This window comes from Phascolarctos cinereus, unplaced genomic scaffold, assembly GCF_003287225.1.
Source record: "Phascolarctos cinereus isolate Bilbo 61053 unplaced genomic scaffold, phaCin_HiC Scaffold_9;HRSCAF=440, whole genome shotgun sequence".
Classification (NCBI taxonomy): domain Eukaryota; kingdom Metazoa; phylum Chordata; class Mammalia; order Diprotodontia; family Phascolarctidae; genus Phascolarctos; species Phascolarctos cinereus.
In genome coordinates this window covers 181717181-181857866 of record NW_027556402.1, presented here as the reverse complement: position 1 = coordinate 181857866, position 140686 = coordinate 181717181, and the positions used below count along the sequence as shown (strand labels likewise).

General features: G+C 39.0%; 1 protein-coding gene and 1 long non-coding RNA gene across 2 annotated transcripts; one reads left to right on the top strand and one right to left on the bottom strand.

The window, feature by feature from the left end:
* The first annotated feature begins 41340 nt into the window (after positions 1-41340).
* Positions 41341-127739, top strand: CD38 (CD38 molecule). Its single transcript, XM_020992958.2, has 8 exons — positions 41341-41725; positions 94037-94163; positions 98127-98262; positions 102990-103072; positions 117757-117830; positions 120087-120179; positions 120375-120461; positions 126598-127739. Exons 1-8 carry the CDS (start codon positions 41490-41492, stop codon positions 126668-126670), a joined length of 909 nt encoding a protein of 302 aa, XP_020848617.1. The 5' UTR covers positions 41341-41489; the 3' UTR covers positions 126671-127739.
* LOC110212856 (uncharacterized) lies at positions 88098-94449 on the bottom strand. The gene is made up of 2 exons (XR_002325777.2): positions 94337-94449; positions 88098-91831 (listed from the first exon to the last, which is right to left on the bottom strand). It is a non-coding gene; the product is annotated as an uncharacterized LOC110212856 (long non-coding RNA).
* Positions 127740-140686: the final 12947 nt, after the last annotated feature.

The following is a 140686-nucleotide window of genomic DNA, read 5'->3' as shown; positions in this document are numbered from 1 at the left end:
TTAAATTTTAAAAAGATATGGACAAAAGATGAAAGCTAGGGCAGGTAACTCAGAATGAGCCCCCACTGGTGAGAAAAGTCAAGGATAACAAAAATGTGGTTTTGGGGAAAGGAGGAATATGAAAAAAAAGGATAGAGTCAGTGCTTAGGTTACTAGGAAACCCATAGGACAATGATTCAAGAAAATTGGAGGCAGTGAGATTTCATGGACTTAGCTTCTTAAGCTAACCCTTCCACCCACCCTTACCCCTTTGAAAGAGACTTGCAGTTAGAACAACCAGGAAGAAATGGCAAATGGGAGGATGGGAGAAGATAATTGAAAGCAATTGTACAGATGACGTGCTAAGTTGGAGGAGAGGTTGGGAAAGATCACATTCAGAGGCTATTTGCTGACCAAGGATCTATAGAAAACCCATGTGTTGCCAACCCAGAGTAAGTAAGGAGGGGAATGGTAAATGTTCTTCTCTTCCTTCTCCTTCTTATTTCCATTTCTCTAACTCAGAGAAAGCAAAACTCTCTGGAATTAGTTAATTCCATTATGTCTGTAATCCATGTTTCCCTTAAATGTTTACATTTCTAATGCTTCTAACCTGTGATAAAAACATTAGCCAACATAAATTCCAGCTCATTGTTGTATATTAATTAGTGTTCATGTATCTAGGTGAAAGGATGGGGTGTATGGACAGGTAGAGTTTCCTTTTCAGAAATGAAAGACTTAGAGATGTCTAATTGAATTAGGCTGGGAGCTTGCAGTTAAAGTTCAGACTCACTGAGGGACAAAGTGGGAAGACTGGAATTATACTTGGCACACCTAATAAAGAACTTGAAACTAGGGCAAACAGTAAAATTTGAGTCTATTAAAAAAAATCCCAGAATAAGCAATGTTGGGGAAGCCATGTTGGTACTCTGATTTTGAAAAGAAAACCATGACTCTATGAAAAGAGGAATAAGGAAATTCCCAAGCATGCTCAGACAGGACCTCTGGCTCAGGGCACTAAGAACATCTCAGACCGCTGGCACTTGGTGGCTTATACTTGACACAGAGAAGGTAAAACTCTATTTAAAAAAAAATAATTTTTTTAGCTTTCAACATTCACTTACACAACCTTTTGAGTTTTAAATTTTCTCCTCCTCCCCTCCTGCCTCCCTCCTCCCTCCCTCCTCCCTTCCCTTATATATCTGATATAGGCTGTACATATACATTCCTATTAAACATGTTTTCTCATTAGTCATGTTGTAAAGAAGAATTAGAACCAGTAGAAAGAACCACAAGAAAGAAGAAACAAAAGAAAAGAAAAGAAAAAAAAAAGAGCAAATAGTGTGCTTTGATCTGCATTCAGACTCCATTGTTCTTTCTCTGGTTGTGGATAGCATTTTCCATCATGAGACTTTTGGAGATGACTTAGATCCTTGCATTATGAGAAGAGCTAAGTCTATCAAAGTTAGTCACTGCACATTGCGGCTGTTACTGTGTACAACTTTCTCCTTGTTCTGCTCACTTTACTCAGCATCAGTCCATATAAGTCTTCCCAGGTTTTTCTGAAATCCACCTGCTTACTATTTCTTATGGAACAATAGTATTCCATTACATTCATGTACCACGACTTGCTCAGCCATTCCCCAATTGATAGGCACCCCCTCAATTTCCAATTCTTTGCCACCACAGAAAAAGCTGCTATAAATATGCATTTTTTGTACATCTGGATCCTTTTCCCATTTTTATGATCTCTTTGGGATGCAGCCCTAGAAGCAGTCTTTACTGGGTCAAAGGGTATGCACATTTTTAAAGCCCTTTAGGTATAGTTCCAAATTGCTCTCCAGAATGGTTGGATCAGTTCACAACTCCACCAACAATGCATTAGTGTTCCAATTTTCCCACCTCTTCGACAACATTTATCATTTTCCTATTTTGTCATTAAAACTCTATTCTTACTTGATTTTTTTCCCCCAGCAAGAATGATCTTGAGGCAGAACTAAAATGGCTAGCATAATGTTGACACCTATGCTACATAGTGAAATAGTTAGAGAAATTGCTAAATTGAGAATTGAGAAATTCATGTTCAGTACCATGCCCCAGGTACTGAAAGGATCAGCAGATACAACAACTAAGCCATTGGTAGTGATCTTTGAAAACTTAAGGGAAATAGGAATGTTGCTTCAAGACCAGAAAAAGACAAAAAGAGAAAATAATGGAGTCTACAAACTATAGACCAGAGAACTTGACTTAGATTACAGGAAAAAGTTTAGAACATGTTATCAAAGGGACAGTTAGAGAACATTTAGAAATGTTACAAAGAGGGATGAGTGGAACAATAATGGGTAAGGATAGCTGGTCATGATGACAGGACAAAAGCTTTTCTTGGCTTTAAGAATAAGTTATGCCAAATTAATCCATTCCTTGGACTTATAAACATGACTAGGTCTCTGTTCTTTTTTTAATCTTTCACTTAGGAAGAATAAACACGTATACAGTTGGGTACAGAAGTACATTTCATTCATTCAACAGGGAAATAGGAGGGAAATATGAGAAAGGTAGAAGGAGAATTGGAGGATGTTAGATTAAGGGAGGGATCAGTCCCAGGCAAAGCAAGCTGTAACTGAGGAGGTACAAAATATTTACGTCTCTTTTGAGGTAACAAAGACTGGAAATCTGAGAGAGTGCTCATAAACTAAGGAACTGGTGGACAATTTATGGTATATAGATATGATTGAATATTATGATCTCATAAGAAAAGACAAAGGTGGTGTGGTTTCAGATAAACCTGTAAAGATTTATATGATCTGATACCAAGTGAAGTGAACAGAATCAGAAGAAATGTTTACACAATGACAGCAACTTGGTAAAGGCAAACAACTTTAAAAGAATTAGGAACTCCTATTAGCACAAAAAGCAATCAGTATTCCAGAGGACAAATGATAAAACATACTACCTCCTGATAGAGGTGAAGGACTCAGTGCAGAATGAGACAAATAACTTCTTTAGACATGGCCAGTGTGGACATTTGTTTTGATTGACAATACATGTCTGTAATAGGGTTTGTTTTTCCTTAATACTCATCCATTGCCTGCTCCTCTCCCCCATGCTGGATTGGGGGGAGGGATGGGTGAGAGGGCATATTTTACTGATTGAAAAAATAAAATGTAATTTAAATAATAAAAATCTTTCACTTGACCCCAATCCACTAAAGGTATCATCTTATGTCTTTGTTCACCACCAAGCCAGCAACCAAGAAAGAGCCATCTTTATGTTCATCCTAACTTGTTGCTTCTACTTCCTCACTTCCTAATCTTATCAAATTTATCCAGCTCTTGCAATTCAACATGTCTGAATTGAACTTATCATCTCTACAAATTCCCCCCTCCTCCAAATGTGTCTTTTTGTATTGAGGGCACTATCATCATATGCCATAATTGTTCAGCTATTCCCCAGTTGATGGGCACCCCCTTAGGGACCAGTACTTTGCTGCCACAAAAAGAGCTGCTGCAATATTTTTGCATATATGGATCTTTTTCTTGGTGGTATAGGGAAGTAGGCCATTTTGGAAGGAGTGTAGTGCTTGAGGGGGAACAAGGTGAAATTCATCTGCAAAAAACAAATTGGAGACTGATTTTGAAGGAACCTCTATATCCAATGACACCAAGACATAGCTATATCTCAGTTAAGAAAAGAAAATTGACACCACACAGAAAACTTTTGCCCATAGAACTTTAAACATGCACTTTGAGCTTTTATTCAAATAGCCAGTCTGTGAAGGTTTTTTTTGTTTAAAAGGTAGAAAAGTTCTCCTGCTGAACTGCTGGTGGAGAGAGAGGTAGGAATTTCACTCCTTCTCCTCTATCCCACCTCCATCTTTGGAAGTGAGTGTCTCCATCTTTTTAATCACTCCCATTCTGCTCCCACAGATGGGACCTACCCTCTAGTTACTGATCTGTGCTCCACTCCACAGAGATGTTTCTCTGAGCTTACCTGGAATAGAACAATGAGGGAGGAACTAACAGTGAGAAACCCCACAAGCCCTACTACCAGAAAGTGTGAATAGGCATGCCACATTCCATGAGAAGATGTCCTTTTGTCTCCAAACTATGGCTCACTTGTGTAATCTCATCAGGTAGATTGGGGAACTATTTCAAATGATTAATGATTTCTCTGATAACCCCAACTTACAGAGAAGTTAAGTGACTTATGCTAAGTCACAAATCTAGTAAGTAGCAAGACAACTCAGGGCATCTGACTTTAAGCTCTTTCCTCTTTGCAATTACATCATCCTGATATCACAGTAATATGGTTAGAAATTATGATTCCAGAGGACTGAAGATGAAGTGTGCTACCTACCTCTTTATAGAGATGTGATAGATTCAGGATGCAGAATGAGACACATATTTTTGGATAGGCCAGTATCATTTATGCTTAACAATGTATTTGTTATAGGGGTTTTTTTTAATTCAATAGGGAGACGGAAAGGAAAGAGGGGGAGGAGAGAGAGAGAGAGAGAGAGAGAGAGAGAGAGAGAGAGAGAGAGAAGAGAGAGAGAGAGGAGAGAGAGAGAGAGAGAGAGAAGAGAGAGAGAGAGAGAGAGAGAGAGAGAGAGAAGAGATGCTTGTTATTTTAAAAAACTCAATAAGCTGGTCAAATTTCTCATTTCCTGTTATGGCCAGTACACTTCAGATTACACTGACTTTGAAAGGAATGTAACAGTAAATTTATATCTTCTGATGTACAGAATACTTCTGCAGAGCCTAACCTGGTATCTCAGTGTAACTTTGAGGTAAGGGTTAGATACTTTGGTATCTTCCTTAGTGCCTAGAAAACTACTAAAGGTAGAATGATTCCTAAACAAATACTAGTTGAATTTGAGGGGTGTTGAGAGTCTTGCTTGCTCCAAAGTAACTCCGTTATCAAGTTATACCTGCAATTGTCATCTTGGAGGGGATAACTTTAGTAATCCACTGGATCTGAGTCACAAGAGTAGAGACAGAACTGGTTTCAAATTCCGCCTCTGAAAATTAATGCTTGTGTGACCTGGGATAGATAGCAGCTTCTCTGAGTGTCAATTTCCTGATCTGTAAAATGAGTGTAAAAATATCTAGGATATTTCTTTGATAAGATTATCATAAGGACCAAATTAAAAAAATATATACATAGTGTACTTTGCAAGCCTTAAAGTGCAACATAAATACAAGGTGCTGTTATTAGGACTGTTTTCACATATGTAACTATTGTGTCAGAAGTTACCATGACATGAAAGGTCTGGGTTTAAGAAATTTGTTTACCCTTGACAGGTAGCCCTCACCCAGAAAATTTGGAAAAATCTGTATCTGACATCATCCAATAGGGTGGCATCAATTCACTTTGCAGTTCACAGTTCATAGGGAAAAAAAACTGATTACAGATTTCTTGGACTTTAACGACACTTTTCAGTGTTCTGTATAGTCTCAGTTCCAGCAATGACTCAGAAAAGGTCGCAATAGAGCTGCCTCCTGAAGCTCTTCATTGAGTCCAGGAATGTCCAACATTGTTCCCTTTGCAACTCTTTCTGCAGTTTCCCATAATTCACACAAGGTGGCATCAGGCATCACTCATATACATCCCAGGCTTTATCAGAACATTTTTTTTGGAGGGGGAGTCATAGAGCTTTGCTCTGTCCAGTGCAGACAGGAAGCTCTCCAGAACACTCTTGCCTGTGAATAGAAACAGTTCTTCCTGCATCACAGTTTTTGTGTGTTTGAGGATGGGAGGAGGGTACCTTTTTCTATTGTGACCTCTCATTCTCTCCTATTCAAAAGCCAGAGCTGAGATTAGTGAGTGATTGCAAGTTCACATAGCCTAGTGCAATTCATGCATGCAAGCATATGCATTTACTTATTCTTTCTCCTGTTCCAATATCCCTCCAGTACTCGTGGGACTTACAGACATCATTCCTCTTCTAATTGTTCCCCCAAATTACTCAATTTTTGAAACTGCAAACTTTTGTTTTTTAAACTATGTATTAAATTTAACAAGATAGTAACAAAATTTCCCATTTGTGTCTTGTCTTTTAAAAATATTTTATTGACATACTTTCTTTCCTTCCTCTCTCTCTCTTTCTCTCTCCCTTCCTTCCTTCCTTTCTTTCTTTCTTCTTTCTTTCTTTCTTTCTTTCTTTCTTTCTTTCTTTCTTCCTTCCTTCCTTCCTTCCTTCCTTCCTTCCTTCCTTCCTTCCTTCCTTCCTTCCTTCTTCCTTCCTTCCTTCTTTCTTTCTTTCTTTCTTTCTTTCTTTCTTTCTTTCCTTCCTTCCTTCCTTCCTTCCTTCTTCCTTCCTTCCTTCCTTCCTTCCTTTCTTTCTTTCTTTCTTTCTTTTCTTTCTTTCTTCTTTCTTTCTTCTTTCTTTCTTTTCTTCTTCCTTCCTCCTTCCTTCCTTCCTTCCTTCCTTCCTTCCTTCCTTCCTTTCTTCTTTCTTTCTTTCTTTTCTTATCTTCTTTCTTTCTTTTCTCTTTCTTTCTTTTCTTCTTTTTCTCTTCTTTCTTTCTTCCTCCCTTCTTCCTTCTCCTCCTCCCTTTCTTTCCTTCCTCCTTCTTCCTTTTCCTTTCTTTCTTTTCTTTTTTTCTTTTTTTTTCTTTCTCTTTTTCTCTTTCTTTCTTTCTTTTTCTTTCTTTCTTTCTTCTTTCTTCTTCCTTTCTTTTTTTTCTTTCTTTCTTTCTTTCTTTCTTTCTTTTCTTCTTTTCTCTTCTTTCCTTTTTTCTTTCTTTCTTTCTTTCTCTTTCTTCTTTTCTTTTTCTTCCTTCTTTCTTCTTTCTTTCCTTTCTTTCCTTTCTTTTCTTCTTTCTCTTATCTTTCTTTCTTTCTTTCTTTCTTCTTTTTCTTTCTTTCTTTCTTTCTTCTCTGTCATTACCCACCAACCCCTGTTTGCCCCTCTCCTCAAGCCTTCCCTTAGTTCTTCATATCATTATATAACCAGTTATATGCATATAGCAATATATGTGACAGCCCCTTAGCTGGGCAAAAGTAGCCTATGGTAGACACCATATACCTTTGAGTTCATGAATGTATCTGAAAGCCTGTACATGAACACCAGCAATCATCCTCATCGTTCTGGACCTCTTGGCAGCAGTTATAATTCTTCTGAAATGTTATTTCCCTCTATCTTCTCTGGTTCAACCGGATTCCTAGGAAACTAGTTCCTAGATAATCCCCCCAGGAAATGTAGCCATATCTCCTATTAAGTAAAGGGAGTCAAAATACAGTCATTCTTCCCAGCCTCCCTTAAGATACCAGGTGTCTAATCATACCAACCTTAAGCTACCACGTGCCTCATCAGATGCATCAGTCAATCCACCAACAAATATTTAGTAAGCATCAACTTCATGCTAGACACTGTGTTAAGAACTGGGGAAACAACATTAGAAAAACAGCACCTGCACTCGAGGAACTTACTTAGAGCAGAGAGGAGACAGCATGTACATGCACCATATATAGACATATAAAAAACAGATGTGGAATAGATACAAGATGACTGGAGGGCCAAGACACTCAGGTCGGAGACTGTTTTCCCCCAGGGCTGGATCAATCACCCCAATCCTTTAGCTAGTATAAGTCCTTGACCATAACTAAGAACTACCCCTCTGGAGCTTATTTTATTTTAGGCAGTAAGAAGGCAACGGTGGCTAGTGCTGGACTTGGAGCTGGGACAGACACTTGAATTCAAATCATACCTCAGAGGCTTACTGGCAAGACACTTCATTTCTCTCTCAGTTTCATCTGCCTCATCTGTAATATGGGGATAATAATAACACCCACCTCACAGAGTTTTTGTAAGGATCAAAAGAAACACTATACACAAAGTGCTTTACAAGCCTTAAAGTCTTATGCAAATGTTAGTTGTAGCACCTAGCTAGGTATCATGCACAATGCTTAAAAAGCATTTTCAAAAATTTTATAGGGACTTCATCTCAGCGAAAATATTCATTTGGGGACCACTTCTGTTGAACTCTAAGCTTACAAATTATTTTTTTTGGCTAGGCAATGGGTTAAGTGACTTGCCCAGGGTCACACAGCTAGTAAGTGTTATGTGTCTGAGGCCAGATTTGAAGTCAGGTCCTCCTGAATTCAGGCCTGGTGCTCTATCCACTGCACCACCTAGCTGCCCCAAAGCTTACAAATTCTTACCCCGGGAACAGGAATACTGGCACAGTCTCCCAAAGAGACCAAGTCACCAAAGTCAGGTTAGAACTAAATGTCTATCCATTCTCTCTCAGTAACCCAGGAGGGTGGCTCTGGCCCTTCCTCCACCTTTTGAGCAGAAGGTCAAATTTTCTAATTAACAATTAATTAATTTTCTAATTAACAAGTATTTATTTTCTCTCCCACCTTTCCTCCTCTCAACTGAGAAAACAAACAAACTCAACCATATTACAAATACGCAAAGTCGAGAAAAACAAATTTCTGGATTGATTCAAAAATGCAAGCCTTCTCATTCTGCATCTTAAGAGATTATTTTCAATAGTGTGATGGAGATAGAAACCTAGATGGCAAATGTTCAGTGAATGGGTAGTGAGGTAGAGGAGATGGAAAGCATAGACACCATTTTCTAAGTGCTTGGTGGTGAAAAGGAAGAGAGAAATGGAACAATAGCCTTCTACAATCTCTGCATTCATAATGGCTCCCCCTCATGCCCAAAACACACTCCCTTGACTATCCCTACTTATTAAAATCCTTGGTTTACTCCAAATCTCAGTTTAGGGGTCTGATGCCATCATTTTCCCCCTTCCCCTCAACATATATACCTTAATCTCTACCTCTTTGAATTTTGGTTTAGCTCTGTGTCTAGATCATTTCTTTGCCTCCATTACACTTCACTTTGTACTTTCTTTCTATACATCTTGTATCCTCCCCTCCCCATTTCACTGTAAGTTGCTTTCGGGTAGGTGCTGTTCTGTTTTTCATCTTTGTGTTCTCAGAATCTTGCTTGGTATCTTACACATTTTGCTGTTTTTGTTGATTAGTTGTTTCTGACTCTACATGACTTCCATTTTTTTTTGTTTTTGCTTCTTTTTTTTTTGTTTTTGCAAAGATACTGTAGTGGTTTGCCATTTCTTTCTCCAATTCATTTTACAGATGAGGAAACTGATGCAATCCAGGGTTAAGGGATACTTGCCCAGGGATACACAGCTAGTAAGTGTCTGAGATAGTATTTGAAGTCAGGTCCCCCTGACTCCAGGGCTGGCACTAGATACTTAATAAATTTTTGTTGAGTTAAATTGGATGGAGCCCCCATTTTACAGGTATATTTTATGATTTGTGTAGCTAGATGACACAGTGGCCAGAGTGTTGGACCTAGAGTTGGGAAAAATTGAATTCAAATCCAGCATCAGATTATTACTGTCTGTGTGATCCTCCTCATCTGCAAAATGGAGATGATAATAGCACCTACTTCCTGCGGTTGTCTGAGGATAAAATGAGATTGTATGTAAATTGCTTTCCAAACCTGAAAGTACTTTATAATGCTCACTACCAGCACCACAATTACTACCACCACCACCACCACTACTACCACTACCACCACTGCCTCCACCACCCCACCAGTACTACTACTACTACTACTACTACTACTACTACTACTACTACTACTACTACTACTACTGCTACTATTACTATTACTACTATTACTATTATTACAGGGGAAGCACCAGTTAACAGACATATTCAGTATTATGAAGGCTAATGAATAGCAAAGCATATACTCAGAAATTATATATTCCAACTCAGATTGGGTAGTTTTGTTGGCTGAAAGGGAGATGAGGAAGAGGGGGCCACTTCAGAGGGAGACCCTAGATGTGTGCAGAAGGATAGAATCAGAGCATTGGGGAAATCGAGAATATTAAACTTCTTTAACTATGCAATTTTGCCTTGGACAAAACTTACTTCCAGAGCAATTTCTCATCTGCAAATTGGGAATGAAAATAATATCACGGAAGTCATAGAGTTGTCTTAAGAATCCAGTGAGGTCATGTATGTGAAACACATTGTAACCATAAGTGTATTATTGCTGTTTCTATTCTTGTTATCCTTGTGGTCTTTGAGCAGGGATGGCAGGCGAGGAAAAATAGGAAACATAGCATCCTTTGTATTTATGCTACCTAGGTAACAAGCAGGCTTGGGTCCAGATATTCATTCACTGCCCAATGGCCTGGTGATTAAACAGGGCTTTTTTTTTTAGTGTGGTGGAATTTTAAAAAAAGTCAGCACACTCCTGCCTTTGCTGATACAATCACCAGACTTGATTCAAGATAGTCTCATTGTACATTACATCTATTGTTTCTATAGAACATGGTGATTTTCTGTCATTATGACACCCAATTTAAAAAAATAAAATTTTATTCATGTCATCTCCAAAAAAAAATCTGACATCATGTGCAACATTCCACATCCACTCCCTGCCTCCACCTCTACATTTTTTTTTTTAGGCAATTGGGGTTAAGTGACTTGCCCAGGGTCACACAGCTAGTAAGTGTCAAGTGTTTGGTCTGAGGCCGGATTTGAACTCAGGTCCTCCTGACTTCAAGGCCGGTGCTCTATCCACTGGGCCACCTAACTGCGCCACCTACATGCCCCACTACCTCCACCTCTAAAAAGAAGTATTAGGAGGGGGTGTATTTTTGTATTTTTTTCTTTGGGACCAAGTTTGTTCTTTATAAGTTTTCAACCTTCATTTTCAATTAGTTTTGTAGTTGTTCTTTCCATTTTCATTACTCCATTTACTGTGTATAATGATTTCTTCACTCTGCTTACTTCACTTCGGTTTAGTTCATACAAGTCATTCCATGCTTCTGTGTATTCATTACAGTCCTCATTCGTTATAGCACAGTATTGCTCCATTAATTACATTCATATACCTCAATTTGTTAGTCATCCTCCAATTACTGCATAGCTACTCTGTTTCCAGTATTTTTTTTGCCGCAACAAAAAGTGCTGCTAAAAATAGTTTGGTGTATATGGAACTTTTCTGGTAGTCAATTACCTCCTCAAAAGTGGAATCTCCAGGTCAAATGGTTTGGACATTTTAGCTGTTTCATTTGCATAACTCCAAGTTGCTTTTCAAAATGGTTGTATTAATTCACGACTCCACCAACAATGCATCAGTGTGCCAATTTTCCACAATGCTTCCAACACAACATCTGAAATTAAGAGTTCTTTTCCCACTTTTACAGTATAACTTTAATTTGACATGCTGTTGATTCTTTGGTATTGGCTTCATCTGTATTAGAAATTGAATTAAGTGATTTTCCTAAAGTGCACAATTGACTAAGTCAGCCCCGACCCCCTCAACCCTTCCTCACACTCAATAAATTTGAGTAGCTTACGATTACCATTAGGATCAAATATAAAGTCCTTTATTAGGTATTGAAAGCTACATTCCTATCCTTCCAATCTTCTTACACTTTTCTCCCCTTTAAGCACTTGACAATTCAATTCAGTTGGCTTACTATTGTTCCTTGCACATGACACTATATTTCCCAGCTTTCTATTTTTGTACTGACTGCCCCTCCTGCCTGGAATGTTCTCTCTCCTTACCACTACTGCTTAACTGTCCCAGAATCCTTCCAGATTTACATCCAACCTCATCTTCCATGGGAGGCCTTTCCTAGTCCTTCTGCTGCTACAGCCTTCTCTTCCATTTACTCTGCACAGACCTTGTAAGTCATCTCCCAAATTAGAAATGTGAGCTCCTTGAAGTCAGGATCTGTTTTTGTCTTTCTTTGCATCCTTAGCACTTAGCACCATGTCCGGTACATTGTAATAGCTTTAATAAATGCTTGTTGACCGATTGTTACAGACTCCTCCTTCTATGCCTCATTTTGGTGGAGGTGACTATGGTAGTGGAGCTCAAGCTCTGATGAGTTTTCCCCTGCTGGAAGGGTTTCAAGTATGACCTCAAGAACAGACTGTATCTCCTTTTCAAGGCCAAGCCTAGCAAAATATGTCCAGGTCCAGAAGAAAGCAACCAGTGAATCAAAAACAACAACAAAAAAATTCCAACTAGTACTCAGTTATGAGTGCCTTCTTTTTTCGAGATGACAGTAGCTTAATGACAAGGAAGGGAAAAAAGGGTACTAATAATCACCCAATTTTTAGGCTCTCTATATCGTTAACTTTTGGAATTCTTGGAATTTTCATTTCATGACCAGTGAGTGGATCTGCTGTTAGAGGAAATGAATCATATCAACCTTGATATTCTCAGTAGAAACGAATACCAAAGACAAAAGAAAGTTCCATTTAAGTAGAAGGATGGCTCACAGGTTCTCTTTGGAATAGCAAATAAAGGAGTCTCTTGACCTATAGTATTTATTGTGTTCAGTCTTTTCTTTTGTTTATTTGTATATTAAACTCCAGTACCTGGTTTCAGACTTTGTGCCAAGACCAGGCTCCACCTCCTTCCACACTATTGGATGAGGGTAGTCAGGCACTATTTGGTTCCTGTTTGATTTCAGGGTCTCTTGCTGTTTTTCACCACTTATGGCTTATCTTTCCTTCAAGTCCTCTGTCTCATTTATGGTTTTCTTGGGCTCCTACATCATCCATGGTTGAGGAACTGTGGTCTTCTTCCTGCCATGGTCATCTGCAATGAAGGCACTTATGGCTGGCCTGAAGTATTCCTGTTTAGAACTCTGCTGCAAGTGTCAAGACCATTTATGTGAGTTCACATTGGCTTCCCTCATGGTATCTCTCTTTTAGTACCCAAGGCTTCTGGCTATCTTTTTATGCAGTCTTGGGCTGTTGTTTCTTTTTGGATTTCTTGATCAGTATTTATTCAGGTACCCTTTTGGATCTTTATTTGTGTATATGTAGGCAAGTTAGACTCCTCTACGACCTTTAAACTCACCACCTTGACCAAAGGTCCACCATCTATTCTCAAGATATTTAAAAGAGGAAAGGATAACATGTTTGGAGTGGGCTAGAGGAAGAGATACACAGAACTTATTATTATGCTATACAACTTTGAGTCATGGATGACTACAGTTTCTGAAGAATTCAACTTTCAGTCACTCCAAGGGCATGGAGAGGCTCATCATTGATGTGAGTGGGCTTCAATATATTGCCAAGGTATATCTATACATGGCCAGAAAGGGAGGTAGGTTGGTCATGTAGTAAGAATGAAGGATAACACAAATAGATGGCACACATGATCCATCAGTATCCATGCCATTCAAGATATTGAGAAGAAGGCCCTCAGCATGCTGTGTGGATCCCTTGTGGATAATTTATAGACAAGAATCATATAGAATGAGAAGGCATGTATGAGTTGCAATCTGTAGGTCTGGAAGGAGTACTTGGATGAGATCCAAGATTTATCAACATACGTTTAATGCTCACCAGATCCAGTGTCTTCAAACTTTCTTCTTGAAGAAAATAATAGTGATATATCAAAATGGGGTTTTTGGGTAATCAACAAGTATTTTCCCCAGTTTTTATTTTTTTTTGGTATTATTGAGAGATAGAATGAAAAAATATTTAAAAATTAACTTTTAGATGTTACCATAGTTGTCATCTAGTCAAGTGTTCTAAAGGTCATGCCTAAAGGTAACTTCAACAGGAAAATTTGAAGAAATTTTGGTAGCTTGCCAGACCAATTATTTCTGTGCAGTGCACATATTTGCTTTGTCTTTTTCCTTCTTCTCTATTCTACAATTTTTTTCTTTCATTTTTTTTTAAATAAAGAAAAGCAATGGTTATATTTTATTAAGTACAATGAATTCCTTGTGGCTGGGTAGGAGTAAATATTTTATGATTAGATCTTCATGGTGGATTTAGAGTCAGAGGGTCCAGATTCAAATCCTAGCTCTCCTATTTACTATCTGACACCTTAGGCAAGTCATAGCCTCTGAGACCTTCTGTAAAATGAATGGGCTGATCTAGATCAGTTAAATTCCTTCCGGCTCTGAATCTATGATTTTATGATCCTTTGGCTTCTTTTGTTTCTTAATACCAAATGTTATATATTTACATATATTAATTTCTTAACCCCAAACCATATATTATATATCTACATATCTGTCTATATCTGTATCTATATCATCTATCTATCTATCTATCTATCTATCTATCTATCTATCTATCGAATGTATTTGCAATCCTACTCTATCATGGTATTTTTTGAATATATGGATTTGGTTTGGAGAATCATATCACATTCTTTTTAGAACTTCTCTACTTTTTCATCCTCAGTGACAGGTGTTGGTGTATAAACCATGATGGTCCTCCTGCCTTTTCTAATTATAAGCAGTGTTTGTTGACCTAGATGATCAAATACGCCATGACAATGGGCTTGAAGTCATCTGAGAAGATTTGTTTGAACTAATACAGAGTGAAGTAAGCAGGATTGGGAAAATAATTTACACAATAACATCATTATATAAAGGAAAACAACTTTTAAAGATTTTAAAATCTAAATAATGCAATGACCCATCATGACTTCAAATGACTGATGATGAAATATGCCTCCCACATCTTTGAAGACAGGTGAGGGTTTAGAGTTGCAGTTTGAGATGTACATTTTCAGATTATAATCAATGTATTATTTATTTGTGTTGCTTTGTCTATATTTCTTTATCACTCTATTGAGGAACTCTATTGAGGGGAGGGAAAGACATGGAGCAGGAGATTGTGTATGGTGATAATAATATTAAAAAAAGATGAAAGAATGAAAAATGTAAATGAAAGATGACAATATACAGAACAGAGCAAAAGGAATAAGAAGAGGGCACAGAGAAGCAGGGCAGCTTTGTTAAATTTAAAGTTAAATTCAATATATGTTTTAAGTAAGACAAACTGTAACAGTAGGTCACACTTTCATATACAATCTTTATTTCTTTTTTGTTTTGAAATGTTCATATGTTTGTTTAGTTCATAATAAAAAAAAATTTCTGTTTAGAAAATGCTTCAAAATGCAATGGCCTTAGGTGCCTGATGAAACCAACTCCATCAGTTTTTTGATTAGCTTCTCCACAAAGGACCTGTAAACTGTTTACTTGAAACTTCTTTGTGCCTCTTAATTTAATTTACAGCATGAACTCCAATTGTAGATTTGGTTTAGTTCTTCCCGTATTAGAATGTAAGCTCATTGTTAGTAGGGATTGTTTTATTCTTTTGATTTTATTCCCCATTTCTAGCACAGTGCCTGTTAGGCACATGGTAGGTCCTTTAAAAATACTTCTTGTTGTTTGGTTCTAGTAGTGTATCAACTCATGGATCATTGGAGAAAGACCTCACGTCAGGGTACCAATAGCTAAATTAATGTTCATAGATAATTTTAAAATCTGTAATTTTTAAAAAATATATTTTTCCTTCTTTTCCATCACTGTCATTGTGAAAGGCAAAGGGGACTATCCATTTTGAATTTTGATCAGTTTCATGAGTTTCCTTGGTCAGAGTCCATCACCTAGTAGCCAAACTTGTGGTATTGAGTCTCTCTACACTTGGATAACAGATATAATATACCACCTGGACCACACTCAAAGCCTTTCCACCTTGGTAGAACTACAGATGTTATCCCTTTTTTACAGATCAAAACACTAAGGCACTGAGAAGTTAAGTGACTTAATCATGGTTACTTAATTAGTAAGTGTCAGAAACAAGATTTTAATCTAGGTCTTTCCAGATTCTGAGTCCAGTATTCTTTCTGCCATACCACCCTGTCTTTCACTTTCCAGTATATCACACTGCCAAAGTCAACAGAACTTGGCAACTGATTAGATATAGGAAGAGGTGGAGAGGGAAAAGATCAAAGATGACTTCCAGGTTTTGAACCTAGTTGACTTGGAGAACTGTTGTTGTCATCCATAGATATAGGAAAGCAGAGAAGGAGTACAGATTTCACAATATTTGAGCAAATATCCATTCCTCATCTCCCAAGTGTCCAAGTATGAAAGTGTTGCATTTTCAATTTTTTTCATTTAATTTTTATTTTTTCTCAATTATGTGTAACAGATAGTTTTAACATTCATTTTGAAAAAAAATTGAGTTCTAAATTCTCTACCTTCCTTCCCTGCCCCTTCCTTGAGAAGGCAAGCAATTTGATATAGATTATACATGTGCAATCATGCAAAATAGTTCCATGTTAGCCATGTTGCAAAAGAAAACAGACTCCCAAAAATAATAATAAAGAAAGTAAAAAAAAAAGTATGTTTTAATCTCCATGCCGACATCATCAGTAGTATTTTTCATCAGAAGTCCTTTGGAATTGCTTTGGATCATCATATTGCTGAGAATAGCTACATCATTCACAGTTGATCATTGTACAGTATACTGTTACTGTGTACAATGTTCTGGTTCTGCTCATTTCATTTTGCCTCAGTTCATGTAAGCCTTCTCAGGTTTTTCTGAAAGCATCTTGCTCATCATTTCTCATAGCACAATAGTATTCCATCACAATCATATACTGCAACTTGTTCAGCCATTCCTTAATTGCTGGGCATCCCCTCAATTTCCAACGCTTTGCCAGAAGTGGTTGAATTTTAAAAAGAAATAAAGATTTTACATCAATGTTCTCCAGTTTTCCATTTCTAGTTCAATCCAAGTCACCCCTATGGGCACTTCAGTGTGTCTATCCAATTGGGAAAGCAACAAGGATTCTCCCTCTGATGGGACTGGAGTGTTTGCTAGTGTCCCACTTGCTTATGATTTGGATTGCAGATGCACTCAGGAAACCCTGCCCTGAGGAGCTGGAGGGAACATTCAAGAAGTGACGTACACTCATGAACTAACTTAGTTCTAAACACTGCAAGAAGTGGAAGATGGCCAACATATACCTCACTGCACAGCTGGCTTTCCTACTAAAATCTGAAACTGGAAGCTCTTCAAGATTCTGTGTTTTTCCAGATGTTTTAACTTTAACTGTCACGTGTTGGCCTTTGTTGTTGTTCAATCTTTTTTTCAGTCATGACTCTTCTTGACCCCATTTGGGGTTTTCTTAGCAATGATATTAGAGTGGTTTTCCATTTCCTTCTCAAGCTCATTTTACAGAGGAGGAAACTGAGGCAAGCAAGGTTAAGTGACTTGCCCAGGGTCACACAGCTAATGCGTGTCTGAGGCCCAATTCAAACTCAGGAAGATGAGTCTTGCTGACTCCAGGCTCAGTGCTCTATCCACTGTGCAACCTAGCTACCCCTATGTTTGCCTATGGCTTCTCTCAAACGACATGGTTTATGAACAGATAACAAGTATTTGCGCAGAACTGTTACATCTCAGTAATTATGTCTCGTATTTCCATGGCATGTTTTTACATGACATTTTTCTCGAAACATTTTTGAGTAGTAAGGAAGATAGGGCACATTAATATTCCCATTTTATAGGTAAGGACACTGAGGATCAGTAGGAAGAAGGTGTAGCAATTATGTGGCACTCACAGGTTCACAAATCTAAAGATAGAAGGAACCTCAGGGGTCATTGAGTACAAGCCCCTCATTTTACAGGTAAAGAAACTGAGGCTTGGTAGGTTATGTGAATTACCACAGGTAACCAAGGTAGGAAGCATCAGAGATTTTATTTGAACCCAGATCCTTTAATTCCAGAGCCAGAGCTTCTTCAATAGCTCTAGGTTGGGAGCTGACTGTCCAAATTCAGGTCTTTAACTACACCAGATTGCAAGGGAATGGTGAGGAGAGGGAAAAGAGGAGAGGAAAGGAAAGTTGTTTGTTTTTAGGGTGTCTTTAAATGATGTTAAGTTAAAAAAATTTCAAAAAAGTGAATTGACTAGTAAATGAACTGAAATTATAGGGCTTTTGGCCTGTATTTATTTTGGCTGAAGCATCTGACCTACAGTTTGTCTCATTGCTAACAACTCTGATGACTGTCAAGAAAGCAAGAACAAATCTTTACAGAGTCCAATGAGGTTTTATGGGAATATATTTCCTTTTAATGTTTTCTGAAAAATAATTTATTAATTATAATTCCCACAGAATATTTATGAGTTTTCCTAGCTCGAGGATCAAAGTGGCACATGCATCCCAATAAGTTTCTCCATTGTTTTTTTAAATAGTGCTCTGTTCTATTATCTTTTTCTCTAGGAAGATGAAGTCCAATGAATAAAACAAAGAGGATGTTGCCCCTGTGTTTAGTTCTTCTCATAACATCATCTTGCAGGTTTTAAAAATAGGCTCAAATCAGCTGAACACGATCTGCAAAATCACTAAAGATGGAACAGTGTTCCAGGAAGAACATTGTTATGCAGGCTGCTCCCTCCATTGGCTACACTCTTGGGATTTTTTAAGTGGGGAAACCAGGCTAGCAGGCAACGCTGTTCCTAGGAGCCAACATCCTTGGAATGCTTGAGTTTGAAGCTGCTCTGTCCCATGTTTGGGATTAGTGTGGTATAATGGAGACAGCTTTATCTGGCTAGGGTGTCAGACCAAGGACACAGGTTTGTACTCCAGGTCTGCCATTATGGGCAACCAGCTGGTACAGAGAATACAGTGCCAAGCTGAGAGGCCGGAAGACTCATCTTCCTGGGTTCAAATTTGACCTCAGACACTTACTAGCTGTGTGACCCTGGGCAAGTCACTTAACCCTACTTGCCTCAGTTTCCTTATCTGTAAAATGAGCTGGAGAAGGAATGGCAAACCACTCTAGTTTCTTTGCCTAGAAAACCCCCAAATGGGGTCATGAAGAATTGGACACAACTGAAAAGGACTAAACAAAAATTTACCATTTATTTGTGTGACCTGGGGTAATCTACTCAACTTTCCTCGGTCTCATATTTTTCATCTATAGGGCTTTGAGAACTCTTTCAGCTCTAGATCTCTGATCCCATGGATATAATTACAAGATGCAGTTTTTCTGCCATATGAATAAATGAATGAAAAGATAGGTAGATGAATAAAATATTTATTAAATACTTAACTATGGGCCAGGCACTGTGCTAACTGCTAGATACAAATATAAAAAAAGAGAGTCCCTGTCTTTAAGGATCTTGCATTCTAAGGAGGGGCAGGAGGAAACCACATATACGGGATGTGGTGACCAAAAAAGGGAGCTATAGTCTGGGACAGAGATGTCAGAAAGATGTTGTTGTTCAGTCATTTTTAGTCTTGTCTGACTCTCTGTAACCCCATTTGGAGTTTTCTTGGCAAAGATACTAGAGTGGTTTGCCATTTCCTTCTGTAGCTCATTTTGCAGATGAGAAAACTGAGGCAAACAGGGTTAGGTGACTTTCCTAGGTTCACACAGCTAGCATCTAGGCCAGATTTGAACTCAGGAAGTTGAGTCTTCCTGACTGCAGTCCCAGCACTCTATCCACTGTGCCACCTAGCTGCCATCATAAAGATGGGGTGGGAGTAGAGGGGGAAGAAAAATAAGAGTAATCCATTAACGTACTTTTACACATATGTTAATGGTAGTGGTGATGTTACTACAATTCTCAGAAAAATAGATGGAAAAGGGAGTAGATGGCCTATACAGGTCATTAAACAGCCTGGGTGAAAATGAGGTCCCATTGAGGCTTAGCTTCTCCAAGGTATGGTTTCTGGCAGTTTTGCTTGGAAGGTTGATCAGTAGCAGCAGCAGGGGCAGGGCAGAAAATGGTTCAGAAGAAGATGAGGAGGCATGGTCCCAGGGAGAACAGAGCCTCTCAGGCATGACCCTTGGTAGCCTATGGAATGAGCGAATGAATGCATGATGAATGAATGAATGACTGAAAAAAGCACTTAAGTGTATTATATACACCAGTGAGGGAGATACAAATGACAAATAAGCAAAACAAGACCTTATATTCAAATGGGAAGATAATAAATCAAAGAATGCTAGAAAAGGGGTGAAATACACTTGGGATGGTAGGATATGAAATAGCCAGAAAGTGACATGGAGTCCTGGTTCTAAGCAAGATAAACTCAGGGTTCCAGGAGCTTGGGCCAGGGAGTCCTTGTGGGAAGGGTATGAGAACAATGAGACTCCTGGTTTGGAAGCATTCCAACAGCACCCTTTGGGTTTGGAAATATTCCTTTCATCAGAGAACCAAACTCTGTTGAAGACAAAGTTAGTTGGGATGTCAGACCCTATAAGAACAGAGGATAGTTTTGTTGAGGTTTAGAGGTTTAGGAGTACTCAGAACCCAAAATCAAGACATGCGGATCCTGTCTAAAAGAAATTGACCCAAATCTTCTTTCAGCCAAAGACAAGGTTTATTAAAGATCCGCCATATTGGCCAGACTCTTAAGGAATAGAAACATTTGTGATGCTCGTAAAGACAAGGGGGCTTGAGCCAGTCTCAGCCATTGGCTAGACTTTAAGAATCTCAGCACTTTAATGGAGACAAGATGAATCTTATAATCAGAAAGACTGTGGGAGGGATTCAGAAATGGCCAAGCAGTTTGAGGGGGCTGGAGGAGGGGTCTGGGAGAAGGGGTATCTTGATGGGAATGGCCAGTAGGCTGGGGTAACTTGAGGAGTGGTCTAGGGAGGATCATGATGGGAGTGACTGGGAGGTAGAATGGGGTCTAGATAGGATCAAGGGTGGGAAGTAGCTGGGGGCCATTGGGAGGTGATAGACAATGGATGGCCAAGGGATAATGAAAGGCCAGTTGATAGGATTATAGCCTCAAGCAACCTCTAGAGACTTCCTTGACCAAGGTCAAGGAAAGTTCAAAGAGGGTGTTTCTTAGGGTCTGTCTTGGGCCTATACCCCATCAGTGTCACTAAGGGAGCAACTGGGATGGGGAAGGGGTTTCAGCCCTCATCCCTAAGAATAAGGAAAACGAGGAGGCAATCACTGGATGAGAGAGCCCTGAGAGTGGCAATTGTGTAGCTGCCCTCTGAGCTATAGACAGAAGACCGTAGTGTGATGTGTCCTAATCTCCAGAAAGAAGGTGCCCTACCTCACTATGTCTGTAGCTAGGACAAAGTCCCCAGCTTATGGCTCTGCTTTCCACTAGCCCATGTTGTCCCATTCTCTGGAACAAAAGGACATCATACAGGATGATCGCAGAGGGCCCTTCCAAAACTAACATTCTGGACTTCAGAGTTCCTGAATTAGTTTTTGGTCTGAGATACTCACAAAAAATTCTTTTAAATGGTTGATGATTAGCATTTTAGTCCTACTGCAAAAGAGTTTGCTCATTAACCAGGAAGCACAGACTCATTGCAGAAGCCTGACATCTATTACCTCCCATGTACCTGAAAGAATGCACCATCCTTTTCCCCTTTATTTCTTCTAACTGCTCCAAACCAGTACTTCTATTCACTTGGGATACTGTCCTTTCCACCACCCCACCTGGAATTGTTTGTTTACTTGCTCTTTTCTAGGGAATAAAAGAGGATATCGAAACTGGTAAAAAGTGGTTTCAAATTAATGTTCAAAATTGTTCATTGAATGCACATTATTTCCCTTTCTCCTGGTGGGTGGCTCTATGGGAATCACGTTAGGAGTGCAAACAGTAGTTAACTCCTTTTAATAGAAAGGGTTCGTTTTGTTTGTGTTATGTATTATTCCCACTGGAACACAACTAGGCTAGAAGCAATTTGTTTTTGATGGGGGTAGGGAAGGAATAAGAAAGGCTCAGATCAAAGATGTAAATGTTGGTCTTCACTATTAATATTCAGCACAAGCATCTGTTGGGCAAAGTATGTTGGATTCAGATTCCTCTGCCTGGCAGTCGAGGCACCCCCTAATCTGGCACTCTCCTGCCTCTCCTGCCTTATTACTTCATGCCAGCACTGTATGTTCCAGCCCAAAATAGCATACTGTCTGTCTTCCTCAACACATATGGCCCCCCACCACCTTGATACCCTTTATTTCCCATAGCTGGAATGTTCTTCCTTTCCACCTCCAACTACTGTATTTTTATAAATTCTTTAAATTCCATTTCAAATGCCTCCTCTTTCCCTTGGGGATCCTTATAACATCCATGTAAGGTAGACACTATTATCATTTGAATTTTACAGATGAGGAAACTGAGGCAGACCAGAAATCAAATAGCTAATAAAAATGAGTTTGCAATAGGATTTGAACTGAGCTCTTCATGACTCTGGGTCCTGCACTTAATCCAGCACACCACCAAAGCTGCTCATTTTATTATTTGCTGATGCACTTAAAAGACGTTCTATTTCAGCGGTGTCAAACTCAAATAGAAACTGATCCTTTCAGTCTGCATATCAACTTAGAAAGCCACTAATTAACATTATTTATGTTGTATTTTGATTTATTTTGTTAAATATTTGGCCCTGCGCTTGAGAGTTTTGTCTGGCACTGGCAGCCCCCTGATCAGGAGTTTGACACCTCTGTTTTATATCATCTTATATTTATATTCATATTGTATCTTTAAAAAAATAATGAGAGTTTGATCTTGTATTCCGTCTATCTTTCAGTCAAGGTTGTGATTTAAAGATGTGGTTTCCTGAGGAATATCACCTGGAAAAGCCTGCCTGTTTCCTACAAATATCCTCATTGAAGAGGTCCTCGATATGTGTATAAAAAAATTGTATAGCTGGGAAAGTAAATGTATAAGTAAGTAATGACTCCTCAGTCACACTTAAAAAGTTTTAAATTTTATTAATAAGGTCTCAGATTTTTCCATGTCTTTTTTCCCCCTTGCTTTTTGGTGAGGCAGTCAGGGTTAAGTGACTTGCCCAGGGTTACACAGCTAGTAAGTGTCAAGTATCTGAGGTCAGATTTGAACTCAGGTCTTCCTGACTCCAATGCCAGACCTCTATCCACTGCGCCACCTAGCTGCCCCAACAGGATTACTTTCCATGTCTTTAGTATCTACTTTAGATGCCTTAGCTGCAAGACATGGGACGCTGTTAGTCTCCAAAGATTGACTAGTGTCTTTCAAATACACACCTGGTTCACCTATTCATTTGCAGAGGTTCCTATTCAGTGCGTGGTTAACACACAGGAACAGAATATCTGTCTACACATGCCCCAAAGTCTATCTAAAACTCTTCCATTTGATATCATCACAACTTTTCTGGGATGAGGGTCCCCAGTCTCTTTGACATGGGGCATGGCATCAGAGGCACTCTGCCTATGCTCATGAGGCCTGGGCTCATTGGCCAGTCCCCTATTACATGTATAAAATACAGTCTAACCCATGTACTATTGATATCAAGTGGTACAGTGTGTCCACACCTGCTGCTTTATCACTTGCCCTTCACCACAGAACTTTGGGGTAGGTAAAAACAGTAAAATGATGGGTGATGCCTTTTGACTTTCACATAAAATAGACTTAAGTGAGGCAGAATTGCACAGTCGGCCTTACTTTCTCTTTTAGAGTCATCAAAGTCCAGTGGCAAGACAAAAGCCAATACAACTGGAATGGCTCAGAATGGTGTGGATGACCTTGGTGTCTTTGATGTCTGACCATGCTCTAAGCACTCCACAATGCCTGCTTCAGCTACCTTCATGGTCCATTGGAACAAGTTGTTCACATCTACCCATTTTAATGGGGGAAGTCTTCACATATTTGGGGTAGACCACTCAACTTACCAATGGATTTTAGGCCTATTGGTTACCCTCAACCTGGTTTAACCCATCTGCCAAAACAGTTTACAAGGATGTGGCCACTGTGTATGCTTCTTGGAGCAACAGGTGAGAGTCAGGTGGCAGGTGGACACCAAAGGTCTTTCCTGACACCCATACACTCCACAATTAGAACTATATCAAAACTCAATTTCAATCAAGTCAAATCAATAAGCATTTATTCCATGCTTACTATATGTCAGGCACCATGCTATTATGACATTATAATCCTTCAAGTCCACATTTAACAAATTATAGTGTTAAAAATTCTGGTGAATAAAAATGCAAAACAGAATAAAGGTTTCGAAGTATGACTGTTTTGCCGAGCCATTTTCTTATCTTAAAGAAGCATTTGGATCTCCATTGTCTCCAAACATATAGGGCCAGGATGAGATGTAGCCTGGGAAGGAGGTAGGGAATCCTCTGCTCAAAGCAGTCAAGCTAGGAAGGTGGGGAGGGGAGCAGATGTAGGTAGAAATGAATAATTGTTGCAATATCAAATATTAGAATCCAATGTTTCTTAAGTTAGCTCATCCAGCCTTAGAATATTTCCAATAGGAAGTTTTCTCTGACATCAGACCTAATTCTACTTCTTCACCCTCACCACTCATTGCAAAAATGTCTGTTATCTGAAGGCCAGAAAAAAACAAGTCTAATCTCTTTTCCTCATACTGCCCTTCAAATACTTGAAGACAGCTATCACGTTTCCTCTAAGCCTTCTCTTTTCCAAACCAAATGCTTTGGTTTCCATATCCATTTGTCCAATGGCACAGTCTCCAGAATTCTCAAAGTCCTAGTCACCGTCTTTTGTCCCTGTTCATGCTTGCTGGTGCCCTTCTTAAAATGTGGTGTCCAGAACTGAGCTAGAATTCTAGACTAGAGCAGAGCCAAGAAGAATCAGGACCTCTCTTCTTGGGGACACTGGTTCTCTTAACACAGCCTAGGACTGTATGTGTATTCAATTTTTTTTTTTGTTGCCATAGTGAATTGTTGAGTCATACTGAACTTTCATTCTACTAAAATTCCCAGAAGTTCTTCACAGGGACTATTGTCTAGCCATGTCTCCCATGTGCTGCACTTGCGAAGTTTATTTATTTATTTACTTTTTTAGTTTAGTGTAGACTTTTATATCTATAGCTATAAAAGAGTGAAGCAGGTCTGCAATGTGTTTCTTCCCTGTGGGGATTCGAAGGGCCCTGAGCTTTCAGGGAAGACTGAGCCTGCAGGACATTGAAAGCAGGAGCACGAGCTCACTATGTTGATAAAATCATGTGAAAGATTAGGAGACGGGGGATAGTTCTGTGCTGTTTTTCGACTTAGCTCTTTCCAGATTTCAATCTGGAGGCTAAACAGTTCAATATTCCATCCAAGTCTTTCCACATTGATGGTTCATCATTGCATTCCATTTCATCTCCTTTTTTTTTTAAATTGGGGTTAAGTGACCTGTCCAGGGTCACACAGTTAGTAAGTGTCTGAGGCTGGAATTGAACTTAGGTCTTCCTGATTCCAGGCTGGTGCTCTAGCCACTGTGCCACCTACCTGCCCCCATCATTCCATTTCTTGCACATACCTGGAAGCAGAGATTGCGAGCTCTCACTGCCCCTCTTTGTGAGATATTTGCCACGTATTAGCGTTTGACATTGGTATTGAGGTCCTGTGTGGTACAGGCAGACTCATACAATAGCTGTGGATGAGACTAAGACCTTGGAATGGAGATGGGGTCAAGGCAATGGGTCTTCAAAACAAAGTAGAGACCAGAAGTGGAGATGGAGCAGGTTTGGACTAGGAGCTACTGTAAAAACCCAATCAATGGGGACATCAGTCAGAAGAACAATTCCCACCCCCAGTGTTTCCCTCTTTCTCCCTCCTCCCTTTATCTAATTATCTGTAGAGTCAATTTCTGCATTTTGCAAACAGCAATCCCTCCCCTTATTCTCTTCCCAGATTCACCTGTTGGGAGGAGGGTGGAAAAGATGAAACAGTTTCTTTATAGGTTCACTGTATTATGAAATAGAGTTGGATAGGTAAGGGGTGATTGGGGAGAGATCTACATCCTTTCACATTACATTCCAGCTAGGAATTCTGTTACCACTTCCTCACTTGTCTTCATCCAGTTTTTAGACGTTTTTAACCTTTGCTGGTGGGAAGATTATCTTCATTGGTAGAGAAAAAGAAGCAAAATGAGCTCAGTTGCTCTTCTTCCTCTCTGTCATTCATTATTATTGTTCCATCCGCCCTCTTTGAGCTTAGTTTCCCTTCTCCCAATATAACTCAAAAGGCCCTTTCCTCAGCCTTTATCACTGCTTCAGTTCATTCTGAGATTTAGTGCCTCGGATACTGTTCTCTCAATATTATTTTGCTTTTTTGGATTCTCCTGAATCACCTGCTCCCACATCAATTTCTTGCATATACACTTTTAAAATCTGCAGTTATTGATGAACCTCCATTGCAGCTACATTAGTCTTTTTGGTTGCTTCCTGTTTTTCTTCCTCAATGGATTTGTGCAATGGCCTCATCTGGCTTTTGTCACCTCTCCCTGGAGCTTTCACTTTAGAGGCTCAGGTCGCAGGGTCCTATATCTCTTTTCTCTGAACCTTTGAACTTTCATGCCATTATAACAAGTATTCTCAGGCTTCCTCTACCAAAGTCCCTTAGTCCTACACTTGCCCCTAGATTTCTTGGATACCCTGAGAGGCTAAGGTGTGTCTTTTCTTTATTACATTGATTAAGTCCCCAACTGATTATGTCTCCCCATTGGTAGGGGCTAGTGACTAGCACCCTTAACTCCATTTAACCAGTTAATATCTATTAGCTAATATGTACTTCAATGATACAGCAAGAAGAGAAGGACTGACATTGACCCCCAACATCTCAAGGGCAATATACACCCCTCTACAATTCTGGTTTCTACCTACTAGGGGAGGAGGCTCAAACCTTAGCTTAGCTCCCATGTAGCATCAGTCCCACCAAGTCCATAACCAAAGCCAGCATCACTGCTGCATGAGTCCTTGTCTCCACTAAAGCTGGGATAGGGTCCTGAAATCACTCCTTGCTATTGGGGCCATCAATACTGTGCTGACTACAAACTTGAATTCCGGAGAGCTGGCATGCTCAGCTACCATACAGACCATTTGCACTCACAAGTTCCTAGGTTCCACTATGTTCTTTGGTTGCTGTGAGCCACCAAGCTCCCTGAAGAGCACTGTGGCCAAGAGGGTAGAGGCTAAAGGGCTTTGTGAATACCTCTGAACCAAGTAAATAAGCTTCTCTTTGCCAAATGAAACCATTTATGGAATGTCCATACCTGCTGCTACACAGTCTATCCAAATTCCTTCCTTTCCACATCATAATTCTCCAGGAAGTAAGAAACTGACCTCTCAGTGCCTCAATGTGGCATGGTGCCAGTAGAGATATTCTATCCACACCCCATTCACTCACAAGCCATGTGACCTTGAGTAAGTCACTTAACTTCTGCTTGCCTCTGTTTCCTCATCTCTAAAGTAGAAATAACAATAACACTATCTCCCAGAGTTGTTTTCAATATAAAAGGAGATGATATTTGTTAGGCACTTTGCGAACTTTACAAGTTCATATAAATTCTAGTTTATTGTTATTATTCCACAATAAGGGTTTAAATGGAGGCAGAATTCAGAGTTGTTTAGTAAAAAATAAAGTCTCCCATAGAAATGAAACTGTCCTAATTTCCCTTCTCTTTTAACTTCAACTCACCCTGCAATCTTCAAAGAAGTCTTTGCTTCTAAATAGTCAATTTGAAATACAAACTACTTGTGCCTGACCTTTATATTAGTTATTGAAGGAAGTAGAACTTTGCAGGTTACAAAAAGTCAGAACACAAAAACAAAACTACAATATAGACTCAAATTAATTGCAATAACTAGCCTTGGTCCCAGAGAACAGATGATGAAACACTTACTTTCTCTTGATAGTGATAAGGATCACTTTATAGTGATAATGATAGAGATGAAATGCTGCACATTCTGTCCGATGTGATCACTCTGTCCATTGTACTGGCTAACTTTTGCTTTGTTACAAAGGAAGGTTCAATCATGTGAGTTGTGGGGGTGGGATGAGTCAGGGATTATACTGGGAAATGGCTGTGATGTTCAATAATAATAAAACTTAAATAAAACCCCGGTGCTAATGACCAATTAGTGATGGGTGTTCAGTAATCTTTTTCATTATTTTCACGGTTCACTAAATTCTTTCTGTATTGCTTAACATGATGTAAAAAACCCCCAAAACTATAGTTTCAAAAAGCCTCACATAGTTGCCTCCTGAATTGTTAAGAATATATCCCTTTCCCTGATAGAGTTATTTGATTTTTATTCCCTTTGGAAGAAAATAAGAAAGAAAATGATTACACAAAATAAATCAAGTATACTACTTATAAGATAATTGGATCAGGAAATTCTGATCTTATATGTCTAAAGTCTGGTAGCTGGAAAAAAAAATCCAATGAGTAACATCCTTTGTTAATTGTGGCCATATTAGTAGAGGGGAAGGGAAGGAAATAAGCATTTATATAGTGCCTACTATATGTCATGCATTGTACTAAGTGATCTTTACAAATATTATTTCAGTTTATCCTCACAGCAACCCTGGGAGGTTGGAGCTATTATTATCCCCATTTTATTGTTGAAGAAACTGAGGCAGACAGAGGTTAAATGACTTGCCCAGGGCCGCACAATTAGTAAGTGTACAAGGCTGGATTTTAACTCAGAATACTAGCAAATTAAATTTCTTATCATCTACCACATCTAGTGGAAAATGTCTTTATGATCCAGAACTCAAGGGGCAGCTAGGTGGCACAGTGGATAGAGCTCCAGTCTTGGAGTCAGGAGGACCTGAGTTCAAATTCTGTCTTAGACACACAACACATGACACTTACTAGCTGTGTGACCCTGGGCAAGTCACTTAACCCCGATTGCCTAGCAAAAAGCAAGGAAAAGAAAAAAGAATGTCACTGATCCAGAGCTCAGGACTTTTACGAGTGAAGGTAAAAATTGTACTTAGGTTGTGGTTAGAATCATCTTTCTCCTTTATCACATCTGTCTTTTGGTTACTCAGTTCGGTTAATATTGGTATTGATAAGTTTTAAATTATTATGTTAATATGACATTTAATAATAATAATAATAATAATTTATATAGTTCCCACTGTGTGCCAGCCACTGTGCTAAGTGCCACAATAATGATGATGATGGTAGCTAACATTTGTATAGCACCTTCTATGTGTCAGACATTATGTTAAGTGCTTTACAAATGTCTCATTAGATCCTCACAACAATGCCGTGAGATAGATATTAATATTCTCCCCATTTTACAGATGAGGAAACTGAGGCAAACCAAAGTTAGATGATTTACCCAGGGTCACACAGCTAGTAAGCGTTTGAGTCCAGATTGAATTCTGTTCGTATCTGCCTGTGACACATATATAGTACTGTGTGTCCGGGCAGTCACTTAACCAATCAGTGCCTGAGTCAGCTGCCCAAGACTGTAAATTCCAGGGAAGATGTTGACCTGCATTGATAAAGAAAATTCCTCCCTAGCATCTCGTTTACCAATAGAGGTCCAGTCCCTATTCCTGTATAAATACTAGTGATTATACCTTAATACTTCAAGGATTCATGATTTTGTTAATGCAGATACTTTCTCCACCTTCGTAAATTGCAACCTGTCTGCAATACAGTAGCTAGTCTTCAAGAGTGACTATGGCTCACTAATTCATCACCTCATGGCTCATCTCGTGATGATTGTCTCTGAATTTAGCTTTGGTCTTTGAATGACATACTCAAAGACTCTCCAACTTGGCGGAATTTGTCAGAGATTTTGCTCTGTCTTGGAGACCTCAGGGCCACACTATGAGAAAGCATCAGAGAGGGATGGATTATGCAAAGTTTCCAAAACTTGAGGTAAAAATCTGCAGAGGGGGTGGAGCAAAGCAAGAAAAATGTCTGCCGGTTTTCTTCAGTGTACATGGGCAAAATTCATTCATTCAATACATTTACAGGAGAGGTACCATGGAACACAGTCTGCATACTTGGCATTGGACCAGGCAGAGCTGTCCATCCTTTGGCAAAGTTATGAAGTCTGCTAAGTCAGTTTCCGGTTACACACACACACACACACACACACACACACACACACACACACACACACACACTCAGAATCTCCCCATTTCTGCTGCTCCTTGTCATTCTCACTCCTTGTCATTCTCTCTTAAGAAAGGTGTGACAACTTCAGGTGACCTCCTGGACATTACATAGGGAGTGTGTACTCCCAACTGAATCAAGGGGAAAACTTATGAGTCATTCCAGAGGGTGTAGGGGGTCCAAATAAAGGTGAGCATATGACCCTAAATCTTCAAGTAAGCAGTTCCCCACAATTCCTGACAAGACAGTAGCGCAAACAACCTTATTGTTTCTTGCCTAAGTTAGGGAACTTGGCTGCATCTTTTGGTTCAGAACCACCATTCTTCTCTGAGCCCACAACTTCATTGCCTATGACTGAGTAGGCTAGAGCTAATGTGACTGGCATGCTACTCACCCTGTCTTGGACTCAAGGTCCTTTTGGTGTGGCAAATAGTAAGATCTCAAAACAACTCCTTCTCCCATCATGTTTTTCCTGACCCTGCCCTGCATGTCTGCTTCCTACTTCCTACATGCTTTCTGGATCACTGTTTGGAGCTGATAGCCTATTTTCTTCCTTCACCCTGACAGGTTTTGGTGACAGGATTTGCTGATAGGCTGACTAGTAAATTCCTTAGTTTGGTCTTTGGACCACATTAATGCCCATCATTGATTTATTGCTTTTCCTGCTGCTGAGGCTCATGCTTAATTCCTTGACAGTCTTCCACAGGGTAACCTATTCTGAGAAAGGAGGCAGGTAGTACAGTGGAAGAAGTAACATATTCCGAGTCAGAGGACCTGGATTCAAATTCTGCCTCTGACACTCATTAGGTATACGGAAAATCCCTTGACCTCATTGGTCCTCGGTTTCCTCATTTGTAGAATGAAGGGGTTGGACAAGATGCCCTCTCAGGTCCCTTATAACTCTAAATCTATGATCCTATGAACTCAACAGGCTATTTTAATTTGACTTCCCTGTACATTAATATTACATTAAGCTAACAGCTTTAAACTGCACTAAGACTTTTGGGACACCCTGTATATATACACTCCACCTCCCAACTCCACGCATTGTCACAGCTTGTCCCTCATGCCTAGAATTCTCTCCTTCTTTGTCTCTACTTCCTGGCTTCTCTCAAGTCCCAGCTAAAACCCCACCTTCTTTATTTTGTTTTTTTTTTATTTTTTGGCTAGGCTATGGGGTTAAGTGACTTGCCCAGGATCACACAGCTAGTAAGTGTTATGTGTCTGAGACTAGATTTGAACTCAGGTCCTCCTGAATCCAGGGCCAGTGCTCTATTCGCCTAGCTGCCCAAAATCCCACCTTCTAGAGGAAATCTTTCCTACTGCTCATCAGTGCTAGTGCCTTTCCTTTGTGATGAAGTCCAATTTATCCTATATATCTTGTATGTAATGTTTGCATGTCATCTCCCCCATTAGACTATGAGCTCCTTGAGGGCAGAGACTGTCGTCATTCTTTGTATCCCCAGCATTTAGTATAATGCCTGACATACCGAAGGTGCTTAATAAATACCGGCTGACTTCACTTAACTTGACATGTATACCCACAGAGTGGATGAGTACTGATAGGAAGGGACTCAAACAGAAACAAAGATAGTCATGTTACCTATGAAAGGAGCTGAGGAACTCTTTCCTATAGGATTTCTTGGAAGATAGGGACAAGAATCATATAGGATGAAAGACACTGACAGGTTTTGGAAGGAGTAACCATGTTCACAAGGTCAAGGATCTGTTGAAGCTCTGAAGTAATTATCAATATTTACTAATATAAATACAATTTATAAATATATATGTGTATCAATAATCCAGGAGCTTGAATCATATTGAGATATAACATACACATATATATAAAGCCTTATATGTATATAATTCTTTAACTAAAATTCTATATATCTACATAGTTCTATATTATGTACATTTATAATATATATGTATATATGATATACACACATAAAGCCTTATATATGTATAATTCTATAACTAAAATTCTATATATTGATAAAGTTCTATATTATACACATTTATAGCATATATGTATACATATAATATATACACATAAAGCTTTATGTATGTATGTGTAACTACTAAAATTCTATATATCTACATAGTTGTATATATTATTTATATTTATAGTGTGTGTATACATATACACAAACATACACATACATAAATACATACATACGTATATCTATATATTATTTTCCTCACATATCTGTGAGCTAGGTATTAGATCCTCTTTTCAGAGACAGAAATAACTGGGTGTCACTAGGGAGCTCCCAATATTCCCATTCTGTGTTCTTTTATCTCCCAACTCAGTGATGCTCTTTTCTCCCTTCTGCTCAATTGAAGCTCTAACACCGACATGAGGCCTATTCCTGTTCTCCCCAGCTTGCCAGGGTCTTCACCACAAAATTATCTTGCATTTTGTATTTTCTTGTGTATGTAGTAAATAAATGACAGATAATAGTTTATTTTTTTCTTTTTTAAAAAAATTTACTTAACAAGTACCAAAAAAAGAACATTTCTACAAAAAGTAGAAAACATCAAGAGGGTTATATATAAAACTACAAATATCTTTTATTTTTTTATTTAAGTTTTATTTCATATGCTGAACTTAAACAATAATAAAAAGTATACTTCTATAAACACAATGTAACACCAAAAGAGGATTGTATATAAAACCATGAATCTCTATTTCATACCTTTTGTTTCTTAAATATGAATATGCATACACATCTATTTATATCTATAAAATAAGCTATCGTATATCATATATACATAAATATGTATATACACATACATCTATCTATAAAATAAGTTATTATATAATATCCCATCTGGGGTGGAGAACCTATGGCCTAGAGGCCATATGTGGTCTTCTAGGCCCTTGAGTGCTGCCTTTTGACTGAGTCCAAGTTTTACAGAACAAATGCTTTTATTAAGGGGATTTGTTCTGTGAAGTTTGGATTCAGTCAAAGGGTTGCACTTGAGGACCTAGAGGGCCACATGTGGCCTTGAGGTCATAGGTTCCCCACCCTTAAATAATATAAATATGTATGTGATACACATATATCCATCTGTAAAAAAAAGTTACTTTCAAAACTGCCTTGCTTGTCCGGGTTTCCTTCTGAACTTCCTTCTATGCTCTTCCGGTTCATTAAAAAAAATGTTTCATATGATCTGCGTGACTGCTCCTGCATAATTTAAATCAGAGTGCTTGCCTTCTCAAGGAAGGGAGAGGGGAGGAAGTGAGGGAGGGAATTTAGAACTTTTTACGTGTAATTGAGAAAAAATAAAATAAAAACATTATTTTTAAAATGTTTAAGTGAGCCTCTTTTTTTTTGGCATCACTATTACTAACCCCTCCTTTTCTTTCCTATCACTTCCTCAAAAAAATTAAAATGCATTAAGTGCTTACTAAGTGCCAAACACTGTATTAAGCGCTGGTGATATAAATATTAGTAAAAAGATAGTCCCTGACTTTAAGGAGTTTACATTAAAAAAAACAACAAACAACAGTGAAGGGGAGGGAAGAGGGAGATGAAAGGGGCATAATTTTGAAGTCCAGAGAATCAAAAACAGGGTAGAGAGGGGAATAAAGAGAGGTTGGCCTGTGCCCATCCACAAAATGGAACTCACCAGTGGGAGAAGTGGGGCAGACCATGTGTACGGGTATCCCAGGGTGAGCAGGTTGCATGGACAGTAGGCTATTCCAGGGTGAGTAGGCCCCTGGAGCTGAGGGATGCTGTAGAAAGAGACCTCATTAGAGGCATGGTTTTGAAGTTCAGAAAGGAGGCTGACCTAACAGTGGGAGATTCCAAGGCGATCAGGCTGTCCTAGCTCATGGATGGCCCAGGTGCTGAGGGAAGAACAAAAGTGCAAATAATCAGAGTCCAGCAAAATGAATCCATGCAGTAGCCGTGTCCAAAAATGCACGTCTCTTTCTGCACCTTGAGTCCCTCACCTCTGTCCAGGGGATGGGTGACGTGCTTCATCATGGGTTCTCTGGAGCCATGATTAGTCATTACTTTGACCAGAGTCCTTGGGTCTTTCAAAGTTTGATTTTTTAAAAAATAATATTGTTGTTCGTGTATACACTTTTCTTCCGGTTCTGTTCACTTCACTTTACATGAGGCCAATATTCTCTGAAATTGTCATTCCTTACAACGCAATGCTATTTCATTACCTTCACGGCTCGCAAATTGTTCACCCATTCCTCAATCAATAGCTTATGCCCTTTATCTCCTGATATTTTCTTTTCTTTCCTTTTGTATTTTAATATTTCCTTTGGCATCGGGAAGTTTGTTTGCTCTTGACTGTTCTCTTCTGGACATTTTCCTCTCTCCTCCCTCTCTCCTCACCCTTACTACCTGTTTCTTTGTTGAATTAGCTCATGTGTGGGCCTCGGGGTGTGTGTGTGTGTGTGTGTGTGTGTGTGTGTGTGTGTGTGTGTGTGTGTGTTCAACTCTCTTTCAGATGAATGAGGTTCCCCTCACTCTTTTATTTTTTTAATATAAATTTATTTATTTTTAGTTTTCAACATTTACTTCCACAAGATTTTGAGTTCCACATTTTCACCCCATCTCGGCCCTCCCCCACCCCAAGATGGCATGCATTCTGAATACCCCTTTCCCTAGTCTGTCCTCTCTTCTATCTCTCCCCCACCCCCCTTCTCTCATCCCTTTCCCCTTCTATTTTTCTGTAGGGCAGGATAGACTTCTGTACCCCATTTCCTGTATTTCTTATTTCCCAGTTGCATGCCTTCACTCTTTTATTATGTTTGTATATTCTTCCCACTCACCCTAATTATGAGAAATAACGAGTCCCACCCTTTCTCCCTCCTTTTGCCCTTCCTTCTCTTTCCCTTCATAAAACCTTTAGAACAGAACCAGTCTACCCCTTTCCCTCCACCCTTTTTTTCCTTAACTCTCTCAATACCCTTTGAAGACTAAGGTTCTGAAGGGGCATGGTTTCTCCTCCCCCATAATAATATTAGCAAAACAACCCTATACTGCCCTTTCCAACTATTCAAATAATTTTACCTTTCTGGGTTTCTCTTTCTTTCAAAGTTCCTACTCAGCTTATCAGGAATGCTTGAAAGTCCTCTAATGTAATGAAAATTCTGTTTTTTTTCCCCTGTAGTATTATATTCAACTTTACAGTTTTAAGTTATTCTTGGAATTTGTCTGTTGGAATTTGCTCTTTGGAATACTATGTTCTTAGCTGTCCTCTCTATAGCAGAAGCCACTACGATGCTACTGTGATCCTGACTGTGGTTCCTTGGTACTTGGACTCTTTTTTTCTGAATGCTTGCCATATTTTTGCTTCAGAATGAAAGCTGTGCCTCAGTTATAGTGTTCCTAGAACTTTTTCTTTTGGAGTTCCTTCTAGGAGGTGACCAGCAGATTCTATCTATACTTTATTCTCTGATTCTAATATTTTGACGCTTTCATATAATTTCTTAAAATACAGTGTCCACATTCTAGGTGGGGCAGTGAATAGAGAGTTGTGTGTAGAGTCAGGAAGTCCTGAGTTCAAATCCAGCCTCAGACCTTATGAGCCTGTATGACCCTGGGCAAATCACAAACTCTGTTTGCCTGAGTTTCTTCGTCTGTAAAATGGGGATACTAATAGCTACCCTTTATGGGAAGTCTGGGGGAGTTGAGGTAGAGAATAGAGCCTTCCCAATCACGTATATTATAGGTTGTCACTTGGCCTACTTGCAAGGCCCACTGCAGAAAGCTAAAGAATAATTCACATTCCTAAAACACTCTCCTCACAGCAACCTAGTGAAGAAGGTAGTATACTAGACCCGTAGTTTTATTGAGATGGTAAAGTCTGGTGGAGAGCAAACTGATCAGCAGTGACTGTAACATCTAGTCTGAGAGCAAGGTGAATCAGCTTGCCTGGCTTAGGGTCATAGAGCCAATATGTTTCTGAGGTTGGATTTGAACTCAGGTCTTTCTGACTCCAAAGCTTACCTTTATCCATCACGCCATATGTCTCTCAACTATTATTACCCCTATTTACAGAGGAAAAAATTAAGACTTAGACACTTGTCCAGGATCATACAGTTGATAAATTGGAAAGCTGAAATTTGAATTCAAATTCCTCAACTCCAAGACCAAAGTCTTAGAGTAGATCATGCTGCTCTTTCAGAAGTAAAATACATAACTTCCAGGAGCTTCAAACCCAAGTAGAGGGCAGGACCTGGGCTAGAGTGGGGGCTCTTAATTTTTCTTTAACCATGGCCCTCTTTGGCAGTCTGGTGAAGCCTATGGACTCCCTTTCAGAACAATGTTATTGTTTTTTTTTTTAATTTAAAAAATTTTTAGTTTTCAATATTCACTTTTTTCTTATTTTTTAAAATTAATTTATTTTGCTTTATCAACAATCACTTCCATAAGCTTTTGAGTTTTAAATTTTTCTCTTCCTCCCTCCCCATGATGGCATCCAATCTGATACAGAGTATACATGTACAATCATATTAAACATATTTCCACATTAGTCATGTTGTGAAAGAAGAACCAGAATAAAAGGGGAAAACCATGAGAAAGAAGAAAAAAAGAAAGAAAAGAAAATAGTATGCTTTGATCTACATTCAGCCTCCATACTTCTTTCTCTGGATGTGGATAGCATTTTCCATTGTGAGTCTTTTGGAGTTATCTTAGATCATTGTTTTGCTGAGAAGAGCTAAATCTATCAAAGGTGATCATTGCACAATGTTGATGTTACTGTGTACAATGTTCTCCTGGTTCTGCTCACTTCACTCAGCATCAGTTCATGTAAATCTTTCCAGGTTTTTCTGAAGTCCACCTGCTCATCATTTCTTATGGAACCATAGTACTCCATTATATTCATATACAACATCTTGTTCAACCACTTCCTAACTGATGGACATCCTCTTAAATTCCAATTCTTTGTCACCACAAAAGAGCTGCTATAAATATTTTTGTACATTTAAGTACTTTATTTTGGGATATATTTGGGATACAGATTTAGTAGTGGTATTGCTGGGTCAAAGGGTATGCGTAGGTTGATTGCCCTTTGGACATAATTCCAAATTGCTCTCCAGAATGGTTGGATCAGCAGAACAATGTTTTTAAAAGCATAAAATACATAGAATTTTAAAAAATCATGTTAAAATATAGTTATTTTATGGCTATATATGTATACATACATACATATATTTTATATATATATACACACATGTACAAAGTATATATGTATACATAAATGTGGACAGCTAGGTGGGCCTAGAGGCAGGAAGATTCCTCTTCCTGCATTCAAATCTGGCCTCAGACACTTACTCACTGAGTGACCTTGGGAAAGTCACTTAACCCTGTTTGCCTCAGTATCTTCATCTGTAAAATGAGCTGGAGAAGGAAATGAGAAATTGCTTCACTATCTTTGCCAAGAAAACCCCAAAGGGGGTCATGAAGAGTAGTACACAACTGAAAAGTGACTGAGCAACAATGTACATTAATAAATAAACATTGTTGTATAGCATCATTTTCTAGCCCTGGGACTCTTAACCTGGATTCCATGAACTAGTGTTTTCATATGTGTGTATACATATACAGAAATCATACACACATATGTGTATACACATGTATGTATATACATATACACACATATATTACACACACACACACACACACACATACAAAAACAAGTTCATGGACTATAGGTTAAGGATCCCAGGGCTAGAGCATGATGCTATAGAACACTGCCTGATGTAAAATTTCTAATTTTGTAGGACTTTGTCTCAAAGGGCATGATAAAGGTAACATATTTCAAAGGCTGAAAGAACATAACCTGAGGAAGTGACAGAAATATTTACTTGTCACTGACTCATCTCTGTAGCTAAAGTTCAAAATATCTGAAAAGCAAACATCTGCCCAGAGTGTGTGTGAAATATTCCCTGACACTGCCAGCAACCATTTACCTTCAACTCACAATACTGAATGAGCTGCCTGTACATCATGAGCTTACTTCCTGAGATCCTTTATTGTTGTTATTCAGTCTTTTTTTCAGTCATGTCCAACTCTTTGTGATCCCATTTGGAGCTTTCTTGGCAAAGATTCTGGAGTGGTTTGCCCTTTTCTTCTCCAGCTCATTTTACATTTGAGGAAACTGAGGCAAATGAGGTTAAGTGACTTACCCAGGGTCACACAGCTACTAAGTGTCTGAGACCAGATTTGAAATCATGAAGATAAATCTTTCTGATTCTAAGCCCAATGCTCTATCCACGGCATCCTAATGGAAGTTATGTTTCTAGAATGTGGAGCAGGGCCCTTTCTTCTTCCACTAAATTGATAAAGAAGATGAATACAGACAAAGTGTGTGCTTCTGGGGGCTTGAGAGGGAGAGAAGGGTCAATGTTTTGTAGGGTTCAATTAAAGTTGGAGATCTTCTGTCTTTCATTTAGCACAGAACCATCAGTGGACCTTACTGAGAAAGAGAAAACTTTTCAGAGTAAAACACAGTTAACTTTTTGTCCCCCAGAGAATCTATTACTGAGCTTTAAAACACGGCTGGTATTTAATAGTCAAGTCAACAAACTCTTGTGTGCCAGGCTCTGTGCTAGATAATAGGGTGGTGGATCCTGGTTAGTAATGCTGCAAGAAGTGCTTCCTTAGCATAGCAGAACCACATTTTTTAAATTCAGTACTCAGTAGCTGGAGATGTATATCCCCTGGGTCTTTTGTGTTAGGAAAGAGCCTCTTATACCAAGGTTGTACAAACTATAGATCATATTGCCATAGCGAAAGCCTTTAGTGTTTACAAAGTGCTTTTCCCCCAATTTCTGACTCAGGTGGTACATTTTATTTTTGTTTTTGCAAATGTGTGCATTGAGACTCAAAGAGATAAGTAACCTGTTCCACAGCTAATAAGTAACAGAGATAGGATTCTAAGTTGGTCCGCCTGAATTCAGGAAGAGTATGTTTTCCATCAACGTTGTCTTTTATCAGTTTCTTCACCAACTCCCGAACACAACACACTGATTCCCACCTTCTTGCCTTTTCTCATGCTGTTTACTGGATCATAGAGTATGTGGAGCGGAGTCAAGTGAGAGAAGATGTGAAATGTAGGAAGGAGCTAGGTTATGAGAGGCTATAAAAGCCAAATAGAGGATTTTCTGTTTGATCCTGGAACTAACAGGAAGCCCATGGAATTTCTTGAGCAGTTCGGGGAGGGTGATATGGTGATGGCTGAGGGGAAGATGAACTTTGGTCTAGAGAGAGAAGGCAGAGAGGGCATCCCCTCTCACGTTTAGATAAATGATAGGTCCATGCTCTTGGTCTTAGACCCAGGCTTCTACCTCCCTTCATGGCTTAGGTCAAGTGCCAAGCACTTCAAATCCTTGCTAACTCCCCAGATCATTTTGTATTTACTTTGTATATAGTTGACATTTACTTTCTGTTCACATAAGACATCAAAAGTGGCAGATAATTTCCTTGACGGCAGGGATTGTTTTTCTTTTGTATTGATATCCACTTCAACTGGCCCATAGGGATTAGGAACAGAACCTGTGATTTTACTAGTACAGGGAACTCCTTGGTAAAGAAATTCTCTTTATCCAGTCAAAGTGGGTATCTCATCTTCAACTTAGAGTCTTAGAGTGTGTACTCGTTTTCCCTAATAGAATGTAAGTTCCTTTTTGAATAGGAATTGTCTCATTTTTTGAACTTATTACCCCAGAGACCCGTACAGACAACCAACAAGCATTTATTAAGACCTACTATGTGCAAGTTGACACACATTCATTAAGCACCTACTATGTGCTAAACACTAGGCTAAGAACTGGGGATACAAGAAAGACACAGTGCTGGGCATTAGTAGATACTTAATAAATGCTAGTTGAGTGATAGTATGGTGGTCTAGCTATTTTTCATTTTTTTCATTTTCATTTATTTTTGTCTGGCTATTTTTACAGCTGTTTCAAGGAACTAAATTGACTGTGATTGTGCTGGTGTAGAAAGTGATGACTCTCAAAATTTTGACATTTTCCACTTTCTCCCTCTCTCCTTAGGCTCCAATTCTGGCTCTTCTAATTATTAGCTTATCTGACTTGGGCAAGTCACTTCATATCTCTGGGCCTCAGTTTCCTTAATTGTAAAATGAGTGGTTAGATTATTGATCTCTAAGGTTTCTTCCAACTTTAAATCTGTGATTTTATTGCTACAGAATGTTCTTTCCCCAGTTAACTTTTAAGGGAACTAGTTTTATACATCTCTCCCCTTCTTCCCAATCGCTTTTCCTCTTCCTTCAAAGGATTTGGGTTGGGCCTGCAACAGCCTAAACAAGCATAAACCATGATCTTCTACATCATAAGCAGATAATGAATCTCAACCTACTTCTTGCTTTAAAGCAACTAACAGTTTGATGGTCTTCCTCCACTGCTGCATCATAGTGGGAGTAAATTGTGGATTCTCAAAAGTTCTGCCAATGGAATCTCACTTCTGGTACGTCCCACCAAGATGGAATGGCTTGCAGTCAGATAATCAGTTGAATTATAACTGTCGTATAACAATTTAGTCAAGCTATGTTGGAAAGGCTCATAACCAGTTTGACCACAGGGTGGGGGTAAAATTCTGTGCCACATAGCAACCTTTTTTTTTTTTTTAGTGAGGCAATTGGGGTTAAATGACTTGCCCAGAGTCACACAGCTAGTGAGTTTTTATGTGTCTGAGGTCAGATTTGAACTCAAGTCCTACTGATTCCAGAGCTGGTGCTCTATCCACTGCACCATCTAGCACATAGAAATTTTTGAAGACACTCTACTGAGTTCTAGAGGGGCAGCAGTATGCTTGGGTGAATGCACCCATGATGATGAAATCATAGATTCTTGAAGTATTCAGATGACAGTCAGGAGAGGTCAATGGTGAATGTATGAGAAACAAAGTACAGATCCATGCTGGTTCTAATTCATAGGACAGGGCTCAAGGGCCGTATTTCAAATTTCTTTTTGTACTTTCAATTTGTATCATTGGAGAGAATTTTCAAATCAATGTGATCCCATACTAATTTAAATATTTAATTAGGTCCCATATTGCTTCAATCAACCTAAGCAATTCAGCACAACACTCATTAAGTGCTTTGCTGTGCACAAGACACCTGGCACAGAAACAGAGAGTGCCCAACAAATACTTGTTGAATTAAAATTTAAAGGTGCTGCTTCCTATCTTTCATGGGTCTGGGTGTCAAAAATCAAACATCATTTACAGGGCTGTATTTTTTGAGGATATTTGACAACTAACTGGTGGTGATGAGGAATTCTATAGCAAAGAAGAAGTTACATGTGAAAAATGCAAATTTAGGAACAGGAACTGAAGAAGGAAGGGAGAAGCAGGGTGGACTGGAGAGGGAACTGGAGCAGCAGGTGAGCTCCCTGAGTTCTAATCTTAGTGCTATAGTCCTATGCTTTGCCCCTGCTGTGAAATGAGGAGGGGGATCTTTGCCAAGCACCCCAAGTTCCTCGGATGTAAGACTTTAGGAGCCTAGTTCTCCTCAATGCGAATTTTCACTTTTGCCATTTGCTGTTGACTTTTCTTGAGGTTCAGTGGTGTTTTAAGAAGAAAAAAAAAAGGAGGAGGAGACTTATTCAATTTGCTTGTGATCGTGGGAATTCTTGACTCCTGTTTGTTTAGATCAGGGCTGCTGGCCAGTAAACCAGAGCCTTTAAAAGAAGGAGAGGAGGGGCTGGAGAGAAGGGAAGAGGAACGTAGAAGAGATAAGGCAGAGGTGCAGTTTCACATTGGCCAAATTGCTTAATCCTTCCTTTCCCCATTTACTGCCAGAGACTCTGCTTCACTTACCTTTCTTTTCCTCACCATGGTCAGAGAAAGCAGCTTACACTGGGGTCAGAAATGTAGGTGCCTCCTGCTGGGACTCACAGTCATCCTCATCCTTGGGGCTGTTGTGGTCTTTGCTGCTGTGATCTTTGCCCGCAGGAGGGACCCACCAGCTGAGTTGCTACAGTGGAAGGGAAGAGGATCCACAGACAACTTGAAAGAAATCATGCTGGGGAGATGCTTCACTTATATAAGGACAGTAAACCCAGAGCTGAGGTAAGTGGGAGGACCCTGGTCTTTGCCATTGGGCGAACCTCAGGCAAACAGCTCTGGCAAAGAACAGTGCAAACTTCTCTAAACAATCAGCCTACTGTTTGGGATCAGCTGGAAAGGAGGAGGGGAGGCAGGCACCTCAAACACTTAAAATTCTGCGCTGGCCATTATAAATTCTATTGAGTTGGCTTAAGGGTGGAGGGAAGGAGGGTGAAGGGAGGTGTGTGCCAGTGTGATAAGGCATGCCTGCTTAGGGGATGAGACTGTTCGAGATATTACTCATGGAAACCACCTCTCTTCCGATTCTAACCACATATTATTGACAGAAGACCCGGGTTCAAAACCTAGCTTTGCCACTTACTGACTCTATGAACTTGGGCAAGTCCTTCACCTCTGAGGCTTGGTTTCCTCATCTGTAAAATGAGAGTGTTGGATGAGATTGTTTTTAAGGTCTTTTCTAACTTGAAAGCTGTAATTCTGGGTTCTGAGTCACTGACTTGGCCGTCACATCGCATCACAGAAGCTTGACAGAGGTGTGGGGTGGGGGTGGAGGGGCAGGAAAAGAGAATAATTATTCATTTTGTTGTCTAATATCATGTTTGTGTTCACAGTGTACATGTGTGGGTGGAGTTGAAAATGATGTACGCATACTTAAGTTTGGTCAATTTGTTCTTGAGTGCATTCCCATTATTTTTGTTGTTGTTCAGTCCTTCAGTTGGGTCCAAAGCTTTGTGACCTTGTGGACCATAGCACGCCAGTGCTTTCCATGTGGAGTTTTCTTGGAAAAGATACTGGAGTGGTTTACCATTTCCTTTTCCAGTGGATTATAGCTGTCTTATTTAAGTTCACATAGCTAGTAAGTGTCTGAAGCTGGATTTGAACTCAGGTCTTCCTGACTCAAGTCCAGTGCTGTATCCACTGAGCCACTGAGCTGCCTCCAAAAAAATTTTTTTCCAGTTGTGTCCAACTCTTTGTGACTCCATTTGGGGTTTTCTTGGCACAGCTACTGGAGTAGTTTGCCATTTTCTTCTCTGGCTCATTTTACCGAGGAAACTGAGGCAAATGGAGACCAGGATTAAAGAGCTAGTAAGTGTCCAAGGCCAGATTTGAACTTGCATCTTTGTGACTCCAAACCCAGTGCTCTATCCACTCAGCTGCCCATATTTTGCACAGTTAAAATTAATTAAAATGATTGGGGCAGTAGGGAAGTAACATAAGATTAGCTTGTATTGCCAAAATGCTTCCAGGGCTCCTGAAATCAAGAAAAACCATTTGTGGAAGGTGCTTATGCATCTCTGTCCATTAGGAAGTAGAAAGAGGCTTAGAGCCTCACCTTCCGTCCCAAACAAATATCAACAATTGTTATAGAAAGCAGGGTCTTCTTCACCTGGTTGACTAGAGGCAGTATGGTATAGTGGAGAGAACACTGGACTCGAGGCAGTAAGACCTAAATTCAAATCTTGCCTCCCTCAGGGTCTATTGATCATCTTACCCAGGGTGAATCACTTCTATGCTCTGTGCCTCAGTTTCCTAGTCTATAACACAAGGGAATTGAGCTCAGTGACTTCTAAGGTCCATTCCAGCCCTAACTCTCTGACTGTTCCATGCCATGTCACTGTGTATCCACCTGTACCCACTTTTCCAACTTCCCATTATGCATTGTCTTTCACCATTAGAATGTAAGCTCTTATAGGGCAGGGATGGTTTTGTTTGCTTGTATCTGTTTCCCAAGAACTCATCACAGTTCCTACCACATAGTTAAGTGCTTAATAAATGCTTAAAAAAGTCTATCCTATAATCCTATGATTTTAGTACTTCATAACATTGGGAAAAATCTAATTATCTGCACAAGTTAGTCCATGGCATCAAGGCCCTAGGGGCATGCCCCATTACAAGTCTCCCAGGACCAACACGCATTTAGGGTTCCCTACCTCTGCCTGGACACTGACCCAAGGAAATCAATTGGACAGAGATAAATATGAGGGCATGGGGAGGTTATAGCCATCTGGTCCTGTTCTGATGGTGGAAGATTTTCTCATAAGATTTTTAAGGGTTGGGATAAACTTAGATAGTCTATAATTTAATGTTCTCATTTTACAGACAAGGAACTTGATACCCAGAGTAGTTAAATGGTCTGAAGTTGTATGTTGGGTGACTGCCGAAGCTAGATCTCCTAATTCTAGACTCGGTGTTTTTGTGACCATATAGTGCTGCCTCCCTAACCTATAGTACACTTAGAGGATCTGGAAACAATATGGTGGATTCAGAGTAATAGAGTCTGGGTTAGAATCTTGGTTCTACTACTTAACACTGGGTGACCTTGGTCAACTGACTAAAGATGCAAGGGTTAATGATTCCAGGAAACTAATGATGAGCTATGCTACACACCTCCTAACAGAGAGGTGATAGATTCAAGATGTAGAGGGAGACAGACAGTTTTTGAACTATGTGGAAATCTGTTTTACTTGACTATGCACATGTGTTATAAGGATTTTGCTTCAACTTTTTTCTTTTAAATTTGAGGGAATGAGAGAAAGAGAAAATAAATGTCGGTTGAAAATAAAATGTAACGTAATTTAAAGAAATAAAATACAAAGATTGGACTGGATGGCCTCTGGGATTCTCCTCTCTCTCACCCCCCAGCTTTAAATCTATGAACCTACCCAGCTTTGTAATGGCTGTCCCTCATGCCTGGAATGTGCTCCCTCTCCACCTCTGCCTCTTAGACCCTTTGGCAACCTGTAAACTCAGCTCCCATGCCACCTTCAGTAGCAGGCCTTTCCTAGTTTCTCTGGCTTCTAGCTCTTTTTCTCTATCTACTTTATATGTATATTGACTATACCTATTTATGTAAATGTTATCTATCCCATTAGAATGTAAGCTTCTTGAGGGTAAAGACTTTTCACTTTTTCTTTGCATCGCAGGGCTCAGTGCATTGCCCGGCACATAGTAAGTGCTTAATAGATACTTATTGATTGATAGATTAATTGATAATTCCTGAGCTAAGTACAACAACGCTAAAGCCTGGGTGGAACTAGGTTCCTCTAGGTAGCTCAGAATCCTTTCTGGCTGGGATAACCACACCTCACTGGGTAAAGTCACAAAGTCTTAGACAATCCTGCAATGAAGACTACATTGGCAGTCTCTGATCTCAGTCTAATGCCAGCCTCCCTCTACTTTTTCAGTCCTTAACTGAGGTGTGGATTACCAGTCTGCTCCCTCCACTACAAACATCTCTCTCAGGTGAGATGGAATCCGGGAAGGGTTGGTTATACAAAGAATAGTGATTGTTGCCAACTCCCTACTGAAGCAGCTATTTGAGAAGTGATAATAAGACCCCTTGGGAGAGCTAATCAATCAATCAACAAGAATTTCTTAGAGCAGAACAAGTTTTTACAAGAACACAACATTGTAGAGAAAAACAACCTTGAAAGATGTAAGAACTCTGATCAAAGCAGTGACCTGGCCATGTCTCCAGGGATGCTATGCTGAAGTGTACACATCTACACATCTCCTGAAAGACAGGTGATGGATTCAAGGCACAGAAGGGATGTATGTTTTTGGACATGGTTATTGTGTGGATTCATTTTGCTTAACTATATGATTTTTTAAAAGGCTTTTTTCCCTTTCTTTTAGTTTTTAATGGGGAGGGGAATTTTGGAGGGGAAAGGTGGGGTTAGTAATAGGGATACAAAAAAAAAACCAAGAGCCACTGAAACTTTAAAAAATACACACAGATGAGAACAGAAGGAAATACAGAAGGAAACTCAAATAAGCAAGACATTTTTGAAAGTAATGTGTAGAATTTATTATATAATGTTTTTAAAGCAAAAGTTATAAAATAGATGCCCAATTTTACATACCATCAGGAGCATTATGGTAAATGTGTAACAACTGGTAAATACTTTGGGGAAATGTTCATAACAACACACTTTAAGTTAAATCTGCATTATTAATATTTTCTCCATCATTTTCTTAAATCTAGACAATTAACAATAAATCAAGCCCTAATTTGTGCATTCATTCTGATTTCTGAGGTATGAATGCTTAACCTGAGAATTTGTCCAGTCCTCTTTTTGGATTGATTGGACAGAAACCAAGGGAAATATTTAAAAATGAAAAACAAACAGGTATGAGGGAAGCATAGGGTCCAGGGAGGAAAAGGTTTTTGCAGGTCAGAGAGGGGAAATATGTTCTCCAGCATTTTCACAGGGTTGGGGGCTTTGGGGCTCCAGGGCCTACACAGTGAGTTTGCAGTGACAACTCTTTGAAGATCTACTGATGAGGTTGTAAAGCTGAACAGCTCAGACGAGGCCAGGGACTTGACACACAGCATTAGAAGCCACTACACTCACTCATTATTTTGTCTGGCCACTTTGATCTCAAAGTAACCCTTCAATCCCTGGGTGTGTGTGTGTGTGTGTGTGTGTGTGTGTGTGTATAAAAATGTCCTTTATTGGTGTTAAAGTTCAGACTTAAATATTAAAATTAAACCCCTATCCCCAAACATCTAGTAAATGCTTTCCTTGGACCAGCCATTGTGCTAGGTGCTGGTAGTACAAAGAAAAAATGAAATAGGTGTTTCCATTCTATGACAACAAGCACATAAATAAATATGTGAAAAAATCATTTTTTTCTACTAGTTTAGGATGGAGGCCACTAATAGCTGTAAGGGTAGGGAGGGCATCGGCAAAGGCATGAGCTGGGCCTTGAAGGCAGTAAGGGACTCTATTATGAGACAGAGAAGGGCATTCACTGCAAGCATTCAGGAAAACTCATGTGTGACCAGCAAGTATATTCTGTCAGAGCAGAAAGTGCTCACTAAAATTGGGAGTTCCCTCTTGATCATTTTGAAGGGCATGGATGCCCATCTTATTCTGGAATCTTCCACTAAGACCATTGGAATCATCCTTAAAACCCTGGGGGTTGGGGGGAGATAATTAAATGCTCACCCTGGCAGGGTCGGCTCCTTCAGTTAGTATGTAATGTGTGCCTACTTACTCCCTCCCAGTTCCACAGTTAAAGAAAATCAGTCTTATGGTAATAACATGTCATTTCCTCTCTGGTCCTCTGTAACGCATCCTTCCAGCTTTATCTGAAAATAGAATTCTGGAATGGTAGGAAATCTGTCTGTCTCTCTCTCTCTCCCCCCTTTTTCTTCTCTTGCTCCTACCTCTGCCTCCCTGTTTAATATATTTTTATTTATTTTATTAAATATTTCCCAATTACATGTAAGATTTTTTTAACATGAATTTTAAAAAATTTTGAGTTCCAAATCCTCTCCCTCTTGCTCTTCCCCCACCTCTTGAGAAGGCAAGCAATATGATATTTACTATACATATGAAGTTGTGCAAAACATTTCCATATTAAGGTACTTTCTCTACCTCAGCTAACATCCACCTAAAGCTTTGGGTGCCAGCCTCTTCTCCTCTTCTCTGGCTAACAGGCAAGCAGTTTCAGGCTACAATAATTCAGCCAAGTTGTCAATTGTTTCCCTGAGTCAGTTAGGTACAACTCTGCCTTTTTTCTCTTGACCTTTCTCCTACTCCCCACCAGCAATTTCTAGGCTGGTTCTACAGCATATCTTGAACACATCTACCTCCAACCCCCTTGATTGAGAAATGAGGCAGTCATCAATTCTTAGTTACAAGAGCGGGGGAGATAGAAATAATAAAAGGACTTAATCTGATAAAGAGATTCAAGATCCCAATGTGACTATAATTTTACTAACTATGCTTTAAGCCAAGTCATTGAAACTCATAGTGATTTTATGTGGCAGGGATATGTTGATCTTGAGAATCAATTAGATCATAATGGAATGGGGTAAGGGTTGGTGAAGGTGATGTTTTTTGGAGGAGTAATGACTGTTCAGCTGGCAGACAGGTGATGCTATTGAGAGTGACAGTTGGCATGTCATGTCCTCCGTTGCCTCCAATTTATGCATATCTTTATCAGGCCAACTTCTGCTGTGTCCCACAAACCAGCTGCTTTAGAGTCCCACTCTGTAGAGATGATAGCTGCCTTCTTCCTTCTTTTACCTGGCTTTTCCCACTATAGTTTTCCCCCTTGCTTCCTGCTGAATAACTCATATGTCAAAGGTCTGCTGTGTCACAGAAACTTGGGATGAGCACCCAAAGTCACAGCTCTCTCCATGAGGTCATTGCTCACTTGCCTGAAGACTAGTTCCCTCAGGATGACTGGTTCTCTGGTTTCAAAAAGATCTGATGATTTCATTAGTGATTGATGATAACACCCGTTTTTCATCATAAGCCTTGTCAACTCAGGAGAACATTGCTAGTAGTTCAAAAGAAATGTTGATGTTCTTTGGGGGTGGGGATTGTTTTTATTGGTGTTTTTTTAAAAAAAAACTACAATGTTATCACATCCCAATGATTCCTCCCCCATCCCCATCCTCTCAATCAAACCCTTTTGCAGAAAAGAAGTACAGTTAAGCAAAACAAATCAACACATTTGTCCACCTATGAAAAGTTATCCTATTATCCACACTTATAATCCACCATTTCTCCGGCAAGAGTTGGGAGGCATACTCCCCCATCAGTCTGCTAAAGTCATGACTGGCCTTTATGTTGATCAGAACCCTGAAGCCTTTTTAATGCTGCTTTCCTTTTCATGATTATAATCATCATGCAAATTGTCTTCCCAGTTTTGCTTTATTCCACATCCATCAGGTCACACAAATCTCAAGTTTCTCTGAATTCTTTCTACTGATCATTTCTTATGGGTGCAATAATATTCCATTACATTCATCCTTCAAAATTTGTTCAGCTATTCCTCCAGTTGATGAAGACCTACTTTTCTTCTAGTTCTTTGTTGCTACAAAAACCACTGCTATAAATATGAACCACCTTTCACTCTGTCTTTAACCTCCTTGATATATATGCCTGGCCATGGTATTGCCCGGTTAAAGGGTACATATTTTCTTAGTATTACTTCTAGAGTTTCCACTAATATATTTCCAAACTGTTTTCCAGAATAGTTGCAATAGTTCATAGCTCCGTAAACAAGGCATCAGTGTACCTATCTTCTCCCAGATTGTCTGTTACTTATCATTTTTATTTTTATTATCTTTATCAATCTGATAGCTGTAAAGTGAAATCTCAGACTCTTATATTGCTTTTATTATTAGTGATTTTAGAAAATTCTTTCCTATAATCTTTTAATAGTTTGCATTTCTTTTGAATGCTGTCTGTTCATGTCCTTTTACTACTTAACTATTGAGTAATGAACCTTCTTCTTACACATTTGCATAAATTTTGCATATTAGATTTTTATTAGAGATCTTGGCTTGCTCTTTTTACTGTTACTTATCTTACTTTATGTGTGTTATTTTGTCAATGCGACAGCTTTTAAAATCTTATGTAATCAAAGTTATCTATTTTACTTTCTATGATCACCCCTATCCTTTGCACAATTAAGAATTCTTGCCTTAGCTACAGTCAACTCAAGCCACCTCCTTCTATTCCATTCTAAAATTTTTTTGATGTGACTTTATATTTAGATTGACTAGCTATTTGGGATTATTATAGCATATAATAGTATAAGATATTGGTCTAAAACTAAATTCTGCTGAACTGCTTTTCAATTTCTTGTTGAAAAGGGAGTCCTTATCTCAGTTGTAGAGGTTGGGTTTATTGAACACTAAGCTACTATGTTCAACTGCTTCTGGGTCTTACATCGTCTGTTCCAATGACCATAATGTTGACATTCTGTAAATCTTTGTTACCAGTGATTACTGGGATGTTCCATGACTGGAAATGGTAGTCAAAAAATTTGATTTCTGGACTCAGACTCTTTCCATAAAATGCCTTGGACTGATAGAATTTGTCAGAAGTTATATATACACATATTTTATATAATGAAATGATTATTATATTATGAGTATATATTTATCCACATGTATAATCTGATATATGTTCAGGGACACTGGACTCACTTAAAATTTTTCATATTGGCATCTTAATTAAAAGTTCTCAAAGTCCTTTTTATTCTTAATTCCTCCTGATAATGCAACCTTAAGTTACACGTGGAAAAGTAATTATTTTTAGAGAGCAGCTAGGTGGTACAGCAGAGAGAGGGCCAGGCCTGCAGTCAAGAAGAGTTGAGCTCCAATCTGGCCTCAGATATTTACTAGCTGTGTGACCCTGGGCAAGTACCTTAACCCTGTTTGCCCCAGTTCTTCATCTGTAAAATGAGCTGGAGAAGGAAATGGCAAACCACTCCATTATCTTTGCCATGAAAATCCCAAAAGGGGTCTTAAAGAGTGAGATGTGACTGAAAAATGACTAAATGACAACAAAAATTATTTTTAGAATGAAAGCAGAAATGCCCTGGTCAGGCCACATCTAGAATATTATGCTCGGTTTTGGATGATTTGCTTTAAGGAAACACCAATGAGATGGAACACAGAGAAGGGTGGTCAAGGTAACGAGAGAAGTAGCGAGTATGGCCATAGGAAGGGGAACAAGGGATGCTTGGGTTGGAGAGGAAAATATTTTGTAGGATGGGGATTCAGTGGAGGGAAAAACAATATCAATCCTTTTTCTGAAAAAAAAGTTTTATTAATATAATTTTTTATCCCATAGACACTTAGCAACAAACATCTCCTTCCATTGTACATTACTTTAGCAGAGAAAAAAATTAAAAGTAAGCAAAACCATTAGCTACAGAGACTGTGACTGACAGAGCCTATATCATTTCATACTAGTTCTACTTTGAGAAAGGTAAGGTGTTGAGAAAAATGAAATATCTACCAGTATTTTAACATTTGAAGGCCTGTCATGTAGAAGAGAAAATGAATTTGATTTGTGTGGTTTTGGAGGACAGAGCTAAAGGAAAATAGTCTTAGATCACAAATCTAGAGCTCAAGGGGCCTTGGAAATGATCTAGTCTGATTAGCTTATCTTGCAGATAAAGTAACTAAAATCAAGAGATAACTTACTAAAATATAATATTTATGATATATGTATATAAATACATATATACATACATAATATATTATAATAATTATAATAATAATAATAACTTACTAAAAGACAAGCAAGTAGCAAACAGTAATGTCAGGGTCCAAGCCCATGTCCTCTGAATCTAGATTCAGCGTTCTTTCTTTCTTTTTTAAGTTTATTTTTAATAGTATTTTATTTTTCCCAATTACATGTAAAGACAGTTTTTAACACTCATTTAAAAAGGATTTTGCTTTCCAAATTTTCTTTCTTCCTTCCTCTCCTCCCCTTCCCTAAAAAAGAGATAAGAATTTTAAATAGGTCATATATGTGCAATCATGCAAAACACATTTCCCTATTAGTCATGTTGTGAAATAAGTAATAGACCAAAAGGAAAAAAAAACCCACAGAAAAGATAAAGAAAGTGAAAATAGTATTCAGCATTCTTTCTTTTGTATCTCACTGGCTCCCTGGGATCATGGAAACAAAACTGGTCCAACTCTTGCTGGCAATAGTTGCGGTAAGTAGAAGACCACATCATGGATCTGGTAGGGGCCTTATGAATACAATGTGATGCCATTTGAATGATAGTGCACTTGGCAATATGTCAACAAGTGATGAATTCTTTCTTTGGAGACCTGCTTTCAGATCAATCTTCATAAGACTTGGTTTCAGCATCAGACCCAGCATGTTACCCATGACTGAATAACCCAACCTCACTTATATCAGTATGCATTTTTTGCCAAGATTAAGCATGCATTTAAGCTGAAAGAAGTTTCTCTGGGATCACAGTCCCTTTATAATGTATCCAAATGGGTCCCCATTAGGATCAGATTGTCATTTACTGATAAGTCCCTTCAAGCCTTGAGAGCTTACAACATATACTTGGAACCGTAGGGCATTGCCAGCAGTTCATGGCTTAATACTTTTTTCTTTGTTTTTTCTTTAAACTAAGTGTTTTTTTCAATTAAAATGAATTTTTCTCCTCTCTCCCTCGACTATTAAAAAAAAAAGAGACAGAGAAACAAACCTTTGTACCTAATATGCATAGTTGAGCAAAATAAATTCCCACATTGTCATGCTTCATTATTAAACCCAGGCTCTTCCTGCCATTAGAAAAATCATGCCTTCCCATTTGCTGAGCTTTCTTTCAAGCTCCAATAAATTATTTTCTTTTGCCTAAGTCTTAATCTTTACAGATTCCAAGTGAATTTTTTGTAGTAGAAATAGATGCTTTAGATATAGCAGCAGAGCAGTACTATCCTACAGAAAATCCAACTAAATTATATGTACTATCCCCTACAAACTGACCCTTAGAGAGCAGAATTATACTTTATGGAAAGAACCCTTACCCCTCAGGATAAAGTTTCAAACCTTGTGAAGACAGTGGACTAGACACCTTTGTTACTGTGCTGTGCATGGATCACCACATTTTAGTATATATCCAGAATACTTATAAGTTTTAGGGATCAGATTTGTGGGTTACTCTTCTTCTCTTTCAAGCTCAAGATCTAGAACAGACTGCGGTCCTAGAACTCCTAAGAGGCTGAGACTCTTTCATAGAATCCCAAGTATCAGATCCAACCTGAAGCAATTCAGTTGAATCAGCATTTACTAGGACCATAAGCCTCAGGCTTGAAGTGACTCCAGATGGCATTTTGTCCGGCTTCCTCACATTACAAATGAAGGGACCAAAGGAGGTTGTTACCTGCCCACAGTCACACAGGTAAGTAGGCATCAGAGGCAAAATTTGAAACCACGCCCTCTGATTCCAGAGCCAGTCCTTTTCTGCTTTATCGTACTACCTTCTTAACATGTGCCATGAGCTATATGAATTGCTCTCCCCTATTATAAGAAAGAAAATGTAGGCACGATCTGACTTGTACTCTAGATTTAGGGGAATTGATTTCAAAAGATTTGGAGGAAAGTTAAACAGGATTCCATGAACTAAAATTCTAAAGGGGAAGTCAGCCTGCAAAGGATGACAGGTGCTCAATAATTAAATTCTAAAGGTATCTGTCTCTCTGTCTCTGTCTCTCTAAATAGTACATATATGTATATGTACTATTCTAATGAGGAGTTTATAAGTGTAGTGGAGATAACAGCAAAATCCTGCCATGGAGCATGTGTGAGTTGAACTGAGTTTCCCTGGCTACTTTTGGCATATCACAAATGCTGTGGCCCAGCACTGAAGGATTTGGCCCTTTGGGGTAATATAGTAATTCTTTGGCCTCTATTATAGCAGAAAGGGAAAAGAAAAGCACAAAAAGGGAATTAGCCACCGAGCTAGGAAGAGCTATCTGTCCAACGGACTCCAGCGTTGAAGGATTTGGCTCTTTGGGGTCACACAGAGATTCTTTGGCCTCCGTGATGGCAGCATGGGAAATGAGATGTATGAAAAAGGGATTAGCTACTGAGCTAGAAAGAGCTATCCACTCAGTGGACTTGAAAGGGAGAAACATTTTCTGCTCTTGTTCTTTCCTTTCCCATCTACTAAGTATGTAGGAATTCTCTTTGTGAGGAGGGGTATGAGGAGCTCTTGTCACACACCTCTCCGCCACCTATACTTGCACGTGCTCATTTAGTTGAGCCTCAGTTGAGATCTTAAGGTCCTAGATTTCGTCAGGATCTTTGTCAAAGGTCCTCTGTTTAGTGTTTCTTTCCCTGAGCATAGATAGGTGACCAAACGGCAATCCTGAGATGGATGTTTCCAACCTTAGAGACAGGTTACTTGCTGAGTTTGGGAGATATGGTGCTCAAGGCCCTCAGTTGGAAGCAGCAGGAGCTTTCTGCAATTACTCTTTTCTTAGAGAAAATGAGTGCTTCCTGAAGGATGGACCCAAGCCACTCACTGACTCACTAGAAGATGTGCACTTTTCTTGGAGTTGTTCAAAAACTGCAGAGCCGAGGTGAAGGTGAAACGGTTACTTGACTGTCCCACAAAATGCTTCACTTCTTGATGTATCTGCCTCCAGGGAAACTAAAAGAGGAGTAATGAGTTAATCATTATGCGTGCTTATTCAACTTTTGTGTTATATACTTCTGTGCAGAGAAAATAAATATCTATCTGTATCTGATCTACATTGTACATTGGCTACCTTTTTACTTTCTTTTGTGAGATGTGAGAAATGTAGTACCTACAGAAATCACCATATTTGGTAACTTATTGGATATGTGGGGTAAGAATGAAGAGTCAGGGGTCAAAGGCCCAATATAAGACTCTTCCTCCTTACCTTTTCTAATCTTAACCCTATCCTTACTCTCCTCTACCTACCATTTAATCTGGTGACATGGGCCTCCTTGCCATCCCTCATTCTTGGAACTCTCTCCTTTCTCCTCCCTGCCTTCTAGCTTCTCTGGCTTCCTTCAAGTCTTAGCTAAAGTCTACAAGATGTCTTTCCCAATTCTTCTTAGTCTTAATGCCTTCCTGCTGAGTTTATCTCCAATTTGCCCTGTATGTATCTTGTTAGTGTATAACCATTTGCCTATTGTCTCTCTAGTTAGATTGTGAGCTCCCTGAGAACAGGGACTGTTTTTTGCCTATGTACCTACAGTGCCTGGCACGCGGCTGGCACTTTATAAAGATTCTTGACTTGACTTGACTAGGCGCTTTGTGATATGGTACAGGAACTCAGTGGAAAGACTAGGGGTGGCTATGTAGATCTTGGAGTTATTGGCATAAAAATTATATTTGACTGCATGAGAGCTGAATGAGGAGAGGATGCATGACAGATGTAACTTAATAGTTACAACCACGCTTCGCGCGTATGGCATGGAAGCAGCTATAGCAAAGGAGACTGATAATGAGTGGTCAGAAAAAAGAAGAGCAGTGACTCAAAAACTCTGAGGGGAGAGAGCATTCAGAAGGAAAAGAAATGATCAATGGGGGCAAACTCCTGAGAAAATTGGGAGGAAATGGAATCAAGGGCACAAATAAAAGAATGAATTGGATATTATAAAAAATAAATTTGACAGTCAAGCCAGGCTCAAAACATCACTGTCCTTCTACAAAAGCCTTTCCCATCTCTCTTAATTCTAGCACCTTTCTTCTATTGATTTCTTCCTATTGATCCTGTATATAGCTTGTTTATACATATTTGTTTACATGTTATCTCTCTCATTAGATTGTAAGCTCCTCAAGTGCAGGGACCTCACCTTTGGCCTTTCATTGTATCCTCGAGTTTAGTACATTGTCTGACATACAGTAGGTACTTAATAAATGCTTATTGACTTTTCCCAGTTCAATCACCTTTGCCCACATCCACTCAATCAGTTACTACATCTTGTTGATTCTTCCTCTGAAATATCTCTGATATCTATTTGTGCCCTTGATTCCATTTTCTCCCAATTTTCTCCGGAGTTTGCCCCCATTGATCATTTCTTTTCCTTCTGAATGCTCTCTCCCCTGAGTTTTTGAGTCACTGCTCTTCTTTTTTCTGACCACTCATTATCAGTCTCCTTTGCTATAGCTGCTTCCATGCCATGCCCAATAAGCGTGGTTGTAACTATTTTTGCATGACTGCAAAAAAAATTATTTTGTTATCTATGTATATAGGACAAATTGGAGAGGGGACAGATTATACAAAGAGAGAACATTTAGGAGCCTAGGCAAGACCTGGCTATAAGGGAGTTGGTACTCAAGACGTAGAGGGCATCTCACTGTTCTTGATGAATTCAAGTCCCCTGCCCCAGAACCCAAGGAACAAAGAGTATGTGAAGGAGAGTGTGTAAAATAAGTGTGGAGAGGTAAGCTAGAGATCATGATGGAATTACATCTTTGGGTACTCAAAAGAACTGATGGATATGAATATTGAGCTATCTTTGAAAGAGCATGGGGAATTGAAGGAGTGCTGCATAATTGGACGAAGTCAAATATTGTTCGGATTTTTTAGTCTAGAAGTCAGGGAACTTGACCTAAATTCCTGAAAGCATTCTATAACATTAATAAAGTGGAAGAAATTTAGAGTGGGGCAGCTCAGTAGCATAGTGGATAAGTGTAAGACCTGGAGTCAAGAAGACCTGGGTTCAAATCCATCCTCAGACACTTATTAGCTGTGTGAATGGGGGGCAAATCACTTCACCCTGTTTGCCTCAGTTTCCTCACTTGTAAAATGAGCTGGAGAAAGAAATAGCAAACCACTCCAGTATTTTTGCCAAGAAAACCCCAAATGGCGTCACAAAGAGTGGGACATGACCACAGAAGAAGTGATTTAGAGAAGGCCATAGTCATCACAAAGAGCCAACGTGCCATTTTCTAACATAATCCAGTCCAGTCCAGTCTGATCTAATGCAACAACCATCTCCTCAGCATCTAATACATACAAAGCACTGTATCATATGAGAGACAAAACAAAGACAGTTTCTGTTTGTAAGTTACTTATAGTCTACTGAGGAAATATAGCGTGTAATTAGGTACATATATACATGATAACCAACAGTTATCTTATTTTCTTTCTCAATAGAGTTTATCTAGATTTTTAGCAAAGCATTTAATAAAATTTTTACTATGCTTGTGAAAAAGATGGAAAGATATGGGCTCAACAATAGCATAATTAGGTATACAAACTGGTTGAATGACTGGACCCAATGAACAGTGTTTTTCTTTTTAGTTATTACTTATTTTTAACATTTCTTTTCTTTTTTAAATTTTGAGTTCCAAATTTTATCTCTCCCTCCCACTCTTTCCCACACCCACTGAGAAGGCAAGCAGTATGATATCGATTATACGTGTGAAATCATGCAAAACATATTTCCACATTGGTCATTTTTTTTAAAAAGTAAGAAAAATAGAGAAAGAAAATTATTCTTCAGTTGGCACTCGGAGTAGGTGATCAGTTCTCTGGAGGTGGATAGCATTTTTCGTCATGAGTCCTTTGGGATTGTCTTGGGTCATCGTATTGATCAAAGTAGGTAAGTCTTTCATGTTTGATCACCATTGCAACATTGCTGTTACTGTGCACAATGATTATCAGGTTCTTTTCACTTCACTTTGCATCTGTTCACATAAGCCTTCCCATGTTTTTCTGAAACCACCCCCTCCAATGAATAGTTATCAGTGCCAAGTCAACTTGTGAACTTCACATGTGAACATCGACAGTAAAGTGCCCCCAGGAAATCTATACACAAGTGTGCTGTTTGACGTTTTTATCAATTGACTTGGATGAAAGCGTAGTTGGTATGCATATCCAATGTGAAGGTGGAAAGGAAAGCTAATGCTCAGAACACTAGAATCAGGAATCAAAAAGATCTTGTCAGGCTAGAACATTGGAATCTATCTACTACAATTGAATGTAGTAGGAATAGCTTTGAGGGTTCCAAAAATATCAATTTAGTATCACTTGCAGTATGACTATGTAGCAGCCCATCTAAAAAAGATCTGAGAGTTTGAATAGACTGAAAACCCAATAAGTAGGGTAATGCAGCAACCAAGAAAGCTATTCTGACCTTAGGCATAACCTCTATGAATAAGGCAGTGATAGTCTCACTGGGCTTTGCCCTGGTCAGATCACATCACATTTTAAGAAGGACATTGGTAAATTACAGAGCACCCAGAGGAAGGCAGTCAACATGGTAGAGGACCTTAAGATCATGCTCTGTGTGGAGACCTTGAAGGAACAGTTTGACTTAGAGGGATTAGAAGCCTGAGACTGGCTATAATTGTCTTCAAATACTTGAAAGACCAGCATGGGGGAGAAAACTTTTTTTATTGTTGTTCTAGAGGACAGAACTTAGAGCAACAGGTAGAAGTTTAAAGAGGCAAATGTATTTATATTGACATAAGCGAAAAAAATTTTAAACAATTTGAACCCTTCTGCAACAAAAATGGAAGGGGGTCCCTTGATAGCAATGGATTTCCCACCCCCTGAGTTGTTGGAGGCCGGTCTGGCAGTTCAAGTTTGAAATTCTAATGGAAGGAGATGCATTATGGTTCTAATAGTTAACATAAGCCACATCAGGGAAAATATTTTCAACAAATATTGATTCAGGTGAATGTTTGCACTAGTTGCATTGTTCTGCTGGACCTGAGGGATTAGCTTCTGATTTCTCAGGAATTGCCCCCCACTCAGTACTTCATCCCTGCCCCAAGACAAAATGTATCCAGCTTTAATAAAGACACTTTTCATAAAACAAATCATGGAAATTCAGGTAGGACAAGGGCTACAATTGGCAAAAGTATACAACTTTCAAACTCCCATTCTCCATGGATTACCAAAAACATAGTCATTCTAAAACCCAATAAAGAGTCTTCATTTTATACTTTATACTACAGGAAAGTTTAGAATGAAGGTAGATACTTTGCATTAAGCATATGTTGTTTAATAATTTTTTACAAGCCTACTCTGACTTTGAGGAAATGAAATGAAAACTGCAGAATTCTTCATTGGAAACATGATCCCCAATATAAAAGGAATAAAAACTGTTCTGGGGAAGTGATCCCATTTGAGGAAGCTGTTATTGAAATCCAGATCACCTAAAAGACAATGGGGGAAGCGGGGTTGGGAAAGGGAGGGAGATGGGGGTAGGTCCCTCGTGTTTGAAGGAGTAAAGCTGATGCTGATGGCAGCCAGGGAATGAAAAGTACACATTTTTGAAATTACCCACTCCTGTTCCCAGTGGACAGGCTGGAAGTGTTGGTGTTTACACCAATTCATCTGATATATACTCTATATGTGTAAATGTCATGGAACCTTCTCTGTATTTAATAGATGTCCTCTCAAAAACTGAGAGGAGAAGAAATCCCCACCCATTTCAACCCAGATTCTAAGACATCCTATCTGTGATATCTGCTCAATCCCTCTAAAACAATAAAGTGTTCAGTGTGCTCACAAGGTAACTTGAGGGAAAAAAAGTAAAAGAAAATTCTACATTTTTATAAAACTTGATAGAAAAAAGAGTATTTCAAACTGGAAAGTCATCAAAAACATAGTTATTAAAAATTCACACAATTTAGCACTTTTCTGGCATAGTCAGTTTCCTGTTCCTGGGCTGTTCTGGCATCTCTGCTTTCTGTAGAGGTGTTAGAATCCTTACTGGCTTCAGTCTTTTCCCTTTTCTCTTTGAGCTTCTCCCTTCTTTGGGTTTGGGCTCTGAATTTAGATGAACAAGCATAGCAGATAACTGTACCAATATTCTCTGTGGTTTATCTATCCCTGGCCTTAATTTTGTCTTCCTTAGCATCTTCTTCAGACTTTTTTTTTTTTTACATATGGTAGTGACGGACTGAGAACAATGCCAGCAACGGAATCTGGGCTGAGGATGCAGGGCAGCGTATGGAGGAGCACTCCTGACTCTTCTTGCTCATCAATTAAATCCTGAAAATGGTTTCAATGTGTTTTAAGGAGAAATTAACCTAGCCTATATAGAAGATATTGCTTCTACCACAGAAGTCTTCAAACCAAATCTGCATGATTACCAAGTTTTGTGATCAGTTGCACTAAGTGACTTCTGAGGTCCCTTCCAACTCTGAGATTCCATGTAGGTAAAGTGATGAAAGCCTCAATTAGGATGGTAGATCTGTGAGTGGTGAAAAGGTAATGGATAGGAAAGATGTTGTAGAGAAAGAATTGACAAAACTTGGCAACAATTGCTCATGAGGGGTGAGGGAGAGTGAAGAGTTGAAGAGGCTTTGGTCGATATTAATCAAGGTTAGTGGAAAAATACTAGTGCCCTTGATAGAAACATAAAAATTTGGAGGACCATCAGGTTTATCAGGGAAGAAAATGAGGTCAGTTTTGGACATGTTAACTTTGAGAAATATGCCTATGCTACATCCAGGTGCAGATATCCAGTTGCAGGTTGTAATGTGGAATAGGCATTTGGCAGAGAAATTAGACTTTTGTCTGAGAATCATAGGCATAAAAATGATTATTGGATGTATGGCATTCTTTAGGAAGCTTATTTAGGGACAGTGGGTAGGAAAAGAAAGGAAGTAGGCCCGAGAAAGAGCCTTGGGCACACGTGCTATAAGCAGCAGCAGATGGATGATGAATTAGCAAAGGAAAGTGAAAAGCAGTTGGTCAGAGAAGCAGGAGAACAAGAGGAAAAAGGGTAGATTAGCATTTACACTTTCATACATCAAAGTAGCCATACATGAGTTTATTGGTGCACCATCCATGTCCATGTCTCTCTGTAAATTCTCCAAAGAGAATCGATGAAAGATACTAGAGACCTTCCTTTAGTTCTTTTAACAAATGCAGTAGATAACTAGGGTACCATGGAGGCTTTCACTCCTGTGATATTTCTGCCTTGTCCTTGTTAATAGATTTTATGCCTCTCTTTATCTGCAAATCACCATTGGCAATAGGCTGAAATCTACCTCCATCTACCATTTTTGTCTTTCCATTGCCCTGTGGGTCACTTGCAATTCTGATCCTTTAGAAATTGTTTGTTCTGTGATCCTTGTCCCCTCACCTACTGCTCACTTCTCATTCTACAGCAATCTCTCTTCCAATCCTACTCTATTAAAATTACTCTCTATAAGGCTGCAAACAAACTCACTCGCCATTAAATCTATTGGCTTTTTGTCAGTTCTCCTTCTATCTGTACATATTGGACCATATCAACTGCCCCCCTCCTCCTGGATACTTTTCTCTACCCTTACCTTTCACAGTATTGTTCTGTGCTTGTTTCCTTTCTCTCTTTCTCTCTTCATCTCTTTCTCCTGTCTTCCCTTTCTTGCTCCTTCTCTCTTTTCCTTCCTTCTTCTCTTCCTTCCTTTTGTTTTTTCTTTTTGGGGGGGAAGGGGAAGGTATGAAATTGCCTTTATTTTGTCCTAGGTAAGATGCTATGTCTGCTAAAAATTCTTCATCTTTGTTTTTTTTTTTTAATCTTAGTTTTCCATTAATCACTTTTGCAGGTGGAAATATCCATTTTTCTCTTTAAAGCCTTTGGCTTTCCTCCTTTCTATAACAGACATCTTTAAATTACTTTTTAATGGGTCTCACAATTCTGATGTCTTGGAAGGGGAACCGAGGATCTCTCCCCTTGATCACATCTTTCCTAACACACTTTTAAAAACTTTTTCCAGTTCTGAAAGGAATTTGCTCATGTTCCATAAGCCTCTGCCAAATTTCCCAGGTTTTAAAAAGTAAATTCCAGCTCTTTATCCTTGCATAATCAGATAAAGATGGTATCTTTAGTTCATACATCACAAATTCGATTCCACATAATAACTGAGAGGCATTGAGGTAGAGTAGTAAATAGAGTGCTAGACCTGGAGTCAGGAAGACCTGAGTTAAAATCCAGCTTCAGACACTTACTAGTTGTATGTTCCTGGGTAAGTCACAACTTGAATTGGCCTTAGTTTCCTCCACTATAAAATGGGGATAATAATAGCATCTACCTCCCAGGATTACTATGAGGATCAGGTGAGATGTAAAGTGCTTAGGGCAGGGTCTGGTACACAGTAGGCATTTAATAAATGCTTGTTTCCTTAGTTTCTCATTCTTAATAATTTTACTGATATCATTTCTCTTTTTATTCTAAGCATTCTTAACCTCACCCCTCCCCAAAACAAGCATGTTGCCCAGTCTTATCTTTTGATACTTCTCCGACTTTAAATTTAGTCAAATGGAGTTGTTTCCTGGCACCTGTCTATATCCTGACATCTCTTGATTCTGCCTTTATTTACATTGCATCTCATTCCTAGAATAGATTCCCTGCAATCCCTTCTTCCTTCAAGACCCAACCCACATTCCACCCTCTCCATGAATGATACCTCCTCTATAAGCTAAAAATGACCTTCCTCAAATTTCTTCCGTAAATTTGTTGCTGTTCAGTTGTTTTTCAGTCTCATCCAACTCTTCGTGACCTCATTTGGGGTTTTCTTGGCAAAGATACTGGAGTGGTTTGCCACGTCCTTCTCCAGCTCATTTTATAGATGAGAATACTGAGGCAAACAGGGTTAAGTGACTTGCCCAGGGTCACACAGCTAATAAGTGTCTGAGGCCAGATTTGAATTGAGGAAGATAAGTCTTCTTGACTTCAGGCCAAGTACTCTATCCAACTGTGCCACCTAGCCACCCATTCCCTAAATCTATTCCTCCTCAAATTTCTTCTAGCACTTTTCCTGGACCTCTTCTTTGCATTGATCTTACTCTATAATTGAATCAGTTTTTTGAGTACCTGCTCTTCCCTGCATTAGATTGTGAACTCTTTGAGGCTGAGCCCTTGGCAGGGCTGATTAGGAAGGGACTCTACTCACCAAGATTAAGATATATTTTCAGAGTAGAGTGAAGGTGGGGATTGCTTGTGGCTATGGCTGACAAATGATCATTTATCTAACACCGTGCCTTCAAATGTAGACTTCCCTCATTAGAAATCTCTACTCAGATTTTCCATCTCCAACATAACTAATGTGGAAATATCTTTAATATGATTGTACATGTAGAGCCTATGGCAGATTGCATGCCGTCTTGGGGGAGGAGGAGGGGACAGAGGGGGAGAAAGTTTAGAACCCAAAATCTTATAGAAGTGAATGTTGAAAACTAAAAATAAATAAAAATATATGCATATTTTAATAAATATGTATATATTTACTTCTCCTATATTACTTCTCCTAAATGTAAATCTTTAATAAATAATAAAAATATATACATATTTAAAAAAAAGATTTTCCACCTCAATGGTCTGTCCTGCCTTTTGGTTTATACTTTCACTTTGATACAGAGTTGTACCCAACCTCTCTTTCTCCAGGATAGAATCTTAGCCTCTTCCCAACAATTGTTCTAATTATCAATCAGTCAATTAATAAGCAGTTATTAAACACCTATCAAGGACAATTCAAGGGAGGATAAGAAGAAGAAGAAAAAAAGAAAGCAGTCCCTGCCTTTAAGGAGCTTACATTTTATCAGTAAAGTAATGCATTCACTATTTTCCTCAATCTGCCTGAGGATCATTGTTTAAGGTTAGGCTGTTTTGCAGCAACAGACTTAGGCCGGCTTAGGTAGCATATATATTGGTTGCCATATATAAGCCCCTCTCATAGCTTCTGGGAGCAAGATCTGTTCCCCTGGCCTGCCATGGGAAGTCCCAAAGAAAATTCTAGGAAACAGATTCAAGAGAAAAGAAAGAGAGTGAGAATAGGTATTCTACCTCCTTTTAAAATCTCCTGAATTGGTCTTCTTGGTTCAATGGCTAATTGTCTTAGACAAAATACCTTCTTCTGCAGCGCTCATAAGGATTAAGGGATTGCTCTATTTTGCCATAGAGCTTCAGTGCTCAGCACATGGGGACCAAGAGAGACCACTGATGCTCAGTTCAGTTCTACATGGGCTCCTGCCTGTGGTGAACACCATACCTAATACATACATATTTCTATTTTAAAGATGTAAAAAGAATAACTGACGAACTGGAACCAAGCCAGAAGAAAGAGACAAAGATAATGAGGGGTGTGGAGATTATGTCATATGAGGAAATAAATGTAAATATTTAATACTGAAGAAAAGAGATGGGTTATATAATAGAGGTGTTTCTAAAGGGCTGTTACAGGGAAGGGAGTAGACTTGTTTTATTTGGCCCCAAAGAGTAAGGCTTAATAGCACCAAACGGAAGTTGCAGGATAAAAGGTTCTAACACAGTATAACAACTTTCAAAGAATTAGAGCTATGCCCAAATGGAAAAAAGTTTCCTTGTTAAATAGTGAGTCCCCCATTGCAGGAAGTATGTAAATAGAAACTGGATGCTAGAGAAAAGATTCCTGGCTTATGAATGAATGAATGAAAAAAGGTATTTATTGAAGATATTTACCAAGAAGTATACTAATTGCTAGGGATAGAAATGCTAAACAAGACAGCCCCTGACCTCTAGGAGCTTACATTCTAATTGGAAGAGGTAACACATGCAAGGGAGTGGTGTCCAGGGAAGGATGTTTTGGTCTGCGAAATCAAAGGGTGAATGGAGCTGGTAGTTTAAACTAATTTATTTCTTGAATTCCTTCCCACTCTATGATTTTGTCATTCTTCGGATTTATAGTAGTAGTAAGACAGATTTAGGGATGGCAGGTGGAGGAAGAAGGAAGAAGGAAACAGGGGAGTACTGGGAAACTGGCTTCATCAACTAAATTGTTAGAGGAAGGATGACCAACCTGATCAAAGGTGGGAATGTAGAATTCATTAGTGTCACAGAAAAAAGTACAGGCAGTTTTCCCCTCTCATTTTGGTACGGAATTCATTGGACTATCAAAATATTTTTCTTGAATATTTGTTGGTTAGAGCACCCTCTTCTGGCTTATTGTAATATTACTTTTTAATAACAGCACTCAGTTCATTCCCAATGGCCACCCCTTTTCTTGGTGCTTGCTTCAAGTGTCACACATCAGCATGTGAAGAATCATATGCAGTCTTGTTATCCTGCGTTGGTCCCCCATGGCTATAGATTAAATTCCTGGATAGGTCAGTTATCTTTGTTTGATCTCTTCCATGACCTCTTGACTGTCCATCTCACAAATGCTGTTTTCCCAAAGGGAGACCAGGCCAGGAGAACAGGAAAGTCTCTGATCATTCCTGCTATTGGAAATGTTATTCAATGCACCTGTCAGAAGGATGGTGGTCCAGCAACAGTAACAACATAAATTCTAAAGTCTGCAAGGTGCTTTACATATTGTCCTGCTGCATAGATCAGTGGAAAGAACACTGGCTTTGGAGTCAAAGAACTTAGATCCATATCTCACCTCTGATACTACCTCTGTGACTTTGGGCAAGTAGTATAACCTTTCTAGGCCTCAGTTTTCTCATCTATAAAATGGTAGAGTAGAACTACATGGTCTTTGAGATCCCTTCCAACTTGAAATCTGTGATTCAATGTTCCTATGATCCTTAAGGGCCTTGTATTTAGAGTTAGAAAACTTGGGTCAGATTCCCTCTTCTTTCACCTGTTACATGGTTTGACCTTGAGCAAAGACCCTGATCTCTTACAGTCTCACAAAGGTTCCCTATTCATTTCATTAGCAAATGAGGTAATGATTTTGAAGCACAAATTGAAGTGCAAAACATTTTTTTTTTTTTGCAAATTTCTAAAGGCAAATCACTTAGCTCCTTTCTGGAATAATTTCCCCAAACATAGGCTCATCTCAGGAATGCCTTGAATGTTACAGCATAACAGAGTCCACATTCTCCTTCTCCGGAAAGAGATTCCTCCAGAAATAATAAATCCACAGGAACATTTCCAGTCAGGAATTCTTCTCGCCATGGGCGTCCTGGGGGATGAATTCTTTCTGAAAAAAAAATACAAAAGACAAGCTGATACAAACAAGATGACCTCAAAAAATAAATAAAAAGGTCTGAATGAGTAAAAACTGAATCACAGATAAAGTTAGGACTTTGTGTCAACTATTCCAGAGAATGAAAATGACGTTTAAAGTGCTTTATTAATATTTCCTCCATCACTTTCTCAAAATCCAAACAATCAACAAAGTAATAGATCAAACCTTGATTTGCACCATGGCAATTTCCAAGGTGTAAGTGGTCACACTAAGAAAGTAACAATCACTTCTCAGGAACTTCCCCCAGCTATTCAAAAGGAGCTTTAGGAACCACCAAATCTGGTTGTTTTATATTGCAGATGAGACAGCTGAAGTTCAGAGAGGGGAAAAATTTGCTAGTATCATAAATGGTGGGGCAAGTACTAGAATGTGAGATTCTTTTGCTGAAGACAATGAAAAATTGATTCATTAAAGCACAGAAAGAAAATGAGAGATATGCTCATTATGACTAAGAAACAGGGACTTATAATCATGAGGAAGAGTTGATTTTTTCCTTCAGCCACATTAAGTACATATGGAGAATTTGGACTTGGAGTCAGAAAACCTGGCTCTGCCACATACTTTCTATGTAACCTTGAAAAGAGGGGAGGATTTGTTTTGATCTCATCCAAACATATTCTCCTCTTATTTAGATCTCTTAAATATTAAAAAGTGATTTCTGTGTTTGGCTTTGAATAAGTAGGTAGAATTCATCAGAAATAGTTTCACTGACTACCCTAATTCCCTAGAGGAAATGTTGATTTCTCAGACAAAATTCTCCAGGAAAAAAAAAATCCAACTAGGAAGTTAGTGGTAATTACAGCTCTGTAGGGGGACCTCAAAGGCAGAGCAGAGTTGAAAACCAGCATATGAAACTGAGTTAAAATTACAAAGGAATCTTTGAGGCCTGGATCAAAGCAACTGATTACATTTTCAGTGCAACTTCTTTTATGTTTTGAGACTTCAAGGTATAGTTTCCTCAAAGATGTGGCTGAACTGAAGGATTACAGCATTTCTAAATTCCCACACCAAATGCAGTCAGATTTTATCTTCTCCTTAGTTCTTCTTCTTCCTTCCTATTCAAGGATCTTTCTCTCTTTCCTCCCTTTCCATTCCACATCCCCAGGTTCACATCCCTAGAGGCTTTCTATTCACATTTATTCTGTATTTTCCTGGTTTCCCATCTTAGTTTTTTTCCTCTTTCCATTTAAGATTCCCTTATGAAATATTCCAACCTATCCTATGTTTCCTATTCTTGATTTTGTTTTTGGCTTTTTGCTGAGGCAATCAGGGCCAAGTGACTTGCCCAGGGTCACACAGCTAGTAAGTGTCAAGTGTCTGAGGCAGATTTGAACGCAGGTCCTCCTGACTCCAAGGCTGGGGCTCTATCCACTGCACCACCTAGCTGCCTCAGTTCTTGTTTTCTAATCTTGTTTTCTACCTACTTAATTATTTTTTCTTACATAGTCAAATCTACCAACAGAGTAGAATCTAAAGTGGAGTGTGGAATTCACCCAGAATTGTTCCTGGCTGTTCCAGAATGCCTGGCACAGGTCTCCTTACATTCTTGTTTGTTTGTTTCAGATTTTGTTGATATCTTTTGTTTTAACATCACTTAAATTCCTTCTCTCAGAGAACTATCCGTTATAACAAAGAACTTCTTAAGAAAAAGAGGAAGATGAAAAATCTCAGCAAAACCCATCAATCCATTAAAAAAAATCTGACATTTGATTGACTGACTACAATTAGTCAGTAATAGCACCTAATATGTGCCAAACACTGGGCTAAATACTGAGGATCCAAAGAAAGGCCAAAAAAGCCCCCAAACCCAGACCCTGGTCTCAAGGAACTCAGTCTAATGAGTCGATGCATTCTAGGCAATGTTCCACCCTCATGGACCCCTAACTGTTCCTGACATTCTGAATGTGGTCCCTCTTCCCAGCATACTTGAGGGTAGGGTAGAAGGTAGATCTTGGTCCTTTCAAGGCAGGTTTTAGCTAAATTTCCAGGACAGCAGCTAGGTGACACAGTTCATAGAACACTGGGCATGGAAATAAACCTGGAAACAGGAAACGACCCCAGAGCAGTCACTTAACCCTGCTTGCCTCAGTTTCCTCATCTGTAAAATGATCTGGAGAAGGATATGGCAAACTACTCCAGTATCTCTGCTAAGAAAACCCCAAATAGGGTCACAAAGTATCTGACACAACTGAAATGACTCACCCACAACAAACTTCCGGGACAGTCTTAGGGTCTTTAAACCATGCTGGGCAGAAGGCAGAGGCTGATGCACTCTGTACAGATGTCACTAGAGTTATACTGTAGTTAGTATACTTCTCGGAAGGGCCGTGGAGGAGATTTATATGGCAGTCGTTGTGGGATTAGGTGGCACAGATTCACTAAGTCAAACTTTCTAAATTAGAAACCTCCAGCGGTTCACCAATGAATCTTAGATAAAAAACAAGAGTTAATTAAGCCAGCCTTTAATGCCAGGTTCTGTAATCTGACTCTGATCATTCTATTCATCCCTTCCACATTCTTCCTTGGCTCATTCCAGTTAAATCACTAGACTGCTACAGTGTTACTGTTCCCCAGTCTTGTCTTCTGCGTGTATTCACAGGGGACATGCCTGGCAAACACTCCCCCTTTTGTGTCTGCTGAAATCCTTCTCTTCCTTCAAGGCCCAGCTCAAGTGCCACCTTCGCCACAAAACCAGCTGATTTCTCCCCTCCTGCTGAAAGCGATCTCTTCATCCTTAAACTTTATTGGAGCACGTGGTCTTACTGGGTTCCCAGGGTCTCTCCTGTGCTCTTATCCCATCCTAGCTGGTAACAATAATAAAAGCTAGCATTCATGTGGCACCTTAGGGTTTGCGAGGTGCTTCATGTATGTTATTGCCTCTTTTGAGCCTTCCAACAACCTTGTGAGGTAGGTGATGTTATTATTCCTAAGACACAGATTGTGGGGCTTGCTTATGGACACATGACTAGTAAGAGTCTGACACAGGATTCACACTTAGGTCCTCAACTCCAAGTTCAGCACTCAAGCCCCTCCATCTAGCATCTTCCTTTCTATATGTGTGTACATATCGAATCACTCCTACCTCACCTCTATTAAATTGTAAGCTCCTTGAGGGCAAGAACTGTGCTGTTCTTTCTCCTTATATCACTGAACACAATATTCTGTGCACAGTAGACATTTAATTTTTTTAAATTGAACTAAGTGAAAACTATTATTGAATTTAAAGTATGTTTTACATAACAGTTAATTAGGGAAACCTGGAATTTTCTTTTCTTTATCTCTTCCTCTTTCCTCCATGTGGAAAATCACACTGGGGTGTAGGTGGCAGTAAGGTGGGGTTGCCAAGAAGGGGCCAGGACCAAAAGTCTGTGCAGGCAGGAAGGATCTAGCAGGTCCATGCAAGCAAGAAGTTGAGTTCAGGGAAGTGAGTTGAAGCAGTAAGGCTCAGCAAGCAGTGTTCAAAGCCTGAGAACTTCATTACAGAGCAGCATGGGACATCAAGGTCACTTTCCATCTTAGGTCAGAGGTCATTAGTTTTTTCTTCTCTTCTGTGTACCCTTCTATTGTGGCTTTTCTACCTACCACTCCATTGACACTGTTCTTTTCTAGGTTACTTTGAGCTCCTCTAGTCTTCTTTTGATCCTTTTTTTCCTTGACCATTCCTTGACCATTCAGCAGCATTTGACTCTGCTGCCTACCCCCTACCTGATACTCTTTCCTCCCTTGGCTTCTATGATACTTTACTCAATGTACAGTACTACTGTCTTTTTGACACCTCTCATCTCCTTTTCTGGCTCTCCTAGCCTCTGAGTTGTGGACATTCTTTATGCCTCTTTTTTCTACTATCTCATCATTCTCTCCCTTCACAATCTTGTTCATGGTCTCAATGATTACTTCTTTTTTTTAATTTTTTTAAAATATAAATTTATTTATTTTTAGTTTTCAACATTCACTTCCACAAGTTTTTGAGTTCCAAATTTCTCACCCCTCCCCCCACTCCAAGATGGCATGCATTCTGAATACCCCTACCCCTGGTCTGCCTTCTCTTCTATCTCTCCCCCCTCCCTTCTCTTATCCCCTTCCCCTTCTATTTTCCTGTAGAGCAGGATAGACTTCTGTACCCCATTTCCTGTATTTCTTATTTCCCAGTTGCATGTGAAAACATTTTTTTGAAACATGTGTTTTTAAAACTTTGAGTTCCAAATTTTCTCCCTTCCTCCCTCCCCACCCACCCTCATTGAAAAGGCAAGCAACTCAATATAGGTTGTACATGTGCAGTTATGCAAAACACTTCCATAGTAGACATGTTGTGAAAAACTAACTCTATTTCCCTTAATCCTATCCTGCCCTCCCATTTATTCTACTCTTTCTTTTGACCCTGTCTCCTCAGAAGTATTTGCTTCTGATTACCCTCTTTCCCAATCTGCCCTTCTCTATCACCCCCCTGCTTCTTGTCCCTTCTCCCCCTATTTTCCTGTAGGGTAAGACAGATTTCCATACCCAATTGAATGTGTATGTTATTCTCTCCTTAAGCCAAATCCTATGAGAATAAGATTCCTCATTCCCTCTCACCTTCCCCTGTTTCCCCTCCACTGTAGAGACTTTTCTTTTCTGTTTTTTTTTTTGTGAGATAATTTACCCCATTCTACCTCTCCCTTTCTTCTCCAGTATCATCCTCTCTCATCCCTTAATTTTATTCTCCAGATATGACCCCTTAATCTTCAACTCACCCTGTGCCCTCTATCTATCTATCTATCTATCTATCTATCTATCTATCTATCTATCTATATACATACATATAATTTTTTTCCTTCAACTACCCTAATACTGACAAAGTTCTCATGAGTTACAAATATCATCTTTCCATGCAGGAATGTAAACAGTTCAATCTTAATAAGTCTCTTATGATTTCTCTTTCCTGTTTACCTCTTCATGTTCCACTGGAGTCCTGTATTTGAAAGTCAAATTTTCTGTTTAGCTCTGGTCTTTTCATCAGGAATGCTTGAAAGTCCTCTATTTCACTGAATGACCATTTTTTCCCCTGAAGGATTATACTCAGTTTTGCTGGGTAGGTGATTCTTGGTTGTAATCCTATCTCCTTTGCCCTCCGGAATATTATATTCCATGCCCTGCGGTCCTTTAATGTAGAAGCTGCTAAATCTTGTGTTATCCTGATTGTGTTTCCACAGTACTTGAATTGTTTCCTTCTGGCAGCTTGTAATATTTTCTCCTTGACCTGGGAACTCTGGAATTTGGCTAAAATATTCCTAGGAGTTTTCCTTTGGGGATCTCTTTCAGGAGGAGATCTGTGGATTCTTTCAATTTCTATTTTGCCCTCTGGTTCTACTATATCAGGGCAGTTTTCCTTGATAATTTCTTGAAAGATGATGTCTAGGCTCTTTTTTTGATCATGGCTTTCAGATAGTCCAATAATTTTTAAATTCTCTCTCCTGGATCTATTTTCCAGGTCAGTTGTTTTTCCAATGAGATATTTCACATTGTTTTCTAATTTTTCATTCTTTTGGATTTGTTTTACAGTGTCTTGATTTCTCATAAAGTCACTGTCTTCCAATTGCTCTATTCTAATTTTTAAGGAAGTATTTTCTTCAGTAATCTTTTGGACTTCCTTTTCCATTTGGCCAATTTTTCTTTTTAGGGCATTCTTCTCCTCATTGGCTTTTTGGACCTCTTTTGCCATTTGGGTTAGGCTATTTTTTAAGGTGTTATTTTCTTCAGTATTTTTTTGGGTCTCCTTTAGCAAGCTGTTGACTTGTTTTTCATGATTTTCTTGCATCACTCTCATTTCTCTTCCCAGTTTTTCCTCTACTTCCCTTACTTGCTTCTCAAAATCCCTTTTGAGCTCTTCCAAGGCCTGGGACTGATTCATATTTTTCTTGGAGGCTTTGGATGTAGGAGCTTTGACTTTGTTGTCTTCTTCTGGTTGTATATTTTGATCTTCTTTTTCACCAAAGTAAGATAATATAGTCTGACTCTTTTTGTGCTGCTTGCTCATGATCCCAGCCAATTACTTGAGTTTTAAACTCTTTGTTAAGGTAAGAATCTGCTTCCAATGTGGAGAGTGTACTGTCCCAAGCTTCAGGGGTTTGTACAGCTGTTTTCAGAGATACTTGTAGAGACCTGTAAATTTTCAGTTCTTTCAAGGTGGTATGATAAGGGCGAGGTGTTTACTCCTTTCCTGGCATGTGACCACAAGTACTCCTTTGTGTCCTGTAACTGTGAGGAGGGGTTCCTCTCTAGGGTCACTACAAGCTCCACCACACCAGCGCTCCTCCTCACCCCAGCACCACCGCCCAGAACTGTGTCCCAGATCCAAAAATGGCAAAGTAAGAGATTCCTGCCTCAGCACTGGCAAAGAGATCCCTGCAATCCCTCTCTGATCAGCTGCTGGATTCCCCCTCAGTCTGTGGGCCGGAAGCTTGGGAAGCAGCTGCTCCACCCATGGCCATGCACTTGGGGAATGGATCTGAAACCCCGCCTTCCTCTCTGAGCAGCTGCAGAAACAGACCTTTCCCACTGACCTTCTAAAATGTCTTTGGCATTGGTGGATTGAAGAGTCTGGAAACCTCCACAGCTGCCTGTGATTCAGTCCTCTGAGGCCTGCTTCAGGTTTGCTACGGCCTGCACGCCCACACTGCGCTGCGCTCCCAGCCTGGCACGATACACCTTTCTGATCAATCATCCAGGTTGTCTTGGGCTGGAAATTTGTTTCACTCTGTCTTTTTGTGGGTTCTGCTGCTTCAGAATTTGTTTAGAGCCATTTTTTATGAGTATTTGGAGGGGTTTGGGGGAGAGCTCAAGCAAGTCACTGCTTTCACTCTGCCATCTTGGCTCTGCCCCTCAATGATCACTTCTGTGATGATAAAAATCTCTTATCATCTCCTTCTGCCTAGCACTCCAGTCATATTTCATTTGTCTTCTGGGTATCAGTACCTGGATGTTTTCTACCTCAAACTCTATCTGTTCAAAACCGAACTTCTTGTTTTCCACCTGAAATCTGCCTTTTCTGTCGCCTTCCCTATTTCCTTTGGGTCATCTTTGGCTCTTCTCCGTTATTCCAGGTATAATTGGATGCCAGATTCTATGGATTTTGCTTTTGGCATCCATCCCCTCCTTTCCAATCGGTCAGTCAGCAGGTATTATTAAGTACTTGGCATACTTCTATTGCACACCATCCTGTTTCACGCTCTTATATTTTCTTGCCTGGATCACTAGTCTAGATCACTAGATCACTTGCCTAGATCACCTCATTGATCTTCTTGCTTCCAGTTTCTCCCTATTCCAATTCATCCTTCAGATCACTGCCAGCCTGATCTTCCTAGCACATCACGCTGGTCATGTCATTCCTTCCTCTCCATTTTGCAAATCAAAAACAGAAGCCCAAAGAGGCCAAATGATTCCCCCCATACTGGCATTGAATCTAGTTCTTCTGACTTAAGGTCCAGTGTTCTTTCTAAAGGCTCTTGAAGCTGAAGAGGCTTCACAAGACCCAAATATTTCATTAGTTTTTTAAAAAACATGAGTTTTCATTGACATTCTGGTTTTATACCACTTACATTTTTCACTGTATCTTGCTCCCCACTTCTCTAAGAGAATTGTCTGTTGGGATTTTTTTTTTTTGGTTTGACAATTGGCATTAAGTGACTTGTCCAGAGTCACATAGCTGGTGAGTAGTATGTGTCTGAGGCCAGATTTGAACTCAGGTCCTCTTGACTCCAGGGCTGGTACTCTATCCACTGTGCCACCATCTGCCCCTGTCTCTTGAGATTTTGAAAGAGGAAAAATGGAGGTGGGGGGAGATGTTCCACAAAACTAACATATATTAAAAAATCTGATGTGCATCTAGTGTTCTACATCTATGGTCCTCCACCTCTACAAAGAAGAAAAAGAAGTATCTTCTTATATCTCTTTTTGGGGGACAAGTTAAGTCATTATGATTTTGTAGTATTTGACTTCAATTGCTTTATTGTTGGTGTTATCCTATGTATTTATATTATTGTAGATATTATGTATATGGTTTTTAAAAATATCTTTTTATTGATCCCTCTGTGTTTATACTACCTACATTTTGCCTTATATCCCTTCCTTCCCCCTTCCAGAAAGCCATCCCTTATAACAAAGAATGCTTTTTTAAAAAAAGTGGAATAAGACCCCCCCAAAAAATTAGCAAAACAATAAAAAAAACCTGATATTATATGCAGTATTCCAAACCTGTGGACCCCCAGCTCTGCAAAGGAGTAGGGAAAGATGTCTTCTCATGTCTCTTCTTTGGGCCCAAGCTTTTACTTTATAATTTCATAATATTCATTTCTTATTGTTTAGTTGTTGATGTTCTGCCCATTTATCTTGTTGTAGTCACTGTTGATACTGTTTTCCTAGCTTTGCTTTCTTTGCATCAATTCATATAAATCTCCTCATGCTTCTCTATATTTATTATGTTTATCATTTTTTACAGCACAGTAATATCCCATTATATTCATGTCATATAGTTTGTTTAGCTGTTCCCAATTCAATAGACATCTACTTTGTTTCCAGTTTTTTCTATGCCTAAAACTGCTGCTGTAAATTTTTTTTTTGTCTGTGGGGCATTTCTTTTTATCATCGACCTCCTTGGAGCTTCTACCTAGCAGTCCTCCATTAATTTATTAAAAATGTTTATGCAATATTAACAGAGACCTAAGTCTCCATAAAACATTGAATTTATAGATGGGATATATTCTAGTTCAATCCTCTACAACTCCAAAAAATACCTTTTCTGAATGAAAGTTATAATATTTTAAGATTTAGATCTGGAAGAGACCTTAAAGATTAACTAATCCAATCCATTCATCTCACAGAAAAGGAAACTGAGGTTCACAGAGTTAAATGGTTAGTTCATGGTCACATAGCTAATAAGCAGAAGATCTAAAATTTGAACCCACTCTAAATAAAGGGCTCTTCCTATGACATTATGCAGCTTTAGTTACTTAAATTATTTGGCATTAAATTACATATTGCCATAAATTCTTACTTCTCTTATTGGTGTGTTGATCTGGTTTTGCCAATGAAATTATAACCTATTAATGGGCAGAGATTATCTTCTTCATATTCCCAATGGTACCTAATAGCATTGTTAACTATTGTTAACTATTAGATGAATGGATGGATGAATAAATCAAGGAATGAATGCTAAATGAAAATACTGAAGGTAGTGGAGAACAAGCTAGACTCAGCCAATGAAAGTATCATTTTCAGTTGTGTTCTTTCTCTTGCTCCAGATATCTGAACTGATTAGTTTGTTATAGAATTGTAGGTTGTGGGTGGGAGGTGAGGAAGGGTACTGGAAAACTATTATACAAAGAACAAAAAGTAAGGGTACTCATTATGGCTAAGAGACAGCTGTCTCCTCAGAGAGCAATGCTGTCCAGATGTAACAAATTTAGAGGAGCTTTTAAGTTAGGACTGGCCTAACACAGTCAGAAGTAATATATATGCACTCACAGGAAACAGCATGTGGCAAACTGGGAGACTTCTTTGTACAACTCAGATCTTGTTGGTCATTCTAATACTGCACCTTTAATCTTTTAAAAATATATTTTTATTAATTTCATTAACTATTTCCTAGTTAATTTTTTTTAAATTGTAACATTCATTAAAAAAAATTAAGTTCCAAACTCTCTCCCTCCCACCCCTCCCCCACACCTTGAGAAGGCAAGCAATATGATATTGATTATATATGTGAAGTCATGCAAAACATTTCAATATTAGCCATGTTGCAAAAGAAAACACACAAAAAACACAACAAAAATTAAGAGGATGAAAAATTATGCCTCAGTCTGCACTGAGAGTTCATTACATCTCTCTTTGGAAATGGATAGCATTTATTATCATGCACCTTATGGCATTGTCTTAGATCATTATCTTGATCAGAGTAGCTAAGTCTTTCATAGGTGAATATCATTACCATATTGCCATTACTATGTACAATGTTCTCCTGGTTCTAGTCACTTTACCTTGCATCAGTTTATATTATTCTTCCCAAGTTTTTCTAAAACCATTCTCCTGGTCATTTCTCATAACACAATAGTATTCCATCATAATCCTATACCACAAGTTGTTTAGCTATTCCCCAACTGATAGGTTTCCCCTCGATGTCTAATTCTTTGTCACCACAAAAAGAGATGCTAAAAATATTTTTGTATAAATAGGTCCTTTTCCCTTTTCTTTCATTGGGTCAAAGTATATGCACAGTTTTATAGCTCTTTGGGTGTAGTTCCAAATTTTTCTCCAGAATGGTTGGATTAGTTCACAACTCCAGAAGTGCATTAGTGTTCCTGTTTTCCCACATTCCCTCCAGCATTTGTCATTTTCCTTTTCTGAGGTGTTAGCCAATCTGATAGGTATGAGGTGGTGGCCAAGAGTTGTTTTAATTTGCCTTTCTCTTATCAATAGTCATACTTTAACCTTAACTTTAAGTCACATATCTTTCCCTATTCCTTTTACTCTGCTTTGGTTTTGGTACTAATTATACCACTTGGTCCTACCTTAGTACTATAGCTGTCTACTATATATGATATTGTCCATCCCATTGTTGGATGGCTCTGGTTGTCAGGGGTATCCGTTCAGAGGTATCCTTGGGATATGTCCAGTTTGAGTGATTGTCCTGAACCCTGCCTTTGGCAGAGTAAACCCAGGAACAACAGCTGGTCTGGCTTGGGAAGATAACAGGTAAAGAATATCAGAGTGGGAAGGTACTCAAGACGCCGTCTTGTCCAACCCATACTTGAATACAGAATCTATTTTCTAATACACCCTAGAAAATGTCATTCAGCTTTCGAATGAAAGTCTCCAATAAGGGGGAATCTACTCATTCCAGAGATAGCTCATTCCACTTTGGGATAGCTCAAATTGTTAGGAAATTTTTCTCTTCACTGACTCTACATTTGATTTATTTGACTTCTACCCATTTGTAATCAATAATATTTGTAAAGCATTTAGCACCTTGACCGGCATACAGTAGGTACTTAATAAATTATTCCTTCCTTCTTCCTTTTCATTATTCCTAGTTTTGTCCTCTGGGGCCAAGCAGAACCTGTCCGGTTCTTCTTCCACACAAGCACTTGTCCCAAGTCTTTTCTTCTCTTCCTCAATCTAAATATTTCCAGCTCCTCCAACCAAGCCTCATAGGCACAATGACAGAAACATAGGATAATGCTGACTGCCACCTTAGAGGTCACTAGACCAGTCTGGTCCCTAATTTTTCATATAAAGAAACTAAGAATTTGGTGACTTGTCCAGGTTCATGTAGGTAGCATGTGAAAGGGCCAGGATCAAACCCCCAAACTCTACCATACTGCCTTCCAGTACTCATTTTTCAGAGCACATCCTCTATGCTGCTTCTCTTGGGCAATTACTTTTTGGTATTATGTGGTAGCTAGCTCATATCTGTATTGCATTCTGGGCATCTATCACTTTAACTTTTCATGTGGTATTCTGTGACTGACAGTTACGTAGCAAAACTGGAAGAATATTGCTGTTAAAATGATGAGTTTTTATTTAGGAAGAGGACTGCCCAATTTTCCAAAGACATTGTAACCTGCTCTCCTATCCTATTCTGGGGCCAGTTCACCGTTCATCTTTAATGTGTGTTCAAGATAAATGCACTAGTAGAACAGCTCTATGGGTTATATAGCCAACTGTATCTTATAGTTTAGGAAAAAAAAGACATTTTTCATGCACTTGGTTTTTTATAAGTAGACATAAAATTTTTAGATCAATTTTTTTTTTGCCAGTGGTTATGGGTCTCATTTAGAAAATTATGCAATATTGGCTTGAAGCAACCAGCACAATAGCATCTTTTTGCAAATAAGTATCACAATACAAGATGATGAAATGTTTCAAGAAATAATGTTTTCTATTTCCTTCAGACACATAATAAAATTACTTCTGTCAAGACTTTGAATTGATCTCTATTAAATTTCATGCAACATTTTATTTTGTAGATATGATTTTTTTATCCTGATTTTATAATTCAATTGAAGCTACCTCTCCAAGATTTTATCATCTGCAAATTTAATAATTTTGCCATCTATGTCTTTATCAAAGTCACTGAGGGAAATTTTTGAGTGGCTCACGGACAGCCACAGATCCTAGAAGCACTCTATTAGACATCTCCTGAAAATTTGACATTGAACCTTTGGCAGGAATTGAAGTCAACATTACTAGTGCAGATTCTGTACTTTTTTAGTTTTTGAACGACAGGACATTTACTTTTACCCAGTTCTGCAGTATCTCCCCTATTCTCCCCAATCTTTCAGTAATCACATTTGCTAGTGTACTGGGCTATGTTCATCTGGATCTGGTGACATCAAGGGCAGGTAGATGATCTCTTATGTTTCCTTACTAACCTTGGGTATCAACTCAACTCCCTCTTAGCCATTTTTGTATTTTTTTTTCCAGTCCAAAGATGATTCCCCTTGACAGAGAAATAGAAGCAAAATAAGAGGTGAACTATTAAATCTTTCTGTCTTAAGTTCTCATCATTCCTTCCACCCTAGGCAGTGGTTCCATCCCTTAGGTAAGTTACCTGACCTTTCTAACCTCAATGTTCTCAAGTTCAAGTGAGTGGATTGGACTGGAGAGCCTCTAATGTCCTTTTCGGTTCATTTTATGATCTTTCTGGGTTTCTCTAGAGAGTTAATCCTTTCTCTTCCCCACTCCCCCCTCCCATCCTTAGTTTCTCTCATTAGCTTCAGCTCATTCTGCATTTTGGCTTTCCTGATTTTATCCTTACCAGAGGGTGCCATAATTTTACATTAGTCTTTCATTACCTGCCCTTACTTCAATCTTCTGTATGTATCTTTTTAAAAGTTGATCACTTAGTGAATTCCATGTTCATTCCTTTCACTCTTGTTAGACTATTATTCCTCTCCTTTGTTTTTCTTCATCAGGATGACTCATCTTTATTTCTTCAAAATTTTGTTTTTGAGATCTTCCCATCACTCTTGGAATGATCCTTTCCCCTATAGAATTTTTGTTAATGAGATCTTGTTCTTTCTCTGAATCTTTTGAAATACAAACAGAAAAAAAGATAGTCCCTGACCTCAAGGAGCCTACATTCTAATGAGGGAAGATAACACCTAAAAGGAAATTTAAAAGGAGAGGGAGGTGAAAATATGAGGTGAGGACCAGGGACAAGAGAAATCCACTAAAGGGGCATTGTAAAGAAAGCCTGGAGTATTATGTAGAGAGGAATGAAGACACAGCTACCTGAGTTCAATGATTATAAATTATATAGGAAAACAATACTTATGTACTCAGGTTAGTTCCAATAATCAATTTGTGGGCATGAAAAACAGATGACGAAACATATTTCCTTCTTGATGGTTGAGTAGAAGGGCATTCGGAGAGCAGAATACTGTCTGTGCCGGCAGAAGTGGTTTCTGTGTTGGCTGTTTTCACTTAACTGTTTTCCTTTGCTGCAAAGACAGGTTCAATGGGACAGTATATTACGAAATAATTGCTATAAAAAATAAAAGGCATCAATTAAAAAAGAAAGAAAATGAAGTTGGGCTAGAGGATCCTTTATGGCTCCAAATCTCATGCCCCATATTCAACAGCTTTTATGGGATGGATGTCTTTGAAAGCAAAATCAGCTGTCTTGGAGTAAGTCTATGGATTCCCAGCAGCTGCTCACTAATCCCACAAGGTGGCAGTGCATGCCTGAAGTAAAGTGTCCTGTGGATGGTGCAAACTTAAGGAAACAAGAAATTTTATTTTCCTGGCAAAGACACCCTGAAGGAAGCGATAATACCAAATGCCACAGAAAGAATGCAATGACCACACAGAGTGCTTTGGGTGGGGGAGTGAGGAAGAGAGGGTTTGGGAACCAACAGGATATGAAAGTCAAATCGCTTTATTGACTGAGGCTTGGAAAAGTAATTGTTTCATGTGGGGAAATGATGGGAGCAGGGCAGAGAGGAAACACACCAAGATATTTTGGCTTATTGACTTAGTTTATGGATCATTTTGAATAAGCATTTTATATAGTGCCTACTGAGTGCCATGCAATGTGCTTTACATAGATCATCACAATAACTCTGGGAGGTAGGTGCTCTTAAATTTCCCCTTTTTACAGTTGAGGAAAATGAGGCAAACAAAGATTAAGTGATTTGCCCAATCTGAGGCCAGATTTGAATTTAGGTCGTCCTGTCTTCAGGCTCAGAGTTCTATTCACTGTGCCACCTTGCTACCGTTTTCTATTAACATAGATTCTTTTAAGTCCTGTAATGTGAAGAAAGTTCATCTCAAGTTAAGGGTCATCTTTGTGGCAAAATGTTCTCCATCCCTGGGTTTCTTCTAGCAGGGAGACTGAGTGTCCACTTATCATGGATTGTGAGGAACTTGTCAAAAGGACAAGGGGGATTAATTAATTCTTTAATTTTATTTCTTACATGCACTGACACATAAGAATTTATTTACTACTGCACTGAATAGGGTGTTATGGGAAAAGGACGGGATTCACTGTTGTGGAGGAAATTCCTTGTTGGGAGATAGCTTGAACTAGATGCCTTCTGAGATCCCTTCCAACTCTGAGATCCTATGATTCTATGACTGACAGAAATTTTAGGATCCATAGAGTGTTTGCTTCATCTCAGTCCAGTGCTACATGCAGAAATGCTTGGAGTCCCCAGAAATAGTTGGTGGGTACTTCAAATGAAGAATCAGAGGAGCAAGGCTTATTTGGCTATATTTATTTACCATGTGATCCTGGAAAAGTCATATATCCCTTTTGAGCTCCTGTTTTCTCATCTATAAAATAAGTATGTTGAACCAGAAGGTTTCTGGAGTCCTTCATAAATTTTATGATCCTAAGAAGGAATAGACCTTCCCCACCCCTTTCTACCAATGTCATCCTTGGCTATCAGCAGCTGCTGTCATACTGCCATTGACTAATTGGTTATTATATCAAATTAGAGCCCTGAGGCTGATTGATGGTTAAGCCAACTGGTGGCAGGGGCTTCAGGAGGACTGGGGTTTTCCTCCACAAACATACAGCTGTGCAGAAGGATCAGACCTGAGGAAGAAGGGAAGAATAGGAGAACTTTTCTGACTAGTATTAGGGAGTTTGGAACAATTAAGAATGGCAAATGCTGGAGCGCTGGAGCCAGATTTGACCAGTTCCCAAGATCTGATTGATCAGTTTCCATTGTGAGAATTTATGCTTTGGAAATCAGCAAACACTACAAATCAGGGTGGGATTTAGTGCTTTGTTGATTATTTAGACTTAAGAAAGTGATGGAGGAAATATTAAATAGTGCAGATTAACTTTGAAGTGTGCAGACATTTGTTTTTGAAAGCCAGTTGTTAAACCCTGAAGAAAGTAACACTGCTTCAGTGCCACTGATTCAGCATTGGAAGGTCTGCAGCTATGGGCTGAGACTGCCCCAGGACCTCTGGACCACAGCCAATGGACATTGTAGATAGACTCTACAGAAGCCTGGGACTATTGCTTGGTGGTGCTTAGGAGCCTACAAGGAGGTAATAACTGTTGCTCAGACCTACCTGATAACTACTATAGGGACAGTCTCCTCACTCATCCCCACCTCCCCCAGGCAGCTAGTCCAGCCTGTTCTAAACAGGTCAGAATTTTTCTACTATTCTTCCTTTCCTTCTTGGGTCTGGTCTGCCTTTGTAGATGGATCATGTTCCCCAGGGAATGCTTGTCATTTGGCCCAATCAGGCAGCTCCTCCCAGTTATACCTTCAAAACTTCGTGGCATCTGGAGACAAAAGAGAATGCAGGTGTGTGTGTGTGTGGCAATGGGGTAAGGGTGTATGAGAAATTATGAGAGTAAGGATATAGGGGAAGAGTAGGTAGGAGGGATGGATGGGAGAGGAAAGAAGTGGAAAAAGGCCCTGACTGATGGGAGGGAGAGAGAATTTGCTTAGCTCGCTCTAAGGTAATCCACACCAGCACCTGAGGACATAGTAAGGAAGTAGGACTCAATCTGACCTTCTAGTCTATAGGAGAAATTCTACTAATTTAAAAGGTTTGAAAGATCAAAAGTCATCCCATCCTTCATCCAGAAATTTCCCTGAAGAGTCAACAATGCTCCAGGCATGTATGTTTTCAAATTATTTGCGGTTTATTCCTAAGTCTTTCACCATTGCTTGCTCCTATCATCTTCATGGGCGGCCTGGTGTGCTGTATGTTCGCAGTCAGACTTATCTTGTAAGGTTCCCTCAGGGGAAGAAAAGAGAGGAAGGGGAGGGAGGAAGGACTCAACACTCAAATATGCACTCAGAGCCTCAGAAATAAGTATTAACTATTATTGAAATACAGGAAACCTTCCCCAAACTCTCTTAATTCCAGTGCCTTCTGTTTATTATTTCCTATTTATGCTGCATATATTTGTTTGCCTTTTTTTTTTTTAGGCAATTTGGGTTAAGTAACTTGTCCGGGGTCACACAGCTAGTAAGTGTCAAATATTGGCCTGAGGCCGGATTTGAACTCAGGTCCTCCTAACTTCAGGGCCAGTGCTCTATCCACTGTTCCACCTAGCTGCCCCTATTTCTTTGCTTCTTATCTCTCCAATTGGATTGTGAGTTCCTTGAGGCCAGGGACTATCTTTTGCCTCTTTTTTATCCCCAATGCTTAGCAGAGTGCCTGGTACATAGTAGAAGCTTAATACATGTTTATTGATTAATTGATTGAAAAAAGCATCAATATAGCAAAATTCCATTATAAAGCACCTTATTGTTTTGCAAAAGAGCTAATATTCCCTGCCCTCCTCCAACAGAGGACCTGTGCTTTTATTGCTATAGGGAGTCCACAGTGAAGAGTTCCCTCTGTCAATGCAGATTGCTACCTTCCATTCAATGTATAGTTTTAGAGAGTTTAATAAGAAACTGATAGTTTTTTTCTCCCTCAATTTTATTGATCCATCTTGTTTTGACATTACAAAATTTATAGGTGACACCTGCTTCATAAGGAGTCTCTCATAACAAAATAAAAGTTAAGTAAAACTAATAATAAAGTGACTCCATCTAAAAGCGTGTGCAACAAATACCTGTAGCCCCTCCCAGCTCTTTATTAAAACAACAATAACAACATAAATCTATTTTTCTCCATCCCACTCTTAACCTCACAGAAATAAAAAAAGAAAAAGAAAAGAAACCAAATTTCTCATAACAAATATGCATAACCAAGGAAAACAAGTTCCTCCCATGCCTGTACACGAAATACATACATAATTTCATTCCGTACCCTATATCTATCACCTCTCCATAAAGGAAGCATATTTCATAATTGGTCCTCTGGAATTAGGACTGCTCATTATAGCAATCATAGTTCTTACAGTCTCCAAAGTTGTTTGTCTTTACTGTGTTATTCTATAAATTGTTCCTCTGCCTCTGCTCATTTTATTCTTCATTAGTTTATAAAAGTCCTCAAAATTGTTCATTTTAAAATATTGATATTATTGATAATATAAATTACTTTTCTGTTTAGCTAAAAGCTTATCTATTTTATTTTTTTTCTTCTTAAAAAACCTATCTGGTTTTATTTATCAATTTAATTGGGTGTGGGGGGCTGTTTTCAATTTTGTTGGTTTATTCTTAATTTTCAGAATTTCTATTTTGGTATTTAGATTTTTAAAAATTCGTTATTTATAACGTTGATGTTGGCTGGGGTATTAAGAGGTTAAGTGATTTGTCCAGTATGTCAGAAGCCAGACCTGAATGCCAGTCTTTCTAACTCCAACACCTCTGTCCACTATATCACACTATCTTACAGCTGTCTAAAAGTGCAATGAGTGCCTTCAAGAGAGAGTGAGCTCCCCGTCACAAGAGATCTTCAAGCAGACCCTGGGTGGCTGCTTGTCAGGGATATTACAAAAGGAAGTCCTGTTCTAGTCCAGGTGGCATGTGGTGACCTCTGAGAGCCTTTCCAACACCACTCATATACATATACATATACATATATATATATATATATATATATATATATACACACATATATACATACATGTATATATATGTGTGTGTGTGTGTGTGTATATATATATATTACCACTTTGTAAAGTGCTTTGTATATGTTATCTCACTGTATTCTGACAATAGCCCAAAGAGAGGGATGTATGTAGGAGATACCTATTTCTCATTTTACAGCACCTACTACGTGCCAGGAATTGTGCTAAGTGCTAGCCAACACAATAACTAAGGGCACATTATCACCAGTATTTGAGAGACATGCACTGGAAAATTCCAGTCCAGGTTCAGTGAACTAAACTTTTCTCATTCTGTTCCCAGAGTATCTACCCTCCAGTCCACCTCACCAACACTCTGTTGCCTTTCTTCACTTTCTCCACTGGTGGTGGAGGTGAAGAATGAGAAAAGTGTTGAGAGGGGCTGGGAGAAGAAATAAGGATTGAGGTTAAGTTTCCTGGTCCCTCTCTTTATTTTTCCACCTCCAGTACTGCTGCTGTTTCCAAGAAGAGGTACAAGAATATTGGAAGGGAGTTAAGAGTCAGAGCAAGAAGTCCTTTAAGAGCCTATTGAATTTAATTACAGGAATTAAAACTTGCTACCCTAAGGACAATAGCTGCCAAAACTTCTCTAATCCACCTATCAAGATGCCTCATAAATTTTGACTGATGTAAGAATAAGTCATATATATTTTTCTTCTTCCTGTCTTCCCGTTGTCCTTGTAGGTCACATAAATTTTTCATTCTTTCGTCAGGTCTTCCTTATTTCCCTTCTTCCCCTCTTCTTCCTCCTTTCACTCCTCTCTCTTCTTTCCTTCCTTTCCCCCTTCCTTCCTTCCCTTCCTCTCTCTTTCTTCATCTCCTCTTTCCTCTCTTCTATCCTTACTTTTGTTTTTCTTTTCTTTTCCTTCCTTCTTCTCTCCCTCCTCTTTTTTTTCTTCTTTATTTCCTCCCTCCCTCCCTTAGATAGCTTAGATTTCTTTCTTTGAAAGTTGCCTGTTCAAATCCTCTGACCACTTATCAATTGGGGAATTGCTCTCATTCTTACAAATTTGAATCTGTTCTTTATTATATGGCTTAGAAATGAGACCTTTGTCAGAAAGCTTAGCTGATAAGATTCCCCCCGCCCCATTTGCTTGCTTATCTTCTAATTTTAGAAATTTTTTTGTGGAAAAACTTTAAAAAATTTTGTAAGAAAAATTGTCCATTTTACCTAAGGTGGTAAGTCAGCCACAACTAGCATTTATTAAGCACCTACTATGTGCTAGGGACTGATTGTCTCTATTTCTTATTTGGTTGACCTCTTTCTTTATCTGTAGATCTGAAAGGTAACTTATTTCTTGTTCTTCTGATTTGTTTATGCTGTCACCCTTAAGGTCATGTTTTCATTTGGTTATGATTCATTATCTTGATAAAAGGTGTAAGACGTTGGCCCATGTCGTTCTTGTTGGTCAGTCATTTTTCAATAGCGTCCAACTCTTTATGATCTCACTTGATGTTTTCTTGTCAGAGTTACCGGAATAGTTTGACATTTCCTTCACCAGCTCATTTTAACAAATGAGGAAACTGAAGTAAACAAGGTTAAGTGACTTGTCCAGGGTCACACAGCTAGTAAGTATCTGAGGCTAGATTTGAACTGATGAAGATGCATCTTCCTGATTTCAAGCCCAGTGTGCCACCTAGTTTTCTCAACTCAAATTGTGAGTTCTTGTCCTGTTATCTTTGGGTCTATGAAACACTAGGCTACTATGATCATTTGTTTATTTTCACCAATCACTTTCTCTGTTTCTTGCTCATTACCAAATTGTTTCAATGATTACTCCTTTATTGTGCTATTGTTTAAGATCTGGTACTGCTAGGTCAGATTCCTTCCTACTTTTTTTCATTAATTCCCTTGATATTCTTTACCTTTTCATTCTCAAGGTGACTTTTGTTATTATTTTTTTCTAGCTTGATAAAGTAATCCTTTGGCAGTTTGATTGGCATGACACCAAATAAGTACCACATCTTCCTCCCACAGGACAGAGGAGTGGGATGTGTGTGTGTGTGTGTGTGTGTGTGTGTGTGTGTAATAACATAGGAGTATTCCCCATTAGTTCCCCAGCAAAGGCCAGAGGATTACTAGCTCTCCTTCTGTATTTCCCTAAGACACAGGTGACCATGTCATTTCTCTGCTTGAGACTTCGATGTTATCTTATTGTCTGTCGGACAAATTACAAAATTTTAAGCTTGGCATGAAATGTGTCTGTCATTATGGACTTCAATGGCTGCAGTGGGATTAGAGGGGTGCTGGTGAAGAAGTCTATTATTCATCAAATCAAATGTCATGTATGTATTATGCTAATTAAATTTAGAAGAGTTTCATTCCAGACTTCTTGTGGCACTTAGATTGATTTCACTGTGATCTGAACGCTGCCTACTGCAGATAAGATTAATTTTTCCCACTGGTCCTTCAAGTTGTAGATTAAAAATACTTTTTAAAAAATGTTTTCTCAGTGGTAATCAAGAAATAATAGAATGTATACTGAAAGGATATTTGATAGTACATTCATATGTTTATATGGGAGGAGATTTCAGGGGAGAAAAAAAGTAAGAAGGAACCTGAGGCTGAATGATGAGTAGAAGTAAAAATACCTTGCTCCAAGACTAGTGAGAAGCAGCTAGGTGATGCAGTGGATAGAATGTTGGGCTCAGAGTCAAGAAGACCTGAGTTCAAATTCAGCCTCAGAAACTTCCTAGCTGTATGACCTTGAGTAAGTCATTTAAACCTGTTTGCCTATGAATTGGTGATCCACCAGAGAAGGAAATGGCAAACCACTTCAGTATCTTTGCCAAGAAAACCCCTATTGGGGTCACAAAGAGTCAGACACAGCTGAACAACATTCCATTACGGTGATTCCCAAAGCAAAATGAAGTTAAGCGTTGCTCCATCCTTCAGGAAGTGTCCCTTTCTTTCTTAGCTTACATTAGTACCATATTAGATGTGTTAAGGAACAGTCTTTTCACAGTTATCAATGAAGTTAATGCTATGGTGTTAATAACTAGAATGGATAGCATATGGCAGGGGGCTTCCCTGCCTTCAGTCTTTCTCCCCTTCAATTCTCCCTTCACATCACTGCTACATTAAGCTTCCTTAAGCATATCTGATCATTCTATCCCCTGCTCAAACTTTTAATGGATCCCTATTGCTTACTTGGCAAAAACCAACACATTTTGTGTGGAATTCAAAGCCCTCTTAAACCTGGCTCCATTTTCTTATCCTTATCTCTTTCCCAATACTCCGGGTTGATTTAATTTGATTTGAGATGTAGAATATTTTAGTAGAAAAAGTACTGGGTTTAGATTCAGAGGATCTGGATTTAAGTTCATCATGGGACCCTGGGCCAGTCATTTAACTTCTGAGGGTCTTAGTGTCTTCATCTATAAAATGAGGAGGTTTAGGGAATCCTTTTGGTAGCCTTGAGACTAGATGACCTCTCACTCTAAATCTGAGATCTTTGACTCTGTGGTTTGATTATAAAACAGTATGGCATCATGGATAGAATGCCAGGTGTGGTCAAGAAAACCTGGATTCTGATCCCACTTCTGATGCTTCCTAGTTGTGCGACCCCAGCAAAGACACTTAACCCCATTAATCTTCAATTTCCTCATCCATAAAATGAGGACAATAATAGATCTACTTCACAGGATTTTTGTGAAGATCAAATAAGATAGTGTTTCTGAAGTCCTTTGCAAATCTTAAAATGCTATATAAATGTTAACCATTCTTATTATTATTCCACATTACCTTCCTCCCAGCTCTTCTCTGATACTTGCCATTCAATCTTCTGCATCCAAGTCTTTATCCAGGCTGTGCCTCATAAGTGGAATGCACTCCCACCTCATTTCTGTCTCTTAAAATCTCTGGTTTCCTTCATGATTCATTTCATATTCCACCTTCTTCTGGAAGACTATCCTCATCTCCCTCATTGTATGAAGTGTTCTATCCATCCTCAAATAATTATGTGTGTATTTATGTGTATACACACAAATAATACAAATTATATAATCATATATATAAATATCATACATATATTTGTTTAAATATGTCCTCCCAGTGGAATTTTAGCTCCTTGACAGTAGGGATGCTTTTTTGTTTTGTCTTTGTATTCTTGTTACAGTGCCTTGTACATAGTAGGTACTTAATAAATACTTGTTGCATTGGATTACTCCCATGTCTAAGGAGCAGTAAAACAGTGTCGTGGGAAGAGTACTAGATTTGGAGTCAAGAGAAAACTGCATCCACATGCCACTTACAAATCACTCAATCTCTGCAAGTCTTAGTTTCCCCTGCCAAGTGGGGATAATAATACTTGTGATGTCTACCTCACAGTGGTATTTCAAGGCCAGTCCTTTGTAAACCTTAAGGTTTTATATATTATTTCCTTTGTTTTATCTGACACTAGGTAACCTAAATAACTTTTTCTCCAGATATGTCTCACTCTTTCCTACCTTACTGCCTTTGCTTGTCCTGTTACCTTTGCCTGTTATTCTTTTCCAGCCTTCAGGTTCCCTTTGCTCCTAGTTTAAATGTTATCTCTCCAAGAACTTTCCCCTGTTGCCCCCAGACAAAAGTGATATCTCTATCTCCTTAAATAACAAAGCCCTCTGCCCTCCTTGCATTTCCACATTCTGATTTCTGTAATAGTCATTTGTATTTTCCTCTTGTGTTCCTGACCAGTTGAAAACCCCACGAGGGCAAAAGGCAAATCTTAGTCTTACTCCCACAGTTCTGACCTAGATTCCTACAGGGTCTTATGTGTAATAAGTCCTGGAAGAAAAGAGATGAAATAAACCTTTAAAGCATTAGATGAACTTTAAACTTGTACAGAGCTTTTCAAGATCATAGTACAATGAATTATTGTTGAAGTGCTAGGTACCTTCTCACAGTGACATGGCCAAAGGGCTGTGTCTCAACATGAGGCTTTCCAGAGGAAGAGCGGAAGGGATGGTCCTTTAGCAATCCTGGAAGATCTCCCCTTCTTGCTGCCAAATTAGAATTCCTCATTGTTTCTAATGTGAACAGTTTGGTGATGGAGGAGATACCAAAGTAAGAGTCAGAACAAGAATGACCAAATTGAGGAAAGGTTGGATCCTCATGAGAATCCAAAGAAGAGGCATCAAGATGGGAAATGATTTTATTTTGATTTTATTGCTTAAGACTCACTTTCATTAGCTTGACCATTTTGAAGATCAAGAAGAGGTATGGAAACTAATAATAATAATGATAAAATACTTATATAGCGCTTTAAAGTTTGCAAAGTATTTTACATGTATTTTGTCATTTTATCTTCACAATAACCCTGGGAAGTTACCCTGGCAGGGACCCAAGTCTTCCTAAACTTTCCATCTCTGAGACATGTAAGATAGTACTCAACATATACCAGAAACTTAATAAGTTTATGTTGAATTCAACTGAACTGAATTGACTAGTAGAGCTGGGAGAGACTTTAACGATTATCTAGTTCAATTCCATTTTACAGATGGAAAAACTGAGGGAAGGAAGTGACTTGTGAATTCTCCTGTAGTTCCTAGGCCTTCTTTTCATCAGCAGCATTGACAATCTCTTCCACCAGTCTATTTCTTCTGGCAAGTGACAAAATGGACTGATGTGCCTTTCACTTCTTTCCCAATAGCCGCATTCACTCTTTTAAAAAATGTAAAAAGTATTTTATTTCCCCCAATTACATGTAAACACAATTTTCAATATTCATGTTTTATTAGATTTGGAGTTCCCTCCCTTCCTTCTCCTTCCCCTCCCTCTCCTCTCTCCTTCTCAAGACAGCAAGCAATCTGATATAGGTTATACATGTGCAATCATGTTAAACATATTTCCATATTAGTCATACCACATTCATTCTTTGGTGGAAATATGGATGGGTCCTGGAAAAATGAGAAGTGTGCCCCCAGTTTCTCCCCTCCCCACTCTTCATCTTTTTTCCCTTTCCATAGTTTCTGCTATACACCCAGTGTCTTTATATCCTCTCCCTCGTCCCCCTTCTCAAAATCTGCTTTCAGGAAAAAGGTCTGTTATCATTCATTTACATCTTTGTATACATTTAAACCAATGTATTATTACCTCTCTCAAGAGTGTTTGAAGTTTCTCCTAAAAACAAATCTTTTGTTGTGCAATTAAAGGCTCTGTTTCCCCCCACGGCATCCTTCTTGGATGCCCAGTAGGTGGACAGGGAATGAGTTCCAGAAGCGAATAGGAGAAACATCAAAAACACAATTAAGGAGATTCCTGACCCAAAAAGGAAATGGACTTTTTTTGCTTATGGACCTTAGCTCATCTTGTTCCTTATATATGGAGTGTTCTCCTTACATTTCTTTTTTTTAAAATTTTATTTCTTTATTTGTTTTTAGTTTTCAACGTTCACTTCTATAAGATTTTTGAGTTCTAAATTTTCTCCCCTTCCCAAGACGGCATGCAATCTGATATAGGCTATGCATGTATAATCATGATGAACATATTCCCATATTAGTCATGTTGTAAGGAAGAATTAAAACCAAAGGGAAAGACCATGACTATGACTAGGGCAAGGTCACGTAAGTGAATCATAATCCCAACTCTAAGGATTATCACTATTATGCATTACTCTTCATTATAGTCATCTTCCATCAATTATAAGCTTCATAAGGCCAGGAACCATGTTTTCTCTAAACTTGTCATCTCCCCTAGCACCCAGCATCTGTAGCATTTTAATAAATGTTTGTTGATCAATCCATTAATTGATAAACCACAGAATACGCTTCAAGTCTGCAGAGCTGGTATTGGACTGATCAGCCACAGCCAGACACACTGTACCTCGACCCCGACATCATGTGATCGGTCTCTTCCAGTAGGAAGGACAAACAACAGCCTCAAACGTGGGCTGAATTCATAGACTTATAGATTTAGAAGTGGAAGGGACCTCTGAGGTCATCTAATTCAGCCTATTTTTATTTAAAATTTTTTTCCCTCATTTTAAAATTATTTTTTTTCCACTTAATAGTATTTTATTTTTTTTCAATTACCTGTAAAGATAGTTTTCAACATTCACTTTTGTAAGATTTTGAGTCCTTCCTTCACCTCCCCTGTCCTCAAGATGACATGCAATCTGATACAGGCTATGCATGTACAATCATAATAAACATATTTCCATGTTAGACATGTGAAAGAAGAATCAGAACAAAAGGGAAAGACCATGAGAAAGAAAAAAAAGTATGTTTTGATCTACATTCAGACTCCATAGTCTTTTCTCTGGATGTGGACACAATTTTCCATGATGAGTCTTTTTGAATTGTCTTAGATCATTGTATTGCTGAGAAGAGCCAAGTCCATCAAAGCTGTTCATTGCACAATGTTGCTGTTCCTGTGTACAGTGTTTTCCTGGTTCTTCTCACTTCACTCAGCAACAGTTCATGTAAGTCCAGGTTTTTCTGAGATTCCATTACATTCATATACCACAACTTGTTCAGTCATTCTCCAGTTGATGGGCATCCTGTCAATTTCCAATTCTTTGCCACCACAGAAAGAGCTATCATAAATATTTTTGTACATGTGGGTCTTTTCCCCTTTTTTATGATCTCTTTGGGATACAGTCCTAGAATTGGTACTACTGGATCAAAGGGTATGCATAGTTTTATAGCCCTTTAGACATAGTTCCAAATTCCTCTCCAGAACGGCTGGATCAGTTCACAATTCCACCGATAATGCAGGAGTGTTCCAATTTTCCCACATCTTCTCCAACATTTACCATTTTCCTTTTTTGTCATATTAGCCAATCTGATAGGTGTGAGGTAGTACCTCTGAGTTGTTTTAATGTGCATTTGTCTAATCAACAGTGATTTAGAGCATTTTTATATAACTATAGATTGCTTTAATTTCTTCATCTCAAAACTGACTCTTCATATCTTTTGGCAATTTATCAGTTGGGGACAATTAATCAGTTGTATTCTTATAAATTTTACTCAGCACTGCATATATTTTAGAAATGAGGCCTTTACATGAGACACTGGCCATGAAAATTCCTTCTCAGCTTTCTGCTTCCCTTCTAATTTTGGTCGCATTGGCTTTGTTTGTGCAAAACCTTTTTAATTTAATGTAATCAAAATGATTCATTTTGTATTTCATAACATTCTCTATCTCTCGTTTGGTCATAAATTCTTCCCTTCTCCATAAATCTTACAGGGAAACTATTCCTTGCTCTCCTCTTATCAGCCACTTTTTCAAATGAAGAAATTGAGGCCTACGAAAGTAAAGAGACATGCCTGAGGTCGCACTCGTAGTAAGTAACACAGCAGGCACACACACCCTAGTCCTTCACCTCCAAACCTGGCATTCTTTGCTCTGTCCAATATATACATAGGCCAATTTAACTCCGTGATTTGCAATCTAATCAACCAATCAACCACTCACCCAGGTACTACTTAATGTGCACTTATAGTCCTAATGAATTGGGTTAGTGCCTATGGAAGTACAAGAAGTGTGCCAGGGTCTTTTGTTTTGTTTTTGTTTTTAAGGAGCTCTTAATCTTGTAAGCTTTTGGCACCTACCATTCAGAGGGGTCCCTTCTAAATACGCTAGATCTTGGAGGAGGGTGAGAACTTGGTGGGTTGGGATCTCAGGGAAGCCTCCCTGGAAGACACCAGTGCTTGCTCAGTGCCCCCAGACAGATGGGCAAAGCATATGGTTCTACCTCTCCATGTTACTTCCCTGAAGCCAGCAGCAGATGAAACATGTGTGTACTGAAAAAACAGCTCTACACAATCGAGTGTCTTGTTCCACAAAGGCCCTGAGCCACCCACCTCCTTTTTATCTGCAACATTGCCTCTGAGTGCAGTACCCAGGTGTTTTGCCAAGCAGGATATTCCAGGACAGGATTCTGCAAAGAGGAAAGAAATCTACCTTCATTTGTAGCCAATTTTAGTTACAGAACTTCATGCCAATGGAAACCTCTATTAACACTCATTAGTAATCTAGGCAAAAAAAAAAGTCTCTTCTTTCATAAGCACTGGTTTCTTAACATTTCCTGAGTTTCTAGGGGAATTTATATAATTGTCCTGAGGAATTCCTACCAACCTTCAGTTTCCTTGCCACTAAGGTTCTGTTCTTGACAAAGCAGAAGGGACGGGAGCAATAGGAGGGTGCAGCTCCCTGGTGTGTAGAACGACAGGAACTGTCATATCACCTTCCCTTTATCAGCCCAGTTAGATTTAATCGTTATGTTGTTTTCACTCATATCCAGTTCTTTGTGACCCCGTTCAGGTTTTTCTTGGCAGAGATAATGGATAGTTTGCCACTTCCTTCTCCAGCTCATTTTATAGCTGAGGAACTAAGGCAAAACAGGGTGAAGTGACTTGTCTAAGGTCACATAGCTAGTAAGTATCTGAGGAGGGATTTGAACTCGTGGAGATGAGTCTTCCTGATTCCAAGCCCAGTGCTCCATGCACTGAGTCACCTAACTGCCCCACAAGTTAGGTTGTTTTTTTTTTTTTTTGCTGGGGTGACCAGGACACAGGCCTTTATTTCAAACACTGGTGAGATGGGGGATGGAGCAGGAGGCAGGACAGGTGGGCAGAGGACATGCCCTCCCAACCCAAGGCCAGGGTCTGCCCCTCCGAGGGACTCCAGAAGGGGCAGATCGCAGAGAGGGCCAGAGGGACACAGTATGGACACCATGGGGGAGCGGCTCCACTGGCTGGGGCAGCCAGGCTCCCCAGGAAAACCAATAAATTAAGAGTAGGGCACAGCAGGGCAAGGCCCTCCCACTGCTTCAGGCCTACTCTCCCATACAAGTTAGGTTTAAGGATGGGGAAGATGCCAACAGATACACACTTGAAGTCACCAGGGGCCAACTGTTTTAGTAAAGGTGGAGACATCCTTAGCCAAGCATGGAGCTAATGAGTCTTTGCCCTATCCCATGGCTTCCTGCAAGGATGGTGCTCTTCCTCCCAGGTCTGGCTCCTATAACTTGTCTCACAGTCCTACAATCTCTTCTCATATGACAACTTTTCACCCACTTTATAGTGTGGATCTCAAACTCCAAAAGATAGTAACAATCAAAATGATAATGGCAACAGGTTATTCTTTGTTCCTGAAGGTAGGTGCTTTCCTTGAGGAATTCAAAGCCTTATTCTCCACGTAGCCATTAATGTAACCTCCCTGGTAAGCTTTTTTTTCTGCTTTTTGGTGAGGCAATGGGGATTAAGTGACTTGCCCATGGTCACACAGCCAGTAAATGTCAAGTGTCTGAAGCTGCATTTGAACTGAGGTCCTCCTTACTCCAAGGCCAGAGCTCTACCCACTGCGCCACCTAGCTGCCCACCCCAGTAAGCTTTTGAACTCTCTTCCTTGTCCTTAGTTTACATGCATGCTTGCAGGATTCAGATGGGGTTTGGGGACAAAGTGCTGTGTCCAGCAGTGACTGTTTCCATTGCATCCTGGCTCTGACACCCTTTAACTGCATGACCTTGGACAAGTCACCTTGGATCCTTGAGAATCAGTTTCCTCATCTACAGAACGTCTGTTGTTGTTGTTTTGTCATGACCGATGCTTCATGAGCCCGTTTAGGGTTTTCTTGGTAAAGCTACTGGAATGGTTTGCCAGTTCCTTCTCCAGCTCACTTTACAGATGAGGAAACCGAGATAAACAAGGTTAAGTGACTTGCCCACACAACCAGTAAGTGTCTGAGGTCAGATTTGAACTCGGAAGATGAATCTTTCTGACCCCAGGCCTAGCACTCTATACACTGCACCACCAAGCCGCATCATCTTTAAAATGGAGATAAATCATTCTCGCTCTAATTCTTTTGCAGTGTTTTTGAGAAGAAAGTACTCTGTAAACATCTAAGTGCCTCATTAGTGAATTATTGTTATTATACCACAAAAGTCGATAAAACCTGACTGATTTTCTCATTGAGAAAAGTGAGATCTCTATGAACTCTCCAATTTTACCTAGTATCTAAATATCCAATGAATAAGTAATAGACATTTAAACCCATTGCTGATGGCTGATGTTGAAGAATTAAATAGTATTCTTTTTAAACATTTGGGCCCTGCACAAAGACATTTTCTTTCTTTTTCTACAGAAAAGATTGTCTGAAAATATGGGAAACTTTTAAAAATGCATTTATTTCCAAGAACCCATGCAACATTACAGAACAAGATTATCAGCCACTAATGGAATTGGCTGCTCAGCCTATACTTTGTAATAAGGTAAGTCACTGTTTGGACTTCGTAGAAGCATATTTGTATTCTGAGTCACTCTGGTCATATCTACTTTTCTCATTATTAACAAAGTCATTTTTAAAAGAAATCTTAATACTCAGCAACTAAAAAAAGCCAACAGCACCGATGTGGGTAGGAGACATCCCAAAGACCATGCTTACCTTTCATAGGGCAGGCCACTCTGTGCTGAAAGAGGACTGGGCTGGATACCCTGGGCCTCTGTTGCAACAGGGACTTCCACAACGTGATCTTATAAGGCATGTAACAACGTCCATTTATGGGAGACACCAGGGAAATAAATATGAGTTGTAGTATGGAAAAAAACACATTGATTTACAGTACTATTTCTTTTCTTTTTTTCCTTTCTTTTTTTTGTGAGGCAATTAGGGGTTAAGTGAGTTTCCCAGAGTCACACAGCTAGTAAGTGTTATGTGTCTGAGGTCGGATTTGAACTCAGGTCCTCCTGACTCCAGGGCCACTGCACCACCTAGCTGCCCCTCTAGCACTATTTCAATGAGGAATTGTAGTAGAAAAATAATTTCATGATCTGACCCAGATATTATGGTTATCTATAAGTATCTTGTCACCTCATAAAGCTTAAATATCTTCAGGGGAGGGACGGTGTCTTATCTAATAATAATAATAATAACTCACATTTGTATGATGCCTTAAGGCTTTCAAAATACCCATTAGGTAAGCAGGAGAAATAATACCATCTGTTTTATAGATGAGGAAACTGAGCTAAGGGTTTATTTTTTAACTGGTGTTAATGTCAAGATTTGAACCCATCTTCCAAGTCCAAGGTGATTTTATTAGACCACGCTGCCTCCCACAGAGAAGGATAAAGCATTAATTAGGCTTGGGATAGGTACACAATGCTCTGGCTTGATTAATGTTGGGGTAATAACAGCCTCTGTAAATCATCTCTTCAATTCCTGACCACAGTATTCCCTAAAACTTCTAAATAGCAATCTTTCCTCTGATTCAGGTCCTAGTTATCGGCTCTCCCTTCCTCCGTGATATTCCCCTTGTCTACCCTAGACCACCATGATCTCTTCCTCCTCTGAGGTCCCTTAGCATTTAGTGCCTGCATCTTTCTTTTAACTTTTTGTTAATTACCTCCTTATTTACATTTGTTTTGTTTTTTTCCCCTCCAGTAGATTATAAGGTCCATGAGGAATCATGCTTTATATTTCTAAGGCTAAAGCTCAAGATCAAAACCAGTGGCTTCCATACAATAAATGCTCAATCAATATTTGTATACTTGTCATTTTACAGTGACCAGGGACCCTATCAGAAAAGGCAGCTATAACAACATGTGATTTGAGGATTGGGACAAGACTCCATTTTCCAGGATTTATTCCCACAATCATCCTGTAGGAGCTCATCCTGCCCCTTGGCCTGAAATTCCAAACATTAGCACTAGACCATGAAGACAGGGTGACCTTTTCTAGAATGCGTTCAGATCCATGCAGGTCTATTGGGAAGGAAAGGAGGACTGTTTGGGGAGCAGCTGGGTCATCTGGCCCCCTCCCATCAGTGTACACTTTATCACCTTCACTCAGGTAGGTTTTGGAAGCCACAGAGACACAGTGGAGACAAGATTAGGAGCGAATAAATTTCATGGCGGAGGGCCTGGACCTGTCAGGGGAACAGTGGTAGGGAGGGCAAGCTTCAAATGATGAAAAGTTCTTGTTGAGTACCTGGAAGAGGGTCACTAAAAGGAGAAAGAAAATTTAAAGGCAAATTCTACCCATTTCATGCTTTTTTCTAGGGCTGTCTTGGAATCAACCTTTGATTAATCATTTATCAAATGTGTGACCTTGGATTAGGACTTAGAACATCTCCAGCCTCAGTTTCCTCATTTGTAAAACAGGTATAACAGTATTTATACAACTTCGCTCACAGGATGGTTGTGAGAAAAGTGCTCTGGAAACTTTAAAAGCACTAGTTAAATGTGAGTTATTTTTATTATTGTCTGAAAGGATCAATAGGAGAAACTGACACTCTTCATCTTCAAGATTAACTTACAGGAAGGACTTAGGATTCCTATTCCCTTGACTGAGAGAAGTGTAATGGATAGTTCTCTAGGCCAAACTCCTTCACTCTGGGATTAGATTAAGGAAAATATCTAGTATGTGAAAGATCTGTGATTTTCTGGTTTAGAGAGTTCCTTCTATGGAAACACCCCTAACTAACATGTTGCAATCCATCTATGACATAGGAGCCATGTCGTAGGGAGTTGCCTAAATCATTAAGAGGTTAAATGCTATGTCACACATAGCTTGTAAGTGTTGGCAAGATTTGAACTCAGGTCTATATGTTGTGCCACACTTCCATTCTAAGTTCAAGAAGAAAGGTCCGAATGCATTATCTTTAGTGTATTATACCCTCCTTAGGGCCCACAACTGTGCATCTGGTCAGATTCTCTCCCTTGAGACTGTCTAAATCTTTCCTAACTTCCTACTGTGGCAAAGGGGAATTTGGAGGATGTCCATAAAGTTTTTGTCCAATCACAGCTAAAATTATTATTATTATTGTTATTAATTTCTGCAATTAAGTTGCAGAAAACTTAATTAGAATGGAGGAGATCTGGGTCCTAACATTCCCTCTACCCCTTAACTAGCCATGTGATCTTGGGGAAATTATTTAACCACCTCTGTTCTCACAGAATTTTAGAGGTAAAATGGACAGTAGAGATTACTTGGTCCAACTCCTCATTTTATAGGTGAAAAAACTCAGAGTCAGAGGGGACACTCAGTCGCTCAGGGAAATATAGCTAATTACCAATAGAGGTGACGCTAAATAGCAGCTGCTCAATTTTATAAATAGTGATTTAAAAAAAAAAAACCAGAACTGTTTGAGAAGTCATGAGGATCAAGTGGATTAAAAGATGTGAGAGAGCTTAGCAGAAAAAAAAAGGTTTGTAAGTACAATTATTCCTGCCTCCCCTCCACTCCCACCACACATACACCTAACCCTCAAAGATGTACCTAGCCAGAAAACCTATCCTTTCTCATATCCAAAAGCCTGCTAATCATGAATACAATCTCAATGTGTCAGCATGTCATAGTGGACTTGGCATCAGCAAGACCTAGGTTCAAATCCTGCCCTCAGGCACTTAACAGCTGTGTAACCCTGTGCAAATCACCCAACATTTCTTTGCCTCAGTTTCTTCATCAGCAAAATGTTGGACCAGATGACCTCTGTGCTCACTTTAGGATCAAAGTTGAAAGGAATCTTAGATCTCATAGTATAAATTCCCAACTAAGACAGGAATACCTTTTGCAATATCTGTGATTGATGGTTATCCAATGGCTCTATGTGAAGATTTCACAGGCCTGATTGTGTCACATAATAATAGTAATAAAATTTATATTTTAAGATTTGCAAAGTGCTTTACAAATATTATTTCATTTGATCCTCACAACAACCCTGCAAAGTAGATGCTATTATTATCCTTATTTTATAAATGAGGAAACTGAGGCACAGAGAGGTTAAGTAATTTCCCTAGGGTCACACAGTTTAGTAAGTGTCTGAGGTCACATTTGAACTCAGATCTTCCAGACTCTTGGTACTAAGAAATTTTTTCCCTTAAATTGAGTCCTAATCTGTTCCTTTGTAACTTCTACTTATTGGTTATATTTCTGTCTTCTCAAGAAACAAGTCTTTCACAAGGCACCCCTTTGTACAGTTCAACATCAAAATCACATACCCTTAAGTCTTCTCTGAGTTCAATATTCCCAATTGTTTATATGTTTTCCTTAGGTTGTAGTGATCGGGTCTCTTCACTGTCCTAGTCACTCTTCCCTGGACACTGAAGTTTATCAATATCTGACAAGAACCCAATAATCTCGATGGGATCTGACCTGAACCCAACAATTTAGATGGGATTGGCTGGTGGAGAGGACAAGATAGGTAGGGATAGACTAATTGCCTCTTCTTTCTTAGACCCTCCTCTGGAGCAAAACCAATGAGCTGGTTCATAAGTACACCAAAGTCCAGGGCAATTTACTTACTATGGAGGACACACTGCTGGGCTACATGGCTGATGGACTCACATGGTGCGGAAACCCTTCAAGTTCAGGTGAGAGTTTTAACTTTTTAATTAATTTAGGAATATTCAGAGGGAACAAGGTCCTTTTGCTTTCTCTGTCTCTTTAAGGTTGCCAGGGCCCTTTCCTCAAAAGAACTCTGTGGGCAAGCAGTATAAGTATTACCATATTTTACCACATAATTGTCACAGATTTTATGTCAAATATTTTGCTAAAAGTGGGTTGAGACCATTTTGTGATGCCTTTAAAAAATTGTGCCAGTATCACTTAAAAATCATGTATTACTAAGCTGTCTTTGGTGCAAGATAGGATGCATGGAATACTTGCGAATATATGTTAAAACTGAATAGTCCAAATCAACACACAAGAGAAGGGATATAGGATAAAGTCTTGGGCTATACCTACAGGTTGGAAATAAGGATGATGATCCAGTAAAGGATACTAAGACGGGTTGACCAGGCAGGCAATAAGAGAGATGGTGTTCATGTAAGACCTGCTTTTGATGTAGTTCATTTCTCTTTGTGATCTCCACTTCTTGATGTTCCTTTTAATAATCCCTTTAATAACATGTGCTGCAAAGATAATAAACAATGATTTAGCAATCATGTTTGCCATTTCCTTCAGGATCTAGAGATATAATTTCTCGGGTGACTTGAATTCACTGAGGCTAGGTAGGGACTCTCTTATCATCTTTAAAGATGGTAATCTTTGGTTTTAAATCTCAGCCGTTATGGCAGATGAACTGTACAGTTTAGCTAGCAAGGGAAGATGCAAGTCTGACCATATCAAGTTGACTTACTCACTTTGCCTGCCCACCTGCTCCCCTTGTACTTACAGCTTTTCATGGGTTGAGTGACAATACCATTAGTACTGCAGTGCTCTAACCAAACCACACAAGTTCACTTTTGGAGATATGCTGACGGTGCCCACACCCTGAGAAGTCTAGGCTCCCAATGCACAAGAGATAAATGCGTATCCATATGCCACTGGTGAATACATTGCTGCTCTGTTTACCTTTAAGCCATGTGATGAACAGAATTACACCACGCGACGATTATGCGATGAAAGGTTATAAACCAATTTTTGGACTTAAAAAAAACTGGCACAACGATTATGCTGTGGCAACGATTATGCGGTGAAATATGGTATTAACCCCAATTTGCAAATGAGGAAACTGAGGTTCAGTGAAGCAAAACAACTTGGTTGGGGCCAGGACTCAAAACCAGGTGTTATGGTACTGAATCTAGTGTTCTATCCCCTGTAACAGAATTGTTTTTAATCTTAGGTATTTAGGTGGCATCTGTTGCAAATGCTCAGCTCCCCATGCTCTTGCAAAAAGAGAAAATATTTCAGAGTTTTCATCATTCCCAGAATGCCGCTTCTTAAAATCCATTTTCTGATATTGCTGACCTGACTCCTGATAGCCTCTTTCTCAACTAAGGCTCCCCTAACTGATTGATTTTTCCATACTTTATGAATTTTGCTTCTATATTCTGATTTTCAGAAAGCTTTCTCTAAAAATTTAGTATTTGAAATTTTTTAGAGGGTTTCTTGAATGTTTTGTTTTGCTTTGATCTATTCACATGATTCAGAATCATCTCTTAGAGATGGAAGAGATCATTTAGTCTAGCCTCTTTGTTTTACAGTAAAGGTATTAAGTCCCAGAGAGGTTAAGTTATTAATACTAGGTCACACAGCTAGGTAGTTACAGAAGTAGAATTAGTAGCCAAGTCTCTAAAATTCCACTACATGGTGCTGCCTCTCTTATCTTTTATATCCTTTTCCCATGATTTTATTTTGAAGCAGATTAAGGGGAGAAGTGATGGAGATTGGCTAAGCAACATGATATGGTCGATAGTTTTGGGCTTGGAGTCAGGAATACCTGGGTTCAGATCCCACCTTGGACACATATTAGCTGTGTGACCCTTGGCAAGCTATTTAACCTCCAGGTGACTCAGTTTTCTCACCTATAAATTGAGAGGGTTGTCCTGAATGGTCCCCAAGATCCTTTCTAGCTCTAATGATTTTTACCCCTTTTATATAAAGTCAAATACTGGGCTTTGATGTGTTTTCATGCTGGAACTTTAGCACTAAACTAACTAACTTAGAAATTTGCTAAATGAAAGCTTTTTTAAAAAACAGTACTCAGTGTTGGAGTTTGGAATTAGAGTTTCTTCACCCCGCAAAGGGTGGGAAGTGGGGGGGAGGGCATTCATTTTATATGGAAGGGAAAATGCAACAGTCAAAAAGATGAGATTTTCTGTTAAAGGAGGAGTGACAGGTGACTTTTTCCTTTTTCATAGTTTAAACCTGACATCATGACCGTGTATACAGCTAATCTGAGATATTCCCATTTATTTTGTATTGTAATTATCCTGATGCCTCCTTTACTTTGCCATGTGTCACAGCTAATACCACTCTTAATAAAACCTTGCAAATTGGAAAATCCCTAAAGTTGGTGAAGATGATTTATAGCAACATTAAATCCAGTTAACAAAATTGAGGATTGGAAAACATTTCTAAACTTTTTAATGATAAATGTTTGATGGTTGATTAAAAGTTCACCAAATTGCAATTATCTGGTAACACTTTCAGGTTTTTTTTTCTTTTGGTGTTAGGGAAATAAAAATGAAATATTTTGTTTGTATTGTGAAATTGTTTATTTCACTACTTGTGAAATTGATTGCTTTTTATTTTAAAGGATATAGTCATCTATTACCATTTTTCAATTGATTTTAAAATAATTCAATTTCATTTTTCAAAGACAGTTATTTCCATCTTCCAGTCTGACTTAAGTACAATTTTTTTTTTAGGCAATTGGGGTTAAGTGACTTGCCCAGGGTCACACAGTTAGTAAGTGTCAAGTGCTTAGTCTGAGGCTGGATTTGAACTCAGATACTCCTGACTTCAGGGCTGGCGCTCTATCCACTGCAACACCTAGCTGCCCCTTAAGTACAAATTTATTAGAAATTGTAAGAGGAAAGGGCTCTATCTCTGTTGGCAGGTCACATGCCCAAATATCTTCATTTAAGGTTTATACTCTGCCTTTTTTTTTAAGGCAATTGGGGTTGAGTGACTTGCCCAAGGTCACACAGCTAGTAAGTGTCAAGTGTTTGGTCTGAGGCTGGATTTGAACTCAAGTCCTCCCGACTTTAGGGCCAGTGCTCTATCCACTGTGCCACCTAGCTGCCCCAAAATATCTTCCCTAGATTTTAGTTCAAAGCACTTGACCAAGCCTTTCCTGCCATTCTCTCTTTTTTTTTTCTTTTTAGGCAATTGGGGTTAAATGACTTCACACAGCTAGTAAGTGTCAAGTGTTTGGTCTAAAGCCGGATTTGAACTCAGGTCCTCCTGACTTCAGGGCCAGTGCTCTATCCACTGTGCCACCTAGCTGCCCTATTCTACCTTCTCTCAAAAAAGGTAGAGCTGGGGTTCCAACTGAGATATTCAGACTCCAAATTCCTTTCCCTTATACATAATTCAATGTCTCTGCCCAACTTGAAGATGTGATTAAAAGAAGGGAACAACAATAGTAACTCACAGTTCCACAGATTTTCATGGTTTATAAAGTACATTTCTCACAATGATCCTGTTCAGTAGGTATTGTGTTATTTTTGTTGTTTAGTCTTTTTTCAGTCATGTCTGACTATTAGGGAACCTTTTGGGAGTTTTCTTGGCAAAGATACTAGAGTGGTTTGCCATTTCCTTCTCCAGCCTATCTTACAGATGAGAAACTGAGGCAAACTGGGTTAAGTGACTTACCAGGGTCACACAGCTAGTAAGGATCTGAGATCACATTTGAACTCAGGTCTTCTTGACTCCAGGCAGGGCACTGTATCTGCTGTGCCACCTAGCTACCCAACTATCTTCACTTTAAAGATGAGGAAACTGAGGCATAAAATGATTAAACACTTGGTTAAACAGTTTCATGGCTAATAAGTGTTGGCATGGAGATCTTAGCAGAGGTCTTCAGATGCCAAATCTAGCACTTCATCCACTACCCCATGCACATATATGTTAGGAAAGAGATTCAATGACTAATGACAATAGTTGGATAATGTCAATATTAGGTTAGCTGGAGTAGCCCTGAGGATATTCTACAAGGATCAAGGAAGCAAAGCATTTCATTTGACAATTAGAGATTAGGCTTAAAATGTAAAACCATAGGAGAGGTAACAAATTGAATTCAATTCCAACTGAGGGATAGAGAACTAATATCTGAATTTTCCAGAGAATAAGAGTTAGTAGAATGAGGGGAGGAAAAACATCTGGCAACTGGGAACCTAAATATGGGAAATATCATAGACTGGTGAGCAAAGGGTACAGAAAGAAGGTCTGTGAATGATGGAGACAACGTTCACCTACCTCAAAGATATATCCCTGGACAACCTTGGCAGGAGGTCACTATGAGCTAGGCTTTGTTCTTCTGATTAATTTAGAGGCTGGTGTAGGTCCTTCCATTTCAAGCTTCCTTAAAAGGAATGTTCACATAGGTATTTCCCAGAATGATGACTCAGATATTGTGACTGTGTTCCTGTCGAGATCTTGGATAATAAGTTGAATGCTTGGACAGGATTCCAGGAAGCACTTAATTGGATTGGGCCAACATTCATCCGTTTTCACTATTCCCTTCACATCTACTTGGCAGGAATGTGATCTGAAGATTTCTTTGTCATTACAACATTGTGGCAGCATCATGAAATGTGTTTTACAACCTCTCCTTTCATCTTCCTTATTTTGCACAAAATGTCTTTTTCAGAAATAAACTATCAATCTTGCCCAGAGTGGCATGAATGTGCCAACAACCCCAACTTAATATATTGGAAAACGGCATCCAGAGCTGTAAGTACTTTGTTTGAATCATAGCTTCAGAGGGTGGTAAAAAGAGCATTGAACTTAAAAGTTAGAAGATTTGGTTTCTGAGTCCTGGCTCAGATACTAACAATTGCCTTGGGCAAATCCCTTCAGAGCCTCAGTCTCCCCATACATAAATGGGGCTAATCATAACCTACCTTGCAAAGCCACATCTTTGCAAGCTGTGAAGTATATAATTGTGGCTGTGAGGCTCATAGATTTAGAGCTGGAAATGACCTTAGAGATTGAGTCCAATCCCCTCATTTTGATGATGAATGAACTGAGGCTAAATGAAATTAAGTGATTTGCCCAGGGTTACACAGGTAGTCAGTGGCAGAGCTTAGATTTGAATCCTGGTCTTCTGGTTTCAAATCCAGCATGCCATACACTACAAATTGCTTTCTCCTTCAAAAGACCACTCACCAATGACATCTGTCAGTTATTTCAGTGAATTATTGTTACTATGCAATTTCATAACTTGTGTTACTGTTCCACCCCAATCACTCATAACCATTTTCAGTCTATCCTTCATAGTCCAAAGATCATTCTCCTTGGAAGAGTAAAGAAAAGCAAGATGAGAATTCAGTGGTTCAGTTTTGTCACTGTTATGCATTATAATCGTCTCATCTGCCTTTTGCTGTGGTCCTATTCTTTCTTTGATCCTTTTCTTACCCACAACATAGCTAAAACCAACAAGACAAGCAAGAAAAAAAACCCATAACAACCCAAACCCAAACCATGTTTTGTTGTCTTTAGCATCCATTTCCAGCCTCAGCTCATTCTGGGATTTTGAGTTCCTGGTGCTATTCTTAAGGGAAGTACAGTATACTGTTCTTTCATGTTCACCCTCAGTTTCCTTCCTTTGCTTCTGTCTTCCTAAGCATATTTTTTTTTACCAAATGGATTTTGATATCACTTTTACCAAGTTCTATTAAGTATCCCTTTGGTGATTTGATTAGTATAGCATTAATTAGCAATATTTCCATCTTTGGTATATAGATATGGCCCAGTCATGAGCACTAAATGTACTTTTAGGTATTTAAATTCTTCTTTTTATCATTAAGAAGTATTTTGTACATAAATTTATGTAAGTCTTTTGTGTGTTTTGGCAGATTGTTCCCTATTTTGTAGTTATTTAGAAGGGGATTTTCCTTTCTGTCATTGCTTCTTGGATTTTGCTATTATTATAAAATGCAGTTAATTTTTGAGGATTTATTTTGTAGTCTGCAACTTTACTGAAGCTATTAATTGTCTAATTAGTATCTTTGTTGACTAATTTCCTAGGCTTTCCCAAGTATACCATCATATCATTAGCAAATAGAGATAATTTTATCTCTTCTATGCCTATCTTTATGCCTTTAATTTCTTTCTCTTGTCTCATTAATGTTGCTAGTATTTCCAGAACTATATAAAATAACAGCGGCGAGAGTAGGTATCATTATTTTACTCATGTACTTGTTGGGAAAGGTTCTAGTGTATTACCACTGCATATGGTAATTTCTTTTGGTTTCAGATCAATTTTAAATGATATTAATAAAAAGACTTCTCTATGCCTATAATTTGTTGTTGTTGTTTTTTATTTTATTAATTTATTTTGATTTATCAACAACCACTTCCATATGCTTTTGAGTTGAAAATTTTTCTTCCCCTTCCTCCCACACACCCTCCCCAAGATGGCACACAATCTGATATAGGCTTTACATTTACATTCTTATTAAATATGTTTTCACATTAGTGAAGTTGTAAGTAAAAATTAAAACCAACAGGAGGAACCATCAGAAAAATGAAACAAAACTCAACAGAAGGTAAAAATAAGTGATAGCGATTCGACTTCCATAGTTCTTTCTTTGGATGTGGACAGCATTTTCCATTCCGAGGCCTCTGGAGATGTCTTAGATCCTTGTAATGCTGAGAAGGGTTCAGTTTAACAATATTAGTCATGACATAATGTGGCTGTTATTGTGTACAAAGTCCTCTTGGTTCTACTCACTTCACTCAACATCAGACCATATAAGTCTTTCCAGGTTTTCTGAAGTCAGCCTGTTCATCATTTCTTATAGAACAATAGTATTCCATTACATTCATATACCACAACTTGCTCAGCCATTCCCCAATTGATGGGCATCCTCTCAATTTCCAATTCTTTGCCACCACAAAAAGAGCTGCTATGAACATTTTTGTACATGTGGGTCCTTTTCCCATTTGTTTGATCTCTTTGGGATATAGCCCTAGAAGTGCTATTGCTGGATCAAAGGGTATGCACATTTTTGTAGCCCTTTGGGCATAGTTCCAAATTGTTCTCCAAAATGATTGGATCATTTCACAACTCCACCAACAATGTATTAGTGTTCCAATTTTCCCACATCTTCTCCAACATTTATCATTTTCCTGTTTTGTCATGTTGGCCAATCTGATAGGTGTGATGTGGTACCTCAGAGTTGTTTTGATTTGCATTTCTCTAATCAATAACGATTTAGAGCATTTTTTCATATGACTATAGATGGCTTTAATTTCTTCATCTGAGAACTGTCTGTTCATATCCTTTGACCATTTATCAATTGGGGAATGGCTTGTGTTCTTATAAATTTGTCTTAATTCTCTAATATTTTAGAAATGAGGCCTTTACCAGAGAGACTGGTTGTAAAAATTCTTTCCCAATTTTCTACCTTCCTTCTAGTCTTAGTTGCATTGGCTTTGTTTGTGCAAAAACTTTTCCATTTAATGTAATCAAAATTATCCATTTTGCTTTTCATAATGTCTATCTCCTGTTTGGTCATGAATTCTTCTGTTCTCCATAGATCTGATAGGTAAACTATTCCTTGTTCTCCCAGTTTACTTATGGTATCAGCCTTTATATCTAAGTCTGAACCCATTTTGACTTTATTTTGGTATATGGTGTGAGATTTGGGTCTATGCCTAGTTTCTGCCATACTCTTTTCCAGTTTTCCCAGCAGTTTTTTTCAAAGAGTGGGTTCTTATCCCAGAAGCTGGGGTCTTTGGGTTTATCAAATAATAGATTACTATAGTCATTGACTACTGTGTCTTGCATATTTAACCTATTCCACTGATCCACCTCCCTATTTCTTAGCCAGTACCAAGCAGTTTTGATGATTGCTGCTTTATAATACAATTTAAGATCTGGAATTGCTAGGCCACCTTCCCCTGCATTTCTTTTCATTAGTTCCTTTGATATTCTGGACCTTTTTTTCTTCCAAATGAATCTTGTTATTATTTTTTCTAACTCTATAAAATAATTTTTTGGTAGTTTGATTGGTATGGCACTGAATAAGTAAATTAGCTTAGGTAGGATTGTCATTTTTATTATATTAGCTCGGCCTACCCATGAGCAACTGATGTTTTTCCAATTATTTAGATCTGATTTTATTTGTGTGAAAAGTGTTTTGTAATTGTGTTCATAGAGTTCCTGGGTTTGTTTGGAGGTAGACTCCTAAATATTTTATAATGTCTACAGTAAGTTTAAATGGGATTTCTCTTTCTATCTCTTGCTGTTGGGCTTTGTTGGTAATATATAGAAATGCTGATGATTTATGTGGGTTTATTTTATAGCCTGCAACTTTGCTAAAGTTGTTTATTATTTCAAGTAGTTTTTTACTTGATTCTCTAGGATTCTCTAAGTATATCATCATGTCATCTGCAAAGAGTGATAGCTTTGTTTCTTCTTTGCCTATTCTAATGCCTTCAATTTCTTTTTCTTCTCTTATTGCTAAAGCTAAGGTTTCCAGTACAATATTGAATAACAGTGGTGATAATGGACATCCTTGTTTCACCCCGATCTTATTGGAAATGCTTCTAGCCTGTCCCATTACATATAATGCTTGCTGAAGGTTTTAGATATGCTATTTATTATTTTAAGGAAGACTCCATTTATACCTATGCTTTCTAGTGTTTTTAATAGGAATGGGTGTTGTATTTTATCAAAAGCTTTTTCTGCATCTATTGAGATGATCATGTGGTTTCTGTTGGTTTTGGTGTTGATATGCTCAATGATGCTGATAGTTTTCCTAATATTGAACCAACCCTGCATTCCTGGTATAAATCCTACCTGGTCATAGTGTATTATTCTTGTGATAAGTTGCTGCAATCTATTTGCTAGTATTTTGTTTAAAATTTTTGCATCTATATTCATTAGAGAAATTGGTCTATAATTTTCTTTCTCTATTTTGACTCTTCCTGGTTTAGGTATCAACACCATATTTGTATCATAAAAAGAATTTGGTAAGACTCCTTCTTCACCTATTTTCCCAAATAGTCTATATAGTATTGGAATTAATTGTTCTTTAAATGTTTGATAGAATTCGCATGTAAATCCATCTGGCCCTGGAGATTTTTTCCTAGGGAGTTCATCAATGGCTTGTTCAATTTCTTTTTCTGAGATGGGGTTATTTAAGTATTTTACTTCCTTTTGGTTAATCTGGGCAATTTATATTTTTGTAAATATGTATCCATTTCACTAAGATTGTCAAATTTGTTGGCATATAGTTGGGCAAAATAATTCCTAATTATTGTTTTAATTTCCTCTTCCTTGGTGGTAGCTTCACCCTTTTCATTCTTGATACTAGTAATTTGGTTTTCTTCTTTCTTTTTTTAATTAAATTAACCAAAGGTTTATCTATTTTATTGGTTTTTTCATAAAACCAGCTCTTAGTTTTATTTATTAGTTCAATAGTTTTCTTAATTTCAATTTTATTAATTTTTCCTTTGGTTTTCAATATTTCTAATTTGGTGTTTAGTTGAGGATTTTTAATTTGTTCTTTTTCTAGTTTTTTTAGTTGTATGCCCAATTCATTAATCTCCTCTTTTTCTATTTTATTTATGTAAGCATTTAGAGATATAAAACTTCCCCTAAGAACTGCTTTCGCTGCATCCCATAAGTTTTGGTATGTTGTCTCATTATTGTCATTCTCTTGAATGAAATTATTGATTGTTTCTATGATTTGTTGTTTGACCCAATCATTTTTTAGGATTAGATTATTTAGTTTCCAATTATTTTTTAGTCTATCTTTCCATGGCCCTTTATTACATATAATTTTTATTGCATCATGATCTGAAAAGGATGCATTTAATATTTCTGCCTTTCTGCATTGGATTGTGAGGTTTTTATGCCCTAGTACATGGTCAATTTTTGTGTATGTGCCATGTACTGCCGAGAAAAAAGTATATTCCTTTCTATCCCCATTCAGTTTTCTCCAGAGGTCTATCATACCTAACTTTTCTAATGTTCTATTCACCTCCTTAACTTCTTCCTTGTTTATTTTGTGGTTAGATTTATCTAGTGCAGAGAGGGGGAGGTTCAGGTCCCCACTAGTATAGTTTTTGTCTATTTCTTCCTGTAACTCCCTGAACTTCTCCTCTAAGAATCTGGATGCTATACCATTTGGTGCATATATGTTTAGTAATGATATTACTTCATTGTCTATGGTGCCTTTAATTTTGTTGTTTTAGCATAAATGAATGCTATACTTTGTCAAAAGATTTTTCTATATCTATTGAAATAATCATGTGGCTTTGGATGTTTTAGTTTTTAATGTGATTGTGTTATTTTCCTAACATTGAACCATTTTTGTATGCATAACAGTCATAATGAGTGATTTCTTAGATAAATTGCTGTAAGTTTAATTTTTTTTAATTGATATTCATTAATGATACTGGCCTATAGCTTTCCTTCCTTGTTTTATCCTTCTCTGGTTTCAATATTAATATTGCATTTGTCTCATAAAAGGATTCTGGTAGGTGCTTTATTTCTAAAATTTTGAGAATATTTTATATAGTATGTATACTAATTAAAATATGATAGAGTTCTCCTATGAATCTGTAAGTATCAGGAGTTTCTTTTCCCCTTTGATAGTTCCCTTACAGCTAGTTATATTTTCTTCTCTGAGATTGGGCTATTTAGGATCTCTAATGGTCTTTTGACAATTTGAATACTTTATATATGTGTGTGTGTGTATATATATACACACACATATATATACATATATACATATATATACACATATTTAAGGTACTGTATTTCTTTTGTAGTCTCAGTTTTGTTAGTATATAACTCTGTATAATAGGCTCTGATTTTTTTAATTTCTTCTTGTTATGGCTATTGTCATTGGCTATTTTATTGATTTGATTTTCTGCTCTTTTATTTTTTAATCAGATCAGCCAAAGATTTATTAATTTTACTAGTCTTTTCAAAGTTCTAGTTTTTAGTAGTGTTTATTATTTCTATGGTTTTTTTTGTTTCCAATTTATCTATTTCTCTACTAATTTTTAATATCTTCTATTTTGTATTTATTTTAGGTTTGTTTATTTTTTGGCTTTCTATTTTTTAAAATGTATATTCAGTTCACTAATCCTCTCTGTTTTCTATTTTGTCAGTGTGTGTTTGTAGGGATATGATTTTTCCCCTGAGGCTTGCTTTAGTTGTAGTATGTTTAAAAATGAGCTGGTCAACACATTCCCTGTAGAACTACATCAATTTCTTTAGTTAGCTCCCTTTTTTCTTCAGAATGTCAGTCTTGGTTGTTGGTTTTGTTTTTTGGTGGTTTTTGTTGTTGTTGTTGTTGTTGTTTTTGCTTGGCAGTGGGGTTAAGTGACTTTCCCAGGGTCACACAGCTGGTAAGTGTCAAGTGTCTGGGCCAGATCTGAGCTCAGGTCCTTCTGAGTCCAAGGCTGGAGCTCTAACCACTGTGCCACCTAGCTGCCCCATCTCATCAGTTTCTTTAGTTAGCTCCCCGAATTCAGAATGTCAGTCTTAAGAGCTTTCCAGTCCTTCCTAATAGACCATTAGGTCGTTAGGTCCTACCTATTCTTTCTTTTCTGCTTAGTTCTCACCAAATCTAGGATGCGTGTCAGATTGTATCCAGACTTCCTCTCCTCTCCAGCACCAACTCTGTGATACAATGTTCACATACCCTGTAGTTTCATTTTATTTCTTCTAAAGGAAGTATTCCACTTATTGGTTAGAATCAGGTCTTGAAAAACAGCTCCCTTTGTGGCAGCCTCTACCTGTTGAAGGATGAAACTAACAAATCAACTTACAAATATGTTGGTAGCTGGGAGTGGCGACACACTTTTGTAATCGCAGCTACTGAGGGACATGAGACTAGGGGGTCCTCTTGAGCTCTGGAGTTCTGGGCATCAGTGGGTTAAACCAATCAGGTGTCTGCACTAAACTTGGCATCACCCTGGTGAGCCTCCAGAAGGAAGATCAGTAGTGACATCAGCCCCTGAGGAGAACCTATGCCTCTAGCCTGAGGGTCATAGGGAGACCTAGAAGACCTAGTCTTTAAAAAAAAACAAAATACAAGAGGGCAGCTAGGTGGTGCAGTGGGTAGAGCACCAGCCCTGGATTCAGGAGGACCTGAGTTCAAATCTGGCCTCAGACACATAACACTTACTAGCTGTGTGACCCTGGGCAAGCCACTTAACCCCATTGCCTAGCAAAAACAAAAAAAAGAAACAAAAAAAAGAACAACAAATATATTGGTGATTTAACTTTTGGTAGTGAGATGTATGTCCAGTTAATTGGAATCTCCTATCACTATTATGTTACTCTTCTTTATAGGGAATTTTCTGAACTACTTATCTGATTCATTCTTCTGTTCAAGTAGTCTAGACAATACCACTTCTTTCTCCCTCTTCCCTTTCTGAAATATTCTTCACCATATTCCTTCTCTTGAGTTCTACCTCTTTTTTATCTAGCCTGTTCCTTTTAAATGAGGTTTCTCTTCCCAGAGGCATATTGCATGCTATGAGCTCCAGTTGCCTCCTTGAATTAGGAAATCTAGTTCACTCTATCACCCATTTTTTCTCTTGTTTGATTGTGAGCTCCTTGAAGGCAGGGATTACTTTTGCCTTTCTTTATGTCCCTAGCACTTAGCACAGTACCTGGCATGCAGTAGCTACTTAACAAATGCTTGCTGATTTGACTTGCCCCAGACTTTGTATGTAGAAACCTGATGCCAGGGGCTTTATTGCTTATTCCCTTCTTCGATATTGACTCTTGGCACTCTCTTCTACTATTCATTGAATGTTGTACCTGCTGTTCTCTATGGCATAAAAGAAAAAAAATCAACATGTTGAGTTGGAGGGGATTTTAGTACTATGACATCCTTGACAAATGGTGACCCAGTCTCTGCCTCAAAGACCTCCAGTGAAGGGGAACTCATTATCTCCCAAGGCAGCCTGCTGCATTTATAAATTGCTCTAACTGGTGGGAAGTTTTTCCTTTCTCCTCAGAACTAAATTTGCCCTTTTACAACTTCCACTAATTGCTCCTGGTTTTGCCCTGTGGGGATCAACAGAAAAGGTCTAATAACTTTTACATATGGCAACCCTTCAAATGTTTGAAGATAGCTATCATATTCCACTTCCTTAATTCATTCAACCCAGTGTTGTAAGACAAGAACTCCAGGTCCCTTCACTATCCTGGCTGCCTCCTCTGGATTTGTTCCAGCTTATCAACAGCCCCCTAAAGTAGTAGCATCCAGAACTGGACAAAGTATTTCATATTTGGTCTGATCAAGGCAAACTACAGTGGAGATATCACCTCCTTGCTCCTGGAAGCAATGACTCTCTTAATGCCTGAGATTTCAGTAGCTTTAGGGGCTGACACATGACACCTCTCCCCCCTTACTAAAATCTTCAGATTCTTTTCAAACAAAATTCTGTCCTTTTCTTTTTTTCCTTTTTTAAGTTAATTTATTTATTTTTAGTTTTCAACATTCACTTTTTTTTAAATTCAAGTCAGCATGCATTTATTAAGTATTTCTTACATGTGAGATAGTGCCAAGTGCTAGAGAAACAAAGACAAAAAAGCAAATAAGACAATATTCACTGAGATATTCACTGAGAATCTAGCATGGCTCAATAATAAAGATATTTGGAGTCAAGAGATCTGGCTTCAAATTCTGACTCTTCCATTTACTGTTATCCAAATCACTTCATCTCTCTGGGTCTGAGTTTCTTTGTCTATAAAATGAGGAGATTGGGCTACATTTGATCTAAGGTGCCTTATAGCTTTAAAGTCCTAAATTCCCTCTGATCTTTATTTCCAGAGAATCTTTGTAATTCATCCCCTTAAGGTCTTATATAAATTCCAGTTATATTCAATGCTTCTTCCTTACTCTTCTCAAAATAAAACATTAACAACCAATCTAATATCCTATGACTGACTATATGGCAGTTTTTATTCACCATTGCCTAGCTTCTGACTATATTTAACATCCAAAATGATACAGTGAATGTTTCAAGAATGTTTGCATTTGACTAAAAAAATGGCTCCCAGAGCACAAATGAGAGAGAATTTTGTGAAAAAGTTAATGCAAAGCTAAAGGCCAATTAGCTTGACTTCAATGCCAAAAAAATTCTAGAATGTACCATTAAAATTATTAATAAACAATTTCTAGAAAAGGAATCAGTGATCACAAAAAGCCAGCATGGCTCCTCAAGGACAGCTCATGCCAGACTGACCATATTTCCTTTTTTGACAGGATTACTAAACTGATAAGTCAAGACTATACTATAATAATAGCTGATCTACATTAAACTTTTATTATTAAACACTGACTTACTTTTCCCTCTTAAGTAGTTATTCTGTTTTAATGATATCTTTTATCTACATAGCACCATAATTTCCTTGAAAAAAAAAAAGACCTTCACCCTCAACTCTATCCCATGTAACAAAGGAAAACACCTAAGCAAGAATACCTGATAGAACAACATTCACTTTTATAAGATTTTGAGTTCTAAATTTCCCCCTCCCCCCTTCCCCTTTCCCCTCTCCAACACAACATGCAATCTGATAGGGGCTATATTTGTACAATCATATTAAACATATTTCCACATTAGTCATGTTATAAAAGAAGAATCAGAAAAAAAGGGAAAAACCATGTGAAAGAAAAGACAAAAAACAAAAAAAGAGAAAATAGCATACTTCGATCTAAATGCTATCTATTCTGTAGTTATGAAGCTGACTTTTTCATCCCTATTAAATTTTAATCTTATTAGATTCAGCCCAATAGTATAGTCTTGTCTATGTCTTTTTTGATTCTGACTCTCTAATCCAGTGTGTTGGTTTTTCTTCTCAGTTTTGTGTCATCTGCTAATTTGATGAGCATATGATCTACACCTTTATTGAAATCATTGACAAAATCATAAGCAGTACAAAGCCAAGCAAAGAAGTCAAGAGCACTTCAGTGGAAAAGCTGCCAAGTTGACACTGAATCATAATAATTATTCTCTGATAAGAACTACTCACATTATTTTAAAAATCTATATAAATAATGTATTGTCTAGCAAACTTCTCTCCATGTTTTTCTTTTAAAAATGAAAACTTTTTTTTAAATTTGCAAGCATTTGTTTTCTGTCCTTCCTCCATCTTTTTCATGAGAATAATACGAAAATTTCTAACATGCTTTTCTGAAATATAGTTAATCTCTATCTACAGCTTTCCATTAATTGGAATGGAACTATTGCTAGTTCTGTGTAATCATCACATCCTTTTCTAAATGTTCACTCACTAAGCATCTTTTTAATGATCCATTCCAGGATTTTCCCAAGAATTAAAATCAAACTTATTGCAATGCTTATGGTAACAGGCAGATAATGTTTTTGTGGGCATTCCTTTCTCATCCTTTTTCAAGTTTAGATGTTTCTTGATCAGATTAATAAGAATACATGTAAATATATTTTTGCTCACCCTTAGGTATACTTCTTTTTTGGACAAGGAGTCATTGTTCCCATATTTATTCCATTCTCCAAAATCCTCTCAGATACCATATTCTTAGAGAGTTTTTCATTCCCCACAACTGCCTTTCCCTTTTCCATTCCCTTCTTTCTATCAAAAGTAGTGGTAAAAACACCACCTGTGCCCCTGAAGTTTTCAGGATTCCCCCCCCCCCATAACTATAAATTCTTAGCAAAGTTTTACAGGTTCCTTCTGATGAAATAATTTTTCCCAACATATGTCACCAGAAATGGGTAGCAGTCACCAGCATTAACAAGTCTTGGGAAGCTTTTCTCACTTAGCCTGAGATAACAACAAAACTCTTTGTCTTCCATGTTGAGTTGACAGTAGCTGCCCCAGGAATCCTCAGCGAAGTGCCACTAACCACTCCTATTTACTTCTACTTCCTGTAATTAATTTCTGGAGGACCTATTACCTGGTACATACAAATCACCTTTCTTGTAGCACAAGAGATTGCTTCCTTCTAAGACAGTATAGTTCTCTCTCTACAGGAAGAGTCTCATAACTATTACTTACCTCCAATTATTCAAGGATCTTTCTTCTTCCCTTCCTTCTCTGTAGCACATTCTTCTACCCTTCAGCTTTCTGATACATGGGAAAATTCCCTCCTATCCTTTATTTCCATTTATTTCATTTCCTCATTGAAGCAATTTTCCCCTTCATTGTCCCTGATGACCTGGGGAGGGGAGATTTGTTTCTTTGAGTCTGTGGCTTTCTCCCAATATGCACAATGTTTATATATCGTGTTGCCTAGGTAACAGCATAAACAGGCCATATGCTCTGTAGGTTACCACCAGATTCCCTCTGAATTTCCTCAAATCAAGATCCAATTCCATCACTTCATTTTGCTAGCTCTCTTCACTAACCTTTGTGACTAATTGTTAGGGTAAACTTTCTATTTTCATGCCTGTTATTTGGGCTGGGTCTTTAAGTAGTAGGGGTTCCTGCGCAAGGCTTAATTTATCTAGAGTAGATTCCTTGCCTTTTCTGGAGATAGGACAAAACAATCTACCTTTCATTGGTATTTTACATATTCTTACAGCTCCCTGACACAGACAAGAATAAGACGCAATCCAATCATCTCTGGAGATCTCCCTGACCTTCTTTCACATTTCCCCCAATCTCCAATATCTCCCTGTTCTTTCTGGGCCACTATGCTCTCTAAGATTAAAAACAAACTAACTAGCTAACAAAAACCTCTTCCATCACAAACACTATGAATTGCTACCCTTGTTTCTAAATGTAAGTTGAGTTAGAAGGCAATAGTCAAGCTGCCAGTAATGTTTTTGAAAAGGCCATGAGAGGCTGCTCTTTGTGCTCCGTCTCACCAGGATTTTTACCTAATCTAGAGAGAAGTACAAAAACCCGTCTTTCTATAATCTAGACCTTTATTCAATCATGCGCCTCCTTGTGAAACGCGAATCTCACAGTAGAAAAGGTGTTAGACTTGGAGTCAGGAGAGATGTGTTTAAATCCTTCTTCCAATACCTACTAGATATGTGACAATGGGCATGTCACTTAGCCTTTTTTCTGGGCCTCAGTTTCCTCATTAGTAAAAACTTAGTGTCTAACGTACAGGGTTGTTAGGATCAAATGAGATAATGAATGTAAAATACTGTACAAATGTCAGACAGTAACAGCAACAACAAATTCAATTTATTTATTAAGCTCCATGCTTTGGATAGAGCCATCTTTCACTAAAGTCTTCCTCTGATGTGTTATCATGGTATAATGGTGACCATGGGTTCTTAAAGGCTATGGCAACAGAAAATGAACCGTGGCAAGTCCTGGCAACGTAGAGAGGCTTTGAGGACAGGCCCAGGGGTGGACTGTGTATCTGTCATCCAAGAATCAACTTGCTTCTGCTTAGGCAGGCCCATCACAGGGTTGGCCTCAGGGGAATGGAATTTTTGGCCACAGCAGTCTTCGAAAACTATTTTAATAAGGCATCATTCATAAGTTTTGTGATCTGCTGTGGTTGAGGAAATGGGCACACTAATGAAATCAGATGTCCTTGATGAAATGTACCTAGCATTCTAGGTGATGGGGTGAGAGCATGGAAAGATTTGCCTTCAGTAAGCCTATAGTTTAATGGGTGGATTCCACATTCAGGAATAACTATAGTAAAAAATAGGACATGACAAATTAATGATAATTAGTAAGTGTTAGAGGAAAGTGAGTTCTGTTGGGGAAAAGATGATTGAAAACTGAAGGGTATCATGGCCTTCTGGAAAGGTGTAATTTAAATCCCTTTCTTTTCAAGTAACTCATATCCTGGCAAGGTATCATAGAATAAAGGGTATTAGGCCTTGGAGTAAGAAGACCAAGGTTTAAGGCTGTGCTAACTTATTAGCCATGTGACTGTCTGCAAGTTTATATGCCTCAGTTTTCTTACCTATAAAATGGGAATAATTCTTGTACTACCTTTAACTCAGGGATATCATGAGCTGTGAAAGTATGAGTGATGTTCTCCAAACCAGTGGCTTTTTTTTAACTCGTAATTATTCAGCCTGATTATATCCATAAAATGTAAGAGCTGGAAGGAAACTCAGAGGTCTTATAATCCAACTCTTCATTTTACAGAGGAGGAAACCGAAATCCAGAGAGGTTAAGCAACTTCTTTCAAGCCAAATAGCTATTTGTGGCCAAGTTATTTCTTCTGATTCTCAGTCTAGAGCTTTATTGCTGAATCACAATTCTACAATTCTGCCCATTCTCCATTTGGAAAGCCAAAGACAGATTTAAAGTCACATAAATGTTTCTGTGGTTGAGTATGGGGGTAGGGAGATCCTGGACAAGTCACTTAATCCTGATTGGTTTCTCCTATCACCAGACTTTTCATTTTATCCATTCAAATTAATATTCTCACTTACTTTTAGGAAAACAACTAAATCTTAGCAGGTCCTTACCAAGTTTAAATAGCTATATTATCTCCTTTGATCCTCATAAAAATCCTGAGAGAGGGTGGGAGGCAGAGAGAGAGAAAGAGAGAGTACTGTGTTGCCTTTTAATTCTGCTTTTCAACACTTCATCAGAATCCAGAAAGATTGGGAATATGGCTCTCCAACCAAATTTCAATGGAAAAATACATTTACTAATTAGTTCACACATTCACTTGCTAAAATAATCATTTTTTTTCCAGAGTTTATTTATTTATTTATTTATTTATTTTTGTGAGGCAATTGGGGTTAAGTGACTTGCCCAGAGTCACATAGCTGGTGAGTGTTATCTGTCTGAGGACAGATTTGAACTCAGGTCCTGCTGACTCCAGGGCCAGTGCTCTATCCCTGCACCACCTAGCTGCCCCCTTTTCAGAGTTTAGGCCATAATAAGTGTTACCTTTTCCCAGTGACTTCTCTAGGGACAGGAAAATAGAAGTAAATAGCTATTATCATTCAGATGGGCAGTGTTAGGTTGGATCCAACTATATCATTATTTCCCCAGGTCTGGTGCCTGCTTGTGTGTGAACTTGGAGGACTACACACAGGCACTTGTGAACATCCCCACTTACCACAATGATGCATAAAGGCAGGAGACCCAGGACCAAATGCTATTGGAACCACAACCTTATCACATTTCCCATTGTTTCCTGCAAGCATCTCACTGACTCACCAAACACTCTCTCATTACTCTGTTCTCTCATATCCAAGTATTAGCTGGTGTCCACATATCCTCTTCCCACCCCTTGTCCATACAGCAGCCCCTTTCCTACTCTCTGGCATCTTTAAATACTCTAAGGTAAGTTATGAGACAATCAGCTGTTTTCTCTTTCAGCTATTCCCCAAAACAACACCAAGCTTTCCCTACTATCTCCTAAGAGGTCTTTTTAATGTTCAAACCACCAACAATTTCTACATAATCATCTAGTCAAGCTAAACGTTGTCACACACAAGAATGGTGGGCATGTTTTCAGTTTGCAGAAGCAGCCTGTGGTGTTGTCCATGTGATGCTCAATGGGTCAATCAACCAACCCTTTGGAAACAGCAGGTACTAGTTGTTGTTGTTATATCTTGTATGTATGTGTGAGATTATGCATATGCATGTGCGGGTTTATCTTCTGGATAGTTAAATTAAATTAAATTTCAGTCTTGGGAGATTTGTGATTCAGTATTTTTTGTCTCCTTGAAGCTCTGGGCCAAAAAAAAAGTTAAAATTCCTGGACTCCATTACCAGACTAAGTTTCCCAAAGTGTTTCATTATATTCAATTCAATCAAGCACCTTCTAGATACCAGGCACTGTCCTAGGGGCTGGGGATATACCTACAAAGAAGGACTAATCCCTACTGGCCAGGAGCTGACATTCTAATAGAGGAGGCAACAAATAGATGTGAAAATATATACAGCCTGAGAAAAGTAAATAAATACAAACAAATAAAGAGTTTGGGAAGGAGGGCACTAGCAATTGGGGGGATTAGGAAAGACTTCAGATAAAAGATGATGCTTAATCTAAGTCTTTTTTAAAAAAAATTTTAGGCAACTGGGGTTAAGTGACTTGCCCAGGGTCACACAGCTAGTGTCAAGTGTTTGGTTCTAGCTGATTTGAACTCAGGTTCTCCTGACTTCAGGGCCAGTGCTCTATCCATTGTGCTACCTAGCTGCCCCCTAAATCTGAGTCTTGAAAGAAGAGAGAGAGACAGACTCTTTAGGTGGAGGTGAACAAGCATTGTAAATGCCTACTGTAGGAATCCTGGCCCTCTGACTCCAAATCTAGGGCTCTTTCTACTTAAAGATCAGAAGATCATAAGTTTTAGTTTTGGGACTATGGTGTCAAACTTACCACTGAGACAAAACTTTGAGAACCACCAAACCAGATTAAAATGTAATGGGGGAATATTTACCAAAATAAATGAAAATGAAATATAACAGATAATGTTAATTTGTGGTTTTCTAAATCAATATGTAAGTTGCAGGGATAAATTTCTATTTCAGTTTTACACAACTGCTCTAGTCCATTTCCCTTATTTTACTGATGAGGAAACTGAGACTCAGAAAGAGGAAGTCATTTGTCCAAGGTCACAAGACGAAGGTGGTCATGGAAGGATCTGAATCCAGGCCCTTTTCAGTTCTGTATCCTTTCTACTACACTTCCTTGCATTCCTATCCTTAATTGTTCTTTAATTAACTCATGTGTATGAGTTTCATTTGCATAACTCTATTATAAGCACCACGAAAGGAGGGGCCATTTCTTAAACTTTTCTATTTTTTCTAGCACAGTGCTGGGCACAGAGTAACCTCTCCTACGACTTCCTTTTCCTGAACTCCCTTTCTCCTCCCAAAAGCATGTCACTGGAGATTTAAGGTCAATAAGTATTTGTTGATCAATTGATCAAATGCCTTTCTCAACACAGAGTCAATTCTGACAAAAAAAAGTTTTTATCTCTTATTTCATTCCCTTTGAGAGCTTTGGGTAAAAAAAAAATTAACATTCCAGAGCATTATAGTCAAGTTGCTAATATATGATACAAGTTCTTGCAAGACTGTCTTATTGGGGTGAGAAGTAATGCCTGTGAGTGATTAATGCAGGCATTGCTCTCAGAAATGCCTGAAGAAGGATCATGGGAATGGGCTGTAGGGCTAGAAATAAAGTGTGTACATATGAATATGTATGCATATATGTACATATGTATGCGTGCACATATATGTGTATATGTGTTTATACATACACATATACATATATACATGTACATATACATATACATATATATGTATATATATATGTACATATACATATACATATATATGTATATATATATGTGTGTGTGTGTGTGTATGTGTGTATTTATGGAGAGAGGCAGAGACAGAGAGACAGAGACAGAGAGAGGTGCATATATTCTTCAATGCACAGGTGTATCTGGACTAACAAAAGGACCTAGGGAAATCCTATCAAAAAGTGGGACTAACCCTGACTTGTCACAATTTATAATGAGAAGGATTCACTCCATGACTTCCACTTGGGCTTATGGGAAGATATTTGCTGATGTTGCTAGAGATCAGTCTCAGTGCATAGCCTGACATGCCTATTATTGACTTAAAACAGAGGACATTGTGGTGGCAAGAAAGGTCATATGGCTGAATGACTAAATGCTGCATTTCAGAATAGAAATCATGCCTTTCATCCCAAATGGGTAGTTTATTCTCCCTTGGGTTAAGTGGGTAATCATTTCTAACAGCCAGTTAAAGTGTGCCAACGTCTTGAATTTGCTATTGAAAACTGTGTTCTGCTCTGTGTCCCCTCTGTCTCAGCATTTTTGGAAGTGTGGAGGTTCCCCATTTGAATCCAAAGAAAGTTCATTTGATGAAGATTTGGGTGATGCACAACATCGGGGGACAACCAAGGTAATCTGAATTTTAAATAACAACAGTTTACACAATATCATTTCATGATGTGTCAATGAGGTGTTGTGATTGACAGAATGCATTCAAAAGCAGACACTCCTAGGGAAACTGAGCTTGCATGGAAAATAGTCAGGGGCAGGGAGGATTTGGATTTTCAGGGTTTGTGTTCTTCATCTTTTTTTTTTCCCTTTCCAGTGATTCATGCTCAAGTTCTTCCATCAAAGAGCTGAAATCCATTATAGAAGGCAGGAACATTACATTCTCCTGTGAGGATGACCACAGGTAATTGCTTTCTCTATGAACAGAAAGAAACTGCACCTTAACTTTCTGAGAAATATTTTCTCTGTTCTCCTTCCTGCCCCGGAAATATCTGTCATTGAGCTTTATACATTGTGCCAAAGAGTGCAGAAGTGGTTTCTGTACACTCAGTGCAGTGAAGAGACCACTGGGCCTTGAGTCAGAAGACATGAAGTGGACTCTCAGTTCTGCCACTTGCTACCCTCAGGGCATGGGGTCATTCAGTTCTAGAGCTGGAAGGACCCCCAAGGCCATCTTGTTTGGCTACTTCATTTTATAGGTAAATAATCTAAGGCTCAGGTTAGACGATTCACAGGTGAAGAAGGCAGAATTTGAATTCAGGTCCTTTGACTCTGAGCCTAGTTTCTCATTGGAAAATGGGGGAATTAATGGTTGTACTGCCTACTTCAGAGGATGATTGTGAAAACTATTTGGAAGATCTCAAAGGAGAGCTATTGTTCTTGCTTCTGCGGTGGCCGTTTCCCATCCCTGGAATGCCCTCTCTCTTTCCCTTTGCCTCCTGGATTTGCTCCTTCAAGATCCAACTTGAAATCTCACCTCCTCCAAGTGGCCTCCCTCAGTCTCTTTCATCCTCTTCCCTGACCCCTTCACCTCCCCATCTCTTATGCCTTTCCTTTGAGGCTACCTTCCACTTACACTGTGTGTGTGCACGTGTATGTGTATGTACATACACATATATATGATTTTTTTCATGTGGTCTCTCCCATTAGAATGTGTACTCCTTGAGGGTAGAGACTGTGTTTTTGCCTTTCTTCATATCCCCAATGCTTAGCACAGTGCCTGGCACATAGTAAATGCTTAATAAATTAATAAAGGTTTGTTATCTGACTGACTAATATCAGCTCCTTTTTTTGCACCTTTTCTTCTTCCTATTCCCAACATCATCACTAGGAAGTCATTGTTTTTGTTCTAAGCACGCTTCCCCAGAAGTTTCTCACACCACCCTGGTAGATAGATAGGAATCAAAAGCCTGGATCTGGATGCTGGCTAGACAAGAATATTATTTGAAAGTTTCTAAGGTAGGAAAGGCTGGTCCCAGGCAGGCTTTGAAATAAGGGATTTTTGACTAATGTCATAGAAAAACATATTCTGATTTTTGTAGTTGGAAGGGAGCTGAGAAATGATCAAAATTTAATAAGGCCACACTGTAAGACCCTTAAAGGCTAGGACTGTGTCTGAATTTTCTTTGAATCTCCTAAAGTATCTCGCACATTGCTTTGCACATGATAGGTACTTCATAGATAGTGAATGAACGAATGAATGAATAAGATCTATAAATGTCAGAGTTATTTTGAATGGCTTCAAACAAATAAAATGAATTTCTTCAAATCTTTTCTCTACCTTCATAAAATTTTTACTAATTTTCACAATTCAGATCAGAATATTTTCAAAAAGAACGTTCTTTTAGTGGCTTTATATGTGGTAAACTGTCACTTGGGCCAATGGTATCCTACAAAAGAATCACCTTAAGAGTGAGATTGCTGCATCTTTTTTTTCTTTTAAACTTATCTGGATCCCCTGATCTCATGCACAAACATATCCAAGAGAATGGGGAAGGACTTAGAAGGTATTCTCAAGAATACAACTCTTATTGATTGTGACATAGTTAATTGCTCAGTACCTTTCATAAAATCCCAGCATCCCAGAGATGCACAGTCCAATGCACAAAACTTTTCCCAGGGACACAGAGTTTAGGAGCACATAAATAAAAGCATGCTGGGAAAGCCACTTGGGTGACCAGGTTCTCCAAACTGTAATACTCTGCTTCAAGGGTTTCTTGCATTCTTTCCTTTCAATATATCCAATTCTATAGCCATAAAGTAAAAATCAGTGCAGGGACACAATTCCCAAGGTGCTGGATTTTTCCTAATTTTATAAGCTATCTACAGGAAACCTCACAGTGAGAAAGAAACTGGTGCCCTTGTTAAGTCTGATGGCAGCAACTTCTGCCTTTCTGATCCCACAACTTAACTACCCTCTTGCCCCAATTGTGATAGTTAAAAATAACATTATGCTCACTGGGAATTAGAAAATGTGGTTAGGTCAGTATATTCCACATAGAGGAATGCTAAATTCAAATTCATTTTTCCCCCTTAGCTTAAAATGGGGAGCAGCAAAACCCTTACGGAACAGGATGCTTTTTTTGAGATTTGTTTATGTGCAAGGATGTCTAGGTTTAGCCACATTCAGACAAATGCTTCCATAATGGGAGAACAATTCTTGTTTTGATTTTGATGGGAAGATTGATTGCAAAGCCCAACTTGGTTACTGGGGGGCCAACAGCAACCACTGTTAGGCATTTCCATCTAAGAGAGGAGTCTGGTTAGAAGCCAGCATCATGTTCCCTTTCTGTTCTTCCAGCCACACCTCCCTCTCCTTTGGAAGCTAGTTCCCAAGCAACTCTACCCTCTAATCCCTGCATCATAGATCTGACCATCACAGCTGGTCCTACCCTATCTAGGGTACTACTCAAAGGGAGGCTTAAGGGATACTTTTTAATATTTATAAATGCACATTCGTTTTCATTATAAAATTCTGCTTTCCATAGTATGTAGGAATTTTTTTTTATGATAAATGAAGACTGTGTTTACAGTGAAGGGTCAAAGTCTTTAGAGGGTAGGAGAACTTGAAGAGAACATAATTTTGCAGCCATGCCTACGGCACACAAATGCCCTATTATATGGTCTGCTGGACTTTGATCTAAGTCTTTCTTTAAGTAAATAAAAATCGCTGTTCTCCCTCAAAAGGCTGGGAACATCTGGTTTACCATTTTTCTAGTTTCCTTTGCATTTCACTCTGGCAGCATGGCTATTTCAGCAGGGTATCAGGGAAAGAGGGCTGACTGGATTTTGAGGACTTGGTTTCAAATGCTGCTTATAACAATATCTTTGTGACCTTGGGTAATCCACTTAGCCCTGCCTGAGCCTCATCTTCCTCACCTATAAAATGAAGGGTTTGGGCTGGACAGCCTCTTAAGATTCTTTCCAGCTCTAAATCCACAGTTCTAAAACATCCAATCCTTTGTGTAATACTTTTCCGTTTTTAACTCTCAATACTCTGTCCAGTATATGTCTATGGATTTACATTTGACCATAAATAAAGCTTAAATTAGGCTATATTTAAAAGTCATTCATTGGAGAGAAAATTTTCAATCAACAAACATTAAGCATCTACTATATGCAAAGCTTTAGGGAAGCCACACAGATGAATAAGATGAATTACCCACAGTCTTTGCCCGTCTGGTACCAATATCCTAGCATGAAGTTAATTAACATTTATATACTCTGGGTCAGGCACAGTGCTAAGCGGTTTGGTTTACAATTATTATCTCATTTGATCCTCACAACAACTCTGGAAGGTACATTCTTTTGTCATCCCCATTTTATAGATGAGGAAACTGAAGCAAAGGTTAAGTGACTTGCCCAAGGTCCAACAGTTAGTAAGTATCCGAGTCCAGATTTTACTCAACTGACAGCTGAAGAACAACAATTCAAAGAATACTCAATACCTGTCTAGACACAATCTTAAACGAGTCCCGAAAGGGGAAAAAAAAGAACCATATTATAGTTATTTCTACAAATGGCCCAGCACTCTATTCACTGTGCCATCTTGCAAATGCAAGAACCACGCATTTTTGCAAAACTTGCAAAAAAAACCCCATGTTATAATTATTTGTACAAATGACTAGGCCATTTGCACAAATAATTATAACATGGTTCTTCTTTTTCTCTTGAGAGACTAGTTTATGATTGTGTCTAGACAGGTACTGAGTGTTCTTTTACTTGATATTGTTGTTCAGTTGTTTCAGTCACGTCTGACTCTTTGTGACCCCATTTGGGATTTTCTTGGCGAAGGTGCTGGAGCAGTTTGCCATTTCCTTCTCCAGCTCATTTTACTGATGAAGGCAAACAGGATTAGGTGACTTGCCCAGGGTCACACAGCTAGTAAATGTCTGAGGCCAGATGTGAACTCATGAAGATGAGTCTTGCCGATTCCCAGCCCGATGCTCTGCCCACTGAGCCACCTAGCTGCCAGAGTGGCCAGTGATTCCCAAACAGTTTACATGTGTTGTTCTTTTCAAATGAGATTTAAGTGAGGTATCATGGTGCAATAAAGAGAGTGCTCACTGGCTCTGTAATGGCTTTAGGTTCAAAGCCTACCTCCAATACGTACTACTTGTGTGATTTTGAGCAAGTCACTTAACTTATCTGGGCCTCAGTTTCCTTATCTGTAAAATGAAGGGGTTGGACTAGTGGGCCTCTGAGAGATCCCTTCCAGCTGAGGTCTTTTCATTTATTTCCCCCTGGGTTTTGTTATTGCTACATAGAAATACTGTTCCTATCTGTGGATGTATTTTGTTTCCAAAGCTATTGTCTCAATTACTTTAAGTAACAATACAAAGCAGAATATAAGTGCCTAGGAGAAGAACAAGTAAAGGGTCATGAATTATCTCAGGAGAAAGAGATTCTTTTTTGGGTGGAGAGCTTGAAGAAAACTTCACAGTCAGGTAAGAATGGAGCTAGGCCTTAAAGGATGGTTAAGATTTCAAAGGAGTTGGGAAAGGAGATGTTAACATAAGAAAGAGTCCAGGATTGCAAAAAAGATGGGGCAGAAAGGCAGGTGTGTTGTTTCCAGGAGTTTTGAGGAATGCACTAGTCTTCTCTCACTCTGGGGCTGCCATAGGTTGTGGATTAAATTAGGGAAAAGTAGAATTTATGGGATGGTGTTTCTCTAACTGGCTTATTGTACTGCTGTTGTAGAAACAATTTTTTTAGAAAGAAAGGGGAAGGTGAGCTGGGGCAATGGGGGTCAGTGTTCCTCTATGGCCTCCCTGTGTGTTTCTGTATTCCTTGTGTTATCTGTGTCCCTAAGGAAAACTTGTGGGCCCAGCTTAAATCTCTAGTGCTTGAAAATACAGAAAGGTTCATTGGTGAAGAATCTATTACAAAATCCATCATAGACACATCCTTCCTTGATGAACTGGTTTTGAGTTGTTACTTCTATTCTAAGGCATTTACTTCTCGGTGATAGATCACCAGCCCCTCATAGTCAGGGGTCATTCTAGGCCGGGGTGGGGAACCTGTGACCTTCGGGCTGCATGTGGCCTTCTAGGTCCTAAGGGCAGCCTTTTGACTGAATCCAATTGGATAGAAGGCCTCAGGTTCCCCACCCCTGTGACGTTGTAGGGGATAAGGTGAAAACATTCAAGGAGACAGAAAAAGGTCACGTGAGTCTGGGAAATGACAGCCTCTTTGGCAGGTTTTTTAGAGTTTGTGATGGGGAGAACTTTGAGATCAGACTACAGTGCAACGTTGGACCCCTGTCATGGACACCCTTGCATGGCAGGCTAAAGTTTTCATTCTTTAGTACATCCCCACAAAGATAAAAAACGTCATGTATTCTAAACTTCTGTTCTTAGACTTGGGGCAGCTAGGTGGCTCAGTAGATAGAGCACTGGGCTTGGAATCAGGAAGACTCATGTTTGTGAGTTCAAATCTGGCCGTACATTCTTAGTGACCTTAGGCAAGTCACTTCACCCAGTTTGCCTCAGCTCCTCATCGGTAAAATGAGATGGAAAAGAAAATGGCAAACCCCTCCAGGGTCTTTGTCAAGAAAATCCCAAATAGGGTCATGAAGAGTCAGACGCAACTGAACAGTAAATCTTAGATTTTTGCCTGTCATGTAACAGTCAACACCTGAGTTCACATCCCCTTTTGGACAAGCTCAAGGGTGGGGAGCCTGCGGCCTTGAGTGCAGCCTTTTGACTGAGTCCAAGTTTTATAGAACAAATCCTTTTGTTAAGGGGATTTGTTCTGTGAAATTTGGATTCAGTCAAAAGGCTGCACTTGAGGACCTAGAGGGCCACATGTGGCCTTGAGGGGCCAGGTTCCCTACCCCTGGACAAGCTGTTTAATGGTGAGCTTATTCCCTCAGAGCCTCAGTTTCCTTACTTGTAAGATAAGGATGATAATACTAGCATTGCCCAACTTACAGGATTAGAGTAAGGAAAAATGCTTTGCAAACCTTAAAGCCTTGTGGAAATTTGAGTTGTGGTTGCTATTACTATTATTAATAATTGCTTTTTTTTCTCTTGTTACAGGGCTGCTCAACTCATTCAGTGTGTAGGAAATCCTGAGGAACCAGCCTGCAGAGTCTGTAGAACTGAATCTTGAGGATTTTTAAAAAACAATTGCAGTATTAATCTGCACTTGAGACTTATAGTGCAGAGAAGGTACACAACTTAAGGAGAGAATCTCTCAAAACCTGGACAACCTTTTGAGAGCCAGCTGGTTTAATTTCAAAACATGGGCATTATTAAGTCTCATGAGAATTTTATAAGAATAATTTACAACAGTTATGTTCTATATAGGTATTCTAATATTTAGCAAAAAGTAATTATTAAATCAAGATAAAATATATTTGTATTAAATGACTTTTTAAATAGTATTTCTCTGTGAGGGACACTAAAATGTCATGTCTACATTTGTACCCTATGTCTGCTAAAAAAAAATTTAAAAAACCCCAAGGAGCATTGATTTACATCCTAATTAGTGCCTTTTCTTTGGTCAAGTAAATATCAGGTCTTTTCAGAAAACATGATGCTTCCATTTCTATGTGCCTGACTGCATTTATCCTGGTAGTGTTTCTAGATACTCAAACTGAATATCACACCGTTATTTCATCTACTGGGAAAAGTGTCTGCATTTAGATTTTAGGCCCTGTTCTCAAGGGTGAGTGAATGTTATGTTGAACTTATCTAGAACAAAGTGTTTTGTTTCCTCTAGGAGGAGGCATGGATTAAGTTAATTAAAATCATCTTGTTTCTCTTTCTATGCTGGGGACCCTCTAACACCTATGAAAGTTTAAACCAATCCACAAAATGTTCACCGGCTCTTTCCATACTTTCTAATAATAGGATGATGATGTGTGAGAGGGGAGGGTTCTGACAACTTAGGCACAGACACAGGTATGGAGAGAGTGCAGGCTTTCAGGTTGTGAAGTGGATAGAGCACTGGGTTTAAAGAAAGTAAGACCTGAGTTTAAATCTGGCCTCAGACACTTACTAGCTGTGCAACCCTAGGCAAGTCATTTAACCTGTTTGCCCCAGTTTTTCTCTTCTGTAAAATGGGGAGAATAATTGCAATTACCTGATATGGCTCTTTTGAAAATGAAATGAGATAAAGTATGTAAAGTGTTTTGTAAACTATACAGAGCTAATGCAAATACACATTATTATTATTATCGTTATTGTTGTTATTTGTAAGCATAGATCACATCTTCAGCTTACCCGTAGTATGCTTTCTTTTAGGCCAACCTTTATTTCTTTCATGCTCAGTTTGCTACCGCTGATTTGGAAATCTGTCATCCAGTATTTCTTCCCCATTTCCATTAGCTGCTGTACTAGTTACATGCTGAACATGCAATCCAGCCTTTGCTTGAAGACCTCCAGTGAAAGGGGATGTGCTCTCTCCTTGGGAAGCCTGTTCCACTGTTGCATAGCTGTCATTGTTAGGAAGCTTTTCTTGGCACGGAGCCCAAATGTGCCTCCTGGTAACTTCCACCCACTGCTGCTTGCTCTGCCCTCTGAGGCCCCTCCAAACAAGTCTAATCCCTCTGACAGTTTCTGGGCAGTCCAACTTGCATACTTAAGCAATTGTTCCTAAGGCCAACCTTCTCTCATGAAAATTCCCCTCCTACAAGGTCCTCTTCCAGTTCACCGTGCTGTGGAGCCCTCTCTTTTCTCAAAGACCTTTCGAAATTTTACTTCCTCCAGCGAAACATTCTCTGAATATGTAACTTCTCTAAGTCGGTGCTTTCTACAGCGGGGGAAGCTTTTACACATATTCTTCTGCTAAATTTTTTAACAATCTGTGAGCCACGTGAATTTGGGACCTTCTGATCTTAGTAATTGGGAATGGAAAAGCTAGGTGACACAGTGGATAGAGCACCGGGCCTGGAGTCAAGTCAGAAAGATCAGAGTCCAAATTTGACCCCAGACACTTACTGGCTGTACAACTCTAGGCAAGTCACTTAACACTGTTTGCCTCAGTTTCCTCATCTGTAAAATGAGCTGGAGAAGGAAATGGCAAACCACTCCAGTATCTGTGCCAAGAAAAGTCCATGGGTGGGGCGGAGCCAAGATGGCAGAGTGAAAGCAGTGACTTGCTTGAGCTCTCCCCCAAACCCCTCCAAATACTCATAAAAAATGGCTCTAAACAAATTCTGAAGCAGCAAAACCCACAAAAAGACAGAGTGAAACAAATTTCCAGCCCAAGACAACCTGGATGATTGATCAGAAAGGTGTATCGTGCCGGGCTGGGAGCGCAGCGTGGGCGCGCAGGCCACAGCAAACCTGGAGCAGGCCTCAGAGGACTGAATCGCGGGCAGCTGTGGAGGTTTCCAGACTCCTCAATCCACGAATGCCAAAGACAACTTAGAAGGTCAGTGGGAAAAGTCTGTTTCTGTCGGTAGTCAGAGAGGAAGGCGGGGTCTCAGCTCCATTCCTCAAGAGCCTGGCCCTGGCGGGGGGCAACTGCTTCCCAAGCTTCCGGCCCACAGACTGAGGGGGAATCCAGTGGCTGATCAGAGAGGGACTGCAGGGATCTCTTTGCCAGTGCTGAGGCAGGAATCTCTTGCTTTGCCCGTGTGTGGATCTGGGTCACAGTTCTGGGCAGCAATGCTGGGGTGAGGAGGAGCACTGGCGTGGTGGTGCTTGGAGTGGCTGTGGAGAGGAACCCCTCCTCACAGTTACGGGACAGAAAGGAATACCTGTGGTCACAGGCCAGGAAAGGAGTAAACACCGCCCTTTATCATACCACCTTGAAAGAACTGAAAATTTACAGGTCCCTACAAGTATCTCTGAAAACAGCTACACAAACCCCTGAAGCTTGGGACAGTACACTCTCCACATTGGAAGCAGACTCTTACCTTAACAAAGAGTTTAAAACTCAAGTAATTGGCTGGGATCATGAGCAAGCAGCGCAAAAAGAGTCAGACTATATTATCTTACTTTGGTGAAAGAAGATCAAAATATACAACCAGAAGAAAACAAAGTCAGAGCTCCTACATCCAAAGCCTCCAAGAAAAATATGAATCAGTCCCAGGCCTTGGAAGAGCTCAAAAGGGATTTTGAGAAGCAAGTAAGGGAAGTAGAGGAAAAACTGGGAAGAGAAATGAGAGTGATGCAAGAAAATCATGAAAAACAAGTCAACAGCTTGCTAAAGGAGACCCAAAAAAATACTGAAGAAAATAACACCTTAAAAAACAGCCTAACCCAAATGGCAAAAGAGGTCCAAAAAGCCAATGAGGAGAAAAATGCCCTAAAAAGAAAAATTGGCCAAATGGAAAAGGAAGTCCAAAAGATTACTGAAGAAAATACTTCCTTAAAAAAGAATAGAGCAATTGGAAGACAGTGACTTTATGAGAAATCAAGACACTGTAAAACAAATCCAAAAGAACAAAAAATTAGAAAACAATGTGAAATATCTCATTGGAAAAACAACTGACCTGGAAAATAGATCCAGGAGAGAGAATTTAAAAATTATTGGACTATCTGAAAGCCATGATCAAAAAAAGAGCCTAGACATCATCTTTCAAGAAATTATCAAGGAAAACTGCCCTGATATAGTAGAACCAGAGGGCAAAATAGAAATTGAAAGAATCCACAGATCTCCTCCTGAAAGAGATCCCCAAAGGAAAACTCCTAGGAATATTGTAGCCAAATTCCAGAGTTCCCAGGTCAAGGAGAAAATATTACAAGCTGCCAGAAGGAAACAATTCAAGTACTGTGGAAACACAATCAGGATAACACAAGATTTAGCAGCTTCCACATTAGAGGACCCAGGGCATGGAATATAATATTCCAGAGGGCAAAGGATGGATATAATATTCCGGAGGGCCAAGGAGATAGGATTACAACCAAGAATCACCTACCCAGCAAAACTGAGTATAATCCTTCAGGGGAAAAAATGGTCATTCAGTGAAATAGAGGACTTTCAAGCATTCCTGATGAAAAGACCAGAGCTAAACAGAAAATTTGACTTTCAAATACAGGACTCCAGTGGAACATGAAGAGGTAAACAGGAAAGAGAAATCATAAGAGACTTATTAAGATTGAACTGTTTACATTCCTGCATGGAAAGATGATATTTGTAACTCATGAGAACTTTGTCATTAGGGTAGTTGAAGGAAAAAATTATGTATGTATATATTGATAGATAGATAGATAGATAGAGGGCACAGGGTGAGTTGAAGATTAAGGGGTCATATCTGGAGAATAAAATTAAGGGATGAGAGAGGATGATACTTGGAGAAGAAAGGGAGAGGTAGAATGGGGTAAATTATCTCACAAAAAAAAAAACAAAAGAAAAGTCTCTCACAGTGGAGGGGAAACAGGGGAAGGTGAGAGGGAATGAGGAATCTTATTCTAATAGGATTTGGCTTAAGGAGAGAATAACATGCACATTCAATTGGGTTTGGAAATCTGTCTTACCCTACAGGAAAATAGGGGGAGAAGGGGACAAGAGAGCAGGGGGATGATAGAGATTAGGGCAGATTGGGAAAGAGGGTAATCAAAAGCAAATATTTCTGAAGAGGGACAGGGTCAAAAGAAAGAATAGAATAAATGGGAGGGCAGGATAGGATTAAGGGAAATAGAGTTAGTTTTTCACAACATGTCTACTATGGAAGTGTTTTGCATAACTACACATGTATAACCTATATTGAGTTGCTTGCCTTTTCAATGAGGGTGGGTGGGGAGGGAGGAAGGGAGAAAATTTGGAACTCAAAGTTTTAAAAACACATGTTTTTAAAAAAATGTTTTCACATGCAACTGGGAAATAAGAAATACAGGAAATGGGGTACAGAAGTCTATCCTGCTCTACAGGAAAATAGAAGGGGAAGGGGATAAGAGAAGGGAGGGGGGAGAGATAGAAGAGAAGGCAGACCAGGGGTAGGGGTATTCAGAATGCATGCCATCTTGGGGTGGGGGGAGGGGTGAGAAATTTGGAACTCAAAAACTTGTGGAAGTGAATATTGAAAACTAAAAATAAATACATTTATATTAACTATAAAAAAAAAAGAAAAGTCCATGGGTTCCATGGGGTCACAAAGAGTTGGGCACCATTGAACAACAACAACTATTTACTATTTAGAAATGCGAGCTAGTAGCTGCTGCCTTCAAAGAGGTTATGTTTAATCGGGGAGAGACAACACAGAGAGGGAGGGAATTGGCATCTAGGAAGGAGTGTTTGATGGAGTTGATTTGACCATAAGGTTCAGGGTGGAACAGGGGGAGAAAGGAGCCTGTAGTGATGGATCAGAGGTGTAATGGTTCGTCTTAAGACTGTCAAAGCTAGAAGGGACCTATGAAGTCATCTATTCAACCCACACATCCCATTGATAACATCCCTAACAAGAGGTCACCCAACCTCCATTAAAAGACCCTCTGGTGGGAAGGAGAATTCACTCCTCACACAGGCAGGCTATTCCACTTTTTAAAAAAAAGTTTAATCTGTATTATTATCATTTTCTCCATCACTTTCTTAACTCTAGACAAGGAACAAGAAATTAAGCCCTGATTTTTGATATTTGCCAATATTCTACCTTTGATAGTACTTTGGGAGATTGTACTAGAGGTCATATAATCTAACTCTTTCATTTTACAGATGAGGAAACTGAGGCCCAGAAATTAACTGACTTGTTCAAGGTCAAGAAAATCCTAAGAAAAGTTTAATAACAATAGTAGCATTTAAATAGCACTTACTATGTGCCAGGAACTGTGCTACGCACTATATATAAAGAGGATTTTTTTTCTAGGATCTTATTAGAGTCCCGGCACAGGCCCTCAAAGTCCCCAGTCCTAAAGTCCTTCATTTTGCAATGGATGAACAAGAGGTCCTGGGCAGAACTGCCAGGGATCTGAAAGCCCCCGGCCACCAAAAGAAAAAGTCTTGCCTATGCTCTTCATTTTGATATTTCCTTCCTTCCTACCAACTGTTCCTGACCTTGGGCCCATTCAAGGCACCAAAGGCCCCTCCATAGTCTGTGATAATTTTATGGTAACACAGGAGAGAAAGGAAAGACACAGGGCCTTGGGTGGGAATTGGAACATGATGTCCCAGCTTCTTCTCCATTCCAGGTCTTTTTATCACTACAGTTTGGGATACATTTTCCCATTGGCTTTTTGTCCTCTCTTGTTTCTTAGGGAGGCCGGGTAGTACAATAATAGAAAGATCTTTGATTCTGGAGTCCCAGGACCTGGGTTCAAATATCACCTGTGTAACCCTGGGCAAATAATTTAACCTTCTTAGATCTCAGTGTCATCAACTGTAAAATGAGAGAGTTGTACTAGATGGTCCCAGAGGTCCCTTACAGCTGTAGATCTATGATCGGATGAATTCTTCCCAGGTAGTTGGGTTGGAGGTTAGTAAATACTGACTAGTTATTAATGACCTGTCCCTCCTCATTTAATCTACTTAAAATTCACTTACCCCAATGCAATGCAAGCTCTTGGAGAACCTTGAGTCCATGAAATATACATCCATGCTTATATGTATATGTATAGATGTAATACACACACACACACCACACACACACACACACACACACACACACACTATGTCTATGTAGCTAGGTGGCTCAGTGGATAGAGTACCAGGCCTGGAGTCAGGAAAACTCATCTTTCTGAGTTCAAATCTAGTCTCAGACACTTAGTAGCTGTGTAATCCTGGGCAAGTCACCTAATCCTGTTTGTCTCAGTTTCCTCATCTGTCAAATGAGCTGGAGAAGGAAATGGAAAACCCCTGCAGTATCTTTGCCAAGAAAACCCCAAAATGGGGTCATAAAGAGTTGGACACAACTGAAATGATTGAGCAACAATAAATAAATAAATATATGTGTGTGTGTGTATGTATGTGTATACACATACACACATATGCCTATAGGTACATACACATAACTATATACATATACACATATACACATACTGTGTGTGTATATGTATACACACACACACACACACACACACACACACACACACACACACATATATACAAACATCAAATAGTACAGAAAGACCTCCTGAGAAAGGATGCAGAGAAGAATTACATAGAGAGATTGCCATCTCACTTGGTAGAGTGAGTGCCATGCACATAAGAACACAGATCCATTGGACTGACAAAGTGTCATGGGTTTAGAGGGAACCCGTCCCATCTTAAAAACAATAATGATCCTGAGCATTGCTGGCCTGCCTCAGTAAATGGAAACAAGCCCAGACTACATAAAACACATGCTGGTGCTCCCATAGTCATACATACATCTAGACGTCACACCCTATCCACTTCTTCAGGAAGTTTAGGAAACACAACTAGCAAAGACTTCCTTATGACCTGAGACATAAAAGACCCAGCCCGTGGGGAGTTGGGGTTCAAAGTTTTACTGGAGTTCCTATTTCTTTTCTGACTTAGTGGCCAGCTGTTGTGACCAGTGTACAACTATGGAAAGTAGCTGCTCTATCTGAATTACGACCTTTTTAACCTTATGAATTGTATCCTTTTTGTCTTCTGTTCTAAATGCATTTGTACGTAATAAAGTCCTTTTATTACATTAAATGATTGATACGTGTCTCATTGCATTCAAATCCCTCTAAATCTGAGCTTGACTCCCTGGATGGTGTGTGTTAAGCTTGCCTCCAAATCAATCAATCAGTCAACACTTATGAAACACCTACTATGGGCCAGACATTGTGTTAAGTGCTGGGGATACAAAAAGAGGCAAGTCAGTCCCTTTCCTCAAAGAGCTTGCAATCTAACAAGGGAGACAGCATGCAAATAACTATATACAAAGCAAGCCATATACCGGACAAATGGGAGATAATTAACAGAGGGGAGGTGCTGGAATGAAGAGGGGTTGGAAAGGGCTTCCTCAAAGAGAAGGTTTGTTTGGTGAAGAGGGGCGTATGTCATTGACAACTGGTTGGGCGATCCATTAGTCAAGGTTTCAGGCATTGCGTTCATGAGATGTAGAGCTATCACACATCTCATAACTCCACCTGTCAGAATGCTTATCTTCCTTTAACACTCAGCTCAGTTAGACCTTAAGGCTTTCTCTGAACTTTCAAGATATTAATTCTCCCCTCAGATTACTTTGCACTTACTCATGTGTGTCCATAAACCATAAGTTTCTGCATAAAATTAAATGTTTATTGAATTGAACTAAGTGGGCCTAGTTTTTCTTATCTTTTTTTGAGAGGACTTCATTTTCTAACAGACCACAGAAAAGGAGGTGCACAGTAGGACCTCATTAAGCAAGTCCTCACCTTCTTCCTCCTTTTTAATTTAATCCTGGGTCACAAGAAGAAGCACAAGGATTCACTATAAGGGAGGAAACCCAAGGTGAAGATTATGGTGGTTTTCTGACCAAACCAGGAAGTGTGATCTCATGAAAGAGACTTGGAGTCAGGAAGCAGAGAGCCCAAATCTGGTCTGGACATTGACTATCTGGGTAGTTTCACCTCTTGGGGTAGCTAGGTGGCTCAGTGGATAGAACACTGGGCTTGGAATCAGGAAGATTCATCTTTGTGAGTTCAAATCTGGCCTCAAACACTGACCTTAGGCAAGTCACTTAACCCAAGCTACCTCAGTTCCTCATCTATAAAATGAACTGGAGAAGGAAATGGCAAATCACTTCAGAATGTTTGCCAAGAAAACCCCAAATGAGGCAACAGAGAGTTGGATACAATTGAAATGACTCAACAACACCTTTCCCTTGGGAAGCTTTTGACCAGTGTGAAGGCTTTCCTACATCCTAGTCCCAAATCAAACCAGACTGTATCCCTGTGCAAGGAAGCTAATAGATGGCATTATCCCCAAGGCTGATCTCATTTTGTATTCTGCAGCAACCAGAGAACAGGGACACCAAGTTCCCATGCAAATAAATCCATTCCAGAGATTAAACTGACATTAAAGAAAGCCAGAATTGGCCACAGAGAACAAAATGATATAATGAGACAATGACAATGCAGCATCTTTAAATTCCCTATCATTCAAATAAATAAACCCCTTTATTTTCCTACCCTCCCAGCATTTGCAAAAACCCACAAGATTTGACAAAATGTCACATTTCTGAAATCTGGAATTTAAGGAGTTAGTAAAATGTCATAGGTAAATCATTCCTTGATGCATCGTATCACCTGAAATTTTAATAAAGTATGTAGGAGGTGACGTTTAATCATAAAATTATACTATTTTGTTCTTGTATGCACAGTGCAATATCCGTATTTTATTATTTCTTTTCTTTATTCTCGTAGCACATTAAGTCAAGAGCTCACTAGTCAAATAGGAATTCCTAAGACTGACTTCTTTTATGGACAACCATCCTCTTAGAGGAGAGGTTTTTAACCTGAGGTCTGTGGCCCTGGGGTCCTAGATGGATTTTTTGGGGTCCATGAATTTGGATGGGAAAAAGTTTATCTTTATTTTCACCAATATCTAACAGCATGTAGTATTTTCTACTAATATAATTGGTATGGTATTTCCTTCTAACTAAAATGTAGTATTTCCTTTATTTATTTAAAAACATGATTCTGAGAAAGGTTCAATAGGCTTCATCAGACCACCAAAGGGGTGCAGGATGCACACAAAAATATTAAGAGCCACTTTCTTAGAGGTACTTTCTTTTTCTATCTCCCTCTTACCTCCCCCTCAACTCCATGAAAAACAAACAAAATTCTTTTATCAAAAATTCATAGTCAAAGAAAACTAACTCCCACATCAACCATGTCCAGAAAACGTCTCAGTCTGCACTCAGTTCATCACCTCTCTGTCAGGAGGGAAGTATTATGTTTCACCATCAGTTCTCTGGAATTGTGGTCGGTCATTGTATTGATCAGAGTTCCTAAACCTTTCAAACGCCTTCAAGTCTTTGCAATGTTGATATGATAGGAATTGTCGTCTGGTTTCTGCTCATTTCACTCTACATCAAACCATCCCTTCATGATTTCTTACAGCACAATAGTATTCCATTATTTTCACAAGGCATAATTTGCTCAGCAATTCCCCAACTGATGAACACCCCCTTAGTGTCCAGTTTTTTGCCACCGCAAAAAAGAGCTGCTAATTTTTTTTTATACTTAAGGATCCTTTTCCTCTTTCAAGGCAATTGGGGTTAAGTGACTTGCCCAGGATCACACAGCTAGGGTCAAGTATTTAACTTTTGGCAGGATTTGAACTCAGGTCCTTCTGACTTCAGGGCCAGCTCTCTACCCACCACGCTGCCTAGCTGCCTCTTCCTCTTTCTTTGATCTCCATGGGGTATAGGCCCAGCAGTGGTATACACAGTATACATAGTATAGCAGCTTTGAGGGGTGTAGCTCCAAATTGCATTGTGGATCAGGAGTTTCTGTAGCCACTGAAATTAGTCACTAATAATTGTCAAGTGCCCACCATGTACAAAGCACTGTACTAGGCACCAGAGGGGTTAGAATGGAGAAGCAGTATGGTCAGAAGAGCTTTGGATTGGAAGTCCAGAATCCAGAGTTCTAGCTCCAGCTCAGACACAACCTGTATGACCTTGGGCAAGTCTCTCTCTGGGTCTCAGCATCCTTATCAATAAAATGAGGGAAGCTGAACTAGATTATTACCTAAGGTCCCTTAGGTAGCCCAGCGGATAGAATGCTGGGCCTGAAGTCAGGAAGACCTGAGTTCAAATTTGGCTTCTGACACTTACTAGCTATGTGACCTTGGGCCAGTCATTGAACTTCTGCCTGTCTCAGTTTCCTGAATTGTAAAATGGGTCAAATAACAGCACCTATCTCCCAGGGTTGTTGTGAGGATTAAACATGATAATATTCATAAAAAGCACTTAGCACAATGCCTGGCACATAGTAGGTGCTTAATAAATGCTTGTTTCTTTCCTTCCTTCCAACTCTCTGGTTCCATGCTTCTTAAGATTCCTTTCAGTTGTCATTCCAAGTTCCTATACAAAAATCCAAGAAATGGTCTCTGCCTTCAAGAAGCTGGCATAATTCTAGCACCTTAAATTGAGATGCTGAAAGTAGTAGATACATTTTCTAATCCCTCATCTGCAAGATCAGTAGGAAGACAAGTCACTTGATCTGTCTGTGCCTCAGTTTTCTTCTTTACAAAATAAGGGGATTGGCATACAGGTCTCTCAGTTTAGAGGAGGCACATTGATGGAAGAGGGCATGAGTTACAATGTCTATGGAAGATCTGATGCTTCTGTGATTCTGGTTGGGGTAAGGGGGAGGTTAGTTTGTGATAATATAGCATGGGCAACATAGCTGCCAGAGTGAACCGATTCCAGGCTGTCCTTCTGGACTAAAGATTCTTAACCTTTCTTGTGTCATAGACCCTTGGCAGTCTGGGGAAGCCTATGGAGACCTTCTCAGAATTATGTTTTTCAGTGCATAAAATAAAATAAAAAATAAAATAAAATAAAATAAACCAATTATATTGAATACAGTTATCCAAATATATTTTCTAAAAAGTTCATGGATCCCAGGTTAAGAACTCCCTACTCTAGGAGCATGTTTACAAGAGCTCAAGACAAAACACCAAGGTCCCTTCCAGCTCTAGGGGCAGCTAGGTGTCTCAGTGGATAGAGCACCGAGCCTGGAGTCAGAAAGACTTGAGTACAAATTTGACCTCGGGCCCTTACTAGCTGTGTGACTATGGACAAATCACTTAACCTCTTTTTGCCTTGTCTTCCTCATCTGTAGAATGGGGGTAATAATAGCATCTACCTCCCAGGACATTGTGAGAATAAAATGAGACAACATTTGTATAGAGCTTAGTATGGTTACTGGAACTAGTCAGTGCCTAATAAATATTTGTTCCCTTCTCTTTCCCTTCCCCTTCCTCTCTAACATTCTAGTCAATCCCGCCAAACAAATATTTATTAAGGCACTGTATTAGGTATTGGGAATATAAAGACAAATAACCATCCCCAAGGGGATGGGGAAAGGAATGTGCACTCACATATATACAAAATATACATGAAGCACTAATTAATTTGGGGGAGTGAGAGAGAGCACTTGTTAGTACTTTTTGGGGAAAATCAAGAAGGGTCTCGTGTAGGAAGCAATAAACACATAAGCTGAGATTTGAAGAGAGAGATTCCAAGAGGCCAAGGTGGAGAGGAAGAACATTCTCAGCAAGTTAGATGGCTGTGTGAAGTCACAGAGATGGGAAATGGAATGTTGCATAGGGTGTCCCTAAAGTTTAGTGCACCTTACATTGAAAAACTTGAAGCTGCACTTAAGCCCTGGGGGTACCCTGTAAATGAGGAAGAGTAAGCAGCCCAGTTTGGCTGGACCCAAGTTAAGTAAGGGTTAATGATATGACATCAGCCTAGGAAAATAGACTGGAGTAAAATGTGAAAGGCTTTAACTGGCAAAGCAAGGATTCTGAGGCTCGATGATACCAGATTACCCTCATTGGAGGTCTTTCAAGCAGAGTCCAGATGACTATTTGTCAGGTATTTTATAGTGGGATTCCTTTTTGGTATGGGTTGTCCACTGAGGTCCCTTTCAACTTCCAAATTCTATGATTTTCTCCATTTTTCAAATGGTAAGGCCAATGTTGAATTGTGTCATAGGCCCAGGAATTGATGGAGTTGAGAATAGAACTGAGAATGACCTGGAAGGGAGGGACCTTAGAAGCCATCTAGTCTTGTATCATGCTGCCTTCACCATATCTATGCATTCCTTCCATTCCCCATTTACATTTTCTACAGGCTCTGACTTGAGGTCTCCATGCTCTCAACAGCTGCTCACTCAGATATACCATTGAATTTTACTTTGCTGCCTTGGAGTATTAGGGGGGAGAGACCCAATAAATTCCTATTTCAAATATTATCATCTGCCTCATTTCCCCCATTTGGTCTTTGTTCCTGGAGGCTTGGAGACCAAAGGGGGATGTTGATACGATGCAAAAACACAAAAGTAGGTGACCCACAAGTGACCCTCTCCTTTCCTTGTTGGCTGTTAATCTTGAAGGCTAAGGTGAGTCACCCAGAAATTGTATCACATTTCAAGCCTGGCAGCCCAAAGGATAAGTAGAGTTCACAGTGATCAATCCATGCCACCTTTCAAATCATGAAGGAGGAAAAGAAACCGGAACAGCAAAGCTATATGCCTTTCCTCCCATACAAAAAGACATTTTCTTTTTTAAATATGTTTTATCAAATATTTCCCAATTACATATAAAATTTTTTTTTAATTTTGAGTTCCAAAATTCTCTCCCTCCCTCCCAGTCCACCCTCCTTGAGAAGGCGAGCATTTTATATTGATGATACATGTGAGGTCATGCAAAATATATTTCCCTATTAGTTATATTGTAAAAAAAAAACCAGACAAAAAGAAGTAAAGGTAAAAAAGTATGCATGAAGACATTGTCTAATTAGAATTATACTTGAAAGGCATTTAATTAACTCAGACAAGTCAACGTAAGTGCTCTTGGAACTTTGAGTAATCTCTTCAACTGGTTTTGTCCATCAACTAATTCAGTTTGGCTCTCAGGCCTGGTTTGTTAAGAAGCCACGACTGGGTCAGCAATACAGTGTCTATGGGGAGTTTTCCAGCTCTCGCAAGGGTAGATCCAGATGCTCTAGGCAGCTCTGTGTCAAGAGTCAGAGAAGTGAGAAATACTTTCCATGCACGATCTGTGGCATCATTGGACACTGAATGATGGGAAACTTAGCCTGTCATCCAGAGGATGGGATTCAATGATAGTGTTCTCACTCAATGTCATTTAAGGAAAAAGCAATACCAAGGTTGGAGTATAGATTTTCTGGTAGCTGTACAGCTTGGGTTCACAGTAGCTTCAACTGCTCAGCTAATCTGGATGTGTTAAAGTTATATCTTATTCTAGTCCCTTTGATCACCCTCTCCTCCCTTCTAGTGAATATAGGAGGTAAGTTTATAAGGAGCCAGTACAAACAGGCAATTAGCAGGAAATGAGATTGCAGAGAAACCTGGAAGTGGTGTACAAATTGTTCCAAAGATCAAAGGAACATAATTTACACATTGTATCATATATTAACCAAAAGTCACATCCTGGTAATGTGTGCTGAATTATCAGAAGCCATCCAGGTGCTTCTGTGAGGGTTCTGCTCCTATTATGTGTAAATTCCAGACCAGTTCCAGATTTCCATTGCTCCAGACAGAAGAC

Excerpts from the sequence above, each read along its gene's own strand:
- CD38 (XM_020992958.2), top strand. The coding sequence starts at position 41,490 with ATGGTCAGAGAAAGCAGCTTACACTGGGGTCAGAAATGTAGGTGCCTC. Across the intron at positions 98,263-102,989 it reads CGGAAACCCTTCAAGTTCAG|AAATAAACTATCAATCTTGC; the intron begins GTGAGAGTTTTA and ends TGTCTTTTTCAG. Across the intron at positions 120,462-126,597 it reads TCCTGTGAGGATGACCACAG|GGCTGCTCAACTCATTCAGT; the intron begins GTAATTGCTTTC and ends CTCTTGTTACAG.